This window comes from Spea bombifrons, chromosome 3 (assembly GCF_027358695.1).
Source record: "Spea bombifrons isolate aSpeBom1 chromosome 3, aSpeBom1.2.pri, whole genome shotgun sequence".
NCBI classification, from domain to species: domain Eukaryota; kingdom Metazoa; phylum Chordata; class Amphibia; order Anura; family Pelobatidae; genus Spea; species Spea bombifrons.
Genome location: NC_071089.1, coordinates 100314705 through 100458883, shown reverse-complemented (window position 1 = coordinate 100458883; position 144179 = coordinate 100314705). Strand labels below are relative to the sequence as shown.

Below are 144179 nucleotides of genomic sequence, written 5' to 3'. Positions count from 1 at the left end.
ACTGGTCACATTGACATACACCCACACAATGGTCAGGTAGGTCGGTTACGAAGAAAGACCCCACCGTCGCCTTCGGACAGACTCATATACACCCATATCACGGTCCCCTTACACTGGCTGCACCAACAAACACCACCGTCGCCTTCGGCCAGAATCACATACACCTACACCACTTAGGTCGGTTGCGCAGAAAGACCCACCGTCGTCTTCAGCCAATCTCTCATAAATCCAAACCAAGTTTGCCTTGGGCTGGTTGTGCCGAAAGAAACTACAGTTGCCTTCCGCCAGTCTCACATACACTCATATCATCATCATGCCACAAGACAAAACCACCACCTTCGCACAATCTCACATAAACCCAAACCACGTTCGGTTCAGGCTGGTTATGCCAAAAGACACCACTGTCGCCTTTGGTCAGTCTCACATACACTCATATCATGGTCACACCAACAGACACCACAACCGCCTTCGGCCAATCTCACATGCACCCAAACAATGTTCGGTTTAGGCCACTTGTGCCAAAAGACACCACCGTTGCTGTCGGCAAGTCTTACATACACCCAAACCACGTTCGGTTCAGGCTGGTTGTGCCAAAAGACACAACCGTCGTTTTCGACCAGTCTCAAATACACTCATATCTTCAGCCAACCTCACATACACCCAAACCACGTCCGGTTCAGGCCAGTTGCGCCAAAAGACACCACCGTCGCATTCGACCAGTCTCACATACACCCAAACCACGTTCGATTCAGGCCGGTTATGCCAAAAGACACCACCGTTGCATTCGTCCAGTCTCAAATACACTCATATCTTCAGCCAATCTCACATACACCCAAACCACGTTCGGTTCAGGCCGGTTATGCCAAAAGACACCACCGTCGCATTCGTCCAGTCTCACATACACCTAAACCACGTTCGGTTCAGGCCGCTTGTGCCAAAAGACACCACCGTCGCATTCGACCAGTCTCACATACACCCAAGCCACATTCGGTTTAGGCCGGTTATGCCAAAAGACACAACCGTCGCATTCGTCCAGTCCCAAATATACTCGTATCTTCAGCCAACCTCACATACACCCAAACCACGTTCGGTTCAGGCCGGTTATGCCAAAAGACACCACCGTCGCATTCGACCAGTCTCACATACACCCAAACCACGTTCGGTTCAGGCCGGTTATGCCAAAAGACACCACCGTCGCATTCGTCCAGTCTCAAATACATTCATATCTTCAGCCAACCTCACATACACCCAAACCACGTTCGGTTCAGGCCGGTTGTACCAAAAGACACCAACCTTCGCATTTGACCAGTCTCACATACACCCAAACCACGTTCGGTTCAGGCCGGTTATGCCAAAAGACACCAACGTCGCATTCGACCAGTCTCACATACACCCAAGCCACGTTCGGTTCAGGCCGGTTATGCCAAAAGACACCACCGTCGCATTCGACCAGTCTCACATACACCCAAACCACGTTCGGTTCAGGCCGGTTATGCCAAAAGACACCACCGTCGCATTCGACCAGTCTCACATACACCCAAACCACGTTCGGTTCAGGCCGGTTATGCCAAAAGACACCACCGTCGCATTCGACCAGTCTCACATACACCCAAGCCACGTTCAGTTCAGGCCGGTTATGCCAAAAGACACCACCGTCGAATTCGACCAGTCTCACATACACCCAAGCCAAGTTCGGTTCAGGCCGGTTATGCCAAAAGACACCACCGTCGCATTCGACCAGTCTCAAATACACTCATATCTTCAGCCAACCTCACATACACCCAAGCCACGTTCGGTTCAGGCCGGTTATGCCAAAAGACACCACCGTCGCATTCGACCAGTCTCACATACACCCAAACCACGTTCGGTTCAGGCCGGTTATGCCAAAAGACACCACCGTCGCCTTCGACCAGTCTCACATACACCCAAGCCACGTTCGGTTCAGGCCGGTTATGCCAAAAGACACCACCGTAGCATTCGTCCAGTCTCAAATACACTCCTATCTTCAGCCAACCTCACATACACCCAAACCACGTTCGGTTCAGGCCGGTTTTGCCAAAAGACACCACCGCCGCATTCGTCCAGTCTCACATACACCCAAACCACGTTCGGTTCAGGCCGGTTATGCCAAAAGACACCACCGTAGCATTCGTCCAGTCTCAAATACACTCATATCTTCAGCCAACCTCACATACACCCAAACCACGTTCGGTTCAGGCCGGTTATGCCAAAAGACACCACCGTCGCATTCGACCAGTATCACATACACCCAAACCACGTTCGGTTCAGGCCGGTTATGCCAAAAGACACCACCGTCGCATTCGACCAGTCTCACATACACCCAAACCACGTTCGGTTCAGGCCGGTTATGCCAAAAGACACCACCGTCGCATTCGACCAGTCTCACATACACCCAAGCCACGTTCGGTTCTGGCCGGTTATGCCAAAAGACACCACCGTCGCATTCGACCAGTCTCACATACACTCATATCTTCAGCCAACCTCACATACACCCAAACCACGTTCGGTTCAGGCCGGTTATGCCAAAAGACACCACCATCGCATTCGACCAGTCTCACATACACCCAAACCACGTTCGGTTCAGGCCGGTTATGCCAACAGACACCACCGTCGCATTCGACCAGTCTCACATTCACCCAAGCCACGTTCGGTTCAGGCCGGTTATGCCAAAAGACACCACCGTCGCATTCGACCAGTCTCACATACACCCAAACCACGTTCGGATCAGGCCGGTTATGCCAAAAGACACCACCGTCGCATTCGACCAGTCTCACATACACCCAAACCACGTTTGGTTCAGGCCGGTTATGCCAAAAGACACCACCGCCGCATTCGTCCAGTCTCAAACACACTCATATCTTCAGCCAATCTCACATACACCCAAACCACGTTCGGTTCAGGCCGGTTGTGCCAAAAGACACCACCGTCGCATTCGTCCAGTCTCAAATACACTCATATCTTCAGCCAATCTCACATACACCCAAACCACGTTCAGTTCAGGCCAGTTGTGCCAAAAGACACCACCGTCGCATTCAACCAGTCTCACATACACCCAAACCACGTTCGGTTGAGGCCGGTTATGCCGAAAGACACCACCGTCGCATTCGCCCAGTCTCACATACACCCAAACCACGTTCGGTTCAGGCCGGTTATGCCAAAAGACACCACCGTCACATTCGACCAGTCTCACATACACCCAAACCACGTTCGGTTCAGGCCGGTTATGCCAAAAGACACCACCGTAGCATTTGTCCAGTCTCAAATACACTCCTATCTTCAGCCAACCTCACATACACCCAAACCACGTTCGGTTCAGGCCGGTTTTGCCAAAAGACACCACCGCCGCATTCGTCCAGTCTCACATACACCCAAACCACGTTCGGTTCAGGCCGGTTATGCCAAAAGACACCACCGTCGAATTTGACCAGTCTCAAATACACCCAAGCCACGTTCGGTTCAGGCCGGTTATGCCAAAAGACACCACCGTAGCATTCGTCCAGTCTCAAATACACTCATCTCTTCAGCCAACCTCACATACACCCAAACCACGTTTGGTTCAGGCCGGTTATGCCAAAAGACACCACCGTCGCATTCGACCAGTCTCACATACACCCAAACCACGTTCGGTTCAGGCCGGTTATGCCAAAAGACACCACAGTCGCATTCGACCAGTCTCACATACACCCAAGCCACGTTCGGTTCAGGCCGGTTATGCCAAAAGACACCACCGTCGCATTCGACCAGTCTCAAATACACCCATATCTTCAGCCAACCTCACATACACCCAAACCACGTTCGGTTCAGTCCGGTTATGCCAAAAGACACCACCGCCGCATTCGTCCAGTCTCAAACACACTCATATCTTCAGCCAATCTCACATACACCCAAACCACGTTCGGTTCAGGCCGGTTGTGCCAAAAGACACCAACGTCGCATTCGTCCAGTCTCAAATAAACTCATATCTTCAGCCAATCTCACATACACCCAAACCACGTTCAGTTCAGGCCAGTTGTGCCAAAAGACACCACCGTCGCATTCAACCAGTCTCACATATACCCAAACCACGTTCGGTTGAGGCCGGTTATGCCGAAAGACACCACCGTCGCTTTCGACCAGTCTCACATACACCCAAGCCACGTTCGTATCAGGCCGGTTATGCCAAAAGACACCACCGTAGCATTCGTCCAGTCTCAAACACACTCATATCTTCAGCCAATCTCACATACACCCAAACCACGTTCGGTTCAGGCCGGTTGTGCCAAAAGACACCAACGTCGCATTCGTCCAGTCTCAAATACACTCATATCTTCAGCCAATCTCACATACACCCAAACCACGTTCAGTTCAGGCCAGTTGTGCCAAAAGACACCACCGTCGCATTCAACCAGTCTCACATACACCCAAGCCACGTTCGGTTCAGGCCGGTTATGCCAAAGGACACCACCGTCGCATTCGACCAGTCTCACATACACCCAAGCCACGTTCGGTTCAGGCCGGTTATGCCAAAAGACACCACCGTCGCATTCGTCCAGTCTCAAATACACTCATATCTTCAGCCAACCTCACATACACCCAAACCACGTTCGGTTCAGGCCGGTTATGCCAAAAGACACCACCGTCGCATTCGTCCAGTCTCAAACACACTCATATCTTCAGCCAATCTCACATACACCCAAACCACGTTCGGTTCAGGCCGGTTGTGCCAAAATACACCACCGTCGCATTCGTCCAGTCTCAAATACACTCATATCTTCAGCCAATCTCACATACACCCAAACCACGTTCAGTTCTGGCCAGTTGTGCCAAAAGACACCACCGTCGCATTCAACCAGTCTCACATACACCCAAGCCACGTTCGGTTCAGGCCGGTTATGCCAAAGGACACCACCGTCGCATTCGACCAGTCTCACATACATCCAAGCCACGTTCGGTTCAGGCCGGTTATGCCAAAAGACACCACCGTCGCATTCGACCAGTCTCACATACACCCAAGCCACGTTCGGTTCAGGCCGGTTATGCCAAAAGACACCACCCTAGCATTCGTTCAGTCTCAAATACACTCATATCTTCAGCCAACCTCACATACACCCAAACCACGTTCGGTTCAGGCAGGTTATGCCAAAAGACACCACCGTAGCATTCGTCCAGTCTCAAATACACTCATATCTTCAGCCAACCTCACATACACCCAAACCACGCTCGGTTCAGGCCGGTTATGCCAAAAGACACCACCGCCGCATTCGTCCAGTCTCAAACACACTCATATCTTCAGCCAATCTCACATACACCCAAACCACGTTCGGTTCAGGCCGGTTGTGCCAAAAGACACCACCGCCGCATTCGTCCAGTCTCAAATACACTCATATCTTCAGCCAATCTCACATACACCTAAACCACGTTAAGTTCAGGCCAGTTGTGCCACAAGACACCACCGTCGCATTCAACCAGTCTCACATACACCCAAACCACGTTCAGTTGAGGCCAGTTATGCCAAAGGACACCACCGTCGCATTCGACCAGTCTCACATACACCCAAGCCACGTTCGGTTCAGGCCGGTTATGCCAAAGGACACCACCGTCGCATTCGTCCAGTCTCACATACACCCAAACCACGTTCGGTTCAGGCCGGTTATGCCAAAGGACACCACTGTCGCATTCGACCAGTCTCACATACACCCAAGCCACTTTCTGTTCAGGTCGGTTATGCCAAAAGACACCACCGCCGCATTCGTCCAGTCTCAAACACACTCATATCTTCAGCCAATCTCACATACACCCAAACCACGTTCAGTTCAGGCCAGTTGTGCCAAAAGACACCACCGTCGCATTAAACCAGTCTCACGTACACCCAAACCACGTTCGGTTGAGGCCGGTTATGCTGAAAGACACCACCGCCGCATTCGTCCAGTCTCACATACACCCAAACCACGTTCGGTTGAGGCCGGTTATGCCAAAAGACACCACCGTCGCATTCGTCCAGTCTCAAATACACTCATATCTTCAGCCAATCTCACATACACCCAAACCACGTTCGGTTCAGGCCGGTTGTGCCAAAAGACACCACCGTCGCATTCGTCCAGTCTCAAATACACTCATATCTTCAGCCAATCTCACATACACCTAAACCACGTTCAGTTCAGGCCAGTTGTGCCAAAAGACACCACCGTCGCATTCAACCAGTCTCACATACACCCAAACCACGTTCGGTTGAGGCCGGTTATGCTGAAAGACACCACCGTCGCATTCGTCCAGTCTCACATACACCCAAACCACGTTAGGTTCAGGCCCGTTATGCCAAAAGACACCACCGTCGCATTCGACCAGTCTCACATACACCCAGGCCACGTTCCGTTCAGGCCGGTTATGCCAAAAGACACCACCGTCGCATTCGTCCAGTCTCACATACACCCAAACCACGTTCGGTTCAGGCCGGTTATGCATTCGTCCGGTCTCAAATACACTCATATCTTCAGCCAACCTCACATACACCCAAACCACGTTCGGTTCAGGCCGGTTATGCCAAAAGACACCACCGTAGCATTCGTCCAGTCTCAAATACACTCATATCTTCAGCCAACCTCACATACACCCAAACCACGTTCGGTTCAGGCTGGTTGTGCCAAAAGACACCACCGTCGCATTCAACCAGTCTCACATACACCCAAACCACGTTTGGTTCAGGCCGGTTATGCCAGGGCTCGACAAATCCCAGGCGCCAGGTCGCCATGGCGACAGAGAATTTTCTCCTGGCGCCTAGGTTTTGTCAGCCTCTTACATCCAGAAAAAATTGTGGATGTAAGAGGCTGAGTTACCACACGGGGGCGCTGCTGTCTGCCCAGAAGTCTGGGCAGACAGCACAGCCACTCCGAGCCCGCCCCCGAGCCTGAGATCACTCCCACGGAGTGATCCTGTAGGCTGAAAACGCGGTTGCTGGAAAAGCAGCACTCGTGTTTTCAGCTGCCACAGGCAGCCTCAGGGAAGGGGTTTGTGTGTTGATTGGGTCCCCACACAAGTCTGGGGACCTCACCCAACACCCCCCAGCTGCCTGATCGCTCCATGGGAGCGACAGCGCAGCGTTAACCCCTTCAATGCCGCGATCGCGGCATTTAGGGGTTAATTCCCGTTTTGGGGGCTTTGCTGCTGGTGGTCTGCCTGGAAGCCCAGGCAGACCAGCAACAGCAAAAACGAGCCCCCACAAGCCCTTTGATGACTCCTGTAGGTATGGAAGCCTACAGCAGTCATCAAAGAGACTCCCTCTGCAATGGCTGGTCCATAGACCAGCAATCGCGTCCCAGGTGCCAGAGGCAGCTTCAGGGACAGGGGAGAGGGTTCTTCGGTCTCCACATGAGTGTGGAGACCAGCCCCAACACCCCCCTGCTGCCTGATCGCTCCCTGAGAGCGACAGCGCAGCGTTAACCCCTTCAATGCCGCGATCGCGGCATTTAGGGGTTAATTCCCGTTTTGGGGGCTTTGCTGCTGGTGGTCTGCCTGGAAGCCCAGGCAGACCAGCAACAGCAAAAAAACGAGCCCCCACAAGCCCTTTGATGATTCCTGTAGGCATAGAAGCCTACAGCAGTCATCATAGACTCCCCCCTGCAGTGGCTGGTCTATAGACCAGCAATTGCTTCCCAGCTGCCAGAGGCAGCTTCAGGGACAGGGTGAGAGGGTTCTTTGGTCTCTCCATGAGTGTGGAGAGCAGCCCCAACAGCCCCCTGCTGCCTGATCACTCCATGAGAGCGACAGTGCAGCGTTAACCCCTTCAATGCCACAATTGTGTATGACACATTCGTGACATTGCATGGGTTAACATTTGTCCCCACAAGCTTGTGGGGACTAAATATCTGTCAATGCTGTGCTCCAATGGAACATCAGCATCGAAAGAGTTAAAAAAATGAAAAAAATGTATTTTAAAAAAAAAACAAACAGCACTGACCTGAAAGTCCAGGGTGCTTCCAGGTCAAATGCTGTGAGTTTAGTAAGTGGGCTGATGATGATCGGATCCCTCCTGACCAACTGTTAGTTTAAAAAAATCCTGGCTCCTAACTTTTTTACCTGGCGCCTTGATTCACAACAAATTTGTCAAGCCCTGGGTTATGCATTCGTCCGGTCTCAAATACACTCATATCTTCAGCCAACCTCACATACACCCAAACCACGTTTGGTTCAGGCCGGTTATGCCAAAAGACACCACCGTCGCATTCGACCAGTCTCACATACACCCAAACCACGTTCGGTTCAGGCCGGTTATGCCAAAAGACACCACCGTCGCATTCAACCAGTCTCACATACAGCCAAACCACGTTCGGTTCAGGCCGGTTATGCCAAAAGACACCACCGTTGCATTCATCCAGTCTCAAACACACTCGTACCTTTAGCCAATCTCACATACACCCAAACCACGTTCAGTTCAGGCCGGTTGTGCCAAAAGACTCCACTGTCGCCTTTGGCCAGTCTCACATCCACCACTACCATGACAGCCTCAAGCTGGTTGCACCAACAGACACCACCGCCGTCATCGGCCAATCTCACATACACTCAAACCACGTTCGGTTCAGGCGGGTTGTGCTAACAAACACGTCGCATTCAGCCAATCTTACATTCACCCATATCACGGTCGCTTTAGCCCGGTTGTGCTAAAGGACGTCGCGTTCGGCCAATCTCACATCCACCACTACAATGACTGTCTCAAGCTGGTGGGACCAACAGACACCACCACCGTTATCGGCCAATCTCACATACACTCATATCACGGTTGCCTTAGGCAGGATGAGGCAACAAATACCACCGTCGCCTTCGGCCACTCTCACATGCACCCATATCACAGTCGCGCCAAAAGACACCACCATTGCCTTCAGCCAATCTTGCATACACCCAAACCATGTTTGGTTAAGGCCGGTTGTGCCAAAAGACTCAACTTTCGCCTTCGGCCAGTCTAACATCCACCACTACCATGGCCGCTTCAGCAGGTTCTTCCAAAAGACACCACAATCGCCTTCAGCCAATCTCACACACACCTAAACTCAGTTCGCCAAAGGCCGGTTGTGCCAAAAGACACCAATGCCACCTTCGGCCAATCTCACATACATCCATATTACGGTAGTCTTAGGTCAGATGTTTCAACAGACATCCCCATCGGCTAATCTCACATAAACCCATATCACAGTCGCCTTAGGCCAAATGTGCCAACAGATAGCACTGTCGTGTGCGGCTAGTCTCACATACACCCTTGCCTTGATCGCCTTAGGCCGGTTGCGCCAACAGACACCACTGTCGCATTTGGCAATCTCACATACACCCAAACCACGTTCGCCTCAAGCTGGTTCTGCAAACAAAACCACTGTTGCTTTCGGCCCGCTTCACATACACCCACACCACAGCCATCTTAGGCTTGTTTCGCCGAAACACACCGCTGTCACCTTCACCCAGTCTCACATACACCCATATCACAATTGCCTTAGTCTATGGCTACACACCAACTCTTACAATAGTTTTGCAAAACTTTCACACACTGTAAAATAACATGTTCCAATACACAGACATTTGAATACAAAACACGATAAACACGGTATTTCAGAGCTTAGAGTTCCAGAATTTTGTGTTACACTACTGCACTGATTACCAGACCATATTAATATGGCGCCCATCTTTACATCAAGTAGGTTACCTGACTCTCAGAAATATATATATATAAATAAACATACACATACAAATGCACATTTTCTAATAAATTAATAATTACAGTGCATGATAATTGGCACTTATTTGTACAAAAGAAGTTGTGTACACAACAGCACAGCAAATCCCCCCTTGTGCCATAAAAACCCTTTAAATCACCAATAAAAGATAATAAACTTTAACCATCAAGTGAGAGTACACATCAAAAATGATAAATAGACAAGCATTAGTTTCTTTCCATGACCTAAAGAAAAGTTAACCATTAACCAATTGCTTCTACATTGTCTGTCAAAGACTATTGGCAGGATGTCTGGGTTACAAACAGTATGAACAGCGTTAGTGCTTCACATGAGCTTCAATTCTTGCAAATGGTGTCCAACAAACATTAAAGATACACAAGTAACGTTCAGAAACATTAATTGCAGCTGGATATGGCTATGGCTATTGGACTTCAAAAAAAGGAGTTCAAAAGGTTGGGTACATCTTAACCACATTGACGTTAGATTTGTATTCTGTTAAAAGCGCTGACAAACAAAACTGTTGCCACCTGATTCTTCAATACTAAAATGTGTACCACTTTCCCTGTTAGTTTTACTGAAATAGAAATTAAATGTGAAGGCAGAGAATCCCTTACTGACAGCCCATTAAAACATACTGCAATAAACTGGATAAAATCCTTATTGCTTCAAAAAGCAGGTCTAGCAATAAGTACCGTATTTGCTCAATTATAAGACGACCCTGATTATAAGACGACCCCCAAAATCTGAATATTAATTTATGAAAAAAAGAAAGCCTGAATATAAGACGACCCTATAAGAAAAAAGTTTTACCAGTAAATGTTAATTCATGTAAACTATGTGAACAATTTTTTTTTTAAATAAAAGCTATGATTGAGAAAAATATTTTGTTTTTATTTCTTCTTTTTCAACCTGCCGCCCCCAGTTATGCACATCTGCCCCCTGGCTTGCCACTCTGCCCCAGAAATGCCTTATACCCCCTATATGCCACTGTGCCCCATGATATGCCTTTTAATCCTCTAAATGCCACTGTGCCCCATGATATGCCTTTTGACCCCCTATGTGCCACTCTGCCTCCAGAACTACCTTATACCCCTATATGCCACTCTGGCATTTAGGGGGTTAAAAGGCATATTATGGGGATGAGTGGCGTATAGAGGGTTAAAAGGCATTTCTGGAGGCAGAGTGGCATATAGAGGGTTAAAAGGCATTTCTGGAGGTAGAGTGGCATTAAGGGGGTTAAAAGGCATTTCACAGAGCACTCTGCCTCCAGAAATGCCTTATGCCCCCCATTTAACACTCCCTCCCTCCTCCAAACTTACCGGTGCTTCTGAGTCCCCGGTGCGTAGTCCGGGCAGCGTGTAGAGCTGTACGCGATTCGCGTAGAAAACTTCCGCTGCAGCCGGGAGGAGGTGCGGTTAGCAGCGGGGTTGTCTGCGTCCATCGCGCAGACCTTCCCCGGCTATTAGAGATCACAGGGAACTCTGACAGCCACTGAAGGTCTGCGCGATGGACGCAGACAACCCCCGCTGCTAACTGCACCTCTTCCCGGCTGCAGCGGAAGTTGTGTATGCGAATCGCGTAGAGCTCTACACGCTGCCCGGACTAAGCACCGGGGACTCAGAAGTACCGGTAAGATGGTGGGGGATGGTAGACAGGAGGATTCAGGTCCCCGATTATAAGACGAGGGGTATTTTTCAGAGCATTTGCTCTGGAAAAAACCTTGTCTTATAATGGAGCAAATACGGTATCTTGCACTAACAGCCATATCTAGAAACATGAAATGCTAAAATAGTTTCTGTTACAAATGATTAGCATATTTCTGACTTAAATTAAAGTACTGTTGCACAGAAACACCCCCCCCTCATTGCCTAATCAGCTGAGCCCAAAGAGAAAGACCAAGGTTACAGCAGACAGCCGTCTGCAACTCAACAGAGCAAAACCTGTCTGCCTCCAGCTAAGCCCGATCCTGCTCCCACACAGGGAGTCGAACCTGAGCCGGCACCCGCGTGGCTGACAGTCTCCATTGCTGTTATCCCTTTAAAACAGAAAGTTCCCATGAAGAAAATAAAATGTCAGACCTGTATTTGTTTGAGACCACCAGTTCTTCATCCTGTAGAAGAAGCGACCTTCGCGTATACCAACTGGAATCCCGATACACTGCCAGGTAGCTAGCAACATCTATGTCTCCATCCAGACACATCTGAGGGAGCTGACTGTGCAGAGAAGATTTTCAGAATGCAAGTGCCTATTGTTGCATCGCACTGACATCATCAGTGTCTATGACATTATTCACTGTTCTCAGCATCTGAAAATGATGGATAACACAGCTATTTAAATCAAACTATATTCTTTATCTATTCTAGACAGAGATAATTTACTTCCAATGTTAGAGATACTGCTTGAAGTCAATACACTTTATCAGAGAGTACGAGACTTTAGAAAATCAAGGCTTAAAACATATATCTACAGGATTTTCCTGATAGCCGATAATTTGTTGAGTTATACTGCTTGGTTGCTGCTGAGATTAATAATATTTTGAATAAAGCATTCACCAATTCATCATTATGTTTGTGGATTTTTGGGTTACACTACCGCTCAGCTTATCAGACCATATTAAAACGGCTGCATATCCATACATCGAGCAAGCTACCGGACTCTGAAACTTATATATATATATATATATATAATTGGCCCATGGATGCTCTGTTTTCCATATTGTAAACAGCCAGTTGGGGCAACCAGAGAACTCATCTTAACCATCCCATTACGCAGCAGCTCTTCTGGGAGCTTCAACATTATGTTTCTCAATCAACGAGCTGAAGCTAATGTGAATATGAATATGAATATAAAAATCACGCATGATTTGCTAATTCCTGCCATAAATCTTCGTGATGACTTCATGGCGTCTGGGATGGATCGCAGACATCAAAATCAGTGGCGCACAGGCCCAGCACAACATACACGCAAGATGGCCGCCGGCCTAGAGAGAGCACTCAGCCTGGGGGAGGGGCTCCTCCGCGGCGGGCTAGCCCGCCCACTGCTGGAGGAGAAGAGCCGGTTGGGGAAATCATTGATCTCCCTCTAACGTGCAGTGCTCCAGAAGCATCTATGGGACGCAGGCAGCACTATGCCGCCCCAAAGTCACTGATGGATCCGGTAAACATAAAGAGGTAAGTCCCGGTACTCGGTTTTACCTCTTTAATTTTCTGGAGGAGGCGGGGTCTACCGGTTCACGCAGCGTCATTGCGTGACCCCGAGGGAGCTGCAGTAAGCGCCTGCTAGGTCAACACGGTGAGTTAAGTGTGTGAGCTGCTTCAGTGTGTTTTGCTTTGGTAGTGTGTCCGTGTGGGTATGTTTACGTGCGTCAGTGTGTCCGCGTGGGTGTGCGTCAGTGTGTCCGCGTGGGTGTGCGTGCGTCAGTGTGTCTGATTTGGTAAATTAGACACGGTAAGATACTAAATCAGAAACACTAACATACAACATGTGCTTGGGTACAGTAGTAGTAGTAGTGTGTGGGTACAGTAGTAGTAGTAGTGTGTGGGTACAGTAGTAGTAGTAGTAGTTGTGTGGGTACAGTAGAAGTAGTAGTGTGTGGGTACAGTAGTAGTAGTGGTAGTAGTAGTGTGTGGGTACAGTAGTAGTGTGTGGGTACAGTAGTAGTAGTAGTAGCAGTAGTGTGTGGGTACAGTAGTAGTAGTAGTAGTAGTGTGTGGGTACAGTAGTAGTAGTAGTAGTAGTAGTGTGTGGGTACAGTAGTAGTAGTAGTAGTGTGTGGGTACAGTAGTAGTAGTGTGTGGGTACAGTAGTAGTAGTAGTGTGTGGGTACAGTAGTAGTAGTAGTGTGTGGGTACAGTAGTAGTAGTAGTGTGTGGGTACAGTAGTAGTAGTAGTAGTAGTGTGTGGGTACAGTAGTAGTAGTAGTAGTGTGTGGGTACAGTAGTAGTAGTAGCAGTAGTGTGTGGGTACAGTAGTAGTAGTAGTAGTAGTGTGTGGGTACAGTAGTAGTAGTAGTAGTAGTAGTGTGTGGGTACAGTAGTAGTAGTAGTAGTAGTGTGTGGGTATAATAACAGTAGTAGTGTGTGTAGTTGTGAGTGACCTCGCGGTTAAACGTGACGATAACCGTGAAGTGTGCGGCCAGCCAATAAGGTCTGCAGAGCAGACTGCTGCTAAGCAAAGGGGTGAGTAAAGATGGAAGGAAAGGGGGGGGGTGAAGAAAGGTTTGTTTGTGAGTAGGGCTGCAACTAACGATTATTTTCATAATCGATTAGTTGGACGATTATTTTTTCAATTAATCGATTAATCGGGTAAAAAAAAAACAATATGCAAAGTTTTTGTTTATTTAAAATAAAAACTTATAATTTACAATGGCATTTCATGATTTGCCTTCTTATTTTACTGACATAATAATTACAGCTATATTTTAACAAGAACCCAAAAAATACCAAAAAAAAGCTTTACTAGTAAATATTCTTGTAAACTATTTTTGCCCAGTAATGCACATCTCACCCTCAGCTTGCCTCTCTGTCCCAGAAATGCCTTATACCCCCTATATGCTACTCTGCCCCTATATATGCCTTATACCCTCCTATATGTCAGAGATGCCACTGTGCCCCCTTATACCTCCTATATGCCACTCTGTCCCCTAATATGCCTTATACCCCCTATATGCCATTGTGCCCCCTGATATGCCTTATAGCCCCATATATGCCACAGTGCCCCCTGATATGCGTTATAGCGCCCCTATATGCCTTTTACCCTTGATATGCCACCATGCCCCCCTGATATGCATTTTACCCTTGATATGCCACCATGCCCCCTGATACGCCTTATAGCCCCTTTATGCTACTGTGCCCCCTGATACGCCTTATAGCCCATTTATGCCACTGTCCCCCCTGATATGCCTTATAGCCCCTTTATGCCACTGTGCCCCCGATACGCCTTATAGCCCCTTTATGCCACTGTGCCCCCTGATACGCCTTATAGCCCGTTTATGGCACTGTCCCCCCTGATACCACTGTGCCCCCTGATATGTCTTATGCCCCCTCCCTGATATAAGAAAAACTGACATCGCTAAAATAGGTTTTTTATATTTATTAAATATAGACAAAAAAAATAAATACACAATACAATGTAAATATATATAAATATATGGACAATATAAACAATAAATCAAATATTACAGACATCAAAAAAAAAAAAACACAAATTAAAGAATGCACATAATAGATCCCGCAAAAATTCTACCTGCCCCACCAAGGGTTAATATATCAACAGAAGAACACAGGGCAAAATGAGCATAAAAATAAAGATAATACTTACCCAGTGCTGCTTACTTGTCCTGTTTTTCTTCTGTTGGTATATTAACCCCTGGTGGGGCAGGTGGAAGTGGCAGTGAGATGAAGTAGCGGAGGTTGCGCACATCGCGCAATCCAAATCCCCTGCAGCACTTCACGGGACCTGGATCCTCTCCGGCAGCCGGTAGGGATCTGTGCGATGCGTGCAGACAGCCGCTTCTTCCCTCTGCTTCCGTTGGGGCTTCCATGATGGAAGCCGCACCGGAAGGTCACGTGACGCCGGGTTCAGTAATAGAAACCCCGGCGGAAGGGGAGGGGAGAAGCGGAGGATGTCTGCGTGTTTTGCACAGGCACTCACCGGGTGGCAGAGAGGATCCAGGTCTCCTGCAGCTTTGCGGGGGTTCTGGATTCTAGAGTTATAATTCCTTTATTTGGGTTCGTAGTCCTGTATTAAAAATTCATAATATTAAAAATATGAATATATTTTATACTTTTTTAAATAGTAAATAATATGATACAATCAAAACAATGTCATCTAAAGAAAGCCCTTCTTGTCCTGAAAAAAAAATAATATATAACTCGTGTGGGTTCAGTAAACGGGAAAGAAGAATTACAGCTAAACACGAGCAGCGCAGAAATGTTAAAAACAGCCATTGTGACGAAGGGTACAAAAAATAAAATCAGCCTTTGTCACGAAGGGGTTAAACAACGTGAGTGTTGCTTTAGCAGTATGCTTAGGGTCATTGTCCTGCTAGAAGGTGAACCTCCGTCCCAGTGTCAGATCTCTGGGAGACTGAAACAGATTTCCCTGTATTTAGCGGCATCCATCAATTCTCACTAGTTTCCCTGTTCTTGCCGAAGAAAAACACAGCATGATGCTGCTACTATGCTTCACTGTGGATGGTTTTCTCGGGGTGGTGATAGGTGTTGGGTTTGCTGCAGACAACATAATGTTTTTCTTGATGGCCAAAAAGCTCAATTGTAGTCTCCTCTGATCAGAGTACCTTCTTCCCTATGTTCGGCAAGTCTCCCACATGCCTTTTGGGAACAGCAAATGTATTTACCTATTTTCTTTAAGCAATGGCTTTTTTTTTTGTCCGCTTTTCCGCAAAGCCTAGCTCTGTGGAGTTGTCCGCCTCTTATGAGATCCCCAGGTCCCCTCTACTCTTACCTCACTGCGGATGAGGGATGCTTGCTTTGAAGCGCTCCCTCTGCTGGAAATATGCCGCTACTGCTAATATATAGTGGCAGCAGGTGCGTTCATGTGTGTCCAGCAGGGAGGAGGCGCGTGTGATGTCTGCGCAGTGGCGTGGCTTAAGCTGGTGATCTGTACTTTTCTGCAAGTTTGTCGGTGACCTGTTTGGAAAGTTCCTTGGTCTTCATGGTGCCCCTTGCTCAGTGGTTTGCGGACTCTGGGGCTTTTCAGAACAGGTGTGTATATATAGTGAGATCACGTGATAGATCAAACAGGTGGTCTTTGATTATGTGACTTCTGAAGGTAATTGGTTGCACCAGATATTTTTGGGGGGCTTCATAGCAAAGAGTTGAATTTGTATGCTGCGTGCACTACTTTTCCCTCTTTCATGTTTTAGAATAATTTTAAAAAATATATTTTCTTCATTTCACTTACCAATTTGGGCTATTTTGTGTATGTCTATTGCATGAAATCCAAATAAAAATCCATTTTAATTACAAGGGGGTGAACACATTAAACCCCCTCCCAAAACGCAGGTACTCCAAATCTATGTCCGAGCTCCATGGTAGTTAGAGTCTCTGGTAATTGGGGAAATTGGGAAGTAGTTCCAACGAAGCTTTGTACAAACCACCCTGAAAACAGAACCCCTGCGAAGGCCAGGGCCGGTGGTCTGTATGGAGGAGGCCCCCCTTAGGGGCACTGAGGCTTCAGCGACAGATGTGTGCACGTTCAGGCTGTTAAAAACAAACAGCAGAATAAAAAAAATGCATTTCTTGTTTTTATTTCCCAACCTGCCCCCCCCCCAGTTATGCACATTTGAGCCCAGGCTTGCCACACTGCCTCCCAGATATGCGACATACCCCCACATACGCCACTCTGCTCTCCCCACATATGCCACTCTGCCCCCCTGATATGCCCCCCACAAAGACTTACCCCCCGTGCTCCAGACTGCTTGGTGTCTAGTAGGGGCAGCCGGTGAACGTCTGTGCGATGTGCGTAGACAACCTCTGCTTCTGGCTGGCACTTTTGCTGGAGCTTCTAGGACTGAGCACAGGAAGGTCATGTTACACCGGTGCTCCATCATAGAAGCCCCAGTAGAAGTGCCGGCAGTAACGGAGATTGTCTCCACGCATCGCACAGACGCCCACCGGCTGCCAGAGAAAATGATCCGGCTCCTCTGCAGCACTGCAGGGGATCCTCCTCTCTGGCAGCTGGCGAACGTTGCGCAAAGGGTGCAGACCACCTCCGCTGTGCTGGCTGATACTTCTGCCAGGGCCTCTATGGAGGAGCACCGGAAGGTCATGTCAAGCTGGTGCTCCATCATAGAAGCCCAGGCTGAAGTGGCGGACAGTAGCGGAGGATGTCTGCACGCATGTATGTAGTGTGTGTGTGTATGTTTATGTAAGTGCGTAAGTCTGTGAAAGTATGTGTGTGTTACTGAGGGAGAGGCCAATTACAATAATGAGTATGTAGAGAGAGAGAAAGGAGAGATATGGGCAGGAAGTAGATAATGAGACGGGGAAATTATGACAAAGGGGAGAGAAAGTGTGTGTTAAGGCAAGGACAAGTGTAAGCCAGGATGTCAATGTGTAAGGCAAATGTGAATGTGTGTGTGTGAGTATATATGTGTGTTTATGGGCAGGTAGTAAGAGTAGTGCATCTGTTCCTGTTTTGGACCTAAGGGGTATGCAATAAATCAATGGTGCACCTGAGCCAGACTAAGAGGAGAGCTGAGGAGACCACTCTGCGTGCAATATAGATGCTGGGTAATTCTAGTGGATGCAGCCTGGGCAAGTGTCCTGTCTACGTGTAATCTGGTTGCTTGGGCAAGTCCTTATGTGTGTCCAAGGTACAGCTGCTAAAATATCTTGGCTTGAAACTACTTTGCATGCTCATGATTTAGGGGCATGTTGTCTGCCAGTTTGATCATTTAATTTATCACTTGTACCCTTGTTCTAAAAAAAAAAAAATATATGAGTTTAGTTTCCCTTATTAAGTACATACGGATGAGGGATAATTTCCTATAATGTATCTGGTGTGCCAGTGTTGGAGTATGGTGGGTGGGGATGTATTACTCCCGTTCTCCGCTCTCTGGCCAGTTGTGTACAGCATCGCGGCAGAGAAGCTGAAGAGGAGGCTCTACCAAGTACAGGAGTGGTTAGACACCAGCAACAGGAGCTTTCCTCTCAAGCTGAACTGCCCTTATCTGCAAAAAAAAATATGCGATTTCAGATAAGGGGTTCTCAGATAAGAATAAGAATAACTTGCATTACCGAATTTTAGTACATGTTTATAAAACCTACATTTAACCACATTTCATTACAATATACTCAGAGGATTTTGTACTCTTTGTTTAAATCATCCTGTAGCTCTCTGGGCTGACTTCATATGCAAAACTGACCGTTCTGCTGCCTATGTTGCTGCTGTCGAGGAAGGGTATGTATTTTGGATATCAATCCTCTTTTGTTTGTTTGTTTGTTTCTTTTTCCTGGCTTGGAGTGATTGTAGGTCTTAAAGGGGAGATATATATAAAATTAACAATGGGTTGTTGGATGTGTATAGTTATGTTATAAATTATTTGTGCTCTGTTGAAACAGAGCAATGGTTCAGTCATTCTATATAATGCTCATTATGCCTAATACATGTAGTGAGTAAAAGGCAACACTTTTTTATGGTTTTAAGCATAGATGTTTGTTTAACCATAATTTAGCATTTACAAAAAGTCCCTAGAGTACCCTAATACAACACATATCTAAGGTTTTTTCTTTTGTAGGCTCAATATTCCAGTGCACGGGATCAAAAAGAAAATATGGTCTAGAAGTGGAATTGTCACTTTTAACCCAGTTATTAAAACTACCAATAAGTGTTTTGCTTATCAGGTAGTGTAATTGTTTTGAGGATAGTTATCAGATTTCCCTGAGAGATATTAATAATTTTCTGGCCCAAAATTATTTTCTTCTCCTCACCCCACTCTTTTGGATTTTACTTAACCATAGCGGTGAGATAACATAATATAATGGATTAATCATGCAAACCCAAATTACAGTTAGTTAAGGTTTTGCTCCCACAAAAAAGGGATTTCCGAACTACCGCATTTGCTCGATTATAAGACGACCCCCCAAATCTGAATATTAATTTAGGAAAAAAAGAAAAAGCCTGAATATAAGACGACCCTATAGGAAAAAAGTTTTACCAGTAAATGTTAATTCATCTAAACTATTTTTTTTTAATAAAAGCTATGATTGAGAAAAATATTTTGGTTTTATTTCCTTCTATTTTCCAGCCTGCCCCCCAGTTATGCACATCTGCCCCAGAAATGCCTTATACCCCCTATATGCCACTGTGCCCCATGATATGCCTTTTAACCCTCTAAATGCCACTGTGCCCCATGATATGCCTTTTAACCCTATATGCCACTGTGCCCCATGATATGCCTTTTGACCACCTATGTGCCACTCTGCCTCCAGAAATGCCTTATACCCCTATATGCCACTCTGGCATACCATGTATCTCAATGTTCAACAAGGTCCTTTTGAACGCATATTGTTAATTACTTACATACAGTATTTACCTCTTAATTATTTTTTAAAACTATAGCAAAAGGGGGCATTGTTATTTCCTGGATAGTCAGAATATTTCAGGTTGTTCTCATGTAAAATATCAGGGACTTTATTTTTGGGTTCACACAGAAACATGGATGCATATATCATGTTCTTTCATTTCACTTGTAGCGTTTCATTGAATAGGCTTGTTAGCTACACATTCACTTTTTAGGTTCATCATGCTACTTTACAAGTATGTATATATTACTCAAGTTTTAACACCAGTTTGTCTTGATAAAGGCTGAAAAAAGCAGCTGAAATACCAACCACCACTTTTTGTATGTCTTTTGGTAAATGAATGCTGTATTCCTTTGTTCAAACTGATTTTTCCATTATTCTGTATCTATGTTACACGTATGTTATCAGTCTTGGGCACCATAGGAGTGCTCTGACTTTTCTTTATATATATATATATATATATATATATATATATTATTATTATTATCTTTTATTTATATAGCGCCAACAATTTACGCAGCGCTTAATACAATACATAAGTTCAAGGGGTATGACAAGACGAGAATTGACAGACAAACCGATACATTAGGTGGAGAGAGCCCTGCTCGCAAGCTTACAATCTTGAGGGAATGGGGTGACAAACATAAGGCACAGAGAAAGGTGAGAGGTAGTGCGGGGGGTATCAGTGACAGGTGAGAGGTAGTGTGGGGGGTATAAGGCACAGAGAAAGGGTGAGAGGTAGTGTGGTGGTTCTCTCAAATACAAGGAAGTTCTAGCTACTAAGGTGGAATGCTTCTCTGAAGAAGTGGGTTTTGGGATTTTTGTTGACTGTTGGGAGGGAGGGTGAAAGCTGAAGGTTATATATATATATATATATATATATATATATATATATATTGTGAGCTGGGATCATATAACTACACAGTCTTAGGGATGGAAATATGGAAATACCACACCGTTAAGGTCCATTCACGGGTCAGGCACGTCGCGCAAAAACGGTCAGATGACGACCAATGAGATGCCTGGCACGTCATTTCATTAATCAAGTATAGAAAGTGATCTGTGATCGCTTTCTTCGCTTAAACGGTGTTGCTGGAATACTTCGATGTCGATATGTGTGTTTTCTCACCACTGAATCCCTCACAGGGAACTTTTGTGCTGCTCATTGCCAACAGGTGATAGCCAACCTGTGAGATCCAGAACACCCGGACTGGACTCCCGCCTGTTGCAAGTAAACTGTGGAGTGGAGCCCTGGCCCTCCCTTCACACATACCCACAGTCACCTATTGGCTACTGTCAATGGCGTGAAAAATGAAGCTAAAGTACGAGGAAAAAGAGTTACAGTATTTTTAAAATATATAGTTAAAACATGGGCTATAAGAAGTCAGCTTGACATTATACAGTTCCTTTGCGTGGATAAGTAGATAAGACTGCCTCATATGGAAATATCATTTAGCATGAATGTTGAGAATAAGTAAATCAAGTACTTGCAGACCTTGTCTTAGGGTTGCCTGTTGTATATCATGTTTAGAAAAAGCTGTCCCTAGAGATTAATATAGGGGGTGTTGTGGAGGATGGTTATACCTAAATATGTATGTATATATTTGTGCCTTGTTCTGATGTGCAACATAAAGAGGTTATGATGAGAATAATGGAGTAAATGAGGCCTTGTCTTGAGAAATCAAGCCATGCCACAGTTTAAGAATTTCCCTTTTTTGTGTTATGAACAGTTTTCCGTATGTTGACTTTACAGAAACAAGAAACAGGTTTTCTTGTACAGATTCATGTAAACTTCTGCTATAGTGGAACTCACATCTGCTATTTACTAGTTCCAGTGTCGTGTGCCTTGTCTATAATGAACCCATACTGTCTTATGCAATGTAGTGTTTTAGGCCTGAGGAGATGGTTGTGTCTTTTGTGCCTTTAATTTAATAGGAGTCCATTATATTATTCAGAAGAACTATATATGATGCCACAGTAAGTAAGATATCTTGTAGCAATGACTACAAACACTGTAATGGTTCTTCTAAAAAATCTCCCAAAATCTGTTTTATTTCACCAAATTAACTAGGTTGACAGACACACTTTTCCAATTTGTGTGGTTTTTATTTTAGTTTTTTTGTTTTTTTTCCCCCAGACGTTTATGGTTCAAGAGGACATTGGTCAAAGGAATAGTTCCTGTAAAGAAGAATACATATTAAAGTCCCCGTGAGTACTTTAACCCCTTCACACCCCTATAGATGTAGTGGTACATCCATAAAAAAGGTGACCGGATGCCCCTTAAGACTTACCTGTTCATCCTGTCTTTTTTTTGCTGCGGCAGGGACCATGGGCATCTGGAGTGAGGCAAGAGGGGGCACTTGCCCCCCTGGAAATTTAAAGAGGCTTGCTGGGACAGGTGGTAGGCTGTCTGGAGTAGGTTTTATAGGCAGAAAAATCACCTGGCAGTCAGCAAAAAAAACTTTTATTTAATTCTGTATACCCCTCTGCTGTCAGAGTGGTTTGGCCTGCTTTCTTTCTCTCCCTCTAGCTGGTCTCCCCCCCCTTCACTCTGGTAGCTTTTTCTTCATGGACACAGAGTCTATGCCCCTGGGCAGAGAGCAGTTTGCAGGCTCCAGACACAAAGTAGTTTTATTTTAAGAATCTATTGCAGCTAGGGTTAGTTAATACTCTAGCTCCCATGGCTTTCAGCCAGTCTGGTATGTTAAGCTTCATGGGAAAACAAGCACAATTGCAGTGTCAAAGGTTAGTTTTTACATCATTATGGATTAGCACTGCAGCTGCTGTGGAATGCACATCTCATGATCCATTTAATTGGCTGAACATCATGACAAATGTATTAACAACACTTTGAGTGCCAAATGTCATCACAACTAATGGAAAAACTACCAGTTGTCGTATTTTGGTTCCAACCCTTTATGTCCCTTTTTTTAGCCCCCTCTAACTAACCCTTTTTGTAATACCTCAGAAAGCTACACTACACAACACAACAATAACTTTTTTGGACTGCAGCTCCCTTGATGTTGAGTCAAAAATAGTTGGAATAATTGCTGTTAACTGTAGATTGGGTTTTGGGGAGATTCTGTACCGCGGTTACGTTAAAGTCAATTTAAAAATTGAGAACCACGCACAATAACAAACTGGTACACTTAGCCTGTGTAACCATGATATTCCACCCATAATCCCCATGTAAAAAAATATTTATAACTATATTCCTATCAGAAACAGGTTAAATGTATCCCTTGGCATGTGTAAGCATGCTATTCCTCCCATAATCCCTATGTAGAAAAACTATACCAACATTCTTATAAGAAATGGGTCAAATATGTTACTAGGGGTGTGTAACCATGACATTTCACCCATAATCCCCATGCAGAAAAACATTTATACCCATTTTCTTAACAGAAATAGATAAAATATGTTACATGGCACGTGCAATCATATCATTCTATCCATAATATCTATGACAAAATTTAATCATACCCATTTTCTTATCAGAAACAAGTGAAATACATTACTAGGCATGTGTAACCATAATATTCCACCCATAATCCCCATGTAGAAAAAATGATTTTACGCATATTCTTATCAGAAAGAGGTCAATTATGTTCCTTGGCATGTGTAACCTTGATATTGCACCCATAATCCCCATGTAGAAAAGTAATTATAACCATATTCTTAACAGAAACTTGTCGAATAAGGTACTAAGCACGTGTAACGATAATATTCCACCCATAATCCCCATGTATATAAATTATTTATAGCCATATTCTTATCAGAAACAGGTCAAATGTGTTGTTTAGCATGTGTAACTATAATAGTCCACCCATAATCCCCATGTAAAAATAATAATATTCCCATATTCTTATCAGAAACAGGTCAAATGTGTTGCTTAGCATGTGTAACTATAATATTCCACCCATAATCCCCATGTAAAAAAAAGATTATACCTAAATTCTTATCAGAAATGGGTCAAATTTGTTCCTTGGCATCTGTAACCATGATATTCCACCCATAATCCCCATGTAAAAAAAATAATATACCCATATTCTTATCAGAAACAGGTCAAATGTGTTACTTGGCATATGTAACTATAATATTCCACCCATAATCCTCATGTAAAAAAAAAAATATTCTTATCAGAAAAAGGTCAAAGATGTTACTTAACATGTGATACTATATTTCACCCGTAATCCCCATGTAGAAAAATTAGTATACCCATATTCTTATCAGAAACAGGTCAAATGTGTTACTTAGCATATGTAACTATAATATTCCACCCATAATCTCCATGTAAAAAAATGATCATACACGTATTCTTATCAGAAACAGGTAAAATGTGTTACTTAGAATGTGTAACTATAATATTCCACCCATAATCCCCATGTAAAAAAAAATTATACCATATTCTTATAAGAAACAGGTCAAATGTATTCCTTAGCATGTGTAACTATAATATTCCACCCATAATCCCCATGTAAAAAAAAATATTATACCCATATTCTTATCAGAAACAGGTCAAATGTGTTACTCAGCATGTGTAACTATAATAATCCACCCATAATCCTCATGTAAAAAAAATAATATTCCCATATTCTTATCAAAAAAAGGTCAAATATGTTACTTAGCATCTGTAACCATGATATTCCACCCATAATCCCCATGTAAAAATAACAAAATTCCCATATTCTTATCAGAAATAGATCAAATGTGTTACTTAGCATGTGTAACCATAATATTCCACCCATAATCCCCATGTTTAAAAAATATATTCCCATATTGTGCCGATCAAAACAGGTAAAATATGGTGTTTGCACATACATGTACCATATTTAATGAATATTTTGATTACATAACATTTTTCTATTATTTCTATATAATTTACTATGATTCCGTTATAAAACTGTATATATTTCAGCAAGTAAATAGTTAAACATTTGCAGCTTCTTTTTGCAATGTATTCGTTGCAACTTTGTATCAAGAACTACCTAAAAGAACATACTTTGATTTACCATGAGTGTAAAAAGTGTACTGACACCTAGTAATAGTGCTGAGCATTGCAGCCAATCATCCCATCATCCCAATATGCTGTTTAGTATGTCCCGTTTTGGGGTATGTTTCTGTATGTGCGTCTGGGTATCCTAGTGAGTGAACATGCTTGTTTGGGTGTGTTTGTGGGTGTCAGCGCATAAACATTTTTTGGGGGGTATGTAAGCGCTTGTGTCTGGGTATATTATTCAAAGTGTGACTGGGTATGTCGGCATGTGAATGTGTGTCTTAGCATTTGTTATTGTATGTGTATTTTAATGAAAGTATGTGTGTATATTAGTGCCTGCACATATGTCTTTGTGTGGGTAGGTTAGCGTGAGTGTATATTAGTGTGTGTCCAGGTATTTTTAGTGTCTGAAATTGTCTTTGGGTATGTTAGAATGTGTGCCCAGTTACTTTAGTGAAAGTGTGTGCCTGGGTATATTAGTGAGCAAAAGTGTCATTGGGTATGTTAGTGTCTATGTCTGGGTGTGTTAGTGTGTGAACATGTGCCTTGTGTGGATAGGTTAGTGTGAGTGATGGTATGTCAGTGTGACGCTGTGAGGGAGCAACGCGAAGCCAGCCTTGTGGGATTACTGGGACCCACAGGTACATTGTCTGACCGCGCGCATCTCCCGAAAAACTGCCCGCAAGTTTCCCGATGCAGTCCTCTACCAGGCAGCACAATGCAATCCAGGGGCTGGACAAGTAAGATGACCACACCGGCCATGTTTTCCTGGGCAGGTAGAATTTTTTCGTTTTGCTAACCAGAGGTAAAGTGCTGCCCTGCAGTATGTGGGATCTATAGATTCATGCATTTGACACTGCCCCTCATAGAAGACTTATAAATTAAATGCAATCTATGGGTATAGATAATAGTTGAATGGATAAGCCAATGGTTGAGTGATAGGAGTCAAAAGGTTGTAGTTTAGGGCTGCAATAACAAATCGATAAAATAGATAATAATCGATTATGAAAATTGTTGTCAATGATTTTCATTATCGATTAGTTGAATCGATTTTTATACCCCTCCTTCTATAATCCGACCTCAAAAAGAGATTGGATTATTACACTAGAATCCACATCCCCCGCAGCGCTTCAAGGGACGTGGATCCTCTCTGGCAGCCACACAGACAACCTCCGCTTCTACTACCCTCCACTTCCGGTGCGCCATCATGGAAGCCCCAGCGGAAGTGAAGGGGAGAAGCAGAGATTGTCTGCGCACATCACACAGATCCCCCACCCGCTGCCGGAGAGGATCCGGGTCCCCTGCAGCGCTGCGGGGGTTTGGATTTTAGTGCGCGATGCGCGCAGACATCCTCCGCTACTTCCCTTCACTTCTGCTGGGGCTTCCATGATGCAGCACCAGCATCACATGACCTTCGGTGCTCAATATAAATGCTTTAATAAATATAGACAAAAAAGAATAGATAATACACCATACACCATACAATATAAAAATGTATAAATATATGGACAATACAAACAATAAATCAAATATTACAACAATCAAAAAATAAAAAACACAAATTAAAGATAATTAATTAAACATAATTAATAGATCCCGGAAAAATTCTCTCCAGAGCAATCACAGTGCATCCTTTTGGTGTGGCTGAATGCCTCGCTATTGAGGCATTTCATCAACACTGCGCTTAGGAGGCGATCGTTTTGGTTGCCATAGGCAGTACGAAAAACAGTCAGGGTGTTTGTCTTGTAGATTGGGCTAGGATAACAGAAATAGGGCACGTATAAATTGGTAATATGCAGAACTGAAAAAAAGAAAACTGGGGGGCGTGGCTAGCCACGGACGAAGATGGCTGCTTAGGTCTTCTGCTCTGCTAACCCTCTCCGTGTCTTCGACTAAATAGCGTGCTTTTCTACCACTATGGGCAAGACGAACAAAGCCCCTAGCACCCCTAAGCCTCAGGGATGTAGGGATAAACCTCCACTTACCTCGGTCCGCTCCTATTTCCAAGGATCTCAGGATCAAGACTCCGGGGACTCGCTCCACAAAATGGCGCCTTCTCCCTCCAGTTCGACGGCTGAGGGCCCTGAAGACTCCTGTTCCGACCTCCGTGACTATCCCTCGCTTCAGGACACTCTCCGTCTCCTGCCGACAAAAGATGAGATGGTGCCTCTTATTGAGAAAGCCACTCAGGGCATCCGCGATGCGCTAACTGACCTTAAGGCCGACGTACAGCAACTCGGAGATCGCGTGGAGGCGGTGGAGACGGACACCGCGAAGATCACCGACTCTATGGACGCACTTTCTACGCGTGTGTCTGAACACTCTCTAACCCTGCGGCTCTTGGCCCGGAAACTAGAGGATCTCGACAACCGCGGCAGGCGCAACAATCTTCGGGTTCGTGGTCTCCCTGAGTACATAGAACACGCCGCGCTCTCTCCGACACTTCAGGCTATCTTCAATACTCTCCTTCAGCGCCCTGCTGATACACCCTTTGAATTCGATCGAGCGCATAGGGCCCTCCGACCTAGAGGTAATGCTGATAGCCCCCCGAGAGATGTCGTCTGCCGACTTCACTATTATACCGTGAAGGAGAGCATCCTCAGAGCCTGCCGGACGAGGGGTGACCCCGTTTGGAACGGTCATACCATCACGATCTACCCGGATCTGTCCCCCTCCACTTTGCAGGCCAGACGTGTTCTTAAACCGTTAACGGCTGCCCTGCGAGAGGCCTCGATTCCTTACCAGTGGGGGTTTCCGTTTGCGCTCATCGCTCGCAAAGGATCTGACACAGTTGTCCTTCGACAAGCCTCGGATGCCCCCTCTTTCATGAAAAGCCTGAACCTGCCTTCTGTTACTGTCCCGGACTGGGAATCGACCCTGGTTGATCCCACCCGTCTACGAGATCCTGCTAAGGACTGGTCGCCCAGGCCTCAGAGACACAAACGTCCTAAGCTCACGGCGACCTGAACTCGCAGTGTGCCGCTGCGATTGTTTCTGCTGCACTTTCCCCTTCTGGTTTACCATCGGCCGTTTTTTTTTTTTTTTTTTTTTTTTTTTCTGTCTTTCGACCGTTTCCGTGGATATGGACTGTGCGTCCACTCTGCTGATGCCCGCCCGATCGGCTTCCCCGCGCTCTTCTGGCTGTACCTGTGTGACTTCGCCTCTCTTCCTGGAGTCGCTGGCTGTGCTCCGTATTGCAGCTGCTCTGGGTCTTGACTCTTCTGCTGATGATATTTCTCCTGACGGTTCAACGCTCTGCTGTATCCAGTGTCCCCCGGGTTCCGGAGTCACGTCGGCGGTTGAACTGCTTTCTCCTGTACTTGTCAGCTGATTTCTTCTATCCTTCGGTAGTGATCCTCTGTTTGGACGCTCTGCAGCACTGGGTTCTGTTTTGGACTCACCGCCGACTTCGTACGATCTACGGTTTGCCTTTCTTTTGTTTGATTTTTTTTTTACTTCCCCCCCCCCGTGCTCCCTTTCTGTTGTTGCCACTACTTGAGTTGCACGGCTCCGGTCGTCCTAGGTTCACTCCCCTTGGGGGGTACCCAGTCGGCTTGCTCCAGCCTTTGTCCTTGTTCCTTTGGCTCTTGCTGACGTTTTGCTCCCCCTGCATTTATGTGATCATATGCATACACACCAACACTATACTCTCCTTCCCTCACACACGTTCACGGGCTTTCCCATTGGATTTCACTCATGTCTGTCGGGCTGCTGGGTTCCTCTCCCTGTGTCCCGATGTGTCTCCCCTCCGCATGCACACGGCTCCATCTATGTTTTGCACATACTTTCTCACCTCCACGCCCGTGGCTCTCTATGTCCTGATACGGCTTCTTGCCTTAAGGACGCGGTCTTACATGCCAACGATCATTGATTATGTGCCCTACACGATGTGATTACCTACCTTCGCTCCTTTGATGCACTACACCACAGGTCATACATTACTCCCCCACTTTTTTTTTTTTTTTTTTTTTCTTCTCCCCTATACATATATCGTCTTACACTTCTACACGCTATCGTATTTTACACTATCACTCCACTTGACACGGAGAGGGTGCTCTTGCACCTTGTCTTGCCACCACCGTTCCCTATTTGACATGACACATCATTGTTCGCATTCTACCACCACCCCTACCAGAGCCTACCTGCCCTCTCCTTCAGGTTTGGGTACTAGGTCTTTGACCACTAGTGTGGTCACTCGGCTCACTACTCGATGTAGTTACATCAGGGCTACGCGTTGCCCAGTTCGTTTTCGGTTTTTGGTTTTGTTTCTATGCACGTACGATACTTTGTTTTCTTCGCCGTCGTATTGCATTTTTCTTGGATGCTGCGGGATGCCGTTATTATGTATTACGATGCCTTGGCCCTTAATGTCCTATGGCCTCCAGTAACCTTACCTGTACGTCTCTGAATGTCAGAGGCTTGAATAAACCCCAGCAAAGGTCAAAACTGTTTCTGCTCCTCCGCTCCTATAGAACACATATAGCCTTCCTCCAAGAAACCCATCTCCTGGCTGCGCATGAATTTAGGCTCACACATAGACACTTCCAATCGGCGTACTTCTCTAGCTCCGCCACTACCAAGACCAAGGGCGTTGCCATTTTACTGCACAAGAGCCTCCCATTTCAACTTACTGATGTCTGGAGGGATACGGAGGGCAGGAGTCTGATTGTTAAAGGTTTTCTGGGTACCCATAAGATCACACTGGCCACTGTCTACGCCCCCAATAGGGACCAAATCCCTTTCCTGGTGCGTTTTTTATCTAAGCTAGCGGACCTCCAGGAGGGTCTGACGATTTTTGGGGGGGGTCTAAATATGGTTCTTGACCCTAGACTCGACTGCTCGACTGGTACGTCCCATCTCCCATACGGTAAAATTAAGAAAGTTAAAAGGTCGCTCCTCCTTAACCAACTAGTTGACGTCTGGAGGGCCAGTCACCCTACTACCCTTGACTACACCTTCTTTTCCCCTCCACATAATAAATATACACGTATCGACGCCTTGTTTGTGTCCCACCACCACCTCTCCTACCTCCACTCTGCTTCCATTGGGACTCAGGCGATCAGTGACCATGTCCCCGTCCATATGTCCCTCCGGCTCCCTTCTCACCCTCCTAGGGTCTGGTGTTGGCGTCTTAATCCCAACTTGATAAATGACCCCTCGTTCCTCCCGGAACTCGAGGATCACCTCAAACACTATTTTGAGGACAATTCTGCCCGAGGTACCCCGGTCCCGACGGTCTGGGAGGCGCATAAGGCGGTAATGAGAGGCCGTCTTATTCAGCTTGGAGCCAAACTGAAACGTTTGGACTACCTGTCCATTATCTCTCTCACGCGTCAAATAGCAACTCTGGAGCTCAGGCATAAGCTTACTCTCTCCCACGACATCCATGTACAGCTCCAGGCTTTGCGCGCCGACCTCTCCTCCCTCCTCGACTCTAGGGTTAAACGCAATTTCCTCCTCGCTAGGAAACATTTTTACGAGTTGGGGATAAGCCTGGGAAACTACTAGCTAGGGCCCTCCGGGCCAAGAGGTCTTCCACCTACATACCTAAGATTAGAGATGCGTCGGGCACGTTGCAGCATCAAACGGAGGCCATTGCTCGCTGTTTTTCTGCCTATTACTCTGAACTATACAACCTGAACGGGGGGAGGGATCCCGACAAACCGACTCTCGATCGTATGGCAGCGTATCTAGATAAACATCTCAAGCTCAGGCTCACTGCCGATGATAGGGTCGGTCTTGACTCTCCCATTGACTTGGAGGAGGTGGAGCGCGCAATCAAGTCCCTACCGAGGGGGAAATGTCCCGGCCCAGATGGCTTCACCCCTTTGTACTATAGCAAATTTTTCCGTACCTTGGGTCCCCAACTGGTGACCTTTTTTAACGCCTTAGCTGAAGGGTCGCCTCTTGATCCCCAAACAAATACAGCCCACATCACAGTCGTCCCTAAACCGGGCAAGGACCCCGAGATCTGTGGCAATTATCGGCCGATTTCTTTGATCAACACTGATCTTAAAATTCTGGCCAAAATTTTATCTCTTAGACTTAACCCTCTCCTTCCCAAGTGTATTCATGGTGATCAGTCGGGATTTGTGCCTGGCCGTGAAGCCAGGGACAATACCCTTAAGGTCTTGAACCTCCTGGCGTTGGCCCACTCGCGCAAAACCCCCCTCCTCCTGGTGTCCATGGATGCAGAGAAGGCCTTCGATAGGGTCTCGTGGGCCTTCCTCTTCCGAGTCCTCAACAAGTTAGCTGTGGGTCCCAGGTTCCTCCAACACATTTGCTCGCTGTACTCTTCGCCTTCGGCTTATGTGCGCGTTAACGGCTTCCTCTCTGATAGGATTGCCTTGGCCAATGGCACCAGACAGGGTTGCCCCCTTTCACCCTTGCTATTTCTTCTTGTGCTGGAGCCCCTGGCCAACGCCATCCGGGCCAACCCCCTTATTTCGGGCCTCTCGGCGGCGGGTCAGGAATTCAAGCTATCAATCTACGCTGACGATATGCTGTGCTTCGTTACTAACCCTATGCTTTCCCTCCCACACCTTACCACTGAGCTGCAGCAGTTCCATGACCTAGCTCAATATAAGATTAACCTGCAGAAATCCGAGATCCTGGGCATACATGTTCCTCCCCCTATGAAATCGCAGATACAGTCCGCCTACCCCTTTCGCTGGTCGGATGCTTACCTGACCTATCTTGGGGTGCGTATCCCGGCCGACCTGTCCACCCTGGTGGACTTGAACTTCGCCCCTCTTCTGGAGTCAGTCTCCACGGACCTGAGGAGATGGTCCTTCAGCCACATCTCCTGGTTTGGGAGGGTGAGCGTTCTGAAAATGAATGTCCTTCCTTAAAAGGTGGTCTAGGACCTTTACGAGATACGTTTGGTCTAACCGTTCCCCTAGACTGGCTCTCTCTTACCTGACCAGCCCTAAAGAGTGTGCCGGTTTGGGCCTCCCGGACATTGAGGGTTACTGGGTTGCCTCCCACCTTCGGAGGGTTCTGGAATGGTCTTCCCACTCGCATAAGCACTGGGTTCAACTTGAAAATTCCTTCTTTCCCACCGACATTGCTGCTGTGCCCTGGCTTTCGCAGAAGCATCGCCTCCCCACCTTACTGCGCCATCCGACTATTATTCCGACGCTGCGGGTATTTTCTAGGACCTTGGCCAGGTACCCCATAACGTCCTGCCCTGGCCCATTGACCCCCATCTCGTCCAACCCGGACTTCCTCCCTGGTCAGTCTCATGCTGACATACAGGTTTTTGTGCCTGCACGGGAACGGGTACTTCGTGTTTCCCACCTTTACGCAGGGAACTCTATCCGCCCCTTGTCGGACTTTGTGTCTGGAACGCCTGTGCCCTTTGGGGCATCTTTCCTATATCACCAGATTAAGCATTTCCTGTCCTCCCTGTCCCCTGCTTCCGACCTGACTAGACCGCTGACTGTGTTTGAGTTACTCCTTACGGACCCCTCCAGGCACTCCCACCTTCTCTCCGCACTTTATAAATTGTTTCTCTCATACCGTACCCATAGGAAACCGTACTTTCTTAGTCTGTGGGAAAGGGACTTGTCCCGCACGTTCGAGCAGGACGAGTGGGACAAAATGATACTGCTCACCCTTAGGGGGGTCACCTCTAGCAAGTTGCAGGAGTCGGCTTACAAGCTCCTCACCAGGTGGTACAGGGTGCCCGCCGACTTGCACCGTTTTCTCCCCCACGTCTCCCCGTCCTGTTGGCGGTGTGGGACTGATGAGGGCACATATTTGCACCTTTGGTGGCACTGCCCCCTGGTGCAGCCCTTCTGGTCGGCTGTGTCCGCGGTGATTAGGGCAGTTGACAACCCCGACTTCCGACCCACCCCTGAGTCCATGCTGTTGCACCATATCCCCTTTGGCATGGGTTCTTATAAGCGGTCACTCACCATTCATTTTATCGCCGCGGCAAGGGCTACCATTCCTTGCTTTTGGAGGCAGGCTAGATCCCCCCCTGTCTCTGTGTGGCTTAAAAAGGTGGGCTTTATTTGCCAGATGGAGGATTTGGTAATGACTTCCAGAGGCTTTGGCTATAAAAATGGGCTCAAATGGTTGCCTTGGAGGGAGTTCCTAGCTTCTCCATCATTTCGCACTGTACTGGGCGATCTTGTCGATGCCCCCCCTGACCCAGGCATCACTTAAGTGGGCTTCCTCTCTGCGCAGTATTGCCCCCCCCCGCAGGTTTCTCCGGGCTTCTCCATCGTTATCCTTTTTTGACCCTATAGTCAGTCCGCTACATTCCTCTCTTTTTATGGACGATTACCGGCGGCGACCTGTCTACCCGTTTCGTTCTCATCCACCTTTTCAGCCGCCCGGGCATCCACATATGCAATCACTGGTATATTTGCAATTACGTGCTTTGTTTTGTTTTGATTTGTTTTGTTTTATTTGTTTACTTTTGTTCTGTACTTGACATTCTCCGGGATGATGCTGCCTGCAGGCTGTTCTCGGTGCGTTGCGCCTGTGGCATTGCTTATGTTATTCCGATGTAGGCGTCTTTATTCCGCTCGTGCGGCACATCTTGCTGTATCGAATAACCTCTAGCTCTGTCCCTTCTCTTGATTGTAACTTACCTGATGTACGATGTGTTTATTGTTACATGACGCCTGATGTATCTTTTCCTCGACTGTATGCACTGTTACCATCTTATCAATAAAACGGAGATTTGAAAAAAAGAAAACTGCACATTAAAAAACGGTGCACATTAAAAAATATCTGGATTCTTCAAAATATTCCCAAACTTCTCTATGTACTACCTCCTATGTATGCCTAAGATTACATCTAGTTCGTACTGGTAAAACTCATCGTGGGGTTGGCTGACATGTTCCTCATTGCACCATGGTGTTTTGCTTTTACAAAAAAGGAATAAAAGTAATGTTTTATATGTGACCTTTGTCTCTTTTGTCTCCTGTGTAGAGTGGATGTGCAATACCTGGATGATATGTGCTTTTGTTTATTATTTCACATACACTATATGGCCAAAAGTATGCGGACATTCTATTTCAAAGCCTTTGTGTGTGAACATTAAAACACCTCACAACTTGAAGTGCTGAGCCTTCGTCTGTTTATTATGCACTAATATTTGACAAGAAGGCTTGGCAGGCCATTTGGGGTCTACACACCTAACTCATCAAACCGTGTCTGTAGACTTTGTCTTGTGCACAGGGGAACCATCATGCTTGGACAGTAAAGGATGTTTCCCAGACTGGTGCTACAAAGTTGGAAGTATACAATTGTGTAAAATGCCTTTGTATGCTGTAGCATTAACATTACCCTTCACTGGAGCTTAGGGGTCAATGCCCTGAAAAACAACACCAGTACTATCTACACCAAACTTTACAGCAAGCACTATGCATTTCCAGTAGGAAGCATTCTCCTGGCATCCACCAAACCCAGATTCATCCATCAGCCTTCAGGTGATGTGTGGTTCATTATTCCAAAGAGCATATTTCCACTGCTCCAGAGCCGAGTGGCGATATGCTTTACACAGCCGGTGGCTGGCATTGTGCATAGTGAGCTTTGTAGCCGCTTGGCCATGGAACCCCGTATAATGAAGCTCCAGACCCAGAGCATTTGTACCAATTTTGCTTCTAGAGCAAATTTGAAACTATTGAGTGATGCTTCAGAGGACAGGCAATTTTTATATCCTAGACGCTTCCACATCATAATAATAGCACTTACAGCAGATCTAGCAGGGCGATCTAACGTGTGTCATGTTTAAGGAAACCAAGCTCTCGTACCACCCGTTCCACATAGTGTTTGTCTATGGAGATGGCTCCCTATGTGCTTGATTTTATACACCTGTCAATCATTTGAAACACCTAAACTAAATAATTAGGTGGTGCGTCCACCTGCCTTTGGTCATATATTGTTTTTTGTAACTTTTAAAGGGTAGGTATGTCTTTTCCAGCCCAGGAAGATGTAAAGCAAACTGACTTCACGTAATGTTATTTTGGTAAAAATAGTTTTGGAAGCAAAAATGCCTTTAGTGTGCCCGAACCAGTTAAAAAATTACTCTTTAATCTGTTTTAATCTGCGTGTCTTCTAACACTGCAACGGTTAATCTTTGTCTAACTGGGAGGGGGGACTAAAGAAGGAATGTCTGAGCATAATGGGATTGCTCAGTAGGGGACAGTGACCTGTTTACAGCCTCCTACATCAAGAAGCCTGTGCTATTTTGTTAGATAAAAAGACTTGATAAAAAAAAACCTCTGTGGCTTCTAAATACTTTGAAAATCATCATTTCATTCTTGAACCATTCTAAACTGCAGTTTGAAGGTAGGTAACAAATTCTCACACCATGGCTTTTTTCTCATATGTAAGGAAAATTGTATGCATTCACATACTATATTTTTAATCAGCTTTTACAATAGCTTTGTGATTACATTTCTGTGGAAAATTGTGTCTTTTACATCTAGATTTACATCTTCTGAAATTATACTACATTTTGGGTTATTTCAATAACATAATCTATAAGTAGAAAAAAACGCATCAGATTTACCTAAAGGGGAACTGTCATTTTTACTGGTTTAAAATATATCCTCAAGGAAGATGAGATGTCTCGCATCTAAACCTTAATTGGTGGAATGGATGAAAAATGAATGGATACAGCTCCATGGCTAAACCCCAAACAGAAATTGAGAATTATAGATTATGACAAATCAATGGGGTACATAGGGTATTAGATCATCTTAAATGGTTAAATGTTGACTTTCTATATTTGAGACCATAAAAAAACACTTTATCCAGAATCCTTAAGATACATCAAAATAAACATAGTGCTGTTACACTCGGCATAGAAAGCCGGAACCCCTGGGCAGAGACTGTACGGCGGGGAAACATAATACTCAGGCTGGCAAACTGAGGGGCTAACAGGAAGCAAAATGCCCTGCAAGCCATTTCAGGAACTGTAAAGATCTACAACAAACAGCCAAATCAGGATCCAACTCAAAAAGGAAAGTCGGGTTTAGCAACTAACAGCAGCTGGACAGGACAAGCCACAGCAGCAGGCAGAACCGTGGTCAAGAACATGCCTAGTCATGAAGCAAAATGGCAAAATATAACTCTCTGGACAAGCTTAGCAGTAAAGATCACAAAGAGCAAGGACCCAAGGTTTAAATAGCAGGTCTGCCAGGAAAGACGAGGTGACAAAAGTCACTTTAATGTCATTCACATAGTTTGTGCATGCACGCGGTCATGGGATCGTGCTATGTGAGACAGGCCTGGAATAGGGGCTATTGGCATAACAAAGGATGCAAGAGTGTGACGTGATGCTCGGCCACGGAGGTAAGTCCTGACACTCCCCCCTCCTCTAGGATCACCTATAAGGTGAAAAGAAATGTGTTGGGAGTCCAACAGAAACTGGGTTTCTTATTCATTGTCAGTCACCACGGAAACTGGTCCAGGATTAGAATTAAATCCAGTTAACTGGTTAGAAACCAAGGGTTCTCCCCACTTTTTCAGTCTATAGTAGGGTTGTAGTGATGTAACCAGGTAACCGTAGTACTGCTGGAGAAGAATAAAGGTAAAAAATGTACCGGACCAAACATTCGGTATTTAGGGCCCCAACAAGTGTCTTTATGGGCGAAATCTCTTGGGTCTGAGTATCAGTTGGCAAGGTTTGTCAATAAGTGAAAAACCGTTGCAGACAAGGAATGATCAATTAAGTCACAGGTTGCTCCAGAGTCTGTCAGTGCAGTGGTGAAATTAGTATTCCCTTTAAACAAAAAGGAGATGGGTACAAAAGAGTTGGTCCCCCAATCCTCCCTAGGTGCTAAAGCCTGGAAGTCCGGGCATTTGGCCCGCGGGCCGCACGTTGGACGCCCCTGTACTGGAGACATAGACTGTAGCTCAAGAAGAAGCCACAATGCTATTCATATGCTGAATTTTAAAACACTGAAATAGGAGACACATAGACTTGTTTAATATCAAATTGACACTTACTACCAAAGGATATACCAGCGTATATTTTCACTTTTTTCCTGTTATTATGTAGAAATTAGCTATATTGAAAAGAGGGGAAAGAGAGAGGGACACCTGCAAAAATAAAAGTACAGACAGTCAGTAAGTCCTTAGCTTTGGATTTGTGCACTGTGCGCTGAATTGTTTTTATATACAAACGAGTATTAAACAAACTAATGTAAAATATCAGAAAATCACGGCTAGCGACTGGATACAAGTGTAAAGATCCAGCTGGAAAATAAAATACTGTAGTTTATGTTTTTCTTTAAAATAGGTGTACACATTTACAATCATGGTTATAAGCCTTTTCCCCACTTTTTTGGGGGTTGGTTACCCCCTGTTAAGAAAGTTCAGTCAGGTCACATATATAAAGCTTGTTCTCCTATGCGCTGAACAATGCTGATTATTTACCATCTTATATGGGCGCCATGGAGGTCTAAAGGATCGTTGGCTATAGACACTAAGCTATTAGTTGTTTGATGTACCTATAGGTAGGTCTTGTATTCTCACTGGCAGTTTGTCTCCCGCGTACTATCCCGATGTTGAATAATGAGATGTATTGTAAACGGGCCACCCCATTTTTTTGCCTTATAAATTCCACTGCTGATGTATGCTTCATATTTAATATGACCGATTAAACTCTTTCAACTTCATTTTCAGATTACCAAACTGCTTTAAGGAGAATGCACCGCACCTAACAACGATGGCACCTTCCTAGGGCAAGTAATATTAAATCTGAAAAGCTCAATATTTCTACAATACTGAATGCAAACAATTTGTGATTGTCTATGTTGTAAACCATGCATAAATTCAATCCCTCCCCATCTCATGAATTCCAGCTTCCTTCCACTAGTGACATTTTGTTACTTTGTAGACAAACAACTACAGCAGTATATTCAAAAAGACATTTTCAAAATGTACCAAATCACATGTTTGCGAAACATTAGTTTTGGCTTAATACATTACCATAGATTAAGTAATTGATTGTACACATTTAGAATGCTAATTTATAGGAAACAAATACTTTTGTATCATAATATTTTTACATTATTAGATTAGTAATAAAATCAGTATAAAGGAAAACCTTATTTCACATAAATCGATAAAACCTTTTTCTTGAAAATGACATATTCGATAAGCAAAATAAGATGATATATTCACAGTAACTTTGGTCCAAAAGATCTGCTGAAGCAAATCCATGAACTGAGAAGTTACAGTTATTCGCATCGAGCAAACATGTTCGTAGACAAGTATAAAAGAGATGCGCACAATATCAAAAGAGAAAAAAATATTTCTAATTCAAGAATAAAATCTATAGAATGTCACATATAATATCACATATAAACACATTTTGTTACACCACAATAGAAAACCCATTGCAGCATTTATTTCCTATTCTGGCAAAGGTTAGTTTTCAACCATGAGTAATGCAAGTATGCATCAGCTGATCAATGAGTGGACACTTGCCATGCTAGCTGAGTACCATTGAGGTGATTCCCGGATGTTGATGATAAGGATATGCTGTATAGGTGTAATAAACCTAGCCTGTTACTGAATCCACTATAATGGGATTTGCTCCTGTGGTGATGGAATGAGTACATGGCTGTCTCTAGACTACAAACACATTAGAGTTAATCTTATTAGCTATACGTCACACAGCCTGTTTCTGAATGAGAGTTATTTTTACATCTTAGTTTCTGCCTTGTAGCTGTTTCTTCTTCCTTGAACAATTAACAAGAACATTAGCCCCTCGGGTATGAGAGAGGCAAAAATCATCTAATTTTTTGTTAACCTTATTGTATATAGATATATTTGTAAGAGAATCATTGTCAAGGTAAATAGGTAGTGTGTTAAACGTATGTATGTCTTCAGTAAGGAAAGGGGGAGAGAGAAAAGGTGGTGGGTCAGGCTGGATAGGGGAAGGGGCTCAATAGGAGAGGAGGGGGAGTTAGCCCAAAGGCTTCTTTATCTCTAGAAAGCCAGTCCCTAGGAGATCACCTGTTGAATTTCAGAGCAAAATGGCTTTAGTACTATGCACTCCCACCGCACCTGTAAACAGTTCCCTCCTTGGATCTGCATCCCCAGCATCTGGAGTCCACTTCATTTTGCTCAATGTAGATGTCTTACAGTGCTAGAATGTCATTAATTTGTATGCACTTTCCTGTATCTTAGATGCTATTCAGCAAGAACATACACAAGATTTTTCCCATGTCCTGTTCAAGACCAGTAATGAACATTAATTTTCACATAAATGGGGAACCGTCAAGCTACCCCCCCACCCGAGATACAGATATACAGATACAGATATACACTGATTAGCCATAACATTATGACCACCTGTTTAATATAGTGTTGGTCTCCATTTTGCCACCAAAACACCCCTTGAATGTTAAGGCATCGTCACCATCCTGACTGGTCTGCAGCTATGCAGCTCCTTAAGCAAAACAACTTTATGTTCTGACACCTTTCTATCAACCAGCGTTAACTTTTGAAGCAATTTGAGCTCGTCTGTTGGATTTTAACCACACGGGCCAGCCTTTTCCCCCCACCTGCATCAATACGCCTTGGCCCCCCATGACCCTGTCACTGGATAGGTACTGACCACTGCAGACCGAGAACACCCCACAAGCTGCAGTTTTGGAGTTCCTCTCACCCAGTGTCTCTGGTATTTATTTAAATTGGTTGGCATTTTTGGTTGTTGTTAGAGTCTCTATACACTGTACCCACTACCTACACAAATGAGCTTACAATAAACAAGCTTCACAATGGGAAGCTGTGAAATTAGTCTGATTTGTGCTCCTAATATTAACTACCCCTAGGTGGCACAGCATGTTAACATTAGAATTTCTTTGTGCATGCAAGGTACAGATCGGAAAGTATAATTATACATGTAGTATGAATTAAAGGGGAGTGAAAACATAACAGGGAGGAAAAATCATACTTACCTGGTGAACAAGGATGACAGTTCCCATAGGTATCCGTACAGTGGGTTTGTAACATGCATACTTTTCATTTTTTTAATTGGTAAACACTTTTTATTTAGTATATAGGACTCTCATATTTAATCTCCTTTAACAAGAGTGTCACTGAATCAGTTCCAAAGAATACTGAACTCTTGTCTGCATCTCCTTTCACATGGAGATTTAGCAATTGTTATACTCCTAATTTGGCATTGTTATTGTTTCAAAAAAGTGGTAAAAATATAAAATGAAACCGTTAAATATCACAACTGCCATGCTGATATCATAATCGAACCACCTGGTTAATATAGATTTATTAATAATAGTGTACATTAACCCGGAGCTGTTCATATAATCAAGGTGTACATAACATTATCTCATGTGCTCATATAAGGTAGGCATTCTGCCTTATAATAAATACCAAAGGCTCAAGACACACCGACCAAAGGTCTCTGTAATGGTTAATGAATAAGGATTTATCAGTTATCTATGAAACTGGATCGGGAAATAAAACATCATTTTCCCATTTAGGTATTTGTACTTGCCAACACAATAGAGTAAGGACAATGAAGAACATTGTTTGGACTTCCTCATGGTATGAAACAGAATAGAAGTAATTAAGTAAAGTCAATGAAGGAAATAATTGGTGAATATAAGTAAAAAAAAAGCAGGGTTAATTTGGATTATTTACCAGACAGTGAGTTTAAGTGAGTTGGTATGAAATGAAAGATCTCATACTCACTGAATTAACTATAAACTACAAGTCAACAAACCAAATTGGTTTTTGCTGCGAAAATTGTGATTTTTTTTTTAAAAAGAAAAGTGAAGCAAGGTGAATAAATCCCTGATACAGGTCACTGCAAAATGATAAGCCATACAATATGAGTGTGGTGGACCGTTACGCACCAATTTATGGACTTTAACAAAAAATAACAAAAAACGTTTGTATTATGTGGCCTGTCTGGAGACATAGAGTGGCTATTTATCCTACAGACAACATCGTTCAAATAGTATAACATAAATGTGGGCTCGTAGGGGGATTGGCTTGGAGTTCAGTTTATGATTATATCAATTACATGCGTGAAAAGATTAGCCCTGCCAAGAGGTGATCAAAGTCCAGTCATAAATGAGAGATACCAAAGCTTATTTACATATTCTTTCTTGGATTCTCTTCAAAGCAGCAGACACATAAGGTAGGCTTTTAAAAAAATAAAATAAAAATAGTATATGAATATTATATATATAAATATATAGTTCTAAGTGAAATGCTTCTCTTTGGCTAATATTTGATTGATAGTCACCATTTGTAGCTGTTGTAATACTGATGAGGAAAATGATATGATGATTCTTACAGGGTCCTCACATGCTGTTAACATGAGTCACAGCATTAAGAAGGTATACATTTTCCAGCGTTTAGGTTAGAGTACATTTCTAGGTCTGATGATATAGGAACATTCACTTATTTCATTAAAAACACATTATTTAATTGATTTCATTGACCCTTGTGAGGAACGGCCTGTCTACACAGTACTATCAGGTTCCGGGTTCCTGCTAAAATAACAATGACCAATATGCACTATAAAACAGAGCAAGAATCAGAGCATATCCAGCTATTACCATTGAAAAAATACATTACAAATAAATATTGGGGATTCTGTTACACTATATGGTCATATATTGCTTAGCCCGCCATCTCCGGTCATTATTATTTTAGCAGCAACCGGGGAATCCAAACGTTTATGCTCTTCAGGCTGTGCTCCCCTTTCTGTGTATATATATTTTTTTATTATGCACATTTGCAGTTTTTGACCAAATGTTAGAGTTGGGTAGCCACTCCTGCCACACAGATGCCTCATTAATGGTGTCCAGAGAAGGCTTTAAATTGCCCAAGAGACTCATTTGGGTTAAAATGCCGCACTGTCCCACTGATTCAGCTCCTTGATAAGCAATATAAAAATTAGATTTCGCCGAAATTTAGGTACTTTTGACATAGTGGTGGGGTAAGCAATATGTGACCATAGAGTGTGACGGACTCCTCAAATATTTATGCCTTAGATAGCTGTTGTTTGAATGGTATTGGCTGTTTGAGCTGATTTATTGCTCTGTTTAGTACGCAGTATAGGATATCCTTTTTCTTTAACTCTGTTACACTAGTTTTAAACATGGATTAAGTATCTGCTAGGCATAGTACCTAATTTGGAGACCATGTTTGCCAATTAAACAAACATAAAAAGACAGTCTACTGTCCAAAAGTGCCTTACTAGTGATTAATTTATGTTATGTATTTAGATGGCTACGCAAACCCAAGTATATATATAAAATCTGCCATCAGGGCTTTATATTCAGACCCCGAGGCCAAAGACAATATGTCCCTGTATAACAGCTGATTGCTTGGGGAATAGCAATGGCACAAGGCAAGGATGCCCATTGGCACCTATGCTGTATATCCTAACAATGAAACCTTTTGCAGCCAGGATTAGAAAAAAATAGAGATATATAGGGTGTTACATTGGATTACTGATAAAAAAATCAGTCTATATGCAGATGATATAGTTTTAACTTTAACAAATCCTATGTTATTTTTAAAAGCCTTTATGAATGAAATAAAAATAATTACGGACTAGTTTCCAATTACCAATTAAATATGGGAAAGTCTCAAGCAATGGTGATTAAGCTGGACTCAAAAAATTATAAAGCTAAGTTTCCCTTTTGACTATGGCAGAGACTTCACATATTTAAGATTAAAATACTTCCAAGGATCCAAGAGATAGCCCAAGTCAACAACCAGCGTTTAATTAAAGAATCTAAGTTACTAACAGTATGGAAAGCACCAATACGCTGATTGGGCTCATAAACTTTATTAAATCATTTGTTCTTCCCAAATGGACTTACCTTTTTTAAGAATACTGCCCTTATCTATACCTTTGGGTTGATTGCGCAATCTACAGAGACGTATTATGTACTAATGAGAAGAAGCTGAGATTAAGTAGGTCTTAATTGATGAAAAGTATGATAAAAGGTTACCAGTGTGAAAGTGGTACAAGATTCAATCATTAATGATGGAAAATATAGACCCTGCTTTAAAATTTTTAATGGATTGGATAGCCCAATCCAATGTTTATTTTTTTAATTCAAAATATATTCAGATAGAAAAAAAATATGAATATTTCAGACCCTAGTTACACTGACAAAAAAAATATAGGAATGATTTTGAGATTAATGAATGGTGTGGATCCCTGTTAAAGGTAAAAAGGTTAGCCACTGTTTAGAGCTTCATTAAAAAAATAATACATGTCACTTGGTACCAGCCATAATGTGTAAAGTATTTCCTTCATCACGAAGTCTGTGTTGGAGACGCAACAACAACGATGGCAGCCCAACACAAGTATGGTGGAGCTGCCATAAACTTCAGAATTTGTGCAAGTGAATATTTAAATTTCCTTTGTATTAAAAAAAGATATTCAAAATTAGCTGAAATTGTTCTATTGCAGCTAAGTTTACCCAAAAATACCCTTCTTTAAAATATGTATTATTATTCAAGGTTTAATAGTAGTGAATGTTGTTACAAAACCATATACAGAGCTGGTGAAAAATAAACCATCAAATACATCTCCAACATAAGATCGAAAAAGGCAGTAATACTGCAGTTTTTTGGACATGAAAAAACCGCAATACTGCACTTTTACTGCAGTATTACTGCACATTTACCGCACTTTTACTGCATTTGTACTTCACTGTACTGTAGTTTTACTGCACTTTTTTTTATATTGCAAACCTACAGTTGTACTTCAATGTACTGCAGCTTAATTGCATTTGTACTTCCGTACAAAAATAACTTCAGTACAGTGAAGTACAAATGCAGTAAAACTGCAGTAAATGTGCAGTAATACTGCAGTAAAAGTGCAGTATTGCAGTTTTTTCATGTCCAAAAAACTGCAGTATTACTTCAGAAAAAACTGCAGTAATTTCTTCGTAAGGGATGTCTTCTAACTTTGTTAACTCTGTCATATTTGAAACACGGTGAAAATTATGAGCTAACTCCCAAAGAATATTCTTCCATTTAATACCCTTAAAACCCAACCATCTGACCTCCACCTTTGATGCATCCATATCCAATAGAGCTAATACATATAGAATACATATAGAAGTGCCCGAAGATCCAGATCAAGCACCTGCTTGAGAACCAGACTTCTTTCTTAGGAAGGACTACCCAATGGAGGAACAGGAAGGGGACCCAACATCCTACTCAGCGCCGCCTTCTTCAACAATTTTTCACCAACCATACCTGGTTGTGTATGTGCCACGCTGGTGCCTATGATTAAGCACTAGATGTAGCATGAAGTGTCTTAGGTGTTGTATTTCCATTACCCTTTTTGGGGGTTAGTGTCCCTGCTGTATTGTGATTAGATGAAATATTGATGCACAATAAATAAAGCAATTTATTTATTTGGATTTTTAATTCTATGCCTCCACCGAGACCTGCCTTCTTCATGGGATTTGTGAAGTACCTTATGTAATACCGACCCCTTGCAGGCCAGGCTTTCCCCCAATACCACCCAAAAGCCACACCTTTCCACTTTCCTATCATACCCCTTTGCACTACGGTTTTCCACTATGATGCTTTCTGGTGCACTGGCATCCTCTGTAACTTAACTTAAAATTTACAATCTACTATAGAGTTTCGTTTGCATTCATTCATTGAACTTAATTCAGTGCATTGTTTTGGGGATTATTATTACAACGTTCTTTAGGTGATTTGTTTGTGATCATTACTATGATGAATAGTAATTTTTTATTTTCCCTGAGTGTGGTTTTATGATGCTATTTGAGCACATCACTCTTTAGTTACATAATTGTCTCATGTACTTTTGAATGTAATACATTAATTTGGGTATTAAAAGTTTGTTAATACATTTCTATCAGCAATGTGTTTTTAAGGGACCCGCCTTAATGAACATGCTCGGGTATCACAAGGATATCCAAACATTTCCAGCAGTACATCTACAGTAGATGGTGTGGGACATAATGGCACTTGTTAGAGATGCTGGTTGTATCTTCATGAAATGGACTCTTTATATGCCTCTTTTGCCAAAGAACAAAGGGATGTGCATGGAAATGTGTCAGGTATCAGAAATAAGAAAGTTAACAGTGTTATAATTAAACACCAGTTTTAAAAGAGAGAGGCAAATGATTTAAATTCAGTTGGTTATGTGTATTTGTTACAATTTTGTGTTTTTCAATATTTATGTCCTCTATGGAGTAAATTTCATTCCACGTGGCAAAATATTCATCAGTGTTTAGAGCATAATAAATATTGGCTTTATCAGCTTTACTCACTGGGATGCCATTTCAGACAAAGTTCTGCTTGGTTCATTATGTGTTCATACTTTTCTCTATAGTTTCTACAAATGAGTATGAACATCCAGTTATTCATCATCAAAATGTACAACTAACACCTACCCTCAGCATCTGTCTATTCTAGCTCCATCATAAATACATGCAAAGAACCCAGTTTGTTGGGTTTTTTTGTTGAGACCACTTAACTTAATTCAGTTCTTCTTCTTCTCTGTAGGTAACATCTTCAAGCCAATATCTTGACCAGAGATGGTTATCCTTCGAAAGGTAAGGGCCAGGTGCTGAAATTTGAAAAGCAATGTCTAATAGAGCTACATAAAAAAGAAAAGTGCTTTACTTGCTAAACAAATACATCATTATCTAAAACTCTTTGGAAGGCTATTTTCTCCCAAATCCTGACTTTAGTGCAATGGTTGATCAATTCAGGAGTTCTATTCAGAATGGCTCTCCACATACGAACTGGCAGTGATTTGCCCCTTTGGTGTGCAACTTCAAGGGATCCAACTTATTTTAGCAGCAATTTTGTTGAATGTTGGCATCAATATTGACTATTACCTAATAGCTTGTAGATAAAAGGTGACTATACAGCGCACAAAAGCAACAGGTGAGCTACACAAGATACAATTCATGCCCTTTTGCTAGTTTATTTGCTTCATAGAGTGTTTCTTTTTAGAGTGTTTTTCTTTTTTCTTTTCCATTTCTTTAGTTTCTTTTGACTAAGTATTTACCTACGTTGTTCCGTGTCTTTAGTGCCACTGTGGGAGGCAGATGAGGAAGGTATTAACAGTAACCTCACGTCAGTAACCTCAATGTTCTACCATTCATTTTCAATAAGCCCTGTCCAAGTTATGTCTATTATCCATCAACCATTTTATGAAAATGCCTCTCCTACAAAAAAAAAACAGGAGTTTGATTGGCCTTTGTACATGCACTGCGGAATTGCACACAATATAACTTTCATTTGTATTGCATTGTATAATGAACTACATGTATATTTTAGGAGGCAGTTTCACTGTGACACGTCTAGCACAAGGACATTGACATTTACGCATGTCAAAGTTCATAAGCAGGATTAACTGAAAATTGTCACAGCAAAACTGGGAATTTAGTTTATTACCTTACATATGCTTACAGTTGTAATCTCTGAATAACACAGGATTGCTGGATCCCTCTTCATTTTTTACTGCTTGGTCTTTTATGTTGGAGCAGAAGCTAATTTATGAGCTAATAACAAGTAAAAATACACCTCAAAGATTTGTTCAGCACAGATGGTCCCAAAATTATGTTTTCTCCATGTCTTTGGAGTATTGTTTTGTGTTAAATCGAATGTGATTTAGCCTCAACAAAACACTGAGTATTAAGTTAAGATTAACAGTAGATTTATCCACATTTTTGTTCTTAGTTTTAGATACTTGCATTATCAAGGTTATTATAGATGTCGGTGGAAACTAAAACTTGAATGATCATTTTTTAAATGTTTATCCTATGTTGTCATGTATGCAGCGATGTAGTCATACTGGATGCTGTCCTACTCTCACCCAGGGCAGAATCCCCAGCCACCCCCTCCATGGCCATCATTTGGAATATGACATCATATCCTGACGCTCCATATCTTAAAGGTGCAAAATGCCAGATGAGGCCATATGGAGATTGTGCCCAGTTGGCACAGTCTTCCAAGGTGGGGCAGTTGAGGAGATCAGAGATATTCATTGTAACTGGTCCACTAAGCAGCAGAGTGACTGACCTGCTGCCCTAGTTGACCCAGGCCAGAATATACTACGCTGCATGTATGTGTGGCTATGCCAGCATTTGTGGTAGGAAAGCAATGCCAGCTGTTTCACTGGTCATTTATCCGTCGTCCCGGAGAAGGGAAGTATGCTACATGGCAACAAATCAGTAAAACATGTTTACATTACCTAGGAGTCATTCCTTTAACAGTTCAATTAAATCGAAAACCATCTGTGTCCAACTCTTTAAGGTCTGATTAAGTCAGTTTTTTGTTGCACCTTAGTGGTGACAAGACAAAACATTAATCTCACTCTGCAATGTGTTACCTTAGCAGATTTGCCATTTTATCTTTTTCCTCTAAAAGTTTAATTGCATAGAGACAAGAAACATTAAAGATACTTTTTATGTTTCAATTGCAAAAACCTGTTATTATTCGGTTTTGTGCCACATGACAGTTAAATATTCCTTTAACATTTTTGAATGAGACAACATTTGGTATGACAAACGGGAGTCACCATGGAAACCAATGGATTGTGCCTGCTGATTGCTCCACATTTAGCAGGTGGTCTTAACCATTTGACAACAATTGACGTACCTAACAAGTCATGGGTTTAACCAGGGCCGGCCTTAGGGGTCTGCGGCCTGTGCGTCCGCACAAGGTGCCATGGCAGCAGGGACGCCTGCCTGGGACTTAAATTAAAACATTGTTTTTTTTTTGTTTTTTTTTAAACATTATTTAACATCCTTCATGTTAAATAAAGTTAAAAAAAACAAACAAAAAATGATGCTTTAATTTAAGTCCCAGACAGGAGTGAAATTTTCAGCAACCACTCGGCGCCCGTCACTCTCCGTGACTCCGTCGCGGTGCCGGCATTTCATGTTGAGCGCCGGAATATGACATCATATTCCGGCGCTCAACATGAAATGTCGGCACCGCGTCAGAGCGGGAAGACGGATGCCTCCTCCGCAGGACTCCAGCAACAAGGTAAGTGAGGATAATGAGGAGTAGGGAGAGGGAGTAGATAGTTGGGGGGGGGATAGTGAGAATGGGGGGTAGTGAGAAGGGGCAGGGGCGGGGGAGGTAGTGAGAAGGGGTCGTCAGAGGAGTATTCCGCACAGGGCGCCAGAACACTTAAGGCCGGCACTGGTTTCAACCAATCTTAGAAAATGTTCAAAAATCACTTTCTTCTTCTAGACGGTGTTGCTGTAATGCATCAATATGTTGTAACCTATCTAAAACGTATCCATTCATTGGGGTGTTTTTATTGGACTTCTTTTGCTGAGTTGAGAGCAGAGTCCTATAATCACAATGTCACAATCGTACACTGAACCTTCTTTTTTATTCTAGCTACGTGGCAACCCCCACAGCAGTATCCATCTCAAAAAGGTCCTCTATTCAACATTCCAATGGCCTCAACTCATAAGGCCAACAGTGCCTCTTATCAACAGGCCAGTATGGGTTACCAAATCCTCCCAACCCAGTAGATAGTTAGGCATTAGAAACTTATATGGCTGCCCTGGTGTCCTCTATGTGTATGTCTTCCTCCCCACCATCCACCTTTAGCTCTTACTGCATAACTTTGACAAAAGTGGTTAATGCTTTACTTTTACAGGGTTTCTATAGGTGTCAACATGGAACAATCACTTATTGCATCACTTTTAAGGAGCACTACTAAATCTCTCTGTAAATATAAGTAATACATCACCAATTGAGTATTGGCATCAATCAAATATTTCTCATTTACAGGCAGTGCCTTCTGCAGCCTCTTCATTAGATAATGGTGGTGTATACAGTGCCCTCCACTAATATTGGCACCCTTGTTAATATGAGCAAAGGATGCTGTGAAATATTGTCTTAACCTTGTTAAATGTGTGAACACAGTGCACATTTATAAAAGGAATTCTACATAGTTAACTAAAGGATACAGTGTGAGAGGTGCGATCAAATTACCTATGTACCTTATTACTATCAACTATTGCTCTTATTTGACATAGTGGTATATTAACGTTTAACATATTGAAGAACAACACAAATATTAATTTATATTCATTAAGAATATTCATTTGATTTAACCATGTTTCACATGTTAATCATATGCATGTGGTTGGATAATTTTTTTAGATGTACCTCTCCTGGAATTGATGACGAATCACTATTATAACCGCCCCGGTCATTAATAGTTGTTTTCATAAGTAATCTTATCTGCCCCATCATGTCATAAACTGTCCATGCACACACTACGTCAGTGTTGCTTGTTAATTATCAGACTGGTTGCCATGGTACCATAACGAGAAAATAGAATGTCTGTTCGCTGACGTTAAACGTTAAGGCATTTGTGTCAAATCAAATTCCCTAGTGTAACACTGCCTAGCTAATACTGATTACTAATTAATGAAGATCAGTGGTTTGTTAGTAGGCAAACTTACCAAAAATATAGGTTGCTGATGTAATAAAAACTACTTTATGAATGCAGACCAATAAAATAGGGAATCTTGCTGCACATATTTATTGATACTTTGGAGACAAATGAGCTTTCAAAAAATACTGGCTTGAATCCATAGTTGATATTGATCCATGCGGTTGATATTGATATACAATGAAATATGATTTCAATGCAGTGTGAGAGCAATTTTCAGAATGTGTTTATTTACACACTAAAAGTAAAAAAAGTATTGTGTCTGTCACGGCTTGTAGCGTAAATAACTTAATGACAACTGTAACTGTACCGGTAACACCTTTTGTTTGACAGTTTGCGTAATTTTTTTCTGGAGATGTCAAGTTAAAAAGTTACATTCTTTGACATGGAGATCTACAGCAGTCTGTGGTAGGGTCAGCATTATCTGATCAGGCATTTTCCCTTCTCCTCACCCACCCTTACAAAGGGTGTCCAACAACAATCAGCAACTTGACAAGAGGGGAGAGAGAGCTTAATACAGAGAAATAATCATGCAGATCCTGATCTCATATATATTAGGTGGTTTTTAATGTGCCTTGATTGTTTTATACGCGCAATAGAAATTTTCCATGCTAATAATTGTCAGTGATGCATACGAACAGGTATTATATTTAAACATGGAACACACAATTTTTGTACTTTGCTCCTGTAATACCACATTTGAAAATATGTGTGTTTAAAAGGACATGTATCTTTATTGAGTTCGTCAGGGTTTTCTTTTTATTGACTCAAAAAGTAAAATAAAAATACAGGTCATTAGTGTCACGGTCACCCCTTCGTTGCCGCACGCGCGTGTGCAGAAGATTGCTCGCGCGCGGTGGTTGCCAAGTTCCCCGGTCACCCCTTCGGTACCGCAAGTACTCTTGCTACTTCTTGACTTTGCGGATTGTTTATTTCAATGAGAACTGTATAGTGTTTCCTAACTGTGACATTGTATACTCTTACTTACTCACTGTACACCTTTTATGGTCCAATTTGTTTCATTTGTATACTTGCAACACAATGTATGCATTTCATATCTTTTTAATAAACTGAGATTCATGAAAAAAAATGTCTACTGCAAAAAAACAAGTTATATTTTTTCTTCGCTAGAAAATTTGTATACAAATAGACCAGTTGATATGCAAGATTAAATTGTTTCTTTATTATTTTGTGTTGCTCAATACCTGACTCATGCATAAACCTGTGTCTTGGGTTTTTCGATCGCAGGGAGAGCATGTTTGGCTCGAGATTTCATCCGGCCCTGACAACAAAGTGCCCATTGGAGCCGTGGTCAAAGAATCTCACAGTGCAGAGACTTTGCTTGTGGATGATGATGGCAAGGTGAGCTAGAAAGAGCAATGAACCGTTTATTGTGCACTCTCTCCAGTTTGTGATGAGCTGTTTGTGATACTACATATTGTCTTCTTGTGTGTCTCAGGAGCACTGGATCTCAGCACGGAATCAGACTAGTGTCCGCTCCATGCACCCCAGCTCATCCAAGGGAGTTGAAGACATGATTCGACTGGGAGAACTTAACGAAGCTGGAATTGTTCACAATTTGCATATTCGATACAAGGAGAACAACATCTATGTGAGGGAGTATTAATTTGAACATAAGTGGCTTAGAGTTAAAAATTAGTGGCTTAGAGTTAAAAATGGGGTTTAACTTGAACATCCTGTCTTCAGAAAGATTTGGAAATTTATATAAATAATGCACTTTACAATTGTCGACAGTTTCTTGAGCCACTAGCAAAGGCTATATAACAATTTAATTTAATGTTGTTGATTTCAGCCTTAACTCAATAGATTGGCAGTGTTGTGCTGGACATGACAGCAACACAAAGATACTGAACTGCTACCTCATCCCACAGAGTTTTGTGTCATCTCAAACGTCCATTGAATTAAATAGGGCATCCAGATGTCTTCACGATCTTTATGAACATGAAAAATTTAGAATTTCCAACCACCAAGATTGACAGATTTCAGTTACATAGCCAACGCTTTCTTGTATGTATGTAATCATGAACTAATGACATCTTGTTGTTCTAGACATACACTGGAGCAATCTTGGTGGCTGTGAATCCATATGAGGAGCTGCCTTTGTATAACACAGAACAGATCCAGTTGTACAGAAATCGTCGAATTGGAGAGCTTCCTCCCCATTTATTTGCCTTGGCAGACAGCTGTTACTTCAACATGCAGAGAAATAAGGTTGATCAATGCTGCGTCATCAGGTATTGGAAAAGAACCTGTCATTGCAGAATAAAATTATTTTAAAACCTGTCAATTGTGTATGATATTGCTAACTTTAAACCATTGTGCTTAACTAGGCCTGGAGGACCTCAAACAGGTAAGTAATAAATAATGTATGGTTAATTTTGCAGCTCACAAGGCCCTCAGCTTTAGAAGTAAAGTTTCAGGTAAAACTGTATATATAGGTCTGGTTATTTTGTAACATTGAATAATATGACCCATTCTTGAATTGTAACGGAAAAACCATTAGTAAAATCAGCCCCTGACTGGCCAGCTGGCACATTGGGCAAATGCACGGTTGGCCACTATCCACCCAAGCCACATACTCACCCCATCTGTCACTCCACCTGCCACATACTATGTGAGAATCAAAACATAGTTGCTGCTCTGGGCCACCCCATAATTGCCAGTCTGGTCTTGAGTGTAATATATGAGTTATTTTTTAATACCCTTTCCTTCCACAGCCATACAATTTTTTTTAAACTAACAGTTTGATTTATATTTTACTATTGCATTCTAATGTGTTGGGAAATAAATCAGTGTAACACCATATTAGCTGAATAGTTCCAGCCTTAATCAGCATGCCAACTGGTGCTTATTGCTTAGCGATTCAAAACCTAGAAATATAACTCCCGTACGGGGATTTGGTTGCCCATAGTCCTTTCCACATAGTCTTATAATGCTTGGCACATGAGCTTTTTCACCAGTGCTCCGCAATTCAGGTGACAATGACATCTTATTTATAGTGAATATTCACTAGTAACTACCTATAGTGTTTTCTACCAGGCTCTTATTTTTGGATGTTTTTATCATATGTTGTATGGAACACTGTTATTAAATTGACCAGTTTATTATTTTGCCATATTACCGTAGTTTCTATAAGCAAAAAATATGTATTTTACCTTCATCTAGACACCACTATTCCCTTTCTTTCTTAATATTGTCCTAAAGCTGTTATAGATTTTGTCTTATTGGAGTAAACCACAGTAGTAATTTGATCCCTTGTGCTAATGGTTCCATAATCTAGGATTCTGTCCTCTTTCAGTGGTGAGTCTGGAGCTGGGAAGACGGAGAGTACCAAGCTGATGCTGCAGTTTCTGGCTTCGGCAAGTGGTCAGCATTCATGGATAGAACAACAAATTCTGGAAGCAAATCCCATCATGGAAGGTTAGTCCAAACATCTGGGCACATATAAAAAAATAATTACATGTTTATGAACATAGTACCATCTACATTTCCCCTGTAGCACACCACCTTACTTCTCTACATGTTGAAGACCAATAAGCATGGTGTATAATATGTGGTACAGATAGTTTAAACATATATAATATATATACAGTATAATTATAGGTTATGGCCATGGGTGTATGTCTGGAGTACCTATGACAAAGTATAAAACTCCCTCCCATGGATTGGCAGAGTAATGTGTACTATATTCCATGGTGGGATCTCCACCTCATGGTTAGGTGTACAATGCAGTGGAAGGAGAGTGCTTTATGATGGTGAACACATACACCAGCAAAGGTAAGTACACAGGCTCCCTACCTGCTTGTTTGTGGTAAATTAGGTTGGATAAAAGCATTGCTTGGGGGAATCAAAAATAAAATTGTAAGTGGCCTGGATGCATCTTAAATCTGATTTACATGGACATTATTTCAGGATTATGTGGTAGAGCAAGTATCCCAATAGCTCAGAAAACATTCTTAACATTTTTAGCGTGCATTGTCTCTGCCTAATCTCCATGCCTCTCCTTTACTTTTGTCTTTTCTTTCCAGCTTTTGGAAATGCCAAGACCATCCGCAATGACAACTCAAGTCGATTTGGCAAATACATAGAAATCCATTTCTCCAAAGAGAATGTTATAGAGGGAGCCCGCATCGAGCAGTTCCTACTGGAGAAATCACGTGTATGCCGACAGGTCAGGGCTCACATATGGGTCACTGCATTGCTAAAATTTCAAAAAAAAATTAGATATCTTTGATAATAGAATATATTTTGTACTTGTGAGTGATAGATGTATGTCAGCTCTTTGAATAATCAAAAATGTATGTTACCTTATTAAAATGTTATTAATATATCTTGGTGGAGAGATTTCTTTTTTGTGATTTATAATAGATTTCTTTACTGTACATCTGGTGTTCTTCAGGCTACAGGAGAAAGAAATTACCACATATTCTATTGCATGCTGTTGGGAATGAGTTCAGAACAGAAAAAGGAGTTAAAGCTGGGCAGCCCTTCAGAATACAGATACCTGACAATGGTAAGCCCCTCTTTCATGTGTAATTCTGTTTTCTCTTCCTCTGCCAATGCAAACAGGACAACGCTGATGTGTGCTGCTTTATTTGCTCTTTGGGCATCAGAGGGATTTACTGAACAGCACTATTTGACTAAAGACTTAAAGGACTGCTCCGGGTGATTGGGGAAAAAAAAATAAATATATATATATATATATATTAGACTCCAGTTTGCATGTTGCTGGTGTAGGTATAATTAGTTATTGAAGGTACAAAAAGAGACTGATGTGTCATCAACTGAAAGGGGGAAGCATATACAATATACTTTTTGCACATGCTCTTTAGAACTCCCATGGATGTTAGCGGGAGCTGAGCTCAACGGAATTAGTAGATGCTATTGACTGTCGCTACTCGCAGTGACTTCAAACGGAAGGCTACAGAGCATGTGCAGGCAGATTACTTGCATATGCTCTGTAGCCCCATGTAGCTTGTTGGGGGTTTCATTAGAGGCTCCAGTACCTAAAGAATGGATGCACCAATTTGCAGCCAGTAGAATGCACTTAGAATTGGGAATTAAGGGTATACCATTAAGGGTATATCTCTGAAAGTATATTCACACAACAAACATAGTTACATATCTCTCTCTCTCTATATATATATATATAGAGAGAGAGAGAGAGAGAGAGAGAGAGATATGTAAATCATTGTTCTGTGGACGAGTCAGTACTTATTTTTGTTCTTCACTATGTTTAGCTTTTTAGCCTGTACCATGCATGTTATTGTCTGTTTATACACCGTTTCAATCAGATGCAATAGTTAATTACTACATATACAACATTTATTGTTATATCAGTCATTAGGTTAATTTGTAAATTTTGTAACAGAGAAGTTTGCCCAGATCCATGATTACCAGTATTGGTTCCACTCTCTCATAAGCATTCTTTAGCAATGACAAAATATTCTTCAATAACATAGACACTCTTTATATTGGAGTCAGAAATGGAACTATGATTTGTCTTAGATATTTCTCCCATCATCCTGAGACAGCCTAGATTGAATGCATTTTTTCTCTGAACTCAGGGTAACTGCACAAACTGCGAGGGTCGCGATGATGCCAAAGACTATTCTCAGGTCCGTTCTGCCATGAAAATCCTTCTTTTCACTGACACAGAACAAAAAGAGATTGTTAAGATGCTTGCAGCTATACTCCACCTGGGCAATTTGATTTTCCAAGGTATGTGTGCATGCTGAAAATTACAAATCTGCACAGTACATAAAAAAACAAAACACTGTTATTATAGGCACAAAAGACAGTGTAATAAGGTACCAATATAGTGGCTGTGAACCTGCCCCCCTGCATCTCAATCGCATGGCTGATTTGTATATGCCATTATATTCCCATAAGTCACCAATATATACTGAATACGGCTCAGGTAGGCACTTCAACAAGCAGCAAAACTTCAACAAACTTCAACAGTTTGAGTGGAAGGTTAATTTCCAAACCCTAGACCCTTTGAGCTATGGAGGGTAGCTCCCCTCCTGTGCTGCAACTAAGAGTAGGGGTTGCTAGCAAAACCCAGCCATTCTTTGAGCTCTATTATCAGTGATGCAATGGAAATCTATCCATGTTACTAGTGGTCCTGGCTTCTGATAAATCACTAGAGGCTCAGGGAATTTGTGGTGCTCTCAGTATTGATCACTGACCGGTGTTTTATGATAGTTTGTGCTAATTTTACAGCAAGCACCTGCATGGCGTATATGTGATACTTCAAGCTCATTGTAATGTTTATGCACAGCTGTTGAGTCTCATCCAAGGTGTTTAAAGATGAAGATATGATTATTTCTGCATTGACTTAAACATTGTGCACAACACTGTGTAAGCTAGCATCCCTCATCAATCTCATTGATTGTGATCTCCAGGAGCAATGTTTGGAAATCTTGATTGTTCGGATGTCTGCGAGTCCATTCACCTATCCACTGTGGCTGATCTTCTTGAGGTAATTAAAAGAGGTCATTTGTATTCATAATCCATGCTTTATAATTATTTAGCACGGCACAGTTTCTCACCAGTTGTACTTTCAAACTCCCGAATACAAAAACTTATAATTTACTTGTTTCCTTAGCTTAGTGTGCAAGAAATATATTCTTTTCAATGAAATAGAATACAATATTCGAAATATGATGTGTTTACTGGCAATTGTCTTTTTTTTCTTCCAGGTGGACTCCAGTGAGTTAAAGAATTGCCTCACGAATCACACCATAATTGTCCGAGGGGAGAGCGTGAAGAAGCCGCTGAGTTGCATACAGGCCTCTGATGGCAGGGATGCATTTATGAAGGTAAGGATGAAGAACTTTGCCAGTTGATTGCAATCCTCTCACTGCATTATAGGTATATTTCTAGTAGAAGCAGAAATCACATTTATGTGTATGAAACATTTGGTAATTACTAAGACTATTCTACATTTCAGATTTGCTGTGTATTATTTATAGATACTGTTAAACTTGAGATAAGAAGCAATTCTTGGTGCTGCCCAGGTAGTGCCCCAGAATTACATCAGATCAAACATATGGTTCCACTTTATACACTTATACCTATAATTAGCTTATATGATGTTTACTGCACAAGTCTTGGAACAAGGCTCCAGAGGGCTGTGTTCTCACAATAGACCTCATCAGTGTAAGGTTCCGTATTAAATGACGTTCTAGACCATTTATCATCCTTTCGGTTCCCTTATCTTTCTACTGATAATTGAACCTAAGTAGTCTGATCTCAGAACCCAGTGTCAACGAATGATGAAACATGGAAATAAACGTTCTTCAGTACTGACACCTCTGTATGTATTGTAAAATACAAGTCCTTGGTTAACCAGTGTCTTCCATATCCAGGGTATATACGGAAGGTTGTTCATGTGGATAGTTAATAAAATTAATGGTGCTATATTCACACCTGAGTCAAAAGATCTTGGAAACGAGCGCAGATCTGTGGGATTACTTGACATCTTTGGGTTTGAGCATTTCAATACAAACAGGTAAAATAATCTTACTTTTACTTGAAAGAATTAGTGCTCTATATTTAAATTAACTTATGCATTAAGGTTATCTTATAACAAGTGTTCTGTGTATGTACTTATTATTCCATTACATATAGATACATATACAATATACAGCTGATTCAGAATTTGTTAAAGAGTGAATGTTATTTATTGTGCATGGCAAAAGGCAGTATCAGAATTAACCGACAGTATGTGTATTTACATATCCGTTGTATATGCTTGTTGGAGTGCATTAAAATGTATTGTTCCCAACAGCTTTGAGCAGCTATGCATTAATTTTGCTAATGAACACCTGCAGCAGTTTTTTATACGTCATGTGTTCAAGCTGGAACAGGAGGAATATAACACCGAGATGATCCCGTGGCATCACATTGACTTCACAGACAACCAACGCACATTGGACATCATTGCACTCCGACCCATGAACGTCATCTCATTGATTGATGAGGAGAGCAAGTTTCCCCAGGTGAAGAAACGATAACTGTGATTGATAAAAGGACTGATTGATTCTTAGACTGAGCCAGAGGCTCCAGACCACATTTACAAAAAGAGCTATCTTGTCTTAAGCTGAATGCTAAAGCATCTGTGGAACTCCTGTGTCCAGAAATATTTTTCATAGAAAAAAAACAAAATAACAATATCTACCTTAGACCATAGGATTTCACATAAACCTTTAGAACGTTTTTAAATGTTTTTCTGTAATATACACGGGTCAGTAGTATGGCCACCCAATGTGTTTGATAGAATGGTTAGTCTAACCACTAATTCTACAACTTTTTTTTATTGTTTTGCTTTGTTTGTAGGGAACTGATGCAACTATGCTGATCAAGCTCAATTCCATTCATAGTAAAACCAACATTTACATCCCGTCCAAAAGTGATCATGACACCAAGTTTGGAATCAGCCATTTTGCTGGGGTTGTCTATTATGAGACAGAAGGTGAGGATGATGCCATGGAAAAGCCATTTATATACTCACTAGCACTGCTTCCACTGGCATGGTTGTTTTTTTTTGCGATTATTTTAAATAAGCCACCTATTGGACTCTTGATTTCAGGGTTCCTGGACAAGAATCGGGATTTGTTGAGCAAAGATCTTTTACTCATGGTCCATTCCTCCCGCAGTAAATTCTTAAAGGAGGTATTTCAGGTGGAAAAACATGCAGCCTCTTCTAATCGTGGTACTATTCGACACGCCGGTCTTAATCAGCACAAGGTTGGATTTATCTCTTCTTGAGTGATGCTTTCCACCCTCGTGGATATATTTCTTTGTATTTTGCCTTGTCGCACATAGAAAGTACTTTGAAGCATAATTATGTTGTCCTGTGTTGCCAGTAGTAAGTTTCAGTGTAATAAGCCCATAAAGAAATAATTCTATCGAAGACTAAAATATAGGTGGCACCTTGATTTCTTAGCAATTGTAATTAAAATGTGGCTCCTGGTGTGTGGCCATCAAATGCCATTTCTAAAAGATTTAAATGTAACTTCTCCTTGTCTGTTTTTAATCGGTTGTTACTATTGTATACAGTTGGATAGATGCAAGTTAGAGAAAAACGTACTTCAGCATTCAATATAATTAGACCATAGAAATGCCACACTGATCCATTCCTTGGAGACTTCATTTGCATTTTCACTTTACAGATGTTATCGTCTTAGTATTTAACCCTATTGATACAAAGTGTGTTGAAAATTTTTATATTATCTTTTTCTCTGCCAGCAAATCACGGATACTAGCAAGTCTTTGCCTACTTTGGGTGGTCAGTTCAAGCAGTCACTTGAGCAGCTGATGAAAATATTGGGCGGTTGTCAACCTTTTTTTGTCCGTTGCATCAAACCCAATGAGTTTAAAAAGCCAAAAGTATGTATCACACCCACCATTCAATCAGTTACTTCAATGGCCTGCATATTCATCCTCTGTGATTTTGTATCAGAAATATGGTACTTGGGCAAAGCGGTATAGATTGCGTACAGAGTACTAAACGTTGTACTGATGTTAAGTCAGGCGACATCACAATGTTTAGTGTTTCTGGTGTAGACATAATGGCTTGCACTTGTAAAAGCTAGAACCAAAAGTAATGGTTGCTTCGTTTGTAGGGGCTAATGATTTGTTCCTGACACATTTGATATTGACACAATGAAGACATTCAATAACACATGAGATAGACAGGCAGACGAGATGGGCTGGATGGTTTTTCTTTGCCATCAAATTCTGTGTTTTTACGGGCCTTAGAATTATTACATTGCATTTTAACTTAAACAATGTTTGCTTCCTATATGCAATTTTAACTGTGCTGAGAGGTGCTTGGGCAGAATGAATACAAGACTCCTCATTCTGGGTCAGTATGGATAGCCATTATAACAAGTAAAACCCTTGTTCTCAAATCTCAATCCTGTGTCAGATAGGAACAAACATGACAATGTTGCTGATGTAAGCAGACAAGTTTGATCAAGGACAGAATGACCTGCAACTTTAAAAAGTTAAAACTGTCTTTGTAGAATTTTAAAGTGTCATGGCTCTATAAAAGCATCTTTAACCCTGAACTGCTAGTACAAATTTGTACTTGTACTTGTCCTCAGATGTTTGACCGTGAGCTGTGTATTCGTCAATTGAGATATTCTGGAATGATGGAGACCATACGAATACGGAAAGCAGGATATCCGATTCGATACAGCTTCTCAGAATTCTTCCACAGGTTCCGTGTGTTGCTGCCACTAATGTCTCCCAATCGAAAAACGGTAAAGATACCAGTGCAAAAAAAAAAAAAAAAGGAAAAAATCGATATATGTTTCCTACAAGAAACGCATTGGTCTAATTCTTGTAATGTTCCTTTAAAAAGTAAAAATATATCATATACAATTGCTTCCTCTTTACAATATAAAAAAAGAGAGGTGTCGCTATAATTATTTCTACTGACATAAAATATGAAATTTTATATCAAGATACTGATGTAGAAGCTAGATATGTGATAATTGTATGCAAAATAGAGGACCAACTATATACTTTAATTAACTTATATGCCCCCAACACTGGTTCAATGAGATTCATAGAAAACCTTTTCAAAAAAGCAGAAAGATATATCTGTGGAACCCTAATTATGGCGGGAGATTTTAATCTAATTCCCGATATTAATATGGATAAAATCCTAAGAAGGGGAGAAACTCTCGATAAGAGACTAGAAAGAACGGCTAAAAGCCTGACTAATTTTTTAAAAAAAAACAATCTATATGACACCTGGAGAGTGTTTAACCCAACTGCCAAAGAATTTACCCATTTTTCCGCGCCTCATGCCTCGTATGCGCGCATAGATCTGATGTTAGGAAATTGCTCCCTAGTGAACAAAATAAAAAAAATCTTGATTAAAGATATAATATGGTCAGATCATAACGCTATTATCTGTGAGACATTATCTAACTATTCCAAGAAAGTCCCACGAGATTGGAGAATAAATAATATGATACTAGATAAGCATCAACATGTAGAATCCCTACGGAAACTAATCAAACTCTATTTTCAGGAGAATGATGATGAATCGATATCTCGTGTAACTCTCTGGTGTGCTTTTAAAAGTGTTATTCGAGGATATTTAATCAAAATTGGAAAAATAGAAAATAGAAAAAGAGGTCCAGAGTTACCTACTCTCTATATAAATCTATATGACCTCACTAAACTGAATAAAATATCCCCAACAAAATTTAGATCTACTAAGATCCAGCAATTAAAAAGAAAAATAAGAGACTTGGAATTCAATAAGATTAGTACAAATCTAGAAAAATTAAAACAACAGTGGTATTTTAAGAATAATAGAGTGGATAAATCGCTAACCAATAGGCTTAAGAAAAAACAAGCTAAAAACCGTATCTATAAAATTATTGAAAATAACAGCATATGTACTTCTCCAGAAAGTATAGGACGGGCATTTAATCAATATTACGCCTCCTTATATAATATAAATAATAAAACCCAACAGGAGGAAATTATAAAATATTTAAAAACTCTGCCCATACCTAAATTGAATGAGGTCCAACTGTCTCAATTAAATAAACCTATAGAAGAATCTGAAGTGTTAAAGATTATACATAAGATTAAAAATGGCAAAAGTCCAGGCCCGGATGGATTTAGTGGCCTTTTCTATAAAAAATTCAACTGTGAGACTGTTACATACTTAACTGCTTTATTCAATGAATTAATGGATAAAGGCCATGCTCCAGAAGAATTGCTAAGAGCCAATATCATACCCATACTAAAACAAAATAAAACACCAGAAGAGATAATTAATTATAGGCCGATTTCACTTATCAATGAAGATATGAAACTATTCGCAGGAATTCTAGCAGAGAGACTGAAGCAAGTAATTTCTTTATTAATACATCCTGATCAAATAGGATTTGTCCCCAATAGACTTGCCTATAACAATATTAGACGCATAATCAATACTATAGATCTTGCTAATGTTGAAAAAAGACAGATCTGTTTGTTAGCGCTAGACGCAGAAAAAGCGTTCGATCGTATTAATTGGAACTTTATGTTCCAGACCTTGCAGTCATATGGAATGGGGGGCAGTTTCCTGTCATCAATAAAGGCCTTATATTCAAACCCTACGGCTAGGATTGTAGCACATGATATTAAATCTGAATGGTTTCACATTAATAATGGAACACGACAGGGATGTCCATTATCCCCAATGTTGTATATATTAACCATGGAGATTCTAGCAATTATAATAAGGGAAAATGAAAAAATTAAAGGCATTACATTAGGACAAGAAGAATTAAAAATGTGCCTATATGCAGATGATGTTCTCCTTACAATAGAAAATCCATCAAAGTCTATTAGAGAACTAATGATAATTATAAATAAATATGCAGAAATTTCCAATTATAAACTTAATATAGGAAAATCAGAAATTCTTTTCTTAAACACTTGTGCTCAAATTAAACATTCAATACTACAGGAATTTAAACTTAAAGGCGTAGTACAAGAGTTCACTTATTTAGGTCTCAAAATAACAGCGAAAGTACAGGATATGATGGAAAGAAACTTTCTCTCCTGTTTTCAAGAGACCAATTACCTGCTGAAAAATTGGAAAAATAATATATTATCATGGGTTGGCAGAATAAAGGTAATAAATTCTTATATTCTACCTAAATGGACTTACATCTTCAGACATTTTCCTCTAAAAATGCCAGCCCCATGGCTGAGTTTGATACAAACCTCTTTTAATGGATTTATTAACAACGGTAGAAAATCAAGATTGGGAATTAAGCTCCTATCACAAAAAATGAATAAAGGGGGTTTGAGCTATCCTAGGATTGTGCGCGCATACGAGGCATGTATGGTAATACATATATACAATTTACAATTAGAATCTAATAGGAACCAACCATGGTTTAAGATCGAGCAACACCTTTCTGGAATTAGGAATTTATCATCTTGTGTGTGGGAATTTCAATCTAAGTTTAAGATAAAGACCCACACAATAAATAATATTATAATTAAAGATACCATAAAGGAATGGTTTAAAATCAAGAAAAAACTGGGGCTTAAAGACAAAATTCTGGATACAGCGCAGCTAGATATTGTAGAACTTAATTTAGCAGATATATCTCTGTTAAAATGGAAAAGGTCGGGCATTGAAAATCTTAAGGATATTCTGATTGATAATCTTGTAAAACCATATGATCAATTAGTCGACCAATTCTGTTTACCATCTACAGAAGTTTTTCCCTATTTAAGGATAAAAAATTTCCTTAGATATGCACTTTATAACAATGATGCAAACATTCATTCAAAATTAGGCCACATTTTCAACCGAAAAGAATCCAAGAAAATTTTGACAAAGATACATGAGGTAATAGAAAAGATAGACGGAGTAGACCACTCTAACACCATTTCTAAATGGTCTAAAGTGACACGGACACAGATTACAAAGAAAAATTGGCAAAATGCAATATCTTTAACTCATAATATTATACATTCTATTTCAATTAGAGAAAATTATTTTAAAGTTCTAAATTACTGGTATTGGATTCCGTCTAAGTTATGCCTAATGTTCCCTGGAGCATCAGAGATATGTTGGAGATGCAATAGGGAAAAAGGCGATTACATACATATATGGTGGTCATGTGGGGTGGTCAGTCAGCTGTGGGACATGGTCTTTGATCTTCTTACAAAATTGGCAGTAGATAAGATAAATAAGTCCCCTGATGTTGCTCTTCTTCATCTATTTCCATCCCCTCTTTCAATTGATAATAAAATTTTATTAATACATTCTTTTTCGGCAGCTAAAATTTTGATTGCCAGGTTTTGGAAACATAATCATTTCTTTCAATGGTCGCAACTGAAGAAACAATTATTATACCAACTACAAATGGAAAAAGGGCTAGGATGGGTTAGTCAGACTCACCTTAGAAGAGTAGTAATTTATGAGGACTGGATTTCAAAACTAAATAATGTTTAAGCATACCTACAATAATTATAACACCCCCGGCTTCTTTCTCTTTCTCTTTTTTTTTTTCTTTTTCTTTTTTGTTTTCTTTGCTAGATTATTAGACATAATTGCTTGTTTGATAATAAGTATTGATACTGCTGCTGAAAAATATTTGTATTTATGAATTATGGCATGTCCCCCTTCCTTATTTCTCTTCTGTTATCCCTTATTTTGCTTAAAAAAAATCTTAAATAAACATTTGAAATAAAAAAAAAAAAAAAAAAAAGATACCAGTGCATTCATCATAGGCAGAAGTGATTAGAAATATTATTTGTGTATTTGGCAATCAAAATCATTCATTATCATTGAATGGGTGTTCAAAAATGTAATTGCAGAATAAAGCTTCACTGACCCCTATGCTTAACATACAGTAGATATTCTGTTTATTGCTGCCTGAGTCCAGCAACAATTCACATTCTTCAATGTATTATCCACTAGTGATAGAGATCAGTATAAAAACTTATAGCACCCATCTGACTGATGACAACGTCATCTGCTAAACTGTAGTCTAGCGGGCAACCATGATCAAATGGATAGAGTTTATGGTCTTTGCAGAGTGTTTCACATACAAATACTCTGTAGGAAAGACTGGGTACTTTTTAGATTTCTACAATGTTAGTATAACACAAAATGCAAAGGATTCCATAAGATAAACTAAGCATGTAAGAAAGAAGAGTTATCATATGTTTTATACACTTGATTCCCCCACACTCATATAAATATCTCAGGACTGTTTTATACGCAACAATAAGTCAGCCACTAACACATGCTCTTTATAAGTAAGTTCTCACAATATTCCCAAGCTTTACATAATTTATAGTGTCTGGCTTGCTGATATACCATTTTAGTACGTCTGCCAGATTGTGCCCCTTAAAAACTGACCATGTGCAATTTAATTACAGGTCCACTTTAAATGTCTGTCTTTGTTTCAGTGGGATCACCTGGCTTGCTCTGTTGATGTTATCAAAGATGTGATTGGAAAAGATGAAGACTGGAAAGTTGGAAAAACAAAACTTTTCTTGAAGGTACAACTTGAGAAATGTGAAAAGCATGACCCGTTCTGTAGACATCAAAATTACTAAAATATAAAATTAAATCACCCATTTCTTACCTTCATGTTTTGTGTAGTACTTTTAAATATTGCTCCTGAATCCTCATCTTCACACCCACAATATACCTAAACATCATATCCATTATCTATGCCTCTACTTTATTCTTACTTTCTAAAGATTGAATGGGACCTAAACGTATCAGGATCTCTGGAAAAGCAGAGCCAGTTTTACTTCTGTTATTGTAGAAGTAATCATCTTGAGGGCTTATTCCAGAACCAGGAATAGCAAGGCTACCCAGCCTAGTACACATACTAAAGGAAATTAGGTTAGCTTGTTAGGATTCACAGCAAGTGATTCATGTCATTTTTGTTTACTGGTACAAAAAAAACAAAAAACGGTATTTCCATGACATTTAAAGTTAACATTTATTCGCTTAGGACCATCATGATACCAAACTAGAGGTGGAACGCGAAAAGGCAATTACGTCCAAGGCTATCCTCATCCAGAAGATTTTGAGGGGATATAAAGACAGGTAAATCATTCATAACCGAAAGAAGCATTCACTATATTCATTTATATAAATGTTCAAGTCTGATGTCTATAGTGTTACTTTGTTAGCAAATTCTATTCGTTCCAGATCCCTTCAGATTAGTTATAAATAGCAATTGCAACACTGAATGCAAGTATGAGTTAAAAATATATACACCAAGTAATGCTACCTACTTCAGGACAGAGTTTTAAAAGTAACAAAAAATGAAATCTTAAAGCTTTTTCTTTATTTTTGACATTTATGTATACAAACATATAATAATATTCGTGCAGATATGTATTTGTCGGGCTAGATGTTTTCACTAATTGGTATACCCCATTTCATAGCAAATGTTTCTTTCCCCCAAAAACTGTTTTATCACTTTCATCTTTCCAGAAAACATTTTCTTCAACAGAAGAAGGCTGCAGTGAAGATTCAAGCAACTTGGAGGGGCTACCGCTGTAGGAAAACATATCATAAGGTGATTATTTCTAACCTCTTTTTGCAAACAGAAGTCATGTTTATTTTGACATTTCCAACTCGTATTACTGTGTTCTGTAAACTACGTATTTTTAAAGTTGTAAGACTATGATTCTAAAACAAGGGTTCATGATTAAAATACTACTCTAGATCATCTCTCTTGCTGCTGTTGGATTCTGACTAGCTAGTCATAAATATGTTGTTTTGTGTGAATGTTGCTTCATGAGAGTTGTATTTTAGCATTGACAGTATATACACCACCTTTCTAGATTATAAGTAAGTATGATATGGGAATTAGGTACTTTTTGTCCATAGGGTCTTTTTTACCTGTTATTGTGTTCGCCTCAGATGCAACATGGTTTCCAAAGGCTTCAGGCAGTGGTGAGAAGCCGACAACTCCGTCAGCAATACCAAAAGATGCAAGCCATTGTTACTAAACTGCAAGCTCGCTGTCGGGGTTATCTCCTGAGAAAGAAAGTCACGCAACAAAATAACGCTGTGCTGGTTCTCCAGACGCATACTCGCGGGATGCTGGCCCGTAATCTATACCAGAGAATGAAGAGAAATGTAAGAGCCATCAATAGATAAAACCTCAAAATTACACCAAGCTTATTTCCTTTATATATAAACACACGTGTGGCATTTCCATGTTATCTTTACTTAAGTACCAGTTTCGTGTTTGTACATTTCTGCTCAAACTTTATTTCAGGAGTTCTTAAGTCAGAAGGAATGGGAGGAGGCTGAAAAGCGTAAGATGATGAAGAAAGATATTATAAGGCAACAGGAGAAAGAGAGTTTAGAGATGGTGGAAAAAGTGTTTGGGTTCTTACCTGCTCTCGCTGTAAGTAGTCATCAAAGCAGAAAACATGTTCTCTGTTAACCCCTTAAGGACAATGGGCGGTCCCTAAACCCATTGAAAACAATGCATTTTGCTTTGTCATTAAGGGGTTAACTTAAGATTCTCTGTGGGGTGATAGTTATAGTATTAGAAGCTGGACCCAGCAGGATGTCTTTGCAGTTTTATGAAGCTCAGTTTTGTGAAGCTCGGTGACCAGTTAAGTGGAGTTGCCTGCCTAACTCTGCCCATTCCAAATTAAACCTGATTTCTCTCATGGTTCAGCTATATAGCTACGCAGCTAAAACTCTGACTTACTGAACAGAGCCTTTGAAAATGAGATCAGTGGTACATGAAGTCTTACCATCTTTCCTTTAGGACCTGGAGTCTCCATCAATACTAAATGAAGTTGATCTAGATGCTTTGCCTCTAGAGCCTCAGAGAGATATTGATGACCTGGCAGAATTCACCTTTCCAAAGTTTGCTTCCACCTATTTCCAAGGCTCAGCGACTCACACGCACATCAGGAAGGCTCTACATCAGCCTCTGTTATACCATGAAGACCAAAGTGATGTTCTGGTAAGCCAGAAGATGCTTACAAATGCATCTGTGTAAAAAGTGGACACATTAAGAACCTTGCCCAGATTTGATATAGTAGTTATTTCACTCAGACTATGTGGTTCATTCTGATCACTATAGTATACAATTTACAATGAATAATATACAGGCCTTTCAACTAGAGGATAAATCTAGTAGACAATGTCTACTAAGTAAAACTGTATACGTGCATTAATTCTGCTGAATATCATTCCCAGAGAGAATTGTCTCCTTTTGGTTCAATTAGTGGGAACCACATCAGTCACCTGGAATTGACAATTAAGTTTTATGGAACTTCTCTATATTGCAGGCATCACTGGCCATTTGGAAAGTCCTACTTCGTTTTATGGGAGAGCTTCCTGAACCGGCATTTTACGTCCCAAGTACCAGAAATAGCTCTGTGTTAACTCAGATCTATGACACCTTGACAAGAAAAAACAATGTCCGTACAGGAATGAAAGACTACACGGAAGGGGTATGTGTTGCAGTGCAAAGAACCAATACACCAGTCAGTAAAAACTGTTCATGTTGACGAGTAACATTAAGGAGCTCACAATATTTAATCTTGTAGGAGACAAAGGAATGGGCAAACAGGGGACATATATTCCCCTTCCATGGTACTGATAGGGCAGTGAAGCATTAAAGCAAAAATAAAACGCAACATAAATCCTCCACACTAGCAATGTGTACATGAAGGGTGCTGAAACACACTATTTATTAATTATTGCACTATTGGCTTCATAGAGTGCAAGTAAAAGACCTATAATGTATTTCCAAGCACAAGTGAAGTATAAAATTACATTTTTGCCAGGCCATTGTTATGGCTTGTGTATTGCTGGCCAATATCTGGCCTATATAATGGTGCTTACAGATAAAATAAGAAATAATTATGTATTAGAGACCAACTTTATGCATCTATCTTAACTGCCTGTTCTCAAGAGCTGATGATTCTTCCACATTAAGTTTCTATTCCCTTATTGTTAAGTTGATCATTGGTTCAGTAAGCTTTTTAATGGTTGATGAAGAAAAGAGAGGATAACAGGCAGTTGATCAGGTTATATTAGTTGTGCCACCTTCTGCCACAGATCTCACATTTCCCAAGGTATACTTTGAAACAGAATGCCTCCTAGACAAATGTACGGATCCCATCTGCCTCCCTCATTCATATAACATTGGAAACACATGACAAATTCCTCCACCCCATCTCATCCCCGATATCCTTTTCATTACTTTTCATTGCACAACCGGCCGATCACCGCAAACGGATTGTAGTACTGTAAGCTACAACACTTAGCTGCTCAATTGCTACGGTATAAAAGGAAAAGGCAGTCCTAGTCAGCAGAGACATTTGCAAGATACAAATGCACTAATGTTTGTCTTATTTGTTAAACCGAGCCCGAGGATTTTACATCCTACTCAGACTAGATATTGCAGGATGCTTTTTAAACTCCAGCTAAGCTTTTCCTTGAAACAACAAAGGTGGGTCAGTCAGTTAATAACTTTAGCATGTGTACTAATAAATACTAGCCGTGTTTTAATAGTGTTGTGAGAATGAACTCTTAACAGAGAATATCCATGTTCTCATATAGTCACAACGAGGGAATAGGAAAGGCAAAGCTTCCAAAGAAATCTCTTCCATGAAACTCAAACGCTCCTCGAAATTAGCTGGACAGGTACGTCTATTAACCACCTCTTGTTAATACATAATATCTAAACTGTACTTTTTATTAGTAGTTTGGTTAGATTTTCTTTTTAATTTTACAAAGCAGTGCCAAATTAAATTTGAATCCTTTATTCTAAACCACTAATGATCATCATCAATAAATGACTAATATGATTTTAAAAGTCATTAACACCTGTTATATTCTATTATACTGTTGTATAAATGTTATCTACAGGTTATTTTTATATGCCATTTCTGTAGCTTCTCATATATGCTATCGTTAGCTGGGTTTTTTCTATGTTTTAGTGGAAAACAGATTTTATATTTTCTCTTTTTAACTATTTAACTTACCAGCTATTTTTAAACCTTGATAAATAGAATACTGAGGAGTAAGCTTTAATGGTTATATACTACATATGTGTTCCTAGGTTGCCAGCCAACTGAATAGCGGACAGGATATTTTGGAAGACGAAAGCTCTCTAATCGACAAACCCATGTCCATCATGGAGAAGATACATTTCATTGCTGGGAATGGAATTCTGCGACCAGAAATCAGGTAGGAAGCAGTGAGATTTAACATGAGACCAGGTGCAGGGATACACAGCTTTTAAAAGAACAATAAGGTTTTACGTTATAAGTCATCAATGTTTTATGTGTGAAAATACAGGAAATAAGGAAATGAGCTACAGGGCTTCACTCGGAGACTCTGGGTCAATCCCAGGGAGTTTCCAGGAACGCATATGGGGCAAAGCTCTGTCCAATTCATAGATGCTTGTGCCACGTGGGATAGGATACTTGCTTTACTCTTCTGGACTCTTCCAACACTGAATAAAATTGCCTGACCATGTGCACCGGGTTTAACTTTTACACCTTTATGTAACACTAGTGGTCATCTTTTTGTGGTCATCTTTTTGTGCACAATTAGTACAGCACTACAGAATATGATGGTGCTATATAAATAATAATTTGGATATATGGACGTTTTTCGAATTAGATGCCCAGTATCTGTCATGAGTTGTGAGTTGTTTATTAACTGGTCTTCGGTGGTATGCTTACCAGTATTTTCCCATACAAGATCCTTTTATTAAAGTCTGATATTCTATCCATTAAAAATAGATTTTATCCTCAGCACTTACCCACTAGAATGATCACATCATGACAAATGAACCTGTCCTATGGCAATGCCAGCAGCCCCAATTACTCGCATGGATTTCTAGTATTTGGCGCAATAACATGTTTCCTGCCTATAGCAGCTTTTTCAGCAATTTTCATCTGTTTTTTTTTCTAGGGATGAGATCTACTGTCAGATCTGCAAGCAGCTATCTGGAAACAATAACAGGAACAGCTATGCCCATGGCTGGTTTCTGATGTCACTTTGCTTGGGGTGTTTCCCTCCGTCTGACAGATTTGTTAAGGTGGGTTTAATTACTTTTAGTTTAATTGTTTAATTACACACACGTTTTCTATTCCCGATTTGTGCTATATTGAAGATTTGTGTCATGAGGAATAAGTAACTGACCCAGCTGTGCCATTAGATGCACTTTTTACAGGACAAACAGAGGAGGGACTTTAAACTGCATGAACTTAAAATACAGGTTGGATTCAAATACTGTAAAGAATAGACATGAAGTTGATTAATGCAGGATATATGTTTAATCTGTGAAATCTATCTGCCACCATTGTACTAACTGTTTGTTGTTTTCTATCCAAAGTACTTGCAGAACTTTATCCAAAGTTCACAGGTGGCTCATAATGCCGTCTGTATGAAGCAGCTAACACGAACCTTGGCTAATGGAGTACGGTCTGAGCCACCTAGCTGTCTGGAGTTGCAGGTATACAACTTCACAGTAAAGTGTTATGTTCATAATGAGTAAAAGAAAGCTTCACCCTTTGGGAAGCAATTGCATGAGAATTACATTCCAAATGTCTTTCTATATCTTATCCAATCTAGGAAAATAAACATAGGGTACCAGGTATCAGGATCACTTAGTAAGCTTGGTAATCAGCAGTGCTTTTGTATCAATCCGCTACCAGTATTTTATTATAATAAAAAAAATCCATGAAACACAATATCATCTCTTGGATAGAACACTAAATTTATAATGTCCTGAAAAATGTGTTGTACTGATTTTTACAATATGGTGTATTTTGCAGGCTCTGAAAGGGAAGGCTTCTTGGTCTGTGCCGGTTACCATAATGACAGGTCAGAGTGTGAACGTCCAGGTGGACTCTGCCACCTCTGCCCAGGAGGTCTGTAGGAGCATCGCCCAAAAACTGCAACTGAAGGACACTTTTGGATTTTCACTTTACATCTCCATTTTTGACAAGGTTAATTTAAATACATGTTTGTATCTGTTTTCATTTCCCTGCTCGTACACAAGTAACACTGTGTCTATCCCTAACACTGAAACAAAACTCATGTGGCTAACCATTGTCTTTGTAGTCAAACACAGTGTCTCGCTACTATATTTTAAATATACTGTCACCAGAAAATGTCTACATTATAATAAATAACAAAAAAGGAACTGTGTGGAATGATTACCCATATAGGTTTAGATCGACTCTGCATTCATTTCATCCCTCCTTTTTAAATGGGTTCTCATTTTGTACATATTTGAATCTCATAATTTATTTACAACTGGTGGAAAATTATTTTTTTAATCCTTGTACCTCAGGTGTGGTCACTGGGCTTTGGGTCAGAACATATCATGGATGGCATCTCACAGTGTGAACAATTAGCGAAAGAGCAGGGGGAGAAGGAAATGTGTGCCCCCTGGCGACTATTCTTCCGTAAAGAGATCTTCACCCCTTGGCATGACTCTTCAAAAGACCCTGTTAGCACAGATCTCATCTACAACCAAGTTATACGAGGCCTTCGCTTTGGGGAGTATCGTTGTGGGAAGGTGAGGAGTGGGGATGTACCCCGAGCATTGTCAAGGAAGTAAAATATTTTTATTGGTGTTATTTGGTAAAGTATCTTGAAGGTTTCTTGCATGTCTATGTGTGTTGGTCCGCAAGTCAACAAAACTGGGGCAATTAAGGCTTTATGTTAAGTCATGTATAGATATAGACCATATATATATATATATATATATGTATATATATATATATATATATATATATATATATATATATATATAGTATGTGTTGCATATATATAAATATATTGCAATCCGTATTATGGTATTGTATCTCCTTAACATCAACATTTATTGTTGCCCATAGTGACTGGTTAGGCTGGAATAGGAAAAGTTGCCCTATAAAAACAGGGTTGTTTGTGACCTCAACATATGAAATATATAAACAGTAGTGTTATTAAAAAGCAATGGCAATCCAGCACTATTAACCAAAGGTGTCTAAAGGTATGGCAACGCTATTCTTTAGAATTATAAGTGGCATCTAACAGACACAAAACATAGTGTATTATCTCCTGCAGGAAGATGATCTGGTGGAGGTAATGGCAAAACACCATTATATTAAATTTGGAGAGGTGCTGAAAGAAGAACATATACACGATGTTGTACAAGACTGCATTCCTGCTAAGCAGCTGGAGCACAAACCGTTCACACATTGGGCAAACCTGCTGAAGGACAAGCAATCCAAGGTAGGACATTATTGAGGTCTCCCTATCATCTCACATAAAGCTGTTATTGATTAAATGATATTTGCCTGTGCTAGTCAATAGGTAGGGGCTGGCCAGTATCTGTTGGCTAATCAGCATAAGGCATGTTCCAAATTGTTTCAGTTGTATGCCTGTTGAGGTGTTGTAGTCACCTGGTTTTGGTTGTAAACGTTATGGGCACCAGTTCATAGTGAGTAAGAATTACAAGCTCTTTTTGGTGTTTCCTCAATATGTGCAGTTCTAGTGTAATGGCTTGTAGTAGAGAAAGCTTTTCATGCACGGGTGAACAGGACATAAATCAAAGAACCACAAGGGAACAGCAAGACATGTAGTCAAGGCGGTCTAATGGTCTGGGAAGACAGCTGTGGTTTAAGAATGAGTAGGCAAGCTAAAAAGGGTCAAGTACCCAGAAAGCAAACAAATGGGGTTAGGAGACAGGAACACTGACAGCAGATTAGCATATCAACTCTTATACAGGCTTTGCTGGTGATTGGGGAGGCATGGCTACAGTACCTAGGTTTCCCCAGGTGATTTGAAGTAATTGCAGGCATAGCTGCAGCCAAACCACCTCGATACGCCCAGTCCCTGGCCAAGCAGGACTGGCCAGGGAAACCACATGGCTGCAAAACAAGCAGGTGGACCTGTCACTGCTATGATAATCCACGATATATGTGTGAAGCAATTTTATATTGCCTTCAATTCTTACTAAAAATGTTATGCATACTCTCTTTAACAGGCCAAATTTGTTGTGGACCATCTCTCAGATCTTCAGGTCAAGGAAGCTCTTGTTGAATACTCAAAGCTGCAATGGCCTTTATTATTTTCCAAGTTCTACGAAGCCTCTAAATTCTCAGGTAAAAGGGAAGAGTGCAGTATTCGATTGTTTTATATGGTGGTAAGGCCCCTTTTAACTTACAACAGAACATTTTATAAGGATACCCAACTCATGATTGTTACACCTCAAAACTCAATAGTCTTATCATACTTCCATACTTCCATACACCATAACACTCCATAACCCCAACATAATTTGAAGTTCAGAATTAAAATTATGAAATAAAAAAGAGAACAACCAGAGGCAACTATACACAAGATGCAAGAAATGTACCAGACCCAAACTGTGTGATTTCTATGCTTACACGTAGTAGTTTGCTTTGTACCCATATGACCTTAAGGCCAACGTTGCACTAAAAACCCTGCTCTTCAAATGCCCTGGTTATGTGGCTCCTATACGAAAATATACATTTAAGTCTACATTTCTGTGTAGGAGGAACAGGTATTTGATGACTGTGACCGTTACAAAAGGATGTGCATGTTCATATTGTAGGCAAAACTTCTCTGTCATTTATAAAGTATAGAAATCTGACCAAGTATGATAGACGTAGTGAGCTACACGCATGAATGCTGCAATGTACTGTAAACATACTAATTAATTCATGGAAAATGTATAACGAACACTGGAAACAATGTAGTTGCAGATAAATGAGCTGGATGCGTGTAACTCGGTTTTTCTCTTATTTAGGGCCCAGCATTAACAGGAACCATTTCATCATTGCAGTAAACTATAATGGAGTGAGCTTCCTCGATGAATCTGAGAAAAAACTCTTAGATCTGTCATTTCCAGAATTAATTCGCATCAGTACAAAAAGGTGACTACAGATCACGACTGCACATACCATATCTGTTTCTTAAATGTGAAACTGAACACAGTAGAATATTTATCTGTGGATTGCAAATGTTCCTCCAATACTTTCAACAAACCAAGCCATATGCCAAAGAAATACCAGACTTAAAACAACCGCTTGTTGGACACAAACTTGTTAAAAGTCACTCCAGTGTAGCTATGACATCAATGACATCACATGCCATGCTGCCTAACATAGAGACCAACAAGGCTCACACAATGCTGAGTGACAGTCCAATCTCTCTAATAATTACCTAAAGTGATCAGGTATCTTCTGCTTTTTAGGGCTGAGAAGCCATTTGGCCAGTGCTGTGTTTTAAATACGCTAAGAGGAGAAGAGTTTGTTCTGACTTCCCAAAACAGCGAAGAAATTGCCAGATTGCTCCTCCACTTTTTAGATGGTTTGAAGGCAAGATCTGAATATGCCGTGGCTCTGCAGAACAGCTCCAGGATCGCAGCGGAATCTCTGGTTCCCAAAAGCAAGACTCAGACAGGTTACTGACCTATGCATTTTACAATAGCCTCAGTGGTGCATATGTAATGTTTATGGTTTGGGGAAAATCCTGGTATAATTTAAATTCATCTATTTAAATAGTATTAATTTAATTATTTTTTTCCCAGATGAACCTGAAATTCTTTGCTTCCGGACTGGAGATCTTCTGCACCTCAAAAAAAGTCCTGAGTTGCAATTAGGGCCCAACTGGACATATGCCCAGAATGAGAGAACAGGGAATAACGGGGCTGTGTCCCTGGATGCCATCCATATCGTACCAACCCTGAGCAAACCCACCACTGAAATTCTGGTAAGGCAACTGAGAGTGAGGCTTTGTAACAAACATACTTGTTGCACACATGTATATATAACATACTATTTACTATTAATATAGATTGAGATTCCACATTTCTTTGAACAGGATTAATCCATCAAAACTGGGCACTAAGACATTACATTGAAATCTTTTTTATTCAGATGTGCCCAAGCAGTGACTCTAACCAGTACCCTATATCATATATTCCTCCTGTATAGGGGGCTTCTTAAAGCAGGGTGTTGGGTTGTATATCTAGATGGATTAGTAGCAGGAAGAGGAAGGTGGTTCTGTCGTTTTACAGATCTCTAGTCAGACCTCGTCTAGAGGATTGTGTACAGCTCTGGAGACCCCATCTCCAGAATAACGTTGATATTTTGGAAAGAGTTCAGAGGAGGGTTACTGAAATGGTGAATGGTTTGCAGGTTAAAAATGGGTATAGCTTGGAGGTAAGAAGAGAGAGGGAAGATGTGATATAAATATTTAAATGCTTAAGTAAGTTAAAGAAGACAGGATACACATTTATCTTAAAGCAGGAGAAATGTTAAAACAGGAGGCCATAATCTAAAAAGAGGGTCAGATGGTTAGATGTAATATAAGAAAGCTTTACTTTGCTAAGAGTGTGGTAGATAAGTAAAACAGCCTCCAGCAGAAGTGGAAGAGACTAATACATTGAGGGAGTTTAACTGTGCATGGGATAGGCATAAAGCTATCTTGAATCTCAGACGAAACAAAGGACTGATTTAGGTCTGAGTCTTACAACTGGAAAAATGGGCAGACTAGATGGGCCGAATGGGTCTTATATTGTGTAAAAGCCCTTCAGTCTTTTGAAGGGCTATGCATTCCCAGTATGGATGGTGAGAAGGGCTGCATGTGCCCTTTATTGGATACGTACAATGTGTAGGAGTAAGTGGAAGTTGGTGTGGGTGTTAAACACTGGTTTTCTCTGCATATATTTGTTTCTGTACAGTTTGAGATTACCAAACAAGCCTTATTAATTCATTAGACATATCATATGAAGATTTCTATTAGATTACCCTTGGGTAGTCTACATAATTGTGTCCTGTTTTCCAGAGGTTGATTGCGATGTCTCCAGAGCAGCGCAAGTCAGAATTAATGAACTCTCAGCTTGATGAGTTTGACAAGCAAGAAGAAGTTAAACCATACACTTTGGAGGAATTTGCCATTCTGCACTTCCGGTAAACGTGTTGCAATGAGCATTCAATATGGTTAAAGATCCGTATATGCTCATTGCCATATAGACGAATACAATAGATGTGCCATGCTTTTATTTTATCTTTGTTCACAGGCCCCCAGATCCAGAGTCATTGTCCAGGGCTGTTTTGCAGAGATCTCGCGGGAAGTCACAATTATGGGCTTACTCCAGAGAGCCATTAAGACAACCACTGCTCCAAAAGGTGTGTGAGGTGTCAGAATTACGGGATTTCGCATGCCAGGCTTTCACTGATATCCTTTTTGAATGCATCAAGGAAAAAAACTTGAATGTTAGGCATCAGTGCATGTTGTCACCATAAATTTCCAAAGCCCCAGAAACCACTTAGTGTTTATCAATTTACCATCTACCCTTGTGTTACAACCACCTTAACACTTCTTACCTATCATGAAATATATGGGAGACTACCCATCAAAGCAGTCTCATTCTCCAGTGGAGTTCACAGATCAGATATTCATAGGCCCTGTCCGTGAAGAGGCTCTCAGGGATGAAATTTACTGCCAGATCTTGAAACAGATGACTGGAAACAATAACAGGTAACTGTACCATTTCAGTTTGATGAGGAAATATTGTGCATTAATAATATTCCATATGAAAAAGTGATTTAGAATAAAGAGCAAAATATATAATATATATATAATTCATTTGTGTGATGTTTTGGTGTTGATATCCTAACTTGAAAAGCTTTGATGGAACAAACATGGGAATATAGATGTGTGTCTAATACACATACACGGCCAGGTTGTCCTAGAGGCGGTAGGTCAATTCCCCCAATGGGCAAAGGGCCAGTCCAACATGGACTGGATCATTCACGGAGGTGGGAATGCAGCCATAAAAGTGTGGCTACCTCACATTCAGAATGCCTCAGAAGTGGTCAAATCCTACACACATACAAAAATCATGATATAAAAGTACACTATAAAATAAAAAAAAAAACAGTCATTAAGAATAACAGTTCCCAGAAGTCTTTGCATAAAGTAAATAGTGAATCAAAATGTCAGCCATTCTGTCTTCTTACAGTATTCTGTACTTCATCTCCCTGTGTTTGATTTTCTTTGTGCTAATTTTATCGGTGTATTTCTTTTATTGTGGCATATATGGTTACATGTTTTATTTTGTATCTTGTGGTTTCCAAAGGCTTGGCTGCTGGCACTAACACAAATGTTTCTTCTTTAAAAAACAGCTACAGCTTGAAAAATGGCTGGCAGCTTCTCTGGTTATGTACCGGCCTTTTCCCTCCCAGTAAGCTGCTACTGGTCCATATGCAGAAATTCCTAGAGAATCGTCGAAAAGAACAATTAGCCAAGGAGTGTTTGAGGAGAATCCAGAAAGTGCTACAGTAAATACAACTCATTTTTATTAACTACATTTTACTTGATGCATTTATATGTGAAAATGTCTTCTGTTTGTTCTTTACAAGAAAGGAAGTGGAATATGGGGAAAAAATAAGCTGTGAGATAAATAGAGTTAAGGCAATGAGCAGGACAAAGTGTGAAGAGGAAAAGTATGAGGAGAGTGCAGAGAAATGCTGCAAAAGGGGAGAGAAAAGCTTCTAGGGAAGGAGTGAACAAAAAAGCCTGAGGAATAGAAAAACGAGGCTGGGGAAGAGAAAGGGAAAACATACTGACACATTATGTGTTAATTTTTAACCTACTTGTTTAATTTTAAATAGTAGGTATGTAAGGACATTAGTAACAGTATTGTTCACGTAGTATTTTTTTTAACAAAGAGCCTCCAAAGTTTTATTTTCCAAAACATCTTCCAACAACAGTTTGGCAGAGATAATTCTACAGGAGGTCAAACAATCAACAAATGGGATATGTGGACAGACATTTATACACTGTAGATCAGCAGTTTCTGAAATACTAAGACCAGCCCGTCTGGCACCCACAACCAGCAAGTTGTCTTGACCACGTCTACATGCCTAAATGCATTGAGTTGCTGCCACTGGCTGATTAGCTATTTATGCAATTGATGGTGTACCTAATAAAGTGGCCAGTGAGTGTATATATCTTACACTCATACGTTTAAACAGAGCTAGGCTTCTACAATCTCTTTATACTCTACATTGCAGAAGTGGTGCCCGGAAGCAACCTCCTCATATTGTGGAGGTCGAAGCCATACAACAGATGAGTACCAAGATCTTCCACAAGGTTTATTTTCCAAATGACACAGAAGAGGTAAGGCTGTCAGTGACGTCTGTATTAGAAGTGTCTAGAAGTAAGCAAAGGAAAGGTTATTTTTTTCTACAAGCAGGCATGGGAGGGCTGGGACCTTCTAGGCTGGGAGCAGGGACCCTGGTCCCTTGTGTGCACATGCACATTTCCACATGCAAACACTTACACACTAACACACACACACATACATACATACACACTAAAGCATCCTCACTGTATCACACCATCATACCACCACATCGATATACTTCCAAAGCTTTTCCGTTCAACTGCCTGCAGTGTGAGTGAGCAGTCGATGGACTGCCACAGGGTCACATAGCATTGTGGTAAATGACCCAGCCATATTCCTGCCTCTACAAGTGGGCCCATCCCACTAGGACTAGCCCATTTGAAGAATTGTGGACCTAAACATGGTTGCCCAAATATCCCATGGGCCAGTCCACCCCTGCAGACAGGTTAGTTAGGATGTGGAATGCACTGCCCTGTGAGGTAGTTTTGGAGGATTTCTAGCAAACACAAGTATAACAATTTCACAATTCCTAAGGTAATGTTGATCCATGGAAGAACCTGATTGCCATTGCAGTATGGCTACTTGAAAGTGAACTTGATTGACTGAGTAACTATTTAAGACTTGTACGCTACTAGTAGAGTTACATTCCTTTAGATAGATTAATGGGCACAGTAACTTGTATTAAACGCGATACACTTGGCTTCTATCGAGAAGTGCCATTTTTTTGTGATTTACCATTATAGTTGTATTATTAAAGCACCCTTCAGCAATGTTGATGTATTCATATTGTTTAAATGATTTACTGTCCTTTTGCTACAGGTGTTTGAAGTTGGAACAAACACAAAAGTTCGGGAAGTTTGTCAGAACATCTCTGACAGATTACAGCTTGTGTCCTGGGAGGGGTTTAGCATCTTTTTGAAGATAGGAGACAAGGTAAACTATAGCTCACTACTTAATTTAGACATACATTTTTAAGTCTCCAACCGGAAACTTAAAAAAAAAAGTTTTCACATTATAAGATATTCTTATTTATACATCACAGCTGTGCTTAAAATATTCAATGTTATGCTTTCAGGGGAAGGACCCTTATTTTCTAACAAATATGTATATTGTTTAATAAATATGCATGTTTTCCAGACCTGAACTCATGCAGTAAATACAGAATGAGACACCACACACCAGCAAGCAGGAGTGCAGGAATAAATGTTATCTTAAAACACAATGTACACCTTGACATTGGTAGCCCTGCCACTGGATCTTGCTGAGGACATATAACTCCTAATTCCAGCATAGGTGCATCTTCATCTTCCAAAACTGCTGAATGCCAGCTGTTTGTACCGACATCCAGAGTGTAGCTCTGGGACATGTACAAGCAGGACTGCTCCGGCAGAAGCTTATTCTCTTCTTTCTAGTAACTGCATTGCAATCCCCCTCTCTAATATTAAATCCATCTTCCTATCTCAGGTCATCAGCCTTAATGAGCAAGATTATTTCTACGATTCCTTAAGACAATTGAACGACTATAATAAGAAGAGTCGTCCAGCAGCAGGTGATTTATCTTGGATTACCATACATTCCCTACTAAGCGCGCACATAGACCTCAACGACTTTCCTGATAGTATATTTACACTCTCTTCTGTTATTGTTTGGTAATTCACATTAACCAGATTAGAACAACCGAAAACATCGCTATGGGATATGGTAAAATGCATCCTGACACAATTCTCTGCTTTGTGCTTTGGGATGTAGGACATATCTTTTTGTAGGTTCTAACTGAGAGGCCTGACTCGCTCGTTAACCAGCTAAAAGCCTCACAATGCAATGTGTGCTTTTTATTGTGGAAAGAGGTAAATTACAGTGGGAGAAAATGAATAAACTACTGGGACAAAAAATAAAGTAGGCTGAACATAAGAATATATGTTTGTGTTTAAAGATAACAGTTGTTTGCCTCTGTATGACAATGATAGTCAGTCCTGTGATAGGTTTTTAGCATGTAATGAAAGCTAGCATGAGATATAAACTTGGCCATGTGTCACTGACAATAGTTGTACAACTGAGAAATGTCTGGAAGAGTTTTCAGGATGCACATACTCTAGTGTAGGGAAAGCAGAAGCGTTTAAGATCTTGTGGACTCAAGTGTGTGACTGACATCATGATCTTGTGGAGTAATTATAGGTGAGAACTAATATTTCAGAAAAAATTTCAGAGAAAAAATACCGGTATTTCAGAAAGTAACCTTCTGGCTGCGGATATGAGCAAACAAATGAGCCATCAATGCATGAAGACTGGCTGTTTTAAATTAGATACTTTGTATGGCATTGGTCACAAGAATTCTATAATTAAGTCCTAAAACTTTATATGCAAATATATCATATCTTATTGCAGGTGCACCTTCATTTGCCAGTTTTCAGCTCTACTTCATGAGGAAGCTGTGGGTTAATATCCAACCAGGGAAAGATATTAAAGCCGACTGTATCTTTCATTATCACCAGGTAAGGTATGATGACAGCTTATGTGAAAGGAGACAGGACTGACTACAGTGAGGTGCAGGTATTGGGGGGAAAGGTGCTGTAGTGGGGGGGGGTAGGTAGTGTAGTGGAGGGGATAGGTGCTGTATGGGGGGATAAAGGATATAGTGGGGAAAAGGGGCTGAGGGAAAATTAGTTGATTATAAAATTCAAAACAAAATGTATTAAAAAAACATTTGAAGATGGCCACTGGACATGCGTATGAGCTTCTGAACTCAGAAGTCTCTCCTGATTATCAGAGACCTCCTTCACTCAGACTCCTCATTGCGGGACTGTCCCGGGCAACCCGGACATGTGGTCACCCTAGCCCCAATCCGGCAGTATGACTGCCAGTGGGCCCCCGAAGGTTAGTGGGCCGTGGGCAAATGCCCACTTTGCCCGCTGAATTAAGCGGCCTTGTAGACAAGACACAATTAAAATACTGATTATTTCCCTTGTGATATCCTATGTGGTTATTTGTAACTGACCTCCCTCTCTTGTGTCTTCCTGAACACTCCTACCAGACTCATTTTTATATCTCCTCTCCCTTCATCTGCTGCCACCTGACCCTTACTTACCAAGCCCCACCACCCAATATATCTGCACTTATATCCATATACTCTCCTTCCCACCCTGTTTGTGTATCCATGATTTGTACGTGTGCTGGAATTCCCTGCCTCACTCTTTCAGGCTCTTCCCTACTTACTCTAACGTTAAGGTCTCACTAACATCCCACCTAACCAGAGAAGCAAACAATCTATCCTCTCAATACCTACCACCCACATCCTGAAATGAACTATCTATCCTCTCAAGGTTTAGATCCACAGTCCACTGACCTCTCCATATGACCCCTGCTACAATCCACTCTTGCTCACCCAAGCCGTTCCTCACCTTACGTCTCATTCCCCCTTCTCCTTCTCCTTCTGTACCAGTATGTCTTAACATGCGTTTGTTATGGTCACTTACGTATATTGTCAGTTTTTAAATGTTATTGTTAATTTTATATATTCTCAATTTTAATGTTGTTGCTAATTATCTTTCTCATGTATTGGAAAGGCCCTATGGAATCTACTGGTGCTCTATAAATAATTTGTAGCGTAATAATGTTCTGTCATATATCCAGGAGCTTCCCAAGTATTTGCGTGGGTATCACCGCTGCTCTGGGGAGGATGCTGGAATTGTAGCTGCATTGATATACAAAGTGCAATACAACAATGATCGATCCCACCTGGCCACCATCAACAAAAATCTTCGGGAGCTAATACCAGAGTACTTACTGCGCAACAATACTCCAGAAGATTGGAAGAAGGTACGTCCCAGAATCTATACTGAACTACTTGGTGTAATGACTTTTCTGAAACAAGAAGGTGAAAACTAGAAGAGAGACCTTTTACATGAGAAACTAGCTGAGACAGACTAAGGACCAGTGGAGAGTCCACCAGCATTTTCAGCATTTCCATATGTCATAGCTTATTAAACCAGTAGTCTAGATAATAGCCCAGTTTACACATTTGTCATCGACTAAAATGTATTTTAATTTGTGTCCGATGGCCCTTGAGTGTATTGTCTTTAGATTGCTATATCTAATATGAGTGCACCTCAGTTGCATTTTATCATATCAGTTGTGATACACCCAGAACCAGCACAGTAATGCATGTTTAGCTGAGCTCACAAGCTAGTACACAAATCCATATCATTCAGCTCAGTATTGTCACACATTTCACAGCCTCATTGATATAGAGACAAGCTGATTGATAAGAGACTAGTATACAGTGCATTTAAGATATACCGAACAGATAGACATAGCAAATCCATAATGGTTTTTAGTTTATAGAAATCATTCTAATATTTAATAAGCTCCTCTGATTGACTCTTGTTACTCTTCTTCATAATATAGAATATAATCACAAATTATAGCAAACATGAAAGTAAAACTGTGGATGAAGCTAAAGTGGCATTTCTGAAGATTATCAGCCGCTGGCCAACTTTCGGCTCTGCTTTTTTTGAGGTCAAGGTGAGTAAAATACAGTATTTGGAATGAAGACGGCTAACAAAGCAGGGTGAGGTTATATTACCGTAATTAATGACATCCTCCCTGTTCTTTGTTTCCTATTATTTTACCCTTAAAGGAAAAGTCCAGCACAAAAACTAAAATAAATGATGGGAGAACATATTTTGTTTTCCTTATTTGCTGCTCTTTTCAGTCTCAGACAATGCCTTGTATTATTTTTTTGCAATATATTATAGTGATTTCTACCTTTCCAGTCTCCAAGCTTGCTATATACTGTTAACTATTTGTCTGACTGTATTTCAGCAAATGGTGAAGAACTTTTCAAGACATCCAAAAAGCTAGTCAATGAGAATCAACTGCAACATGTCTGGTAAAAATGCTGGGTTACCAAACAGGGTGGCTTCCCCTCTCTAATGAGGGGAAGCCACCCAATTTGGTAACCCTGCCTTTCTGGTGATAGGAACACAATTTTACCATATGTGTTAGTTGATTCTCGGTGACTAGCTGTGTATTTAACATAAGTTATCTATTGACATATAATTCTTTGTTCTTTACAGCAATCCTCAGATGCACAGTTCCCAGATATTGTACTGATTGCAATCAACAAACACGGAGTTTCACTGTATCATCCCAAGACTAAGGCAAGTCATTAAGTCATCGGATACAATATAGTATAATATGTGTTTATGCCACAGGGAGTGCATATACAGTATGTGACAACATATATGCCTTTGTACTAATGAAAACACAGTTTCACTGTGTATACAGTGCTATTCCGATGCAAAGAGCTAAAAAGCGGAGCAGAAACATTCTATTAGTTGCTAGCATCATTAGCTGCATAATTTTTTACTATTTTGCACAAGTACCTTTATAATAAGCCCTACGTACTAGTGAGGCTCCTCATGGTATTGGAGTGCAATGTTTGCTTTGTTGAAGACTTTTGATACATACCATATTTATCGGCATATAACACGTACCGGAAGTGAGGGAGACGTGGGTGCAAATCGCGCAGCTCTAGGATTCATCGGCGTATAACACGCAGGTAGGGTTTCAGCTTCGAACTCTGGGAGAAGCATTTCTTCTCTGGTTCTCTGGGTCAAAACCTGAATCCTCTGGGTCGCAGGTTCTTGACACTTCCCACTTTCCACACATTTCCCCTTAAAGTGGGGGTGTTTCCAGCGATGTCAGTGGGCAGTCCTTGCCGCGTTCCCACAAGGGTAGGCTCTGTGTAGTCGGAGCCCAGAGGTTCCCAGGTATGTATATGAGCTTGTTGGACATCCCATTCCAAAACCATGGGCATTAATTGTTGCCTCAGTTCTTTTGTAAAGGATTTCCACAAAATTTTGGAGCGTGTGGAAATTTGTACCCGTTCAGCCGGAAGAGCATTTGACAAGAAGACCTGGCTTGCGATTGATGTCCCAATACATCCCAATGGTGTTCAGTGGGTTTAAGGTCAGGGCTTTCCTCTACACCAAACTCATCAAACCATGTCTTTATAGATCTTGCTTTGTGCAACTAAAACAGGAAAGGGCCTTCCCCAAACTGGTGCCAGAAAGTTGGAAGCATACAACTGCGTAAAATGTCCTTGTTTGCTGTCGCATTAACATTACCCTTCACAGGAACTAAAGTGTCCAAAACCTGATAAAAAGCTCCAGACCATTATCTCTTCCATTATCTCTTCTTCACCAAACTTAACAGTATGCAATATGCATTCCGGTAGGTAGTGTTCTCCTGGCATCCGCCAAACCCAGAATCTTCCACCAGCCTTCAGCAAAGTGAAGCGTTATTCATCACTCCGCAGAACGCGTTTCCAATGTTCCAGAGCCAAGTGGCACACCGTTACTCCACATCACTCCAGCCGACATATGGCATTACGCATAGTGATATCCGGCAGTTTGATACTGTAGTGAGTGATGCTAGAGAGCTAGTGAGGGTCTATGTATCTTTGGTGAGGATAACCAGAATAAAACGATTGTGGGAAAAGTTTTTTTTGAGTTGGTTCTCGTACTTCTGCACTACTCAATCCCACAATCGCGTGAAACAGCTTTGTTGGGCATATATCCTAAAGGTTCCTTAATTATGTTTTCTTATCGGTGAAAATAACTGTAGCAAGAAACTGGAGACAAAAGAAAATAATAAGATGGCAGGGAACCTTGATGGGAAACGGAACATCCCAGAGGCATTACATAAAGATGGAGTCTATAACTTTAGGGTCCAACTCACGGGGATTCCATGCTAATCTAATTGATAATTAACATTATTGGGGGGCTGCACAGTTAACAATCCATTTCTTTTTCACTTTTATTTTATTCCATTGTGGTTTTTTTCTCGTGGTAAAAGCTTGTGTTCAGTATCAGTCTGATTTCTGAAATGTGCAAATGAAGATACTTTGGGATCTTGCATAATGTTATACGTTTCTGTAAGATATGTGTCCAATTGCAGTTGTGAAACAAATGCACATTTTGAAAGTTAAAGGACTGTATTCCATGCAAAATATTTCAACACGAGTTTTAGCGAAAAAATGCACGTGATTTTACAGTAATTGAAATGTAATTTTGTATATTGCCATGTGTTTCCTGCCCATAGGATCTGCTAGTCAATCATCCTTTCAACAAGATCTCTCGTTGGAATAGTGGGAATACATACTTCCAGATGACAACTGGGAATCTTGTGCGTGATAATAAGATCCTGTGTGAAACCTCACTGGTAAGTAGCAATAATATCAGTGTTGTTCCCTGATTGTCCATCGGGTAAAACAGGCAATTTCCCAATGTACCTCTGCTTACGTGGTAGATCTGCTCCCTCAGTGTGCGCCTGCTTATGAGTATGGGAATGTAGCTGCCGGCCGCACGCACCTCATTACCAGGAGCGATTTAAATCCCCAGTCTGGAGCTGAATGTATAATATATCTTATCTGACATGTACGATAAAACCTATAACGTGCTGTGTGAAGGAAACTAAATCAGCTACACAACTGTCAGTTTATACTTCATTTGACAGCATGGAGAGGGGTGTGTATATACTGTGCCTTGTGATGTTTCATTTATTAATATATTTCTGTGCAGGGCTATAAAATGGATGACTTAATGACATCATACGTCCACTATTTGATGTTAAAACACCAACAAATGAGCTCAAGCTAGCAATGAGTGTGACAGCTACTACCGTGAAGATTATTAACTCTCTATTGATCATCGTTAACTTAAATGGCCTTTCCTGCCAGTCTGTGCCTCCCTCTGTAGAAAGCACAGCCCGTTCCAGGCTCCTTCTCTACAGCTGCAGACAGCACCTCAGCAGTGGACAGTACCAGCGATCCTGCAGAGCATTTCTTCTGTACTAGTTCTCTGCTCCAACCTGCAGAGCATTTCTGCTCAGGACCACCATAACACACTGGCCTGCTCATACAGTGCATCACTTCTCCTTCTCTGTCAGAAACTTCATATTACTCACTTAAGAACATAATTTCAGTACATAAGGTTAATTACCAGCAGTGTCTTTGTATTCTCTTTCCCTATTACCTGGACATGCACAATTCCAAGAAAAACAGAACATTATCCTATTTATGCCAGGCTCTAAAAATGCTTATTAGTTCACAACACAAATCTGCAGATTATCACTCATTTCATTCTTTCATGACTGAGGTTCTTGAAATCATCCATATTGTATCCACACACAAAATGCAACCCAAATGCTGTAGCGTATTACACAGCCTCAGTACAGGCAAACGCTGAGGAGTATCTCTCTCATCTGGCAATTAGGGCAAGTCCTTTATATACAATTCCCAGGGACAATGTAAACTTTGAATCTACCTCTGTGCCTGACTGAAACATCACCCCATGTTTTCCACTTCCGCAACAAATTGCGGATCTTACTAAAACAACCAACTAGGTGCCTTTATTATACTGAAAATCTAAAAGCCAAGAAGTGTAATTTTGTAAGATGCTCCGTCATCTGCCATAGAAAGCAAACGCTCGACTTGTGTGTTGAATATATATATATATATATATATATATATATATATCTTTAGACTATGTTGTGCATTGAGAATGAAGGCACTGTGGAGTAATACTGATTATGGAGTAAATGAATGACATCACTGCTATACTGTACAGCGTTTATCTGAGAGGCATCCATTGTACGTCTCATTCATTTTATTTAAATAAAATAGATTGAAAGTTATAATACAGAGGACATTTTTTTCATGTCTGTCTTGTCATTGCTGCAGCTGCGTGTCATTGAAACCTTTAAACTGGAAATAGATTGACTCTATAACTATATTTGGTGGATAAAATATATTGTCACAAAAGATACAAAAATTTAAAAAACATCTCTCTCCTTAAGAGGTTAAAATAACATTAAAATGGATCAGAAATGCGATAAATGACTATTGTAGCTGGAAACGGCTGATTTTTAATGGAAAATCTTCATAGGTGTACCAAGGCTTTTTATCACTCCCATCACTCCTGTGTTCCAATGGCACGTTGTGTTCGCTGATCCAAATTTATGTTTAAAAGGCTAATTGATCGTTAGCAAACCCTTTCGCAATGATGTGACAGCTAGAGGTTTCTTTCCCAGAAAAACAGCTAAGTGACATCAAACTTTTGAACAGTAGTGTATATATATATATATATATATATATATATATATATATATATATATATGTATATACAGGGATAGACAAAGTGTCAGTATAAGGACACCGGTGTCTGGGGCAAGGTTTGTGAGGTCCATAGAACATCTTTAATCAGTAAATGTCCACCATGAATATTGTTGGTGCCTACAGATGCATATACGGTATCTACTGTAAATATAATACAGAAGAGGAAGAAAACACACGATTAATAGGTGGTCAAAGGCATATAGCATTTTAACTAGTTGTGGCTGGGTGCAGGACATTAACCAGACCTTTTTGGTTTCTATGGGACCAATTGATTGAGTTGTTTATGCAACTGACCTTTCAAAGAAGAATAATGTATTTTTTTTTTAATTACCACATTTTCGGTTGTTTATACACATGATTGTGACATTTAGGGTTACAGAACACTATAATACACTGATACTGAGCAACCCTTGTGAGTGAAAGGGGGGTTTGGGTCCCAAAGAGGGACTGACCCTCCTAAAAATGAACTCATGATATTGAATGGATTAATACATTGCTTATTGTTCACACTAAACAATTGTATAACATTGTGTCATAGTAGTACTTGGATGCAGAATGGCACATTTTGGAAACATCATACATCATGTTGAAATCTGCATTATCATTTCATACTATACAAAGAAGCATTGTCCATAGAGATTGATATGGCTTTCTTCTACTGCTTTGAGAAATGTGGATCCATGGACCATCTCTATTAAGCAAAAAAAAATCTATACTTGTTTCTAAACCTCTTAATAGCTAAAGATCCCATCCAAAAGAACCGTCACCAATTAAATCCAGTTATGTATGAAATAATGAAGCTCACTATTTTCTCTTGACATGCCCCAGAATCCTCTTTTACATTTTGTCTGCAGCTGTGCTGAGAAGGGGAACCAGATGAGCGTGCCAGAGCCCAGTGAATGGCGGGGGCTTTTGACGGGGGCTTGATTATGCCTAATTGCACACAAGGCTTGATAGTTTTTCTAGACAAGAAGTCATAACCCCCTCTAGCAAGTACCCCCAAGTTACTATGGCAACAGGGCAGTCTTCGTCCCCAAAGGCACACACTCCCATCTTTGTCCTGTTATGAAACATGCTGCTGTCTATCTCATGGGGGTGAGGAAGAGGACATGAATGTAGGGAACCCCCCAGCGAAAGAGCTCTGGTGATAGATATATTGCACTGCTTAAACCAGGGCCCGGGACACTCAACCATCTGGCAATCTAAGAAAGGGAAGAAGATCAGCGCCGGAGAGCACTGGCTTTATCATTAAGGCTGAAGTAAGTAAATATAGCATTTTAGCGTATGTTCTCTTTATGGTAACACCACTAAACTTAACCCTGCAGAAATTATGATACGAGAAAGAACATTTCAAGAACAGAAACAGAGAATTTGATGACAGATACAAACTTTCTAATCTGACCATTTTCCTGATGTAAAGACCTTAACCAGTCTTTGGTCTTAGATTCCTCTTTACATTATATCTAAGCCTCTGACTCTCTAGTTTTAGAATGAGGGTGATATATATATATATATATATATATATATATATATATACGGAATGTGAGTTTATGCATAGAAGTGAAGTGGTGTGTGTTATGTCCCTGAACCTATATATCATTTTATTGTTATTTAAGTATTTATAGAGAGCTGCCCGGCACCTCATTGGCTACGGTGCCCCCGACAGGTAACTCACAGCAGATGTGTGGAAGGAAAATGTCTGGAAATATATTAAAGACAGTAGTCAAATATTGATTTAGGTGAGACATTGTGCAGTACACTTGTGTGTCTGCTCTGTATACTGAGTTTGAATGAGAGCGACATGCCACATGCTGTACTTGGTCAGGTTAAGAAGCACTCATGCTAAGTCTTATTCTTGCCTTTAAGAAGTGCACACTAGTGTAGGTGATTATTTGAGATGCTGAGGGTTGATGATGTGTATTATAAGTGGGTTATAAAATATATAGCATGTTATATCTGATCATTTACAGCAAACAGATTTAACTTCACAGCCCTCATTGTAGCCACATGCCACTGCAGAAATGCAAACTATTACCATTCTTTACATATATCATGGTGTTTTGGGCAATCACATGGATAGCTGCTGAGACCCTTAATGTAGACTAGTTGTGACTGTCTACAATCTCTCTAATTTCAGTTCTTTATCTGTTTTTTTTTTTTAAATTCACTTTCAAATATCATATTCAATAAAGAACTGTATTGTTGGTAGGCAATTAAAGTTTATGAGCAAGACAGTATCTACTTTATGGTCTAGGAATTTAGTCCAAATTCCAACATTCCAATATCCAGTGGTAATCTGAGCAACTTCCTTATCCTATATGAACTCACAGCATTAAAGTGCCAAAGGAACATTGTATTATATAAACCGCCAATAAATGTGTAGATCGTATTACGGTATTTGCAATAACTCCTAAACGCACAATGCTGTCCTCCAGACAGAAAGGCCACATGTAGAATATTTACACAAATGTTTCTTTATCATTGTTAATAAAAATGTGTCTTCATTTAAAGCAGATGAATATAATTATATTGCTTACATCTTACATATTGCCAAATCCCCAGCATAATCATTTAAGGAAGAACAGTGTTTATCTTGATTAACTAAATTTCAACACACTGTAGTATTTATTTTTCACTATTATGTGAGTTTCTGCAGGAGGGTTGGAGATCCAGCTGCTTGACGTCTGTGATTTTGGAAGGGCCAACTAAAGTGACATTCTTCAGCTAGAAGGCCTTGGATGTCTCTGTATAATGCATAGTTAAATCATTGATGTTTCTAAGAAGTCATCTGGCCAATTGAGCTATCCATTATGCCGTGCCAGCTTGCCCCTTCTGGCAGGAGAAACTTGCCAGGGTTGTCCTTCATAATGTATCTAGTGAGCTAGAACAGTAGCTGGTAGTCCCCTGGGGAACTTGATCCACTGACCATGCTCTGGGAACCTACAACCTACAACATGTTACCAATAAGTCTCAATACTGGATGACAATTCAAAAAAGTAAAACAATGGCTTCTTTTTTTACATCTTCATTTTTTGCATGTATACAAAGTCATAGAATCTGAAACGAATTGATTTACTGTGTTTTTGTCATCTCTCTTCCAGTCCTACTACCAAGGTGCCATGAGTAATCCTGATCGTGTATTTCTCACAAACACCTCCAGTTTATCTTGGGTGGACCCCTGTGTCCAGGAAACATGGATTGAGAATGTTCTTCTGTCTGTATGCTACATCCTGGGCCTGCTTGTAGGTGGACTAGGAAACATTTTGGCTCTTTCACTGTTTGTCCGTGACCGCCAGCCTCACTCACCCTCTGATATTTTCCTCCTTCATCTTGCCCTGTCTGACCTCTTTTTGCTCCTTACTTTACCAACCCGTCTATTTTACCACATATCAGGCAACAATTGGCCTTTTGGTTCCATGCCATGTCGCCTGTCTGGATTTGTTTTTTATCTCAATATGTACGCCAGTCTTTATTTCCTGGCAGGCATAAGTATTGACAGATACCTAGCAATTGTGCACCCACTCAATTCTATCAAGTTCCGCAGGCCTTTGCATGCCCATGTGGTATGTATATTTCTCTGGGCAATTGTTGCTTTTGCTACAGCACCATTGCTATTGGGTCGGCAGCAAGAAAAAGATGAAGGGGGATGTCGGCTACTCTATCGGGAGACACCATCATTGAGGGCATTGTCGTCTCTTAGTGCTGCATTTGCTATACCATTCCTGGGCACAGTCACTTGCTATGGGCTCATTTTAAGGCGACTCAGAAAAGGAGGTGATAGAAAGCCCAAGGAACGAGCAGTAAAGATGGTGCTTCTCGTTCTGACAATATTTCTTATCTGCTTTGTCCCATATCACCTAACTAGAGCTCTCTACCATGTTCTAATGCCTGGGGGTGAGGATGCAGCCACATCTTCCTGTGCTTTGCGCCAAGGGCTAGCTTTGGCCAATAGATTCACCTCCTGCCTAAGCACGCTGAACGCTGCTCTCGATCCACTGGTATATTTCTTTGCTGTGAAGAAGTTCCGTCAAATTCTGATTAAGCTTCCATGTAGACGTCAGGGAACTGTGGCAGGAAGAAACAGAGAGGATGTCCGGACAGAAGACAGTTCATTGAGTGCCAAGACAGAAGTGTGAGAAGGACGGGGGTTTAAGAAAGTTTATAGATCAGAATGATGTTAAGGAAAACAGAACTGGTGGGTTCCGACAAGGACGGCTTGCCAAAAGTCTGCTGACAAAAGTTTGATTATAAAGCTGTAGATCTAAACTTGATTCTTTAGAGGTCAGTCTATTGCTTTAGCTATTCACTATAATCATCAAAATGGCTAAATTGTATTGAAAATAAGGATTAGTCCAGTATTATTTATTCTGCTCTTTAGTCATGCCTAAGCTTGGTTCACATTGTACCTAATTCATACCGGTCTTTGAATGGAACCTTGTGATGCATTTTCATAACAAATAAATCAGCCCCAAGTAAAATCTACACATATTGGACTTATGATCACATGTCATCATCACGTTTTGTTCTTTTACTGATGTATATATTTAAGAACTCTTAAAGTTCATAGAGAAGATACTTAAATAATCGACATTTTAATACTAAACTTGCAATGAACTTAGATTTATTATTAAGTCATAGGAAATTTAGAGACACACAGACGGCAGATATGTGTGTCTACGTTAACCTGAGTATTTCTGTTTTGCCTCTAACGTGCAGTTCCGCGTACCGTGCTGAATGAACAAAATATTGCATGAGAAACAGCATTCTAGTACTATTCCCTGAAATAATAATTTCATCTTTTACCATTTTGTATTTTTGCTGTAGCACTTAATTGTCATGTGACAGAAATGCAGGCACTGATTGGTTATTGTTATAAAAGCCAGCAAGGTTTCTAAAGATGTGCTTTTTCTTGTTTTTTGTGAACCTTTGTGAATAAAATGACAGATCTGCTAAGGTTTAGTTAAATAATGTTTAAATTAATGTTTTGTCTTTCAGTTTAACTGCTACTTTAATGTCATTATTACCGGTCAAATTATTGCAGTTGATGACATTTGCAACTGTAACTTACAAGAAAACTCTGGAAGAGATGTAACAACTGTACATGCACTTAGAAACATAGAATGTGCCCGGAAGATAAGAGCCATTTAGACCATCAAGTCTGCCCAATTTCTGAATACGTTACTTAGTCCCTTATAGCTCTTTCACTGTGTTACGCTCTACTGCTTCTGTTGGAAGGCAATTCCATGCCTCTCTAATTTAAGATTGTGTTCTCTTGTTGTGGTAGTTTTCCTTCTTTTAAATAGTGTCCTCCTTTATCATGTTGATTCTCTTTATGTATTTAAATGTTTCTATCATATCCCCCCTGTCACGTCAGATTCGTATCTGAACTTGTTTTTTTAACAAAAATTGCACTCATACAAATCTCGGAAAACGAGGGCAATCCCAATCAAAACTCTCCAAAATGAATTGTTGCCATGAAAAATAGTTGCCATGTGCAGCCGCTATGATTACAAGCCATTTTGGTGCCATTACATGCCATTTTGGCGCTCCTTGATGAGGTAAAGCGGTATGGACTGTGTGTAGGAGGGTACAATTCAATGACTGATAGGTAGAAGTAACCAAAAATGGTTATGGCTGTGATTGATGGGTCCAACAACCTGTGGGAGTTTTTCCTTACTTGTTTCACTGCGGCCAATCAGCATTTACAAGCAGAAGGGTCAAGCATTAGATTTTAGTAATTTTAACTTGTCAGTAACAACAGTGAAGCAGATGAAGTGATGGTTAGCACAGCCTGCTCATATACAATACTGCAAGTTAATTAATAGTTTATGTTAGTGCAGAAAGCATACTGGAGTGTGATTCAAGAAGCTGTAGTGACTACTGTAGTGTAGACCTGTGCGAATGCGCCAAAAATGATTTGAGAATCTTCTGGTTCATTTTGGGCCCATTTGTTTTCGGGCAACAAATTTTATTCCCTGCACATTCGGTTAAGCTGAAAATTTCATGGGCATTTTTGATTCAGGGACTAAATTTGTTCCACGGTGCACACATTCACTCTCAATCACACTCTCATTCACGCTCTTTATCACACTACTTCCGCATCTTCTATCTTTTCCCTTTTCTTCTATCTTTAGTTCTTCAAACTGCTATCTTCTTTCTTCACGTCTCCACGGAAAAAACCTGGCAGAAACTTCCGCAAAAATGGTGGCGCATCCTCCAATCACAGAAGAGGACATCACTGCAAATGCCGTCATTTTGCCTTCACGTGAACTGAGGGCAATATGGCTGCACTTGCTGTGACGTCCTCTGACCCGACTGGAGGATCAAGGGAGGACATAACCACAAAAAACCCTGCTTTGGCAGAGGTTCCCACCAGGTTATGTCCCTGGAGATGTGGACTAAGAAAGAAGATCGCAGATTGACGAGAGAAGAGAAGGGACAAGGTGAAGAAGATGGGGAAGCGGTTGGGGGAAGTGGTCGGAACAGAAGGTAGGGAATTATTTAGAGAGCATGAGAGAGATAGGACGAGAATGCAAGCATGAAAGAGTGTGAGTGATTGTGAACCCACAAATTTTGGACCAAAATTTTGAGCTTTTTGTCTCGTTTTCATCTGTTTCGTGGGGGTCTGGCCTCGTTTCCAGGGCTTCGTAAATTCGCTGAATTTACCAAAATTCTGTAGATTTGCAATTTGTATGAATCCGAAAACACAAGTCTAGTATGTAGATAATTTATATATCACTTTCAGGGACTCCAGCAAACATTTTTTCACAACCTCTAATTTGAGGACAACACAAATTATTTTGTTTTATCTTTCTGTCCTATCATATATTCTTAATCTTCATTGATAAGTATTGAGGACAAAACAGAGCATTTGACTGTGCTTGCTTACAGTGTGACTATTTTTTTTTATTATCTTCAACTCATTGCTGAATAATAAATATTCCTGGAAAAAAATCTGGCATTTGACTGTGTAAAATTCCTGAGTAGGGGTATACCTTTTAATTATTTTTTCATTTTTACTGGCTAATAAATAAAACATTTAGAAATGTCCATGAGAAGGAGTGTTTCTGGTGTTCGTGGCTTGGGCAGAGCTGATGGCAGGCATGTAGGCACAAGCCTTCTTGCACGCACTACCACAAATATCGTTGATCTACTACTAGTGCTAAAATTTGTCCACCTACCAAAGCAAGGTGTTACTCCTTACGCTCTGCAGAATCCAAAGCAGAAACAGCAGTGTACCTATGCCACAGTTTTCCCTACATGCACTGGAAGCACTCCCACCACCACCAACATCACAAACACAATTATGGAAAAACAACAACGAAAAAACTCTTATACCACTGCTACCTTGTCTGGAGGGCAACATTGTACTAAAGTCTTCAAGTATTTTGAGACTGAGAGTAAGGGGCGCCGAGCGGTTGCCGAGAACTTCACGAGCAACCGCTCGGCGCCCCTGACCGGGACTTAGATTAAAGCATCGTTTTTTTTTTTTTGTTTGTTTTTTAAACTTTATTTAACATCATTGATGTTAAATAAAGTTTAAAAAAAAAAAACGATGCTTTAATCTAAGTCCCAGTCAGGGGCGCCGAGCGGTTGCTCGTGAAGTTCTCGGCAACCGCTCGGCGCCCCTTACTCTCCGTGACTCCGTCGCGGTGCCAGCATCTCATGTTGAGCGCCGGACTATACCGGCGCTCAACATGAAATGCCGGCAGAGCGAGAAGACGGATGCCTCCCGCTCTTACCGCAGGACTCCGGCAACAAGGTAAGTGGGGGGGGGGGTAGTTTGAAGGGGCAGAGGGGGGGGGTAGTTTGAAGGGGCAGAGGGGGGGGTAGTTTGAAGGGGCAGAGGGGGGGGTAGTTTGAAGGGGCAGAGGGGGGGGGGTAGTTTGAAGGGGTAGAGGGGAGGGGTAGTTTGAGGGGGGGTAGTTTAAAGGGGCAGAGAGGGCGGGTAGTTTGAAGGGGCAGAGAGGGGGGGGTAGTGAGGGGGGGCGCCACAACGCCTAAGGCCGGCTCTGCTAGTACCATCCAAGCTCCCTAAAGTCAGACTAGTGCCTCTGAAATGGTCAAAGCCTATCTAAAGGAACTGCCACTACCTCCTAGTACAGACCTGGTTATTGGAACCAGAAAGCTGTTGTCTGGTCAGGCCTCCATTTAGGGCCCAACAGTTGCTGGGTGTTTAAAGTGAGTACTCAACCCCCAGAGAATGCAGCTCTCCCCACACCTGGTTGAGCAGATGCTTTCTTGAATGTCAGTCTTTCCAAATGAGGGCACCCAGCACTCAATATTCAAAGTGAGTGGGGTTCTACTGCTGCTGCTCTGTCTCCTTACTCCTTTTTAAATCTCTATCATTTTGTGGCAATCCAGTCCTGTTCCAAGGGGCTGCATGTGCCTATCATCTGTTAGTGCCTGCCTTCCTGCCTAGGCCCAGTGCTCTAATACTGCTGCTGCTCCTCTTTCACCATCCTCACTCCGGGTGATTAATTTTTTCATTTTTTTATTTATTTCCTTAAAAAAATATTTTTTTTGTAGATAAGGATGACTACAACATTATGGCAAGTAGGACAATGTAGAACAGTTACAATGAGAAAGACCAACTTTTATGCCAGCTGCACATATCAGATATGACCATTCTTCCTTGGTTACAGATACAGATAGGGTACAATTAAGAGAGAAAAATACCATTTGAGTAAATAAAATATGTAACAATTACAATGTTGTAATAAACTTAATTTATAAATAATCAAAACTGCGCTTCCACTTGTCTCTATCAAATGGTCAAGCGTCTTATGGAGTGGAGCCTGTCTCTGAGGATGTAACTGGATTTTTAGGGTGCAGTTGCATTATTTAAGAAGAATTGCATTATACATCCCATCTCGAGCCCCCACACAAAAATGCTATCCAGCTCCATGTCTAGCCATGAACAGAACGTGACTCCCAAAATGTCAATTATCTACATTCTGTATTTATCACACGCTGCCACCACTTCTCCCATCATCACCCAACAAACCTATTGTACAGTGTGCTGATCAGAGCACCAGATGTTTATCTTGTGAGAAGTATGGGGTGAAAGATAATTGTTAACCAATTCGTCTGTATGTATGTATATAAACATGTTTATATTTTCCCTTCTTTTACAATCCATCTCTTATCTCCTAATCCCCTTTTCTTCTCATCACTCCTCCCCCCCTCTTTCCTTCCTTCTAAAACTTTGTTGAAAGCTATCCTCCTGTTACGTTGTTTCTTGACTAGTCTCTTTGGGTAGGTCCTAGGTTATTCCTGTATAGGATCTTGTTGCTGTATTATTTCTGTCATTTACCAGTAGGTGTTTTGAAATGTTTATTTGACTGCTTTACTTGTGTGTGGTGGGAGGGGATTAATATTTTCTTGCCACAGTGTGTGTCTCATTTGTTTTTTTTTGTGTTGTCCGCCACAACATTCTAAATAAAAAAATTGTGTGGCTCAATCCGGTGACGGAGAATGTTTTTTAGTGCAACTGCCCCTAAACTGCGTTACAACTGTGCCCTTCCAGTGTTCGTGAGAATTCCGAACCAGGCGTATTCAGGGCTTAGGTTCAGTGGGATTCTAAGGGTGGACTTTGCATATCTTTGTACCTGTCTCCAGAGGGTTTGTATGTGGGAAAGTGCCATAGGCAGTGCATAAGGTCTTTGGCATTTAGGACATTTAGGGCATTTGTCTAAAGGGGTCCAGCCCATCTTGTGGCTACAGGTGGGTGAGATGCAGACTCTGTGCATAATCTTGCAAAACATTTCTCTATGTATCGAGGCAGAAACAGAGTCTAATTTGTGTGTATGCCTTTAGTATGTCTGCGATTGTTAGATTTTGGAAGTGCACCAGCCAATTTTTGAGACCTGTTGTATGCAAATAGTTGAAATAGAATATCCCACATCGGGGCATTCTCTATTAGGTTGTCTAGGGGATTGGACCAGTCACTGTATGTGAGTGCTTGAATCTGGGTGTGGATGAAGTGCCTGACTTGATGGTAGGTTAAGTATAGCACAGGAAGATCAGGGAGTTTTTGTTGTATTTCACTTAAAGACCAGATAGATTTAGATTTGCAATTCAGGAATGGTGTTATATCTTTAACGTCCATACGTGATCATTGCAGAAAAGGAGTAGTGGCTTGGCCCTCCTGGAACATAGGATTAATGGGAAGAGAGGGACAATTTTGATCTTGTTAGTTACCAATAATCAGTGATAATCAGTAAGGGGTTTGAACTCATTTCATTTCTGAGCTGTCCTATTGGAGTGTGCAGTAAAGATGTGAGATTCCTTGATTGGTCTAGGGAGGGTGTCCTGTATTTTTGGGTCTTTTATTGTTCCACAAAGATCCTGCAACTGATGAGTTTAATGTTTTACAGTCTTTGTGTTTCAAGAAAAGGAGGGGATGTTTGCAGGTTGCATTAGTTGAGTTGGCATTAGAATAAGCCTATCAAGCAAACTGGGAAGCTGTACGGTAGGTGAAAGTGAGGTATCTGAATGTAAAAGCCATACAAGTTGCTTTCCAATTGGTTTTCTGGGGCTCTATTTGAGTTTTTATTTACTATCTGTGTGTTACTTGGACACAGAAAACTGATCAAACAGCTGATAAGGAATGATCAAGTGATTTGAAATCTCTCCAAGGATGGAAACCTCCAAGAAGAGACTTGTGTCTTATCTTCTGGACACAAGTCTAGAAGGCCACATCCCAGCATACAGGTAGCATAGATGTTGGTGGAAAGACAGAATGGATGTTTTCACTTATTAGACATGGTTTCAGCAGAGATTCAGCATGTAACAAAATGATTTCTGCAGCATGGAAAAAAAATTACTTACAGCAGAAAGAAAGGAGTGAACTTGGTGTTTAAGGCTCTGAGTGTTTTTTATTTAAGTAAAAGAGTGATGAAACGGGCATCACAGGATATGTTTCCTCGTTGAGCACCAGCTCTTAAATGAGAGCAGTAGCTGCAGTGTGACATATTGTTTACAATGTCACAGGGGGCATGATGTTATAATTGCTTGGAATCCAAGGAGCATGTTTCTCTTGGAATGCCGGCTCTTGAATGAAACCAATTGCTTATGCTGGTACAATGGCGATGATGTCACAATTGCTTGGAATGGGCAGTGCAGAAAAACTACTTTTAAGCATTCAAAACGGACTCTTGGAGAATGACTCTTTGTGAGTCCAGAGGTAGCCCCTTCTCCGACCTGCTTTAAGGTTGATTAAATAGAAACAATTTGATTAAATAATAAAGTTTATTATTATTCTCATAATCGTTGTTTGAAGCGTTCTTCCAAATAGTAAAACTGCTTTTTTACCTTCAATTGTTAGTTTGTTTCTCCTCCTTTAAAGTGTCTTCTGTAAGCAGTATTTTGTGAGGATCACATTACTCACAAATTACTCTTCACAGTGCAGATATATTTCAGTTATTAACATCTGATGCGGTCCCAGTGTGGTGCCCTCAGCTGCTCCTCAAAGTCGTCATTCTAAATTCTCTCTTTAGCCCCTTTCAGGGTCAAAGTAGGATTTTGATGTTTGATATCAACATGGGCATAAAAGAGACACCACTGGCTTGCTATTGAACATACTTGTAATTTTTAGTTGTAGCTACATCAAAACACACCTGAAAATAAAATGGTTGAGGGGCAGAAAAAGAAAAGTGAAGAGAATTATGAAATGTACCAGTAGAGGAAAAAAAGGTGGCCTGGAAAAAATGGATATCACATAAAAATGGATTTCACATAAAAAAATTGGGAGAGGGGCATACACATTAATTGCTAAACAAAAAGTGGAAATACCTGTATTTTTTTAAATAATGTTTTTATTGGAAATAAAAATAATTTTCAAATATTATGCAGTGGAGTGAATGTGGAGTACACTGCTGGTCTTACAGCTTTTCCAGGTAAGCGCTTTCTTTCCTTACAGGTAACAGAACTTCCCATTTATGAAGAAGCCACAGAGCTAACAATATAACATAAACCGGGCCTTTTTCGTGAAGATTGACACGGTGTACATCATTTTTAAGGCTATTTCCAGATATGTTAGTGCATGAACAAGTGTCTTTGTGTGGTTAGATTAGTGTGTGTCTGGGTCTTTTATTGTGTGAACATTGTTAGTGTGTGTTAGTGTGTGTCCAGGTATGTTAATGTGTGAACATATTTTTGGGTATGTTAGCTTGTGTGTCTTGGTATATAAGCGTCCGAACATATGTCATTGGGTATGCTAGTATGTCTGTCTGGGCATGTTAGCATGTGATCATGTGTTTGTGTATGCTAGAGTGTGCATTTGGGTATGTAAGTATGTGCTTGTATGTCACAGTATGTGTGAGTGTATGAGGGGGGGAGTACAAGAAGTGCCAAGAGAAGACGCAGAGCTATGAGAAAGTAGACAGGGACACAGTAGTCGGTAGGAAGGTAGAAATATGCAAAGTGAATGCGAGCCTGAGGGCGTGAGCGTTAAAAGCAACCCCTGGCTATGATTAAACTAAAGTATGACTGTGGCGTCTCCATTTGGGGTATGTGCTGGTTGGGGAGGCAGGAGCAGCCCCACGTGTATCTGCAGGGTCATGTGAGCAGGCATCATGTGACCTCGAGGTTAATCATGAGGATGTTTGCTAAGCTTGTGGCCGGCCAAGAAGATCTACAGACTGTTGCTGAGCAAAGGGTGAGAAAAGGAGGAAGAGCGTAAAGGGGACAGAGGAAAAATGCATGTGTTTGTGACCATTCATCTATGTATGTATAAATTTGAGCATACATGTGTGTATGCAAGCACGGATGTGTAAATGTGTGAGTATATGTGTGTGTATGAGCACATAGTGAATGTTTAAGCATGTATGTGTATTTGTGAGCAAATATGTGAATGTGTGAGAAAGGATCTGTTTGTGTGTGAGCATGTAACACAAATAACCACTCGTTACAACCAAGGTATGCAGAATTCCATCTCTGAATGCGCAACGCGTCAAACCTTGAAGCAGATGGGCTACAGCAGCAGAAGACCACACCGGGTACCACTCCTGTCAGCTAAGAACAGGAAACTGAGGCTACAATTCGCATAGACTCACCAAAATTGGACAATGGAAGACTGGAAGAACGTTGCCTGGTCTGATGAGTTTCAACTCCCGCTGCGACATTCAGATGGCAGGGTCAGACTTTGGTGTAAACAACATGAAAGCATGGATCCATTCTGTGTAATGATGTGGGGGACATTTTCTTGGCACACTTTGGGCCCCTTAGAACCAATTGAGCATTGTTTAAACACAACAGTCTATCTGAGTATTTTCTCTGACCATGTCCATCCCTTTATGACCACAGTGTACCCATCTTCTGATGGCTACTTCCAGCAGGATAATGCACCATGTCACAAAGCTGACATCATCGCAAACTGGTTTCTTGAACATGACAATGAGTTCACTGAACTCCAACGGCCTCCACAGTCTCAATCCAATAGAGCACCTTTGGGATGTGGTGCAACGGGAGATTCACATCATGGATGTGCAGCGGACAAATCTGCAGCAACTGTGTGATGCCATCATGTCCATATGGACCAAAATCTCAAATTTTCGCTAGTTTTTACAAAATTTCTCATCCTAAATTTTCAGCTAATTATCTAACTATGGTATCAAAAGAAAGCTCTATCTCACCTTGGAAAAAAACAATATATAGTTTACATAGGTACACTATTTGCAGGAAAAGAAGAATAATCTCTAAACCGACATACCACAAAAACGGCTAAATTGCTCAGGGGTTTTAGGTCCCAAAAACCCCTGGCACTGAAGGGGTTAAATTGTTTGGAAATGGCCTTATAACCCTTACCAGAATGATGGGCAGAAACAATTGCTTAAGATCATTGCTCATGTCTTTCCTCCTTGGCATTGCGTTAACACACACCTGAATGCTCCAGAACAGCAAACTGCTAAAATGTTGGCTTTTATAGAGGTGGTCACTTGCTGATGATCAATTAATCAAGGACATTTGATTAGCGGCACTTGTCTGCTAGCTAGCATGTTAATTCCTATGGATGCAGTAAGGAAGTACTTTGTTTTTCACACATGGCTTCTCCATTTTGGCTTCATTTTTGTTGAATAAATCATGAAACAGTGTAATTATTTAGCTAATTGTTAGACCTGCTAAGGGACAGATAAATGTCCTGATATGCAAAACCATAGCGTGGGTGTATTATCTTTTTCACACGACTGTATATGTCATATTAAAAGGACTAACGATGGTTGAGCACAACTTTAAACAGAAGGGACAGGGGCGATACAATCAAAACTTTTAATATATGAAAATAAAGGCATGATTGAGAAATAAACTACATTTTTGGGCCGGCTTCTATATCCAAAACAAAGTCGTCGAACCCTGATCTAGATTGTTTGGTGTGTGTGTGTATATGTGTGTATGTATATGTATATGTATATGTATATATATATATATATATATATATATATATGTATATGTATATGTATATGTATATGTATATATATATATATATATATATATATATATATATATATATATATATATATATATATATATATATATATATATATATATAAAAATGTTTGTTAAGTAGATGGCCATTTTGGACTGCTCTCACTCCTTTTTGGAGCCAAACCGTCCTATGATGCTGCCACATTGAGCTTTGTGTGCAACAAGAGCATATACAGAGGTCGATGCTGGATCTTCTAAATCGCTCCATCTCACCATGACACTGCAGCACACTGGGGTGGACCCCTAACTATTTCCTCATTCTTAGTTGCGCACCAGTGAGGGGCAAGACAGGTGCCTATGAAAGGTATAGGATCCTGGTGAGCTGCAATTCTTGCCCCACTTTGCAGACAGCCTTGTGAGTGGTTATTTTCATGACTCACAGTAGAATATGGATTTTTGATCAGTCCCTTGTAAAGGCAAAATGGCGTTTAGTAGAGTGTGTACAGCAGCAAACACAATAGGGTACGCGGATTTTCAAAAACACTGATGGCTTTAAGCAAGGTAGGTATAACGTAAACATACAAACATGCAACGATTCATGAATAGGTTACAGCAGATGTTTCAGACTGCTTGTCTTCTAGCTAATGTACAAAATACAGTGCTAAAAACTGTTTCTTTGGACAATGGCAGAACTACAATCACATAAAAAAATTACTGAAGAACGTATCATTAGTCATCTTTCAAAGGTTATAAATATTTGTTTAACCAATATCTGATATTTCTCACCGTTTACAAAATACAGAGGTCAGTTGGGTGTTTGTAGTCTGTCTATGTGTCAAAGTAACAAGTTCTAAACAGGCAGGAGACAATGAAAAGAGTCGGTAAAACAGAACTGAAATAAGCACTCATACTCCATGTTGCATCTTTTTGCAGTATGTTAATATCAGGTGTGCTGGCTGCAAACATAATATACAGACCTAAAATCCAGGAAACCTTTCCTATATACACACACACAACAGAATCTTTCATATTCAGAATGTAAAATAAGGTCTAGGCGACTTTCTTTTTCATAGTTATTTCTTACATTCGGCATTGCATACAAAAAAAACAACTCGATTCCTGACAAACTGTACAAATAGAAAGATCATATATATTTTTGTTTTAAGCATCTCCCCACTGGTGCACAGAATGATTGGAAGTGTGGATGTTTGCACTGTAACACCAGCAAAAAAACTAAACTAAAGAAAGGGGGGGGAAACAAAAATGTTGGTTTTGTTTGGTTTGTTCTCATTAAAGGATTCTTGTCTTGTGAAGGTGATTGATGCTTCCAGTGCTCTGGGGGTCATACAGGTTAGAACCACAAGCAGGACTCCTTCTTTAGTACTGATACTGTTGCTGAATCCCTCTAAAAGCCCAAGTTCATTTGGTCCAATATGGACTTGAGGACAAGAGAGAGTTACAGCTTTTTCAGGGTTTTCTACCGGCTCCTTCCACCTCCACTGCTTCCACTTGTCCTCGGACCTCCTCGCCACGACTGGTTTGAGTTCATGCTGCTGTTTGATCCAGAGCCACCTCGGCTCCAGCTTCCCGACCCTCGTCCTCCTCTTGAACCCTCGTCCTGCTCCAGTGAGCTGGAGCGACTTGGTCTTTGTGATCTTGAGTGGCCAGAGCTTTCACGACCTGTTTGTAAAAGCAAAATCCACAGTGTTGTAATAACCAAAGATGTCCAATTTGCATCAAATAACTACTTAGTATATTTAAAACAAATGCCTTACACGCCTGTATGATAACCGAGCTGATGATGAATTATCATGCATTGTACAACTCATTTCCTTTGACCAATTTACAAATTTATTGGAAGCTTAGTCGTTTGGAGGCCATTTGTCCTTCCATGCTGCTCACTGTTCTAGTACTTTAATACTAAAATCTATTGAGGATCCTAATCTTAGCCAAGATAACTGTAGTGGCAATTTCAAATATAATGTGTGTTGCATGCTATATGCCAGTTTACATGCACTAACCTTTCCCAGTTTCCTCAGATAACCCTCCTGATGGTTCTATATCCCTGGGGTCTGGAGTACCTGGCCCATCATGCCAGGGTCTCTTGCGTGGTGGAAGAGAAGCCATATCCATTGCTTGTAATGAAGACGTACGTTCCCTGCTTGCTGGGGAGTGACTGTCAGGTGTTGGGATATCCCTTCGAGGGCTGCCATGAAAGTGTTCTATTCCTGAAATAGGATGGAGAAAGTCTGCGTAACAGAAGCAGCAGGGATATCACAGAATGTCCAAAATAAATAAACAGGAGTGAGAAATGGGAATGACTCTAAAATGTTAAAAGGTAGGTATGTAAGCGGTTTCCCTGCATTATAGGAACCACGAGGAAGCTCTAATGTGCATGTTTTTTAAACTAAAAACTAAACCAACTCTTACTTTTCCATAAAATCTTGTTAAGAAAAAGAGGTTTCCCTCTATTAGAGAGTTATTGTGATTTTCAGTAATAGTACATTTTGTTCTTTTCCCCCCCATTTACCCTTAAATACAGTTAATGATTCTTCAGCCAACTGTCCTGTGCTAGGACTACTCTCTGAGGAGAAAATACCCATATTATTACTGATGACTTAAAATTGTAATGGGATGAGGATGCAAAATTTGGCCTGGTCACACAAATTATGGATGTACTTCAGTTACTTTGCAAAAGAAAAACCTGATTCACACACTTTTTGCTATATATCGATATATTTGGCGCATTATAATTTGAATTAAGATATGCCCTGATAGTAACAGAAGCCATTTAAGGTTACACACATTCACTAAACTACTGGACAAAATCAACATACCAATTTCTCTCCCAGAATCTCGGGATTGGTGGTTTGGTCCACGGTCAGAACTAGAAAACTGCTCTGGAGTGGGAAGGAGCCCCTTTCTTGCTTCTGCGAGACAATGCAGAAAACAGGCATTCTTAAATTTTTTTTATTTTTACCTTACAGAAGACTTCTAAAACAAATTTTTATATAGTCTAAATTAAATGAAACAAAGATGCTGTAAGCTCATTATATGGACTCTAACGCTGGACTCTTACTGTAAATAAATCTTGACTAATTTGCATTTGAAGAAAAAAAGGGTCGGACTGGGGATGATTAGGCGGCCTTGGTACTTTAAAGGCCAGCAGCCACCAAATTACGCCAAAGTATGGATACACGAGGCAGCATGTTTTTACGCTAACACAGCATATGGCTGGGCATATCCAGCCGTTGACGCACAATGATCTGCCACTAGGACAGCAAATCAGGTGAGTACGGAACATTGTTGGCCAGCAGCCCCCAGGGCATTTGCCCTGTGCGCCAGATGACCGGTCTAGGCCTTCCAACTGGCATTTAAACAATGCAGTCAATTTTGGGATTTAAAATGCTTGCAGGTTCAAATCACCACAAATGTCCCCACCTCTGTGCGAGGCACGTCCACGTCCTCTGCCCCCTTCTCGCCCTCTTATAGGCTCATCCTTTGGATCAAATATATCATCTGGAGCAAACTCATCAGCATTGGAAAAGCTGTCTCTTCCTCGTGAACCCCGTCCTTCATGTCTCTGGGGCCCACCTCTACGGAAACTAAAATAAAATTATCGCAACATCACCGAGGCTGGCTGGTAACAACATTTAGCAAGAATTAGATATATCCAAATGAATGTAGGCATTGTGATTATATAACGACACAGAAACAATGCATTCAGAATACTGTTCATACCTGGGACTCTAACTTGAGTGCAAAATCCCCAGTTGATTTCCACAAGGTAATATTCCTCCCCAATGTTAAAACAATGCACAATAAATCAAATGCATTCTGCATCCAAAAGGAGCCACCCAATGTCCCCTCGATATATAACTAGCAACTCAGACCTTCATTTTTAATGATTTCATAACACTTACAGAAGTTTTGTGGGGAATTGGGGGGGGTAAAATAAATAAAATACAACCTTGCCATATGGTGCCTGCTTCACACATTATTTTTCAAACATCCATTGGCTGTGGGTCAATATATTTTAAAGTGAACACAGACATAGTTGGCGATGGAGGCACATAAGAAGAGTGTAAAAAAGGTTTCGGTGAGAGACATGTGCCATGTAGCAGAGCCTGGTTTTTGATGGACAGCAAAGTTCCATTTTAAGACAGATATCCAACCCAAAGCTACTAAGTTACAGCGCAGTCAAAGGATTTGAAGATGAGCAACCCATATTAATGTCTTAAAGTACTGGCACCTGGGCATAACGATATGTTCATTTAATGAGAAACCTTTAAACATAAAATATATTGCACTTAGATCTTCTGAAATCTTACAAGTTAGTTGCATATTCATTGTAAACACACATTGCAAAAAGGTAACTTGTGACTTACTGACCTCTCATCTCTCTGTCCCCGAAACCTCAAATCCTCAGAGTCTCTTGAGTATCTCTCCTCTGAGTGTCTTCTACCCTCCCAGCGGTTCGATTCTCTGTCTCGATCTGGAAAATCTCTATGATTGGAAGGATATGCAGGCCCAGGACCCCCACGCCTCCATTTCTCGTCATGTGGTAGAGGACCCCCACCTCTTCCATCAAACTCTCGAGCCCGAGGACCATATCGATCATCTGAGTGGTAATCATCAGGGTGCTCGTGTGGATCAGTGTGCGGACCCCGCCTGTCAGGGGGTCCTCTACTGTCACAGGAGTCATTCCACTCTGGGCCACCTCTGTACGGACCACGCTCTGGGCTTGGGTCTCGTCTACGGTCAGGTTGTGAGCCTAACTGATGGTTTGTGGGCCCCCGTATATCACCTTGAGAATGTGTAAAGGAGGACAGTTAGGAACTGCTTATGGGAAAAAATACATATGGTACATTCTTACGTATGCGTTACTCTTTTGGGTCAGGTTTGTTACATAGATTGACAAACATACAACAAAAGCTCAGTACAATTAACTTAGAATTTACTGGTTAATTTTACAAAATTACTAAACGTTTACAAAAGAAACATTGACGATTCACTAAAAGAAATAGTTACTAAGAAGAAGCAGACTGCACCTTTGTTGGGACTGGGCCCTTGATGACCTTGGTTGAGTGGTGGGGCACGTCCTTGTGGGCCTTGTTGCCCTAAACCAGGGAGCAGAGGAGGAGGCCCCTGGCTTTTTCCAACCTAAGAGGGGAGGAACACTGATAACTGAGAATCACAAAGGCATATTTTAAGACGGAAGACAATTCTCCTACACTGTGTGAGTCTATATAGATCAGTCTCTAGTGCCTTTAGCCTATTTATTGTGCCTTTGCTGTGAGGACGCAGGTTTGCTGTGGGGCAGAAGAGCTTCAGAAAAGGGATATTGAAGAACTCTGTAAAAGGTACTCATAGTCAACTAAACGCGCTAATACTTTCTCTATACTTAAGTTTACCGACAAAATAAATGGATGATGCCCATGGGACAGACCGTTCCGTGCAGCACAATTATAATCGTAGAAAACAAACAAAAGTTTAACTATTCATCACCAGAGGTGTCCGAGTAGATCATTTATATGAACATGCAGGGACTGCAAAGAGGCTGGTCAACAGGAGTAGTGTTTTGCCGACATGGATTAGTAAAGCAATCATTCTTTCCTCCTTTAAACGCAGAAAGAAATCGGCACTACTGACCATTTTAAAGAGCTTTGCTGATGTTTATCAACTTATGAATGGTCTGAGAATACACACTCTATTGTTACAGAGGGGAGACATGTCTAATACTACATCTTCTTGGTAGTTGAAGTGGAAATTGGTCATTAGTATTGCCCCGTAAAGATGAACTATAGGTACAGGTACTCGATTGGAACCCAGAAACGTATTGAAAAGATGCTTTACTTAAGCTGCATATTTTAAAATGACATTTTATTTCTCACGCGGATAGTGATGGAAATGTCCATAGAAACTGTCCCTTTTGCCAATATATATAATGTTACATAAAACTAGATATATGGAGCGTTTGTATTTGCTTGCTGTCTATGCTTTACATGGAATATAGGTTACCCTATAAGTTTAGTGAAGTTTCAATTGTACGGTGTGTATTATTTTTGGGAAAGTGAACCTTGTTTTCCGGCCAACAATGCGATTCTTGACTTTAAAGCCAAGATTGCCTAATTTTAACTCCTTCAGGAAAACACTACAGGAGGCAATGTTTGTTTGTTGGCTGCACCCTATGATTTGCACAGAGCATCCCTCCACAATGTATTCATTAATTTGGCACACAGCAACAGTAAATAGCAAAAAAAATAGCAGCTTGGCCCCTTTCAAAACTCTTATTCCTGCTATTTTAAAGCATACACACTATATACATACACTATTCTACGATGCCACCTATTGGTAAACATGCCTGGGGCGGGAGGAGCATTGAAGCCTTGGTTTCAACCAAAAGGACTGTAAACATTACAGGAATATTCGAATTAAATCTTTGAAATCTAGTCTGCGTCTGTGCCGTTTTTCTGTACAGTGTTAATTTAATTTGTAACGGCCGGCCGTAACTACCAAAGTATGCCGATCATACACAGCATTTCACAGGCAAGCGTTTCTGAAGGCAAAAGGCATACACTGCTTACCCGGACAAGGAAGTTCACATTCTCTGCAGCTTGGGACTTTTATTTATTACAATTAAGCCAACTGTGCCTCTAAAGCGGCTGCCCAGTGGGCAACATTTAGAGAAGCAGGGAAGTGATTTATTTGAACATTTTTAAAGATCAAATTTCACATTTCTGATTTACTTTCTTACACATACGTTTGCATATTTTCTTTTCCCATTTTTTTTCTGCAGCGCTCTATGTGGGAGCTGCTCTATTAATGTCAAGATGTTGCTCTGCCCTTAGGTAGTCGTGTTAGATTTACAGAGCAATCATGAGGTTATAAACCGTCCCTAGCCGTCTTTCACGTACTCACAGAGTGCGGGGAATGCCTTAACGCTTCCTACGTCTACACATACACACACAAACATAAACATATATATATATATATATACATACACATAAATATATATCTATATATATACACACATACACATACTTTTGTTTTATAAAATCACATTTCCAAGGTGCAATAACCCAATAAAATACAGTTTTTTTCCTGAACAATTTAATTGTTAGAAAGTGAATATGTGTAACTGTTCAGCTGAATGAAGGCTCACTTTAAAGGGAAATGTTTGCTTGTGTGTACGGGACAGGAGAAAACTTTTAGGCTACGCTTCTCGGCTCTTATATAACGAAATCTACAGGCCATACACACGGTCTGCTTTACACCACTGGGTACGACGTGCCGAACTACTGTATAATCTTAATGCCGACCGCTATTCACCTCCGCTTTTGTAAGCGGGATCACAGATAGTTTTACTCCCACCAGCAACAATAGGCCGGTTGGTAGCAAGCGCCTAATCTCTCCTATAACAACTGGATTACAGAAATGAACTTCAATTCTGTCACATCGGTCAACAAAGCCACTGTAATGAGAAAGGAGCGGTCCAATGAAGTGCCGTGCCATCTAGTTATTCAGATACAATAGCACCATCTACAGTGGGAAAAGCACCGGCTACAACACTACCTTCTGGGATTAAACGTACGTTCATTTATTTTAATCACTTCAGTCTTTTAAAGCGTTTCTATGGAGATGATTAAATAGTGAAAAAACTACCGGATGCTGCAAGTTTGTTTGCCTTTTAATAAATCTCATACACACAAACATCATATATATGTATACACAAGGTACAAGCCCCAATTAAGTATAAAATTCACAGCTCGTTGAAAAATATTTCTGTACAGAAAAGTGTGCACACTCAGCTTGTAAACTTTTTTAGGGAGCTAGTTTATTTCCCGATAATCATTTAGATTTGGGAAAATAGATGCAGTAGAGTTTTTTTCTTTTATTGTCTGGCAGAGCATTTTTAGATAATACTAAGTCTCATTCCACGGCCAGCAAAACGTTTTGCTAAGGTAAGCAGTTTCCAATCCATCTCAAATCAACACGTTCCCTTAGTATTTTATGGATTGTTAGTTAATTTTACACATTCCCTGATTAACCTGAACATAACACTGTTCCTTTCATTCTACCTCCTGCCAACACTAAAGGCAGTTACCTGGTTAAAAGGCCTGGGCCCATCACCCAGTAATGCAGCTTTTTGTTGTGTTGGTTGAGATAATCTTGCTGGGTTCTGCTGACTGTGAGGTACCGGCTGGTTTCCTTGAGCTCCGTGTGGTCCACGAATATCTTGAGATGATCCCCCCCTGTTTTGAGCTCCTCTTACATCCTGATGCCCCCTTAATTCATGAGGTCCGCCAATGTCAGGATGTCCCCTCATTTCTGGAAGATGCATATCTTGGGGACCTCGCAGATCTGGGGGTGCCCTCATATCTTGAGAAACATGCAAATCAGGTGGGCCCCTCCCATCTTGAGAATTTCTCATATTTTGAGGACCACGTATTTCATGTCCACTTCTCATGTCATTAGGTCTTCTCATTTCCTGCGGCCCACGCATTTCAGGAGGTACCCTCATATCTTGGGGGCCACGCATTTCAGGGGGACCTCTCATATCATGTGCACTACGCATATCTGGTTGTCCTCTCATGTCAGGGGGTCCACGCATATCATGGGGTCCACGCATGTCATGGGGGCCTCGTAAATCTGGGGGTCCACGCATGTCTGAAAGCCCCCTCATATCCTGAGGGCCCCCTCTCATGTCCGGAGGCCCGCGCATGTCAGGGGGTCCACGCATATCCATAGGACCCCTCATATCCTGGGGCCCACGCATGTCTGGAGGGCCACGCATATCATGATGACCACGCATATCTGGAGGGCCACGCATATCCGGGGGCCCACGCATGTCTTGAGGGCCACGCATGTCCGGGGGACCACGCATGTCTTGAGGGCCACGCATGTCCGGGGGACCCCTTATATCATGATGACCACGCATGTCCTGAGGGCCGCGCATATCTGGGGGCCCTCGCATATCCAGGGGACCACGCATGTCAGGGGGGCCGCGCATGTCTAAGGGCCCCCTCATGTCTTGAGGCCCACGCATTTCTGGCAGACCTCGCATATCTTGTGGTACACGTATATCTGAAGGACCCCTCATATCTGGGACACCACGCATGTCTGAGGGTCCTCGTATCTCCATGGGTGCATGTATATCAGGACCATGTCCAACCATTGCGCCTGAGGGCCCTCTTATATCTTGTGCTGGATGTCCCATTAGCATGCCCTGATTAGGCCCTTGATTGTCTCTGAGTCCATGGGGCATTTGAACTCTTGGAGTAACTCCCATAGGCGGTCCTTGTGGACCAAGTGGTCCCTGTATTCCATGGTGAGGGCTCACTCCCGGAACACCTCTTGGACCTGCAGGCCCTTGAGGTCCCAAGTGACCCTGTGGTCCAGGATTAGCTGGAGGACCTTGGGAACCAACTGGGCCATGCGGACCTGAAAGTCTGGGCATCCCAGGATGCATCTCTTGAGGTCTTATTCCTTGTGGACCTGGGCCCATGAAACCTTGCGGACCTGCAGGTCCCTGGGGCCCTTGTGGTCTGAACTGTCCCGGGGGGCCCTGTGGCATATTCATTGGCATCTGCTGGGTAGGAGGAGGTTGCTGGAATCCTTGGGGTGGCTGAGAATGAGGTCCTGTGCCTTGAAAGGCTGGTGGCACATGGGGTGCTCCTGCCAAAGGAGAAGCAAGCCCCTGAGTCTGCCCTGTAGACTCCACCTGCTTCTGTGCTATTCTTTCAATCTTCAGTTGCTGGAAAAATTACAAAAAAACATGAATGAGAAGTAGTAAAAAAACATACATTTACATATTTAATTGACTGCACATATTCAGTAAAATGGGTTTTAAAGATACACTTAGCTTAAATGTGTACATTGTCCAAAACCTTACTTTTTAAAAAGGACTTCAAGAAAATATTTTTTTCTTTTTTTAATACTGTAAAATCTGGTATAATCCTTGTGTATTAAAATGGTTTTATTAAAAATTAAAGTTACAGAAAAGCCAGTCGGGTCATTCTCTACCTTAAAAGATAATTTAGAGTAAATGTTAATTCCTGTAATGCCAAAATTGATTGATCTAAAATATCTTAGGTGATGGGTCTACTTTAACCGGTAGTAAAGCACTATAATTTTAGGGGAGGCTCCTGTTAAGGTTAAGAGAAAAGTTGGATGAGCACCTTAAAATACAGCATATTGGACTGTAGCTATACATCAGAGTAGGGCTGCAACAACTAATCGATAAAATCGATAATAATCGATAATGAAATTCGTTGGCAACGAATTTCATTATCGATTAGTTGAATCGATTATTATCGATTATAAAATGAGGGTTTTTTCAGAGCAAACGCTCTGAAAAATCCCCCTCATTATATAATCCGTTTAGTCTGACTCACCGTCTCACAGCAGCAGCTCCTACTTACTCCCCCTCCCTGTAATCACTGTGACAACTGGCCCCGCCCCTTCCTTCTCCAGGCCAGAACCACATGGCTGTGACACTCGTCTAACTGTAAGTATATGTGGATTGTGTGTATATATATATATATATATATATATATATATATATATATATATATATATATATATATGTATGTAATATATATATATATATATATTTGGGCTACTGAAAGTTAGGGGAGGTGGGGGTTAATTTAGGGGCAGTTATGGTTAGTGGGGTGTTTAGGGTTAATTTAGGGGCAGTTATGGTTAATTGGGTGTTTAGAGTTAATTTAGGGGCAGTTATGTTAATAGGGTGTTTAGGGTTAATTTAGGAGCAGCTGTGGTTAATGGGGTGTTTGGGGTTAATTTGAGGCAGTTGTGGTTAATGGTGTGTTTAGGGTTAATTTAGGGGATGCTGTGGTTGATGGGGTCTTTAGGGTTAATTTAGGGGATGTTGTGGTTAAGGGGGTGTTAAGGGTTAATTTAGGGGCAGTTATGGTTAATGGGGAGTTTAGGGTTAATTTAGGGGAATCTAAATCCTGGGGGCAGTGAAGTGACATATCTGGGGGTATAAGGCATATACAGTATATAAGGCATATGTGGGGAGGGCAGTGTGGCATGTCTGGGGAGGACGGAGTGGTGTATCAGGGTGTATAAGGCATATCTGGGGGTAGAGTGGCATATATGGGGGTAGAGAAGTGGCATGTCTGGGAGGCAGGGTGGCATGTCTGGGGAGGATGGAGTGGGGTATCAGGGGATATAAGGCGTATCAGGCACAGTGGCAGATGTGGGAGGCAGCGTGGAGTGGCAGATGTGGGAGGCAGCGTGGCATATGTGGGAGGCATTGTGGAGTGGCAGATGTGGGAGGCAGCATGGCGTGGCATATGTGGGGAGGGCAGGGTGGCATGTCTGGGGAGGATGGAGTGGTGTTTCAGGGGGTATAAGGCGTATCAGGCACAGTGGCATGTGGGGGGTGGAGTGGCAGATGTGGGAGGCAGCGTGGCGTGGCAGATGTGGGAGGTGGCGTGGCAGATGTGGGAGGCAGCGTGGCGTGGCATATGTGGGAGGCAGCGTGGCGTGGCAGATGTGGGAGGCAGCGTGGAGTGGCAGATGTGGGAGGCAGCGTGGAGTGGCAGATGTGGGAGGCAGCGTGGAGTGCTGTGGTAGGCAGCGTGGCATATGTGGGGGGCAGCATGGCATGTCTGGGAGGCAGCGTAGCAAGCCTGGGCTCAAATGTGCATATATTGGGGGGCTGGTTGGGAAATAAAGACAAGAAATGTATTATCAAAGTTTTTTTATTCTGCTGTTTGTATTTAACATCATTTGTTTAGTAAATTATTTTAAATAAATGAAAAATTTACATTCATTTTTTTTATCCGATTAATCGATTAATCGAAAAAATAATCGGCCAACTAATCGATTATTAAAATAATCGTTAGTTGCAGCCCTACATCAGAGATAAAACTGTACTTTTAGAGCAATATAAAAAGGGCCCGAACCTGCCTTCCTGGCTGTATGTCTCTAATGCATTATGTATTTATCTAAACTTTCCCATGTATGTGACTTCTATCTATATTGCGCTCTATTTTCATTAATCAAAAGAACAGATGTTACACTTTAATTGGTTCTAGAATTATTATAGATTTTACAAAGTGGAACTACCACCAAACGGATGGTATATGTGCTCATGACCATTCAATGCTTATTATTGAATAAGTATTGGGAACTTCTTAGCTCCAGCTACCTGGAGCCTTCCCTTGCAGCTGACGTCAGCGGGAAACACCACCATTTAAAGGGAAAATGGGCGTATCAAGACCCCGCTCCCGCGACCTGGGGGATTCGGGTCTTGACACAGAGAACCAGAGAAGAGGTGCTTCACATGGAGATCTCTGGGTCAAACCCAGAGAGTTCCCAGATATGCTTATAATATTCTTTAAATGTCATCAATACCTCCAGCAACTGGGGATTTGTGTATTGCAGAGCTGCCATTTCCTGCTCAATCTCAGCCTGGTTCTTTTTCTTCTCATCATGTTTAACCTCTTCCTTTCGCTCGGGAACAGCTTCTGCTGCTGGTGCGATAGGTACCTTATTTTGCATCCAGGCCTTAGAGAGACAGAGGGAGAGCAATTATGATAAAGTCATAACACAGACCTACAAAGGTATTATTACAAAGTCAAGAATATGAACAAAGCAGGGCTATAATACAAATAGCCTTATGAAGAAGGTATGCTATTTAGGTAATTTACGTCTAAGGGATTTTTGCTTGTTCAAGCTCTGTTGGCTTCCCATGGTAAATAGAGTATGCAGACTGCAACAACTTTGCAAACAAGCACAAATCTCTTTACATGAATTCTTAAGTAAAGGAATTTAATCTAACACAAAGATTGAGGCAGAAGAATGTGCAAAGCGATTTAGACAGTGGCCTGAAAGCATTCATTTAGAAATTAGAAATTTAGCTAGCCCAAAATACAACTTAAAGTACCAATGAATATATATATATATATATATATATATATATATTTTTTTTTTTTTTAAAGTGTTGCATACCAAGTGCGAATACTGAAAACAAAGAAAGGAACAGAAGATACATATTGCATGGTGCATTTCTCTTATCGCACCTGTTGGAACTGCACTGGTATAGGTTTGGCATAAGGAACTTTTTTCTGGGGTACTTTCTTTTGATCCTTCTGCATCACCTCCTCCATTCCCCAGTCCAGCCCAGGAATGGTCATTTCCACGGCACTAGCTTCCTCCTTGCCTGAAGGCAGAGCGAAGGAAAAGATTAGGAAACACAGGAAAACATTTAAGAAATTAACAGTGAAGATTCTGATAACAACTAACCCATCTGTTCCTGTTCCATTGCCATTTTCAGCTGTTCTGGGATTCCCATACCAGGAATAACAGCTAGATTGTTGGGTTCAACATCATCTAAAATAAATAAAATAAAAATTAATCCAGTATATACATATATATATATATATATATATACACACACACACACACACACCAAATACCAATTCACTGGGTTATCCATTCATCATGGTTATCCAGCAGCCCTAAATAAATAGTTTATATGTGCACCTACTGTCAGTGCTAAAGTGGGAGTGAGCGGACATACATGGACCAGAAGCCAATTGCTATCGTTTGACCTGTATAAACCTTGAGTGCATAAAATTAGAGCCATTGCTGCCACCGATGTTAGAGTTAAATAACTCCTTTATCGAAAATATGCACATATTGTGTTTCTTGTTTATCGATCTGTGTGATCATTTTGGAGACATTTAGGAGAACTCCCTTCCTGATGCATTGAAGATCAGCCGCTCTTTATTTGTATTCCATTGTAAGGCTGGTATGTACAGATGCCACTTCATTTGCATATTTGTACTAAAAGTTTTTGTTTGAGTAATCGCATATTTTTAATTTGTCACAAACCAATTTTTGCTAAATGTAAATTGTTACTGAGTGGATATACAGAGGGTAGTGAGCACTCACATGCTTTAAGGACACATGTTAATATACATAGTATAGATAAGGGGGGGGGGTCAAAAATCACCATATTCTACACCATCCTCTGACATGCCAGGCAGTAGATTCAAGTTGTAACGGTCACGCATTTTATCTCCAGGGCGATTTCTTGTCCAGAATTTGCTTTAAAAGAACAAAAAAAGTTAATAAAAAATATGCAAAGAGGCTGCTGTATAAAAAACACAATACAAAAATATTCAGTTACCTGGTGTGATCGTTAGATCCTGAGCACAGTATATGTCCCAGTGGATGCCAAGCAAGGCTCCAGATCATACCCTCATGAGCAATCTCCATGCCACCTACCTCCTTTTCTACCCTGTAGAAGACACAGAGATTATATCACAAACGTATATTAGTCCTAAAGCCTATAAATAGATTAGCAAAACTAGTACATACCCGACGTGCCAGAACAGAAGAGAGCCATCAGAACCCCCACTGGCAAAGAGACCCTCGTGCACTGGATGCCAGGCAACAGCTGAAAGAAAAAGAAAATAATAAGCATGTGAACGTATTCAGACAGACTCTCTGTTGGAGAGAGAAAGAAGAACAAAAGAACACCAATGCTAACCTGTGGCTTCTTTTTTGTGGCCTCTGAAAACTTGCAACTCTTCACGAAGGTTGCGGATGTCAAACAGCTTGCAGAGATGGTCTCGGGAAGCAGTGAGCAGCCAATTTCCATTGAGGTTCCATTTCACTTCCATTACTGTGTTCTTATGAGCATGTCTAGCACAGGAAGAAGAAAGATGAACAGAAGTCTAGGTACTGAGGTACCGACATTATTTTTCGCAGTTAAACACATTAAAGTAAGCTGAAAATCCCACCAAGGGAACAAAAACCTGGCATCAAACATTTATAGTACTAGGGATCATCGTTTGATAAAAATATGAAGGAATAAAAAAAATAAAAAAATAAAAATAAAAAAAATAAAACTTACAATGTTGCAAGACTCTGCCCATTTTTTGGATCCCAGAATTTAATGGGCTGTTGGCTGTCCTTGCTTCCAGAAACAAGAAGTCCTTTGGTAGGATGCCAATCAACACATTTAACATCTGCACCATGCCCTGAAAAGAAGGGGAAAATACTGTACGGTCTACGTAGATACTGGCTGGTTTCATTCTTCAAAGTGTACATTTCAAGTGGGGGGGGTCACAAGCAGATTAATGATTTTCTCTGTTTCTGTGATGGAATTAGCTGCGTTACTGAACACATCACAAAACCAAACGAAACTCTTGTGAAGAGATCCACCTGCACTTTGTAAGTTCAAGTTCAAAGTTAATGCTTATTCAGTTAGGATAACTTTAGGGTTAGATAAGACTTGTTGAGATTGGGGTAATGGCGGGCAACATATGGCCATATAGTGTTATGTAATCCCCAATATTTATACTCTCATATGTGCATTTACATGGTAATTGCTGGGTGTCCATGGATTTCTTGTTTTGTTCTATGTTCATTTTAGTCATTTAGGCAGAACCCCAAACTTTTATGTTTACTTTTTTGGTATTTATGGAGGCTTTGACCCAGACTTTAGCATTAAGCACTGCACCTACCATACAGATGCTTCATTTATGGTGTCCACAGAGGGCTTTAAATTGCAGAAGAGTATCGGTGGGTTAAATGGCAATGCAGTCCCATTGGTTCAGGTCCATGTAAGCAATACCTTGCTTTGTTGTATGTACGTATTGGACATTTCAGCAGCACCCAATTTGTTTTCATACTGTACACACATTGTTAGTGACCATTGGTACAACTTGCATAGGTTGAATGAAGAGGAATGGTATGCTATCCACAGGACAGTCCTGGGGTTCTCAACTACTTCTATATAAATCAAAGAAAATGGGTATATCCTACGGTGGAGTTTTCTAACAAAAATGTAAACTCAGGAAACACTGCCTCGTTCTTCCTATCAGCCAATGGTACAATATGGATCAATATTTTGGTTAAGAATCAGAGGGCTTTACTGTTTTTTTGTGATGTGTATCTTTTTTCTAATTGTAACTAGTGATTGTTCTAGATTGACATATACTTTCTTATATTTCACTTTTGCAGTGCGAACTGTTAAATTATTAGCAATTTACGTAAGGTTTCCCTGCTCTACGCTTCCACTAATGATTTATGTGCCATCAAAATCAAAATTGTATTCCTGAGTTGCAGCGGCTATAAAAATAGCCATACTGTTTTGAAATATATCCTTGTCTTTTGGGGGGATGCCATGTGTAGTTAATTTGTGTTTCACAGTCATTCTTGAATATGAAGTTACAAATACCTCTTAATGTTATAGCACAATAAAAAAAACCCAAAATAACATGTAAGACCTATATTTAAACACCGATCCAACAAATAAGCGTTCTAACAGCACCTATGAGCACCTGGATTTGCTGATAAGAGTAGTGTTTCCTGCCAACATGGTTCCTTATAAAATGTCTGTTTTATGTAGGAGATCTATTTTTCTTGTAGCCAGCCATTTTGTGTACCTCTTTTCACTTTACATCAACTTTAATAAACCAGGTTTACTTTTCAAAGGTAATTACATGTTTGTTTTTATTGGAAAGCTTCATATACAAGCTTATACAAAGTACTTCGTAGCTGTATTCACTCCTCCACTCAACCTCCCCACATTTTATATCATGGAAATACAACATACAGTGTAACTATAAGGCCATTGTGTCATGTGTAGTCACAACGTATATTTGCACATATGGTACCAAATCTGAGAAAAGGATTGCTGGAAGAAAAATATGAAAACCCAACATGAAGGAGACATGGCAAACATATGGCATACTTTTCCACGCATGATCATTTGGTCAGGTGACAATGGATGGCAAATGGATGGTATTTTCCATTGTCCTGAGTCCTTTGGTGAGGATAAAGCCAGATAGAGGGCAATTTTAGAAGACAACTTGTTTCAGTCTGCAAGGAACCCAGCATTTAAGTAAAGGCTCCACCTACTGAATGTGCAGCCAAATTGTTCTAAAATAATTTAAACCAGAAACCAGAAGATTTTGGAATGGCTCAGTCAAAGCCCAGAATTGTAAAAATGGTCCCTTGAGTCCTTGTACTTTCACCATTGGAATATTGCAAGATCCAGAAATGAAAGGTCAGCAAACGTACATGCTATCAAAAGGTGCTTCTAATAAGTACCAACTCTGGGGTGAATACTTGTATAAAGCAAATGTAAAAAAAAAACAAAAAAAAAACCTTTTAATTTGCATTAAATTTAAAATAAAGACGTTAAGTAGGATAAAAAAAAGTTCTACTATAGGGATGCACCGAAATATCGGTGGCCGAATCATATCAGCCGAAAATGGCATTATCTGCAAAATGCCGAACTAAACAAAAAACAAGACACCCCAAAATAATCTGGTGTATGAACGAGTATGCGTGATGGAGGGCATGAGCGAGTATGCGTGATGAAGGGCATGAGCGAGTGAATGGATGTTTGTGAATGAGTAAATGAATGAATATGTGTGATAGCATGGATGTATTAATTGGGCAGCATTTTATCTGTGCTGGCAGCTAGCCAGGTTTCAGTATGTATTGGCTGCTTGTGCGCGATATGAGTGTGATTGCTATATAAAATATACCGTGTTGGCCCGAATATAGGCCACACTTTTTCCCCACACTTTAGAGGGGTGCGGCCTATATTTGGGGTTTAGCACAGGGATGCGCACTTCATATCGCCCGACGCCCGGGACATGCGGTTCATGCGGTTGTTTTAGCCTGCAGCAGGGTTAGGATCCAGATCCCCCGCAGCACTCCAAGGGACCTGGATCCTCCTTCCCGGCAGACAACCTCCGCTGCCGGCATTTCCGCCGGGGCTTCTATAGTGGAGCACCGGCGTGACATAAGCTTCCGGTGCTCCACCATAGAAACCCCGGCGTAGGTGCTGGCAGCAGAGGTTGTCTACACGTATCGCGCAGATGTTAACCGGCTGCGGCTATGCGCGTAGACAACCTCCGCTGCAGGCACTTGAAAAATATTTTTTCTTTAAAATAGCACCAAACTTTAAGGGTGCGGACCATATTCAAGCCAATACGGTATGATTGCTAACAGCAATCATACTCCTATCATGCCCAGGTTCCAGCATGTACTGTTTGCCTTGGCATGATAGGAGTGTGCTGTTACCAATCATATACCTATTGTGTGTGTGTTATTTTATATATATATATATATATATATATATATATATATATATATTTCCTATACATGGTGTTGGGGGGGGTTCATTTTCGGTTTCGGTTTTAGTCCAAGTGCATCCCTAATATTTATATGTAGAGTTAATTGTCTGCAAAGCCTATGGAATCTGTTAGCAACAGCAATAAGGTTGTACCAGGATAGAAACAAATTACTAGAAAAATATAATTTGTACTTCAAAAGATGTCTGACACTTTACTCTCTATTCGACAAATGTAACCAGAGTTTTCACAAAATTACCTACCTCTTAATATTCTTTCTTCGTGACAACGGAGAAAATCCCAGATCCTAACTGTGCCGTCGTCTGAGCAGGTGGCAAATTTATTGTCCGTTGGAGAAAAACTGTTACACGGAGACAAGCATCATTGGAGAAGTCAGAAATTCAATCGGCATGCAATCCTCCCCTTTGATATTACACTGACAACTTGTAGTGTCCCGAGAACCAGGTTAGACAGACCTAGGTAATATTACTAGAGTCTAAATTCTAGACTCTGCAACTGTGTAGTTCCATTACAGAAACCTTAACTAGAGGTCTTCAGCTTAGTCCTGAGACTAAAACAAAAGTGCCATCTGCTTACAGTGGATCTGTTGAGGATGTTGCAGATAAGAGAAGCCATGTTAACTTTTTGTTCTTAGGAATTACTCCTCCTCATTAATTTCTCTACCCTACCATTGTTGCGCAAGGTCAGGCAACCTTTTTAAGCAAGGGGGGTGAAAAAGGAGATGTTCAGCACAGTAACTTGACTAGATAAGCTAGTTTGTCCACCGTGTGCCACAGTCTTCGCTTCCACGTTATACTATTAAACTAAATGTTCCATACAAGGAGGACGACTGAACAAAAATGCACAAGCTATTGGATATGAATTTAGTGCTAATAAGTGACAGCGGTAGATGCCTTTTAAGCTTTTTGCATATTAAATTACAAACAACCAGTCTCATATTTACCACTTTATGGTAAGAGGTTTCAGCTCAACATACAGTCCAATTTATGATTTAAGTCATATAGATTTATTAAACCAATGTCAAAAATTATTTAAAATGCCAATTTTCTAGTGCAAACAGCAATTATGTGATTTTTTGGTTTTGGGGGTGGACATTCTACTTAACCCCTTAAGGACAATGGGCGGTCCCTAAACCCATTGAAAACAATGCATTTTGAGCCCGTATATGTACGAGCTTTGTCATTAAGGGGTTAAAAACTCCTGAAAAAAAAAGAAACCGCAGAAAAAATCCAATGCACACCACACTGATAGAAAAGTTGCTGAAATGTTTCAGATCATGAATTAGGATTAAACCCTTTGCTTCTACAGTCTGGGGAAACAAATAACCAAAACATTGGATTTGATGAGTTTGTAAACTTCCTCTCGTTCCCAGTTTCTTTATGAAACTTTCTTCAGAACGGTAAGTCACATAATTGATATTTAATTTTACTGATATTTATTGACCCTCTTCATATTTTTTATGCCAAATCAGATATTCTACATTGCCAAGTTTCAAAGAGCAAAATTAATTTGTGGAAGAACAGTGGATGCATCCTCACTGTGGAAGGGGTATTTTCTTCTGTTGAAACCATTAAGTTGTTGATTTACTCGTGGGCTTTAGGTAGTTGCCCCGTTGGATCACCCAACATCTATTTAGCTCCTAATGGAAGTCAGATGGCCTAACATTCTTACATAGAATGTCTTCATAAAAGATAATTTATTTTCCTTTTGAGGTAAAATTGTCTCCATTAAACAGAATTTTTTTTTATAGTCAATATCAAGGCTGTAACTAACCCTTTACAATCAGGGGCAAGCTACAGTGGGTGCACAGCACTCAGGCACATGGTAAATGAGGCGATAAGCAAGGTCATGTAACTCCAAGGTCATATGGCGAGCAGAGAGTGCAAGGGGCATGGAAAACAAGGCTCCACTAAAGGTTAGAGCAATGGGGAAGGACTGGGAGGGAGACGTGTGTGAGCTACATGTATAATGGGAGAGAGAGTACGCCTGTCTGTGTATGGCGTTAACCCCGTCACGACCAATGATGTACCAGGCACAGCATGAAAAGATGCCCCTGAAGGACTGACGTACCTGGCATGCCAGTCTACAGCAGATACCCCGCATGTCAATGCATGTATTTCTACAATAAAATCACATGCATGAATACAAACAGATGGATGACAAAGCAAAGTCTTGGCCTCTATCCTCTGCCTCTCTCACATACAACTTATTTATATATTTTTTTTAACCTTCCTCTAAGGGATTTAATTTATATGTATTTATTTTTATTTATATTGTGTACTTGGTGGGGTTAGTTAGTGCGGACTTAAAAAGTGTTAGCTATATTCTCTCTCTCTATATCTATATATTGTAGAAACTTGAATGAAAATGGTTTTTGTTTTTAAAACGTAATGTAAGGACGTTTTATTTTCCTGAAAGGGTGGTAGATAGAAGTGGTAAAGTGATGTACATTAAACATGCATGGGACAGGCATAAATTCATCCTGAATCTATTGCAAGACCAATGACTGATTAAGTTACATCAGGAAAAATGGGCAGACTAGATAGACCTAATGATCGTCATCTGCCGACAAATTCTAAGTGTTAGAGAGCGTATGCATGGACGTACGTGTAAGTATGGTGTTAAAATGAGCATGTGCCACTGTATGACAGAGTATCGGCATATGGTACTAGAGCATCTTGGGTGAGCCTGGGGTAAGTGGTGTGAGGGAGAGGAGGGAGACCGTGTGTAGTGACTTAGCTGAAGATGAGATCAAACTTAATGATGAATATCTGCAGAAATCCAGGTAATTCCAAAGGGTTCATACTTTCTCCTGCAGCTGCATGTGACAGAAAACAAAGGCCACTTTCTCTAGTGACCTGTCTAAAATGCCGTGGATTGAAATATATGTTGGATACATTTGTAATAACTTCATACATTTTTGGAAACTGAATTTAGAGTACAAATCTTCATTTATCTTTCAAATCATGCATATTGGATACAGTCAGGTCCATAAACATTTGGACAGTGGCACAATTCTCATAATTTTGGCTCTGTAACATCACAACATTTTAAATGAAGCAATCGTGTGATTGAAGTGCAGCTTTAATTCAAGAGGTTTAACAGCAATATCATAAGAACCATTAAGAACTACACCAATTCGCGCACATAGCCCCCAATTTTCAGGGGCTCAGAAGCAATTGGAAAGCTAACAATCAAACAAAATGATCATTCTGAATACTTGGTTGAAAATCCTTTGTGGTAACGACTGCCTGGAGTCTGCATCAAATGGACATCACCAAATTCTGGGTTTCCTCCTTGGCGATGCTTTGCCAGGCCTTTGGCTTTAGCAAACGAAATGCATGTTCAATTGGGTTGAAGTCAGGTAACTCAGCCATTGAAGATTATTCCACTTCTTTGCCTTTGGTTGCTTTCGCTGTATGTTTTGGGTCATTGTCCATCTGTGAAGCACCGGCGTATGAGCTTTGAAGGATTTGGCTGCATCTGAGCTAATAGTATAGCGCTATACACTTCAGAATTTGTCCTGCTACTTCTGTCTGCAGTCACTTAATCAATAAACACTAGTGACCCAGTTCCATTGGCAGCCATACATGTACATGCCATAACACTGCCTCTGTGTTTTACAGAGGATGCGGTATGCTTTGGATCATAAATCATTCCTTCCCTTCTCCTCCCATCATTCAGGTTTAGGCTGATCTTAGTTTCATCTGTCCAAAGAATATCGTTCCTTCCTAGTCTTGAGGGTTATTGGTGGTTTGCCCCTTGTGGTATACCCAGAGGTATTTACTTTCAAGTCTTCACTTGATTATGGACAATGATATGCCTACTTCCTGGAGAGTATTCTTGAAATAGCTAGATGCTAGGAAGGGGTTCTCTTCACCAAGGAAATATTTCTGCCATCATCCACTACAGTTGCCTTCTGTGCAGACCTTTTCATGTGGTTGAGCTCATCAGTGCGTGCCTTCTTCAGACTGTACCAAAACCTTGATTTAGCCACTCCTAATGTTCATGCTGCCACTTTGGTTTCTTTCGGCATAATGATGGCCGGCTTTACTTGCACCTCATATTGAGAGTTCCCAGCATCAGTTTCAAAATGCAAATTTCACATTTGGAATCAACTCTAGACCTTTTAACTGCTTAATCGCTAATGAAATGAGGCAACAGCCCACACCTTGCCACAAAATAGCATCTCAGTCAATTGCCCCTTGAAAAGGAGAGGACTACATATAACAAGTGCTATAATTCCTAAACTATTCAAACTATTGCGCTGTAAAAAATCTCAAATGAAAGCCGAAAGACTGCACTTTATCAATCACATCTTCATTTCAAATTCCCTGTGGTGGTGCAAAGAGCCAACATTTAAGAAACCTGGAAAAGCTTGGTACCTTACATATGTACCTCTACAGTTCAAATGTAGTTCTCACTGAATCAAAATTCAGACCGGTAGCCCAAAAAAAAAAATAAAAAAAAAAAATGATTTTTCTGTGGGGAGGGCAATAATATGTTTTACATTTACACAGCAAAATAAACATTTCCAACTTATGAACTGCATACATAAATAAGTATTAAATCCTGAGGGTGGTCGAAATAACCATCGCATTCAAATATGCCTTTTATGTCAGTCCTCTAACTAGATATCTAGTAGAAAAACCTAGCTAATGGGGAGAGGCCAATAACCTTTCTCCAATCAATTTCAGTCTTTCTGGATGTTATTTGGTTTAGGTTAGAAATTTTAATCAAAATATGTATCTAAATTTGTTTGAGGGCACATCATTTTGTTAAAGGCACCAAGTACAATTTTAAGCTTTGTTGAGGTTAAACTGGGCTAAACCCACATCCAACTAAGCTCTGTTGTGATGAGCTATTGAAGAATCCACAACCTTTCTCTGAAGAACATGAAAAAAACATTAGAAGTTTAAATTTGTAGTTACAAAGGGACAAGACTGAAAAAACTATGCTCAAGTCTGTTAATAATTTTGGCTAAAAGGAGGGAGGCTATGCTTGCTTACCCCTTTAATCAATATGCTCTCTCTCTAGTGGCTGCTTTGCTTTCAACAATTTTCATAGCTTAAAAAACAAAGGTATTCTCTTATTACTTTTCACATGCATAGGTGTCAAATAGGAATGAGTTTCTTTTCATATAATTTAAAATGAGAAAAACTATGGGCTTCAAGTGTTGACTGTGTACTTTATATTTTCCAAGAAAAACCTTCAGCCACATGGATCCACTCACTCAATTCACCAACTTTCTCCTACTTAAGCTATTTGATGACATCACAGCAATTGCTGTAAGCAGCCATCATGGGATTTTTACTTGGTGATAAACTCAACGGAAGTGGTTTGGCTTTGCCATTTTAATTGTCACAAGAAACCGTCTACATAAGCACACAGATACATTGAAATATTAGCATACAGTTGAATGGTGATTTCAAGGTTCCAACACATGAATTTCTTCTGCGAGGAGAAGAGTGTTTGTTTTTTACAATGCATACTTTTTAAGTAGTGAGGTAAAATGTTTCATGTCATCGCCGCTTACTGGGGTCTATTCACTAAAGATAGAGTTTGCAGGAGAGTTGGGACTTCACTACACATTATGAAGAGCCAGCTCCAGTGAACTTCTGCTGGAGGAAGAGGGTTGCTGGCCCTGTATAATACAGTCAAATCCATAAAGGTTCTTGACTAACTTGCTAGTGATGTAGTGATGACATGAGTTAAAACCACAGATCTTCTTTCAGTGAATATGCCCTAATGTCTGGTGAGCACCTTAGTGCTACAGGATTCTGCTGTCACTGACCATTTTCGGGGGGGGGGGTCAATGAGAAGTGTAATCAGAAAATAGTCTCGACAATCATTCATTGCTACTTCGAAACAGTTTTTAGTTATTGTATCATATTAACAAACTATATATTAAGGCCACACAATTAAAAAAGGTCTTCAATAGAAACTATTTTTTTTCTCAACACATCCTAGTCTGTATCCTTATTCTGGCCTACCCATGCCCTGCCTACCTCCATTTTCCCCCCACTAAAACTATGCTTAATTTTCACTAAGGTTAAGAGGCCATGAAGGAGAATCCCATGATACTTTCATATAAATTTGTTATTGTGCTACAGTTTTTAGGAATATGCAATGTTTATCAAAGTTTCATAAAATAGCCACTATCTGTATATTTCAAGTGAGTACTCACCTATCCTTGATCCTCAAGAATTGAGTTATGACCTGGAACCATCTTGGAGATCAGAAAAGAGCATTGATCGCATCATTTGATGCAGCATGCAATGTGATACACATATTTAAACCGCAAACATCAAACATCTTTAAGCGATGTAGTGTATTGTCACAAATAGCAAAACTGGTCTATTTTTAACAATACTCTCCTTTCCTATACCAGTGCATCAGGCTAATACCTTGTCCAAATCTCGGATAGAAAAGGTCATACTCAACCGAAGTAAACACTGGATATACGGTCTGTAAACCACACTTGGAATACCAGACATATCCATGTAATAGTAAGTATTAGTAAGTTTCCCTGCTCTTCTGTTATAAGAAACAAAAACCAACGTATTACTTACAACAAAATTGCAAGATTAAGATTGTGGGATTTATTCTTTAGCATCATTGCACCCCCTTACTCCTAAATACCCACTTGCCTCTTCTATACTATCGTTTCCTTGAATTGGTGTTTCCAGCGCCTCTACTGTATACATATTCATAAAAACCAATCTATTTTGTGAAGCGGTTCACTATAACTGGGGCACTTTTAGATTGAAACCTCACAGTGTCATCTTTCTAAAACATTCCTATAAGGAAATTAGGAAAAGGCAGGATTATGTGCTGGCATATGTTTTAATACATCAGAAATTAGCTGCACGCATTGAGTAGAATGTTAGCATAGGAATCTTCTGAAACAATTTCTGTGCGGGCAATCAAAATGGTACAGACATATGAATTATATGTACATTTGTTTTCCCTTGGCGTTTCTGTGAGTTATAGAAAAGGTACAGAAGTTATCTGGACCAAGAGAACCCCTGTCTGATGCATGTTCCACAAAAAAAAAAGAGAAATTAAACCCTCCCCCCTGCCGGCAGGTCCTAAATTGTCCAATGGGGGCTGGTCTGAGTTGGACTGGCCCACAAGGTACAAGGTAGTAATGCATGAGAGTGGGAAATCTCTCGAAAAAGAACATAAAAAAAAAAGTCTACACAATTAGTCTTATATTCAGGATAGCCATGTGCACATATCTCAGTATCTCTACCACTTATGTTGCAAAATGTTTACACTTCTGAATCTCACTTGGTGCCATGCGTTCCCCAGGTAAGCAACGAACACACATCCAGCCGTAAAATAAATTCATCAGACCAGGCCACCCTCCGTGGTCCAGTACTTATGCTCACATGCCCATTGTAGGTGCTTTTGGTAGTGGAGAGGGGTCAGCATGGGCATTGGGGACTAACTTACTGCCTAATATATTCCACTCACTGACAGGTGCCATAACAACAAGATTATCAGTGTTATTCACAGTCAGTGGTCATAACCTTTATGGCTGATCGGTGCATGTAGTCATGTGACACAAAGGAGGTTTTGTTGCCTTAAGAAATGATACATGTTCCAAATCAACACACAAATCAGTAAATACCTACAGCTTGACTTGTTTTTGCTTTTTCATCAGTGCCATTGTTCTGGAGACATTCTAGTGCAAAGCCCTATGTTATTTGAGTGAAACTAAATACAGCAAAAACAAGAGCAAAACAAAAAAACAAAAGCCAAACATGGTCACTTTATTAGGTACACCTTGCCAGTACCGGGTTGGGCCCCCTTTTGCCTTCAGAACTGCCTTTATTCTTCCTGGTATTCTTTCTACAAGGTGCTGGAAACATTCCTCAGAGATTTTGGTCCATGTGCGCATCTCCCGTTCTATCACATCCCAAAGGTGCTCTATTGGATTGAGATCTGGTGACTGGAGGTGACTGGACTTATTGTCTTGGTCAAGAAACCAGTTTGACATTTTGAGTTTTGCGGCATGGTGCATTCATTATCCTGCTGGAAGTAGCCATCAGAAGATGGGTACATAGTGGTCATAAAAAGGGCCACCCCTGGTCAGCAACAATACTCAGCTAGGCTGTCACGTTTAAACATTTCTCAATTGAGACTACGTGGCCCAAAATGTACCAAGAAAATGTCCCCCACACCATTACACCACCACCAGCCTGAACCATTGATACAAGGCAGGACAGAACCATGCTTTCATGTTGTTTACACCAAAGCCTGACCCTGCCATCTGAATGTCGCAGCTGAAATCAAGACTCATCAGACCACGCAACGTTCTTCCAGTCTTCCATTGTCCAATTTTGATGCGCCTGTGCGAATTGTAGCCTCAGTTTCCTGTTCTTAGCTGACATGAGTGGCACCTGGTGAGGTCTTCTGCTGCTGTAGCCCATCTGCCTCAAGGTTTGACGTGTTGCGTGTTCAGAGATGGTTGTAACGAGTGGTTATTTGAGTTACTGGTGCCTTTCTGTCATCTCGAACCAGTCTGCCCATTCTCCTCTGACCTAAACAAGCCATTTCCGTTCACATAACTGCCGCTCACTGGATATTTTCACTTTTTCAGACCATTCTCTGTAAGCCCTAGAGATGTTTGTGCGTGAAAATCCCAGAAGATCATCAGTTTCTGAAATACTAAAACAAGCCTGTCTGGCACCAACAACCCTCTCTTCTCCATTCTGATGCTTGGTTTGAACTTCAGCAAGTTCTCTTGACCACGTCTACATGCCTACATGCATTGAGTTGCTGTCATGTGATTGCTTAAGACAAACCGCTAATCAGCCAATTAAGCAGGTGTACCTAATAAAGTGGCCAGTGAGTGTATACATACACACGCACAAAATGTTTGCTCCTTGATCCTTCTAAAGCTCAGGTTCAGCAAAAGGTGCTGAATAGATTAAAAGTGACAAGAAAATACAGCAGAGCCTTGCGCTACCAACAAAGTTGACAAGACACAAATATTAACCCCTTTGCAAATGCAAAAGGGGTTCTTCAGAATCCCCCACATATGCATTTGCCATGGAAGAGATGTGTTTGGCTGAACACACCTCCTGACATATGGTTTACTTACTGCCAGTCAACTCTATCGTTTGCTCAGCGATCATTGAGTCTTTTGGGGGGGGGTATCTAATGAGACCCTCTCCCCAGACCTGTGATTGCAATGAGAGAGCTTTCCTGTCACTTCCAGCCAATCAGTGCACAGAATCGCCAGAGCATGTTATACTGTTGCTTCGAATATATTTTGTTATACTAATATATATATTATATATATATATATATACACACACACACATAAATATACATACATATACATACACACACACACACACACTTAAAAAAAGCATAAAAACTTCTTAGGCGAGGCTGTATGGAACATCAAACTGTCCCTTTAGTAAATTAAAGAATTGCTGTTTGGAATCAGTGGCTGACAATTTCAAGATCTTGTATTACTAGAGATAGACTTTAAAGCTATGTTTCCAGTTAATATGTTAAAAACTGCACATACATGACATTACTAAGGAAGTTGGGGTTATTTACACACACATACATATATATACACATACATACATACACTGTATATATTTTGAATAAAGACAGCAGAAAAAAAAAAAGAAGTATTCACAAAACGGGTTTGCTACGGAAAGGACTGCCTGGCACATAGCACAAAGTTATGTTACAAAATACAAAAATATTTAAAAGACACATTGCAATATCCAGTCAAAATAGCGAAAGAATGTCTAAAATCACAACTGAAAACTACTCATTTATTATTTTACTGAAAGTTCCGATGGTATAAATGCAGCAACACATCCTTACTGTTGCCCCTCGTATCTCCAGATGTGACGGCTTAGGCAGCTACGTGAAGCATCACTCCTGGTGTCCAAGCGGCCGTCAGAGAATGGGGGCTGCACCCCGCAGTTGACTACCTCACTGAAAGGTGGCTTGGATGTGAATGTGCGGTAAGTATTTTCTTAGGTGGTTTCGGAGGGGGGACATCGTTCTGTACGTATTTCATGAGTTTATAATAATTACATGCCTGGCACTCTTTAGAAACATAAGCGCAATAATTATAGGAAGATTAAAGACAGCCGAGGCAGAAAGCCATATTGTAAATACAGGAAACGAGAAGAATCATGGCTACCAAAGCAGAGAAATGACTTGTCTCTGATGGCGAGCAAACAGGTGGTTTAAATAACAAACGTAGCTGATATTGTTGGCACGAATTGCCTGTGCTTCAGAATCATTCTATTCAGGAGTTCAATTCTAAATTTGGATGTATTCACAAGCTATATTTATCACTCATTAAGCCCAATACTAACTGGAAAAAGTGATGAAAAACAAAGATTTTGGATATCTGATAAAGTGCACCCTGCTACTTTCATAGCTAGCAAGCCTAGCCTAAACTAAGAGACTCCAGGAAAATAAACCTGTTTTATAAAGTTGTCAGCTATTAAGGCCACTAAGACTTTTTGTTTGTTAGTGCTTGTCAATACGATCAAGTGCTGCCAGACCAGGATTGACCCCTCATTAAAATGGCAAAGTGTCACTTTAACAGGAACATTTTAAAGTGAAAATGTATGCTTTAACCCGTCGATTATCCCTGCACCATCAGGAAACCAGGATAGAGATAAAAACTACAAATATGGTTGTTGGGAGGTCCGTTAGTTTATGCCACAGGACGCCCTTTGCATGACCCGGGACAGAATCAAAGGCAGTCTGGATGATCATGTACCACCCAGGTATTCATATTGGAAATTGGCATGTTTAGAAATTTAGCTGGCACCATGTATATAATAAGAAAAAACTAGTAAAACATTTTAACTTATTGGGACCCCCAGTGATGCCACCATGAAATAATCAGGGGTATTCCCTGCAGTCACTTCTTATCTTTGAACTGCTAAGTTTATTCCTCCAAAGAGGAAGCTACTAAACCCTCAAACTCTGCCTTCAAACTGCACCCTTCTTAAACTTTATTCCTCACCACTTACTCACCTCACAACCATCCAAACTGACTGGCGTATGTCTTCTATGACCTTCCTTCTCCACACCGACCAACGCCTGACCCTTACACTTCATTTCAATTTCTGTCGTACGGATTGCACACTTTGTCCTACTAAAGTCCTCGCAGAATGCCACAAACAGGCAGAGGCAGCACTAGCTGCTAACAATCCACACAGAAAATGCCACAGAACCACCACCTAATGCAAGGAGAAGATGGAATCTAGCGTCTGCTAATGCTCCACGGTGAACACGGACCTACCCGCTCAACAGTCAAGATGTAGCTTCCAACCTTTAATCTCAACTGCTGTGCCTGCCAACATCCAGCTCTATTTAATTATTTATTGACTTGTATAATGCCATCATATTACACGGTGCTCTAAAATCTGCCGGTTTATGTTCATGTAGCAAAGTATGCCCTGGAAGTCATTATGTCAAGAGGAACACGTACAAGGATAACATCTGCAGAGCTGAAACAGTCTTTGTGTAAAGCATTAATACTATAATTCAAGGGATTCTTGTTGAGATGTGTCAGAGAATTGTCTCCTCATGTCATTTATGAATGTAAATATCCAGATGCGTATGGATATGCCATACTTTCAGATTGTGGTGGCATTGTTGACGGAAATCTGTTAACTATTTTGATGCAAACACGGTGTTACAAGAGAAAGGTGAAGTAGTAATTTACCAAGAAATGGGTAGTATTTTGAAGACATTACTAAAAACCTCCTATAACTTTCCCCGTGTGTGACTATTTTCTCAAAGCCTTTGTACTTAGGGAGATTTTCTTTCTTTTATTAGCATGTGCATGAGAAGGTCAGCTTTTATTACTTGGATGCGCGCTTTATTTAGCATCTCCGGACTATTAAACATACTGAACTCTTTATTAATAAAGAAAAGATCTCGGCATACACAGTGCGAGTGAAAAATTATATACATTGCTACATTAGTGCAAGAGGTAGAGGAGAAATAAATGTTCAGAAGATCCTGCACAAGGCTGGTTGAACCCTCCCACCATAACATCCTAAAGTGAAACCCACTACATTTGTTGGAAGTACATATAGACCACTTGGGGAGGATACCCATAGAAACTATGCAAAAGTGTAGAGTTGTTATAAACCTGGCTTCTCTAATCGCCTCCTTATGCGCCTGGAACATCTTGACGTTGTTCATGTTGGACTGCCAGTATTTCACGTAGCCGCTGTGGTCCGCAGTCAGCATCCACATGTCATTGTGTGACCATGTCATGGCACGGACTGGGCTATCGTGAGCCTGTAGAAGGTAAACAAGAGGGGGGCGCCGAATTTACTAATACCATAGAGTCTACACATCTCTATAGGATCGCATGCTTGTTCCTTCCAAACAATCGAAACCCATAACTACTAACCAACACTCACCATGTAATTTTACTTCAGGCCCAGAACACAATTGAAAGGTAAAATGTTCCGAAAACGAAATAATCATAGGACAATGTATGGGCTAAAGACTGTACACACAGGTCTGCAAATTCTATTGTGAAATAAAAGTAATGTGAGACACCAACGCCTAGTGCTAATGTCAGCACTTACCTGTAAAATAGTTTCAAAATTAAAAGTGAGCCCATTCCACAAAGTAAATTCTCCACTTGATGCTCCAGTTACCAAGCGGCGGCCTTCAGGGGTCCACTAAAACACAGAGAAATATTACAAAGTAGTATTACAACACATTTCTTCCCAGAGCATAAACTCAATTAGGGCACTGTGCTCACGAGAGCAGTCACATTCCTAATGCTGGATACTCACTCTGACTACAAACACCGGGCATTTCACTTTGTTGGTAGATGTACGCACAAACTTGGTTGTCACAGCATTGAGTGGGTTGTTGACCATCCCAATGGGAGGAACCAGCTGCAAAACAAGACAGACTGAACTTGACCAACACAAAAATGTAAAGAGTAGAGCTGTTTGCATAAATTGTGCAGAAATATACCATATATAGATCTCTATAGATCACAGGCACGCTGTGATGCACTGCACACAGATATCATTACAGAGAGGTTGGAAACAGAAGCCAGAAGGGGTATTTTAGAGCAAGGTTTGTCCACGCTCTGCAAGTTACCAGTAGGAGAACCCAACAAACCAAACATTCAAATGCAAGTAAACCTGTATAAATGCTCCCAAGGAGCAAAAGATAACCACGAACTATTAAACACAGTATATAAACATTTAGGAAACCCCGAGCAGATACTCACATCATTGTAATAGCCACCATCAGGCTGGATGGCTCTCATATCCCTTTGATCTCTCTGCCACACACGATTCTGAGAAGAAAACAAAACTAAGACCTTCGGTAGGCAGACTCGCAGAATATACCCACAAACATTACTGCTTTCAGAGAACGCAAACCTCAGAGATAAGGTGTTATGATCTTTCACTCTAAAATATTGTGAACAAGAAGATTTCAATTTTGAGTAGTGGCTATACTTTAGTTAACAGATGTCATATAAATAAGCTGTAAAAAAAAAAAAAAAAAAAAAAAAAAAAAAAACAACCACAAACCCCAACATATCCCAGAATTAGCCACTCAAAATATGTGATAGAGGAATAATTATAATGCCCACCGCACAATAATTCCATTTAATTTAGCAATTTAGTGTAGTGCTTACATACTTCACAAGCAGGTGGAATAGCAGACCAGAAAAAAACACAACTAGAGATTTGCACTCCGTAAGAAGTATAGTTATTAATGTGCACAGCACAATCCACACCTTAAAGTAGACAGAAATCTGTACAGAAAATAAAGTACCTCGAGGTATTTGATGACCGAAGGGTTGTAGTCTATGGTCTTGCGGTTCACAGCCTTGCGCATGCGCTTCCCATCGAAGGTGAGCTGCTGCATGGCCTGTTGCTGCGCATAATCGGGGCGCTTGTAGAAGAGCTGACGGGGAGCCTGATGCTGGAACCGTGGCATGTGGAAAAACCGAGGTGGAGAACCAATTTCGGTTGCCATGATAAAGGCGGACAAAATGAGAGATATACGGAAAACTGTAAAAACAAATGTGTATTTCGTTAGAAGACTTTCTAATATATTATACTGAAAGATGTACAACTATTTCCAAAACACATGCCAGAACCCACTGGCCCCTTCTGACATTTGCCATATAATTCAGTGTATGTTGCTTTAAGGTTGCAATGTCGTGGTACACACTCCACTCTGCGTGTATGCAGATGACAAAATCACGGTATTATATAACTTCTTGCTGCTCAACCACATTATGCCACAACAATCTGCAATATAGCGGCAAAACATTGTTGTAAATACCTCTTGTACTGCTGATTAAAGTTAGGATTACTTTTGTATTTAAAAGGCTTTTCCCGGGGGATGAGTCTGGATAAACACATTTCCTGCTAGCCACTGCACGGTCCCAGGGGTCTGCCGAGACCACCCATGTGCATGTTCAGAAAGCACACCTACTGAGTTCAGGAGTGTTTTTTTAATCAATGATTGGCTGCACTGAGAAGCCAAGACCTGAGCGATAAATCAGAGCGCTGAAGGCCTGAGCACTGCAGCTTCTCCTTAACTGTTTTTTAAATTAAAGTCTTTAAGAGTACTTTGAATATGCATTCTTCATCGGTGGAGCTGCGTGGGACACTAGACTGCCTAATAACATATTTCATGAATGTTTACGTTAAACCTAAAGCAGCATTTTCTTACTAGGGCACCATGTATGACAGTAGATTGTACAGTATGATACAAACAACCTTCCCTCAATCGAAAAATGCTCATAATGTAGACGTGTAAATATGAAAGAGCAGGAATAAAGGCAAACAGGAATAAGAACAGCGATTCCTATTGCAAATCCAAAAGTGGCTCAAGTTTTGACATCAGCAGTTAAATACAACATACATTGGTTTTCAGTGATGCTTATTCATTCATTCAGAATTTATTTGAAATCATTGGGTCCAAATATGGAAAGCCGTTGATATTCGTAAACACTTAATTTTTGTAGGCTAGCCATACCTAACCTTCCCTATAGTAAGCTGGAACACAATCACATGACGTCATCATACCAATCAGCATAACAAAATATCCCTTAGCCCACAATAAGAGATCATACATTGGAACAATAATTCAAAATTTTGTCTGACTACAACATTCCACCTTGCATCTGAAAATGAACATATACTAGGACATGAGACCACTATTAAAGAGGTAGTCATGACCAAATTAGACACCCCCCCCCCCCAGTACAGTCATGCAAACCAGCTAGCATGCATGCATGAGTGCGCATGTGCAAAGAGCATACAGCATTGGCATACTGCAAACATAGGTCAGAGATTCGAGTATCTTGTGTCTTTAGACCGCTAACCAATACAGACACAAAACACCTGCAAAGCGCTTGGAAGACGGTTAAAGACTGGAAGGTTCTGTACCATAATATGTCAGTGGTGTCCTGTAAACACACAGAGCCCAGTACTACAATAAAATGAACTGAACCGAATCAAACCCCGCCTCTGGCTGAGATATACAAATCAATAGCATATTGCCTATCTATTACAATGTTACACTGTGATGTGCGTGGCTGGACCATGTAGCTCCAAGGAATAAAGTTTGTTAAAGTACTTGGCAAGCGACACACACACACACACACACACACACAAAACAGTTCATGTTATACAGTAACAGGAGCGTGCTGTTATTTAAAGGGACCGTCCAGTCTCCCAGACACTCCTACTATAGATATACTCCGGGTAACCCAATCATCAGAATACTTTAATATGCGTCAGGACAGCCGACACGGAGGCTGCAAAATCTTCTTTAATCCTCTATTATCTGAAATGTATGAATGTATCTACTGCGAGCCAATGAGCTGAGTGGGGGAGGCAGGGATATAGTATGGACGCACTGGGGAGATTAAGATAAATCCTTCCATGAATTTGCCAAAGGGGGAAAAATTATCTTAAGGGGGACACTCGTGCTATCATACATCCTAATGGACATGATGATCCCTTTCATAACTTCAAATTATGAACAACGCTTTAAAGGTACAGCCCACTGTGAAAGGTAATCAACAAGGACATTACCAGAAATCAAAACAAGAAATTGTGTCCAAAAAGGTATGCACAAGCAATGGTCTGAGGAAGCAGCAAGGCTTCTGGACAAGTTTTCTCGGCAGATTTGCTCCAGGTTGGACAGACATCATTTAAGATGCTCAATTGCTATACAGCACCAATGGGATCAAGATCAGGACTTTAACTGGGCCACTTTAGGACATCAGCTTTCCTTTTCTTGAGGTACATCTGGATCTTGTACATTTTATGTAATCTATGCATGTGGATTACTTTATGTTTATGAACTTTTGTAGAATATAGAACTTTGGTCTTCATGTCCCCTCAGACACACAGCATGACCAGTAAGCTTTCAACAGTATCCTTAAACTGACAGCAACCTGTCAAAAAGGAACCCAAGGTTCATAGTTGAAGGTCAATGGCAAGGCAACTTTACCCTCAAAAGCAATTCCTTAATCTGTGTTAATTGAGAACTTTGTTAAATATGTCGCTTTCCTAAACATTTAAACAACTTCTTTACTAAGTAAAGCTTTCCCTAAATCCTAAAGCACCAATCTGTTCACATTTTTACTATCTGCTTGTTCAACGATTTGTCTTACGCACTCACAATCGATTTGGGTTTTTCTATCTACACACACATCCCAACTGTACAGCACTACGGAATATTATAGTGTTGTATAAAAAAGGTATATATATCTATATACAGACACTTTGCGATCAGCCTTGGCGCTTCATGTAAATTTAAAGAGGAAATGTTTTGGGGACAATGCAGCGACTGTGTTAGGTTGTCAAACTGGATGTTTTCGGGCGGTTCGAAATTGACTGTAAACACAATGGCGGCGGCCTCCAATGAGTTTTTATTGCTCGAAAGAGGTGACATTTCTGAGCGGGGCAATTCTAGACCAAACAGCACCCCAGGCAGGATACCCTCTCTGGCACCCCTCCCCCATTTTTGCCATTTTAGATAACACCATGGTTTTGTACGATTGTGTATTTTTCTAACTAAAATGTATTTCAGTTTCTGCCTTGGTCTGATGTTTTAAATATACATTAAGGTTATTGGGGCAGTAGGACACTGCAATGCTTTTATATACACATTCTGAGCTCCTACAAAGAGTGATTTGGCTCAACAGGGCAACATGCTTCTATTAAAGCAGCCCAGAGGCGGCCAACACTTTGGACCTGATCCAGATGTACAGGACACCAGGAGCTAAGAGCCTGAGACACTCATGTCTCGTTACCTCAGTACCAACATGCCCCGACCCACGACTAAACAACCGAGAATAATTTGATGATTCGGAACTGGGTTGCATTTTATTTCAAATACTTTGGTTAACCTTTCCAGCCATCCACTGGAGCTCAGTGCCAAATGTTCACAGAGGTTACATGGATGCTTAGTTTTGTAACACTTGTAAAGAACACGTGTAAATAGACAAACTGTTTCTCAGCAAATAAAAAGTGAAATAAACCAAACAACCCAGAAAACAAGCAGAAAAAGGTAAACATTACAGCTGGACCAACAGATTTATGAAACAAGCATGTGTGCCCCATGACACTAGCTGTAGCTAATATACAACTGGGAACGCAAACCTTTTGTATTTAAATTAGAAGGCTTTTAAGGGACACTCAAGCACCCCATGCAGCCTCCAGAAAAGCAAGACAGTGCATTTTAAAGTACTTTGTAACGACTAACAAGGACTCCTTAAACCTTCAAAATAAAATAATCATCTTAGGGAGAAGATGTACATCCAGAGCTGCAGTAGAACAGCTACTCTACGATCTGACATTTCACTCCATTGATTGGCCGCTTGAAGCAGCCAATCAGTGGCAGAAAAGCTCTCCTCTTGATAGCAACCGCAAGCATGCGCGCAGACACAGCGTTCCTCACCCTCAAATAACTATCGGGCCGAGTTTAACCCTAAACCTAATACTGCCTTATAGCTTCCCTCTTGGCAGACTAGCATTCCTGAAAAGTACCAATTATACAGCAGATTCTCACAGAAACCCTATGCTTTGCTGATATATTAAAAAAATTACTGATTTTCTCATCTTACAATAAGGCATGTTATAATGAATACACAGTGTATATGTATGTCTCTTTAGTGCAGGGCTTGACAAATTTGTTGTGAATCTAGGCGCCAGGTAAAAAAGTTAGGAGCCAGGATTTTTTTAAACTAACAGTTGGTCAGGAGTGATCTGATCATCATCAGCCCACTTACTAAACTCACAGCGCTTGACCTGGAAGCACCCTGGACTTTCAGGTCAGTGCTGTTTGTTTTCTTTTTTTATTAATTTTTTCTATTTTTTTAACTCTTTCGATGCTGATGTTCCATTGGAGCACAGCATTGACAGATATTTAGTCCCCACAAGTTTGTGGGGACAAATGTTAACCCCTGCAATGCCACGAATGTGTCATACACAATTGTGGCATTGAAGGGGTTAACGCTGCACTGTCGCTCTCATGGAGCGATCAGGCAGCAGGGGGGTGTTGGGGCTGGTCTCCACACTCATGGCAAGACCAAAGAACCCTCTCCCCCTGTCCCTGAAGCTGCATCTGGCAGCTGGGACTCAATTGCTGGTCTATAGACCAGCCATTGCAGAGGGAGTCTCTTTGATGACTGCTGTAGGCTTCCATGCCTACAGGAGTCATCAAAGGGCTTGTGGGGGCTCGTTTTTGCTGTTGCTGGTCTGCCTGGGCTTCCAGGCAGACCACCAGCAGCAAAGCCCCCAAAACGGGAATTAACCCCTAAATGCCGCGATCGCGGCATTGAAGGGGTTAACGCTGCGCTGTCGCTCCCATGGAGCGATCAGGCAGCTGGGGGGTGTTGGGTGAGGTCCCCAGACTTGTGTGGGCACCCAATCAACACACAAACCCCTTCCCTGAGGCTGCCTGTGGCAGCTGAAAACACGAGTGCTGCTTTTCCAGCAACCGCGTTTTCAGCCTACAGGCTCACTCCGTGGGAGTGATCTCAGGCTCGGGGGCGGGCTCGGAGTGGCTGTGCTGTCTGCCCAGACTTCTGGGCAGACAGCAACAGCGCCCCCGTGTGGTGACTCAGCCTCTTACATCCACAATTTTTTCTGGATGTAAGAGGCTGACAAAACCTAGGCGCCAGGACAAAATTCTCTGTCGCCATGGCGACCTGGCGCCTGGGATTTGTCGAGCCCTGCTTTAGTGGCACCCTCATTAAATGTAAAAACAGACAGTACTCGTAAATTCCACATTATGGTACAAACTACTGCTAGAGAATTATAGCTTGCAGTCCATCTCACTAAAATCTAAACATTTTACTGATACACCCAATCCCCCCAACCCCTAGCTGAAATATATGGCACCTCATGCAAATGCCTATGTTATCATAAATATTATTGCTGACAAAGACAGTAGAAAATGTCTAGTCTATGATATATCACGAGTTGCGCCAACATATCTACTAAGAGGCGTAACCTGCTTAAAAAGTAACCAATCAGAATGATGTATGCAATTAGAAGCAGATAAGAAGTATAAGAAGTTATATAAACCATGTAATCCAAATACGTAATTAGACAACGCTTCGACTTTTGTGTGTTGTGTGTAGAGCTGAAACAACGAATCGATAAAATCGATAATAATCGATAACGGAAATCATCGATAACGATTTCCGTTATCGATTAATCGAGTGATCAATTCGTTGTTGGAGCACTCGGCTCCTTTTACTTACCTCCGCGAGCGTTCCCCGCTTCTGCTACACGCTCTGCAGTCTCCGCCTTCTTTTAGCTACGTGACGGATGTGACGCGTTCCGGAGGTAAGTATTCTTCATGTCTATGTGCACGGATCGCACAGAGCCACTCGCACAGAGCGAATCGCTCTGTGCGAATGGTTCGCTCTGTGCGAGTGGCTCCACTCGCACAGAGCGGTTCGCTCTGTGCGAGTGGCTCCACTCGCACAGAGCGGTTCGCTCTGTGCGAGTGGCTCCACTCGCACAGAGCGGTTCGCTCTGTGCGAGTGGCTCCATTCGCACAGAGCGGTTCGCTCTGTGCGAGTGGCTCCATTCGCACAGAGCGGTTCGCTCTGTGCGAGTGGCTCCATTCGCACAGAGCGGTTCGCTCTGTGCGAGTGGCTCCATTCGCACAGAGCGGTTCGTGAGTGTGGGTGCAGGGCAGAGTGGGGGTGGGGGTGCAGGGCAGAGTGGGGGTGGGGGTGCAGGGCAGAGTGGGGGTGGGGGGTGCAGGGCAGGAGACTGGGTGCAGGGCAGAGTGGGGGTGGGGATGCAGGGTGTGAGTGTGGGTGCAGAGCAGAGTGGGAGACTGGGTGCAGGGCAGAGTGGGGGTGGGGATGCAGGGCAGGGTGTGAGTGTGGGTGCAGGGCAGAGTGGGTGCAGGGCAGAGTGTGAGTGTGGGGGCAGGGCAGAATGTGGGGGCAGGGCTGGGTGCAGGGCAGAGTTAGAGACTGGGTGCAGGGGCACAGTGCAAAGTGCTGGGTGCAAAGTGCCAGTGCTGGGTGCAAAGTGCCAGGGCTGGGTGCAAAGTGCCAGGGCTGGGTGCAAAGTGCTGGGTGCAAAGTGCCAGGGCTGGGTGCAAAGTGCAAAGTGCTGGTGCAAAGTGCTGAATGCTGGGTGCAAAGTGCTGGATGCAAAGTGCCAGGGCTGGGGCAAAGTGCTGGGTGCAAAGTGCTGGGTGCAAAGTGCCAGGGCTGGGTGCAAAGTGCTGGGTGCAAAGTGCTGGGTGCAAAGTGCTGGGTGCAAAGTGCAAAGTGCTGGGGCAAAGTTTCTTGAACAGTAATAGTCCACCTCTTTTCAGAATGTTTGGGGTTATTTTGTTTCATAAATATTGTGTTTGGGTTCTTGTACTTTGAAAATATTGTTTTTTATTACATCATAACAAAATAAGAATGTTAATGTAAATTTTAAGTTGTTTTTTAACATCCAGTTCATTAAATTCTTTTAAATAAACGAAAAATTTGCATATTGTTTTTTTTTATCCGATTAAGCGATTAATCGAAAAAATAATCGGCCGATTAATCGATTATTAAAATAATCGTTAGTTGCAGCCCTAGTTGTGTGCCTTGTCTCGATTATGCGCATAATCTAAATAAAGAAAAAACTTTTTCTGAGGAGAATTCGACCATTAATTCAACCAACAGTGTGACACCGAATTAGATACATTGTAAGTATATTAAGCAGCAGAGTAGGCAAACACAGACCTCCATCAACTGTTCTGTTGCAATACAAGCTACCTGCTAACAGGAACAAAGGACAACAGCTGTGTCATCACGCAGCACACAGATACCTTCCTCCTATTAGCAATCAATTTATATTATAAGTATGCATGTGCCATATAATACATATAAATATATACAGCTTAACAAACCCAGGGTGCCAGGTCACCCTGTTGCGACTAGAAATCACTCCCTGGCGCCCCAGAGGTAGAACTGGTACTGGGGTACTAGGCATGAATTGCCCTCCCCGCTTGGCTACAGGGGGGCACGGAGGCAGACACGCACATTACGTGACCCCCAGGGTGGTAGGGAGGCATCGGCATGCAGCACACACTCTGTGTAGACATGTCTGATGAAGTAAGACGGAGTAGTGCATTGGTGAGTATGCACGGTGCTAGAGTCAGTGTGTGTTACTGTATAGAATTAATGTAAATGTACATTACCATATAGTGATGAGGTGTGTGTTACTGTATGGTGGTAGAATGTGTAAGTATGTTTGTTACAATTTAATATTTACTTAATTTACTAATGTATATTGATTTCAGATTATTAAATGGATAAGTGATTTCAATAATATATTAATTCTTTATTAAATGGATTATTTATATATGCCAAACATTTAATGTATTGATTTTTTTTTTATTAAATATATTTTGTGAGATATCTATCTTTATCTTCCTTAATTGTGATATACAGTATATATTTTATATAAAGGAGACATGACAGTGGAGCATCACCTTAAATACATGAAAACAAAAATACGATTGGGGGAATTGCGTATGTTTATATAACAATAGATGAAGCTTCCAACATTCGTTCAATCTACTTCTAGTCGTAGATAGTGAAGCACAGCAGACGGTTTAATCACTCAGTAAATCAAGCTTTCAATCAGTTGTGATGCCGGTTACGTATACACAGAATAATAATGACTGATTTTCCCTTCTGGAACTTGTTGGTTGCGCAAAGTATACTTGATGAAAAAACCAAAATCTTAAGGCCATAGGTTTTGTTCTGAAACATTCATGCTCTGCATCACGTGACGTAAGTACTACACATTGCACACTGAATACATGTATTTCAGCATCCAAACGTTTATCTTGTGGTCTAATTTTTTTTAGCCCTTAACTTTCCCATCACTCCTGGTCCCTTCACACTGGATTGTTAGCTCTACTATTTACACAGGTTTTTTTTTTTTTTTTTAACTGCTGCAGCACCAGTTTGGGAAATTAAAAAGCACTTTAAGTGTAAATTCAGAAAAACATCCCCAGTGTAGAAATCTTACAGAGAAGCACTTTGTTAAAATGTTGTGAAAACAAATGACAGAATTGTTGCCCCCCCCACATCATAACTTGTAAAGAAATATAATGCGATGAACATGCAACTAAAAGAGCTTGTTGATTAAAGCCGGAGTCCCACTGACATTCTCCATGAGCATAACACAGCACCAACGCTCGCTATCATTTTGTTCCAATAAACATGCTTCATTTCCGGGCTGCCGTTTTTTAGCCGGCCGCTATTTTTTGAGTGACTTTCCCGGCTCAAACGACACACAGAGCCGGTACTTTACAGCTATGCTAATGAAGTCCACTTCTCTATTTAATTTCATTAGGTGGTGGCCGTCTTTTAGTCAGTACACAGAACATATGCACATGGATAATATTCAAACATCAGGGAAAAACTTGAACTTTTTCTTTTTTTTAAAGAAAAAAATATATATTTGAAACCTTACTTTTAAGTTCAATACCAGAAACAAAATTAGAAAATATTGGGAGTTCCTTTAAAGATGATAGTCCAGCAGGGCATTCTACAAACATTACACTGGGCCTCAGAGCAGTGAATGTAAAATGTTCTTTTTCTTCCCAAACCAATCCCAAAGCCTAATTGTACGTATTACAGCTTGTTGCCTCAAATGTATCGGGGTATTTACACCGCACACGCTTTGTAATAGAACTAGAGCTACCAAATGACGAGGATACGCTGCAAAGCCCCTCAACTACACGGACGAGTAGAAAATACACTTTCAGGCTGGAAAAGTGATATAAATGGTCATTACATATAACAATAAGGGCGTAGTAAACAAGTTGGGAGAGAGGCAATAAGCATTTCTCGGGTATTAGGAAGGCCTTCTCACCTCCGGCAGCCGCGACACTTAAAAAAAACCAGCGGCGTCTCTCACAGACCGGATAGACCGGTCACGTTATTCCTAATCTGTGACCACCAATCCGAAGGGTCGAAACGTTCCCCTGTCTCAAACGAGCCCACCGTTACAGGCCTCGGTGCCGGCCGCCATCTCCATCACACTGCGAAGCGCTCCAAAACGCGCGATGACGTCAATACGCAACTACCGCACGGAAGTCGTTGGGTAAAATCTGCTTAACGCACCTTCCGGTTTTTTTTCTTTTTGTTGTTGTTGTTAATAACAATAAAAAAGTGCCTTTGTCAATGCAGTATAAACATATCGATACATAAGAATTGAATTCTGGTTATTTTGCTCAAGTTTAATGAAGTTAAGAAAAAAGGAAGCTGATTGTTTTATTGAGCATGCGCGTCGGCCATCTTCGTTGTGGCAGAAATTATCTGGAATTGGACCTCGTGAAACTCTTCTTGTTGGTTGGATGACCATGTTTGCTCTGTGTATAATAAAATATATGCCTCCATTACAGTGTGCCTAGCTGATTTCCCTTGAAATTAGCTAAATGATATATGTGGATACGTTAAAAGGTGGATGGTGCTGTTCTCCTGGTAGGCTGCACAACTTTAATCACAATCGCTTTAATTGGGGACACTAGGAAAATGTAAAGTGCCCTTGGATAAGGCGACACCTGCTTATCATCCTTTAAACAAACACCAGTTTCAATAATTAGTCGATCCAAAACTAAACATCATTCGGAATTAGCCTAGCTATTACACATTCAATAGCAGGTGATTTCTCTTGTATTACAGTTCATTTTATCTATAGAACCTCTTAGTTTATGTTTTAGCATTTATTTAAGTATTTGACTCCCGCCACTTTATATTTCTGACGTATGTCTGAGGCTGGAAGCTCATGTCCTTAAAGCTTTTGTGACGTCTGATTAATGTGCCTCAAAAGCAGGATTTAAAATGATTTCAGACTCACTCGCTATAATTGGATTTTAGCTTTAAGATCCACCTAGATTAAGATTAATAATAATTTCCTTTAATAT

At 41.0% G+C, this 144179-nt stretch overlaps 3 protein-coding genes across 4 annotated transcripts; 2 read left to right on the top strand and 1 right to left on the bottom strand.

The window, feature by feature from the left end:
• The first annotated feature begins 45162 nt into the window (after positions 1-45162).
• MYO7B (myosin VIIB) lies at positions 45163-86651 on the top strand. The gene is made up of 47 exons (XM_053459077.1): positions 45163-45334; positions 50461-50574; positions 50672-50824; positions 51283-51467; positions 52532-52653; positions 53262-53404; positions 53633-53746; positions 54801-54954; positions 55641-55717; positions 55938-56057; positions 56607-56749; positions 57029-57239; positions 57577-57712; positions 57830-57987; positions 58489-58629; positions 59349-59507; positions 64192-64284; positions 64749-64843; positions 65237-65321; positions 65669-65887; positions 66030-66161; positions 66534-66734; positions 67063-67227; positions 68342-68425; positions 68844-68971; positions 69704-69830; positions 70128-70247; positions 70570-70743; positions 71091-71318; positions 71852-72019; positions 72774-72891; positions 73560-73686; positions 74007-74215; positions 74343-74524; positions 75602-75726; positions 75837-75994; positions 76144-76297; positions 76945-77100; positions 77836-77941; positions 78768-78881; positions 79413-79497; positions 80334-80440; positions 81579-81764; positions 82353-82469; positions 83024-83107; positions 85053-85172; positions 85532-86651. The coding sequence occupies exons 1-47, from the start codon at positions 45317-45319 to the stop codon at positions 85607-85609; spliced, it is 6393 nt and encodes a 2130-aa protein (XP_053315052.1). The 5' UTR covers positions 45163-45316; the 3' UTR covers positions 85610-86651.
• Positions 86652-88032: 1381 nt separating this feature from the next.
• On the top strand, positions 88033-91884 carry GPR17 (G protein-coupled receptor 17). The gene is made up of 2 exons (XM_053459070.1): positions 88033-88385; positions 90228-91884. The coding sequence occupies exon 2, from the start codon at positions 90246-90248 to the stop codon at positions 91260-91262; it is 1017 nt and encodes a 338-aa protein (XP_053315045.1). The 5' UTR covers positions 88033-88385; positions 90228-90245; the 3' UTR covers positions 91263-91884.
• Positions 91885-102084: 10200 nt separating this feature from the next.
• Positions 102085-133760, bottom strand: WDR33 (WD repeat domain 33). Of its 2 annotated transcripts, none has more exons than XM_053459053.1 (21): positions 133536-133760; positions 132982-133050; positions 132533-132637; positions 132320-132415; positions 131872-132023; positions 119954-120051; positions 116453-116579; positions 116087-116241; positions 115915-115993; positions 115724-115834; positions 115547-115641; positions 114835-114921; positions 114612-114751; positions 113944-114096; positions 109661-111310; positions 106605-106716; positions 105946-106360; positions 104980-105158; positions 104391-104483; positions 103575-103781; positions 102085-103233 (listed from the first exon to the last, which is right to left on the bottom strand). In XM_053459053.1, exons 1-21 carry the CDS (start codon positions 133737-133739, stop codon positions 103031-103033), a joined length of 4530 nt encoding a protein of 1509 aa, XP_053315028.1. In that variant the 5' UTR covers positions 133740-133760; the 3' UTR covers positions 102085-103030. The 2 variants fall into 2 exon arrangements, with proteins under 2 accessions (XP_053315028.1, XP_053315029.1); XM_053459054.1 differs by having other exon boundaries at positions 104995-105158.
• Positions 133761-144179: the final 10419 nt, after the last annotated feature.

Excerpts from the sequence above, each read along its gene's own strand:
- MYO7B (XM_053459077.1), top strand. Across the intron at positions 70,744-71,090 it reads ACATCTCCATTTTTGACAAG|GTGTGGTCACTGGGCTTTGG; the intron begins GTTAATTTAAAT and ends CTTGTACCTCAG. Across the intron at positions 77,942-78,767 it reads TTCCAAATGACACAGAAGAG|GTGTTTGAAGTTGGAACAAA; the intron begins GTAAGGCTGTCA and ends CTTTTGCTACAG.
- GPR17 (XM_053459070.1), top strand. The coding sequence starts at position 90,246 with ATGAGTAATCCTGATCGTGTATTTCTCACAAACACCTCCAGTTTATCT.
- WDR33 (XM_053459053.1), bottom strand. The coding sequence starts at position 133,739 with ATGGCAACCGAAATTGGTTCTCCACCTCGGTTTTTCCACATGCCACGG. Across the intron at positions 120,052-131,871 it reads GAGGCGATTAGAGAAGCCAG|TTTTTCTCCAACGGACAATA; the intron begins GTTTATAACAAC and ends TCCGTGTAACAG. Across the intron at positions 103,782-104,390 it reads AGATTCTGGGAGAGAAATTG|GAATAGAACACTTTCATGGC; the intron begins GTATGTTGATTT and ends ATCCTATTTCAG.